Source organism: Dermochelys coriacea, chromosome 1 (assembly GCF_009764565.3).
Source record: "Dermochelys coriacea isolate rDerCor1 chromosome 1, rDerCor1.pri.v4, whole genome shotgun sequence".
In the NCBI taxonomy this organism is placed as follows: Eukaryota; Metazoa; Chordata; order Testudines; family Dermochelyidae; genus Dermochelys; species Dermochelys coriacea.
This window is the reverse complement of record NC_050068.2, coordinates 102,271,960-102,416,138: the sequence shown is the minus strand read 5'-3', so window position 1 is coordinate 102,416,138 and position 144,179 is coordinate 102,271,960. Positions and strand designations below refer to the sequence as shown.

Genomic DNA, 144,179 nt, shown 5'->3' with positions numbered 1-144,179 from the left:
CTAGTTGATTTAGGTTCTTATACTGCGCTCATCACTGTAGCATCTGCTAGAGCACGGTCAATGTAGGCTTTCCCAACTCAGTATTAGAGCTGGGAGAAGAATTCTGACTAAAACCAAACAAAAATATTCACAAAAGTGTTTATAGAAAATGTTTTGTGCTATGTTGATGGCCATACACACAGAAGTTAGATGAAAAACATAAAATGCTCTTGTTGGAAGTTGGCAGAGTAACAGTACTCTATTTCTTAGAATCTAGAAGGATAACATACAAGAACCCACAAAACACGGAGACACAAGCAGGAATACAAAGAGAGGTACAATTCACCCACCTAATTCTAGGCTGAGGTAGTCAAGAGGCAGACAATGGGCCAAATTCAGACCACCAGATGCTTTTGAACAGACTCAGAAATCTTTTATTTGCTTATCATTATTGTTTTTTTTATTATTATTATTTTCTCTGGAGTCTGGACCTTGAATATACCTTGACCAAGAAATTTGGACCTTGACAAAAAATATTTGACTACCCCTATTCTAGGCTGCCTGCATATTGCCACTAGGCCCTGATAACACACTTTACTCCAGAATCATCTAAACTCTCAATATAGTCCATTTTCCAACCAGCTCATCTCAATATCAAAGCATCCCTTAAAATAAGACACACACATATTTTTGCCATATTTTACTGTACAGTTTACATTCAGAACACATTATTCTGAAAATGTACAGTTCTTATAAGCTAGTTATTATGAGCAATAAAACATAGCAGAAAAATATATTTTATTATAGCCACATTTATTCAATTCAACCTATATTTTCTAAGGACATAGAAATCTTTATGCTGGGAACTTCATGGGCCACAATAATATGTGCACCTGCAAAAATATACATGCTTGTTGCACATCAGTTAAATGCAACCCTACATATCTCATGCACACAGGATGAAATTAACTGCCACAAGGTCTGTGCAGCACTTAAATTGCATTTAAGCCCTATTTTGAGAATTTAAGTGCTGCATAAACCTTGTTTTATCTCTCTGCATGCGGGTGAATTTAGTCCTGTGTGAAGTCATGTTTATGTTAATAGTTACAGGTAGTGTGACTGGAAATCCATGCCCTGGAAAATCTATGTGATCTTTTTGATTTCACTGCCCTCTGTGAACTCTTGTAAACAGTCTCACATGACTGGTGTAAATCTTGCTGGATTACTCACCAGACAGCTGTTCTCTCTTAAAAATTCAAGCAAGACTACCAAAATCTCACGTGGATATTCCATGAATGACTGAACTCTTGTGGATATATCAATCAAAACACAAATTAGAAAGAAAAACAAAGTATTGAAAATTAAACTAAAGTATATCTGGTCAGGCAAAAGGCTAAAAGGAACTCTTGGTCTTCTGAGGACAAATTTTTAAAAAGGCATCAACCTAGGACTCTTCTTCTGAGTCTATAATTAAAATTCATTTGCAACAATATTCATGGAAAGGGATCACAAAAGAAGTTCATACATAGCCAAAGCACATTCACTTCTTTGATTCAAGTGCCTATTTATGGGGAAAGTTTTGAGATACTTACTTAGCTATACTGAATGCAAAACAAGCACACAGCAGCATCTGGATAGCTTGCCAGCCTCTATCAAATGTATAGTAAATGCAATTTGTTGGCAAAATTAAACATACATTGGGATTTCAAGAATATCTTGTAAAGAATGGAAATGAACTAGAACTGAGAAGGAGCTTTGAGTTATGGGGGACTAATTTAAAAAAATTAAGGGCCTTGTTTTGCAACTCATGCTCATGTTAAGCAGCACTTACTCCATCAAGTAGTCCCACTGAAACATTTTTTAACTTAATTGAGGCTACTACATGTGAACGAGGGTACATCTACACTGGGAACATTTGTAAGCATTCTACTGCAGTGGTAGAGTCCCACTACAGCTACAAATGATGGAAGTTGTAGGGCAGACATGAATCCTGCTGCTAAGGTGGTAAAAAATGTCTGTACTCTGTATGCATTGTTGGCAGCACTAGAGGAGTGGTGCTGGTGCATTTTCCTAGTGTAGACAAAACTTAAGTGAAATTTGGTACTTATACGTAGATTGTAAGTTCTTAGGGTATATTCTACACAGCAGCTGGGAGGCTGCTGCCAGTGTGGCTGCCACAGCATGGGCCGCATCTCGGATTAGCTCAAGTACAGTCCTGTCTGACCTCCCATCCCGGAGTATGTACTTGGGCAGCTAACCTGAGCTGCCACCCATGCCACAGCAGCCACACTCTTATTTTTAGCATGCTAGCTCAAGCAGAGCCAGCACGTGCTTGTCCTCCCAGCTGATATGTAGACATGTACTTTGGGGCAGAAATCATCTTTTTTATTCTGTGTATAGCACTTTGCACAATGGGATCCTGGTTCATGTCTGGGCTTCTGGGCAGTATAGAAAGCCAAGAAAATAATAATAATACCAAGGCTCAATGATCTGGCTTGATAGCCACAGAACAGAGACAGCACAGGCAGCAGCTATATAAGATGCCCCACAATGATTCACCCTTGTTCTGGAAGAACCCCACTCAGTCTTTAGTCATTCCTTGGCCTTTGTACTACACACATGCCATTTAGTGCTAATTGAAGTCATGGCTTTTGTGATGCAGATAGCTTCCCTCTAAGAACTGGATTCCCACCCATTCATGATGACAATATGTTCACTTTTAGATTTTTATTCAGTAGCTGTTAAAATTTAGTTCTCCCAGTTAGAGTAGGAATTCTCCCAGTTCCCTTCTAACAGTTTTCCCTTCTTCTATTTCTTGATGTTTCTCTTAAAGGAGGTTACTTCTCTGAAAAGTGTGTCTGTAGAAAGGCTTCATAGTTTCTTCAATTCCATGGCCAAAAGGGGCCACTGGGATCATGCAGTCTGATCTTCCACATAACACAGGCCATAGAACTTCCCCAAATAATTCCTAGAGCATATCTTTTGGAAAAACATCCAATCTTGGTTTAAAAATTGCCAGTGACAGAGAATCCATCATGACCTTGGTTAGTTGTTTCAATGATTAATTACTCTCCTTGGTAAAAATGTATGCTTTATCACCTGTTTGAATTTGTCTAGCTTCAACTTCATCTTATACCTTTCTCTGCTAGACTGAAGAACTTATTATTTAAATATTTGTTCCCCATGTAGGTACTTATAGACTGTAATAAAGTCACCCATTAACCTTCTCTGTTAAGCTAAATAGAGTGAGCTCTTGGAGTCTCTCACTATAAGGCATGTTTTCTAATCCTTTAATGATTCTCATGGCTCTTCTCTGAACCCTTTCCAATTTATCAACATTGTTCTCTAATTGTTGACATAAAAACTAGACATAGTATTCCACAGTATTCCACAGCAGTGCCACATTCAGAGGTAAAATAACCTCTTTACTCCTACTCAAGACAGGGGTGCTAGAACAATTTTTATAGTGGAAGTGTTGATAATGGAAAGCATGTATTTGGTGTTTGTTATTGCTACTTCAAGCCAGGGGTGTGGCAGCACCCCACTCACCTATATTTCCAGCACTACTGACTCGAAATTCCTCTGGGTTTGCACTGAAGGATTGCATTACCGTTTTTGGGCACAGTGTTGTACTGGGAGCTCTTGTTCAGATGTTTATCTATCATGACTCCCAAATGTTTTTCAGAGTTACTGCTTGCCAGAGTAGAGTCCACCATCATGTAAATAGGACCTACATTCCTTGTTCCCAGATGTATACATTTACCTGTATTAAAACACATATTGTTTGCTTACACTCAGTTTACCAAGCAATCCAGCTTGCTCTGTATCAGTGACCCGTTCTCTTCATTATTTACTACTCACCCAATTTTTGTATCACCTGCAAACTTTTTCAGTGATAATTTTGAGTTTTCTTCCAGGTCATTCATAATATGTTGAATAGCATAGGGCCAAGAACTGATTCTTGCAGGACCCCACTAGAAACACTGTTTGATGATGATTCCCCATTTACAACTGCATTTTGAGATTATCAGCTAGCCATTTTTTAATCCACTTAATGTGAGCCATTTTATATCTTGCTAATTTTTTAATCAAGATATCATGGTACCAAGTTAAATGCTTTACCAAAGTTGAAGTATATTACATTAACACTGTTACCTTTATCAACCAGACTTGTAATGTCATAAAAAAAAGTTATCAAGCTTGTTTGGCAGGATCTATTTTCCATAAACCCATGTAGATTGGCATTAATTATAATACCCTCTTTTAATTTTTTATTAATTGAATCCCATATTAGCTGCTACATTATTTTGCCTGGGATAGGTGTCAGACTGACAGACCTGTAATTCCCTGTGTCATCCTATTTACTCTTTTAAAATATTGGCACAAATTAGCTTTCTTCCAATCTTCTGGAACTTCTCCAGTGTTCAAAGACTAATTGAAAAATCAACATCAATGGTCAAATGAGCTCCTCAGCGTCCTTGGGTTCTATAGGTTTCAGAGTAGCAGCCGTGTTAGTCTGTATTCGCAAAAAGAAAAGGAGTACTTGTGGCACCTTAGAGACTAACAAATTTATTTGAGCATAAGCTTTCGTGAGCTACAGCTCACTTCATCGGATGCATTTGGTGGAAAAAACAGAGCCAACACCACTTTCTACAAGCCATTACCCTCTGATCCCACTGAGAGTTACCAAAAGAAACTACAGCATTTGCTCAAGAAACTCCCTGAAAAAACACAAGAACAAATCCGCACAGACACACCCCTAGAACCCCGACCTGGGGTATTCTATCTGCTACCCAAGATCCATAAACCTGGAAATCCTGGACGCCCCATCATCTCAGGCATTGGCACCCTGACAGCAGGATTGTCTGGCTATGTAGACTCCCTCCTCAGGCCCTTCGTTACCAGCACTCCCAGCTATCTTCGAGACACCACTGACTTCCTGAGGAAACTACAGTCCATTGGTGATCTTCCTAAAAACACCATCCTAGCCACAATGGTGTAGAAGCCCTCTACACCAACATTCCACACAAATATGGACTACAAGCCATCAGGAACAGTATCCCCGATACTGTCACGGCTAACCTGGTGGCTGAACTTTGTGACTTTGTCCTCACCCATAACTATTTCACATTTGGTGACAATGTATACCTTCAAATCAGCGGCACTGCGATGGGTACCCGCATGGCCCCACAGTATGCCAACATTTTTATGGCTGACTTAGAACAACGCTTCCTCAGCTCTCGTCCCCTAATGCCCCTACTCTACTTGCGCTACATTGATGACATCTTCATCATCTGGACTCATGGAAAAGAAGCTCTTGAGGAATTCCACCATGATTTCAACAATTTCCATCCCACCATCAACCTCAGCCTGGACCAGTCCACACAAGAGATCCACTTCCTGGACACTACGGTGCTAATAAGCGATGGTCACATAAACACCACCCTATATCGGAAACCTACTGACCGCTATTCCTACCTACATGCCTCTAGCTTTCATCCAGATTATACCACTCAATCCATTGTCTACAGCCAAGCTCTACGATATAACCGCATTTGCTCCAACCCCTCAGACAGAGACAAACACCTACAAGACTCTATCATGCATTCCTACAACTACAATACCCACCTGCTGAAGTGAAGAAACAGATTGACAGAGCCAGAAGAGTACCCAGAAGTCACCTACTACAGGACAGGCCCAACAAAGAAAATAACAGAACGCCATTAGCCATCACCTTCAGCCCCCAACTAAAACCTCTCCAACGCATCATCAAGGATCTATAACCTATCCTGAAGGACGAGCCATCACTCTCACAGATCTTGGGAGACAGGCCAGTCCTTGCTTACAGACAGCCCCCCAATCTGAAGCAAATAATCACCAGCAACCACACACCACACAACAGAACCACTAACCCAGGAACCTATCCTTGAAATAAAGTCCGTTGCCAACTCTGTCCCATATCTATTCAGGGTATACCATCATAGGGCCTAATCACATCAGCCACACTATCAGAGGCTCCTTCACCTGCGCATCTACCAATGTGATATATGCCATCATGTGCCAGCAATGCCCCTCTGCCATGTACATTGGCCAAACTGGACAGTCTCTACGTAAAAGAATGAATGGACACAAATCAGACGTCAAGAATTATAACATTCAAAAACCAGTTGGAGAACACTTCAATCTCTCTGGTCACTCGATTACAGACCTAAGAGTGGCTATCCTTCAGCAAAAAAGCTTCAAAACAAACTCCAACGAGAGACTGCTGAATTGGAATTAATTTGCAAACTGGATACAATTAACTTTGGCTTGAATAGAGACTGGGAATGGATGTGTCATTACACAAAGTAAAACTATTTCCCCCTGGTATTTCTCCCCCCCACCCCACCCCCACTGTTCCTCTGATATTCTTGTTAACTGCTGGAATTAGCCTACCTTGCTTGTCACCATGAAAGGTTTTCCTCCTTCCCCCCCCCCCGCTGCTGTTGATGGCTTATCTTAAGTGATCACTCTCCTTACAGTGTGTATGATAAACCCAATGTTTCATGTTCTCTGTGTGTGTATAAATCTCTCCTCTGTTTTTTCCACCAATGCATCCGATGAAGTGAGCTGTAGCTCACAAAAGCTTATGCTCTAATAAATTTGTTAGTCTCTAAGGTGCCACAAGTACTCCTTTTCTTCTTGGGTTCTACATTTATTTTGTTTATTCCATCTGCAAACTCAGTGTGGGATCTGAAAGTCAAGCTGAGTTCTTTCTGGCTGATGCACCATCACCAATAACCCTGATTCAGGTGAGGTGTGTTAGAAATGTATCTTAGATTCCCTTGCGTAGTACACTTCTGTGCACCTTGAGATAAAATATCTGCTACTGATACTCAGTTAACAATTCTGCTAAGTGGTGCGAGCACCAGGAAAGAACCCAGCTCATTCTCTAATAGCTCTGCTGACTCTGCACTGCTAAAAGCAGTAAAAAGTCAGTAAAGTCAGCAGCTACACATGCATTCACACAGGACAGAACTATTGTGTTAAAAGGAGTCATTTTGTCCTTTTTTCTGATAATAATCACACTTTATACCCTCTGTGCAAATGCCTATGTACCACACAAAATAGGGCTTAAATGGTGCAAAGGCCTTGTGCTGACCTTGTGTGTTAGGATGAATTTTTGCCTTCTTTCTAGCATTCATGCCCACACTTTGTGCTTCAATGTAACTTGTGTACCAACAAAGGTAAGAGTCACACTGTGCATTCATGGTCTGTAGGAACTTGTTTAACCAGGTAAGCTAGAGGAAATCTAAGAAGTGGGTATGGGGAGATGTGTTTAACAGGATTCAGCTAGAAGCTGCTCTTACATCAGCACATGAAGATCACCTGATACTCTTTTCTTCTAGTGTTGCATGTTATGGAAAGCCAGGAAAAGAAGCATCCCTTTCTCTAAAAAGATGTTTCTTACCTGGGAGGTTCTCTGAAATATTCCACTGTCTGGGAAGGTTATCCTCATTAGGGATGGAAGTCATCCCAAATACTGATCTGCAGAGGGTGAAATATCTGTTGCATCCTATCAGTTTTACTGCTTATTTAATTTAATTTAAAAGAAAAAATATGATTAGGAAACAATGTCCTCACCAGAGTTACCAACCTCACTAGGGATAACAAAAACTGCAAGAATTGTAACAGTATAATGTACTTTTCACTATTTTCACTGTTTATTTTTAGCACTTAATAAATCACAGACAATGAAATTGGTCTGGATAACTTCATTTTCTGGTGCTAGTCAGTTTCACTTTCCTGTTCTTGTGCATTAGCACAATCCTTCTGTGTTTGGTGCCACTGGACCCTAGGGGAATAATGACAGGTTTCAGAGTAGCAGCCGCGTTAGTATCCGCAAAAAGAATGCTGTATCCGCAAAAAAGAAAAGGAGTACTTGTGGCATCTTAGAGACTAACAAATTTATTTGAGAATAATGACACTTAAATTGAGTGGGGTGGGAGGGCAAATTGGGTAATTTAATGAATTGCATGCTGTTAGGTTTGTAAAGCTTATTAACCCCCACCACCTCACACAAATAACTTCAATTTGGGGGTTTAAACGATGTGACAATTTAAATTTATTAAAAGGTTTAAACCTGGATAATTTCTGTTCTATGCTCTAGTATTGACATAGGAATCCAAGTAAGGTCACACAAGGAACAGGAGAGTCAGCACCAAACTCTCCTCTAGTTGCAAAGCTCATTTGCTTCTTTCATTGCAGCATAAACATTCATGTTAACACTCTCACTGTCACCTGTGACAGACATCCTACAACCAAATTCTGGCACCTCCTCTAGTGACTATAGGATGTGCTATAGCAGCACTGCAATTTGCTCCCATTACTCCTGGTTTCACATTCTATAAGAGGAAACAAGCCAGACAACTTCCCTTTTCTTGGAGGTGTGGAGAATCTGAAATTTATTGTTCAATACTTTATGGCTCTGATCCCTGGCAGTGTCAGGAATCTAACAGAGTATTTCCAAGTGCTACTAGAGTCTAGGCACAGATTTCAAGAACACTGACAGTTTTTTTCTGGCCTAAATGTGTTCGGATTAGCAACACTCACCAATATTCCTAAAGCCCTCAGTGAATTTTTAAATATGTATATTGCTACGGTGTTCTAAGTTTAAAAATTATATATACAACATACCCATACACATTACTTGGGTCCACACAAACTAAAATCTGTCTCTATTAGACATATGCATACACAGTATATGGAATAATAGGGTCATGATATGTACCCCCTCCCACAAGTACATTGTACTACGATAGCAGTTCTCAAACTGCAGGTCAGGACTCCAAAGTGGGTCGCAACCAGGGCTGGCTTAGACTTGCTGGGACCCAGGGCCAAAGCCCAAGCGCTTCAGCCCTGGTTGTGGGGGCTCAGGTGACAGGCCCTCTGTTTGGGGCTGAAGCACTTGGGCTTTGGTCCCCCCAGCCTGGGGCAGTGGAGCTTTGTCTCCCCCGCCGGTTGGCGGGGCTTGGGGAGGCTAAGGCTTTGGTCCCCCATCCTGGGGGTCCTGTAATAACTTTGTTGTCAGAAAAGGTTGTGGTGCAATTAAGTTCGAGAACCGCTGTGCTAGGGGAACAGAGCGGTCTCCCACTCCCGCAACATCCCTTCCAGATAATAAAACCATAAGACCTTTGCAGCCAGGAGAAGGCACAGGGGAAGGAAGGGACACTCCAGAATATAAGCAAAATTACTGGGTGTAGCCTTTTAAGAAGATGCACTTTATATCACTATCAGGGTCTTTTTAAAGGATTAATAATCACAAATATGAAGAATGCTCTAAATTAGTCTCCACCCCAAGTAAGTCATTGTCTACCTCGCCCCATTTACAGGTTAGGGATTGCTTACCATACAAATGAAGAAAAGGAGTACTTGTGGCACCTTAGAGATTAACAGATTTATTAGAGCATAAGCTTTCGTGAGCTACAGCTCACTTCATCGGATGCATTTGGTGGAAAAAACAGAGGAGAGATTTATATACACACACACAGAAACATGAAACAATGGGTTTATCATACACACTGTAAGGAGAGTGATCACTTAAGATAAGCCATCACCAACGGGGGGGGGGGGGGGGAAGGAGGAAAACCTTTCATGGTGACAAGCAGGTAGGCTAATTCCATCAGTTAACAAGAATATCAGAGGAACAGTGTGGGGGGGGGGGGGGGAGAAATAACATGGGGAAATAGTTTTACTTTGTGTAATGACTCATCCAAGAGTGGCTATACTTCAACAAAAAGCTTCAAAAACAGACTCCAACGAGAGACTGCTGAATTGGAATTAATTTGCAAACTGGATACAATTAACTTAGGCTTGAATAGAGACTGGAATGGATGAGTCATTACACAAAGTAAAACTATTTCCCCATGTTATTTCTCCCCCCCACTCCACCCCCCACTGTTCCTCTGATATTCTTGTTAACTGCTGGAATTAGCCTACCTGCTTGTCACCATGAAAGGTTTTCCTCCTCCCCCCCCCCCCCCGCTGTTGGTGATGGCTTATCTTAAGTGATCACTCTCCTTACAGTGTGTATGATAAACCCATTGTTTCATGTTCTCTGTGTGTGTGTATATAAATCTCTCCTCTGTTTTTTCCACCAAATGCATCCGATGAAGTGAGCTGTAGCTCACGAAAGCTTATGCTCTAATAAATCTGTTAGTCTCTAAGGTGCCACAAGTACTCCTTTTCTTTTTGCGAATACAGACTAACACGGCTGCTACTCTGAAACATACAAATGAAGTAGCATCAGATCCAGAAAAGCTCACTTCTTTGGGCCCTGATTTAGCAAAGCATTCAAGCATGTGCTTAATTTTAAGTCCCCGTATACTCACATGCTTAAAGTTGAACATGTGCTTAAATGCTTTGCTGGATCAAGGCCATAACGAACTGTATTGTGATAAAACTCTGTTTTTTAGTGAAGCAGAGTGAAATTTTTGAACTGCTTCAATACTCCATTCTCTATTAGTACACTACACCGTAAACTGGTAGAAGCTTTCACTCCAGCATAAATGGATATCATACTGCTAATCAATTCAAAACAATTCAAAGATTTATCACCTCCCTTGTCTCTTCTGCTCTATCTGGGAGAAGAAGTTGCTCATATCTGTTGGGGGAGGGGTAAGGATCATAGTCTTGCTGCAGCTGCTCTCAGGGGATCAGAGAGCAGCCAGGTTGGGTTTGCTGAAGCTGTTTCCAGCCACAGCCCCCATTGCCCCCTGCAATTTTAAGGGGTAAAAAAGCCAGGGCTGCTGGAGTGAAGAGGAGAAGATAGTTTGCCAGGTAGGGCTCCCTCCTGTTATAATGAAACTCTGCTTGTAGTAAAATTTTCTTGGGGGTGGGGGACAAAACTTTATTGTTAGAGGGTTCCACTGTATTTCAAAAGCACGTGGGTTTGAGAAACTACCATCCTGTGTGAAGTGCAAATTAGGATACATAGGGGATAGTTTTCAGAGTAGCAGCCGTGTTAGTCTGTATTCGCAAAAGAAAAGGAGTACTTGTGGCACCTTAGAGACTAACAAATTTATTTGAGCATAAGCTTTCGTGAGCTACAGCTCACTCCATCAGATGCATTTGAATGCATCCGATGAAGTGAGCTGTAGCTCACGAAAGCTTATGCTCAAATAAATTTTTTCGTCTCTAAGGTGCACAAGTACTCCTTTTCTTTTTATAGGGGATAGTGAATGATATGTTGGCAGTAATTAACCTTTTGGTCTCAGCTTACTGACTCCTGCTATTTCATTTCTGGGTTAAAGGGACCATTGATTAAATGGAGGGGGAAAGCTGTTAGAAGTAATTATAGAGTAGCAGAAGTGAAATAGCATGGAGTCTATATTATACATGATCGGCAGGTGACTCCAAGCAGAAAAGCTTCTCAAAATAGACACTTACAGTTGTATGTTTAATTATGCATGTTTGTGTGAGCAAAAATCCATTTTGCCAATGACCCAAATGGCTCATATTCAAATCTATTTATTTTTAAGCACATTTATGCCTTGCTGCTTTCTTAAAGAGAGCAGTCCTTAAAGGGAATAAAAAGCCTCTGTGAAGATTTATGGGAATTTTTTTGTAACTTTGTCATTTAATAGCATATATAGCACCTATAGATACATATAGAATTCCATGAGCATGCTCAATGGAGTTTCCATACATTCTCTAGACTCCAGGGAATGCAGGTGGTATTGGAGACTTCACTCTTGAAAAATGGGGCTGTGTGGAATGCCTAATTCATTATTAAACAGCTGCAAAGGGTAGGGGGCAGGCGGATTTCATGGTCACAGTAGGGAGCATTGGAGCCCAGGAGGTCTAGAAAGCTTCCAGAGGCTAACAGCTGCAGAGGTGAATTTCTGTGAGGTTGGGCCTATGTTCATTAGTGATTTATTGTAACATGACTGAAGAGCCTTAGTTGCAAAGCCTGTGCTCGTGTACAATAAAATACTGATTTGTTGACTGTACGGACTTTCATTCATAGATAAGGCATATTCAATTGTTTTAAGTTGTGTTTTGTAGGAGTGAGTTATCTGTACCACCATTATTTATTCAGCATCCAGACGGTGCTAGTTGCTTTATAAACCAAATAGACACAGTTCCTGCCTTGAAGATCTTACATCTGAATTGTAGATGTGAGGCAATGACTGAAAGCAACAGCCCATTGAGGAAAATGAAGGTTACAGTAGTAAAGTTAAAACAACAAGGAGTCCTTGTGGCACCTTAGAGCAGGGATTGGCAACCTTTGGCATGCGGCCCGCCAGGGTAAGCCCCCTGGAGGGCCAGGCCAGTTTGTTTACCTGCCATGTCCACAGGTTTGGCCAATCGTGGCACCCACTGGCCACGGTTTGCTGCTCCAGGCCAATGGGGGCCGCAGGAAGTGGCAGCCAGCACATCCCTCGCCCCGCACCGCTTCCCGCAGCCCTCATTGGCCTGGAGCAGAGAACCACGGCCAGTGGGAACTGCAATCAGCCAAACCTGTGGACAAAACAGGTAAACAAACTGGCCCAGCCCGCCAGAGGGCTTACCCTAGTAGGCTGTGTGCCAAAGGTTGCTGATTCCTGCCTTAGAGACAAACACATTTATTTAGACATAAGCTTTCATGGGCTAAAACCCACTTCATCAGTTGCATGGAGTGAAAAATACAGTAAGCAGTATATATATGAAAAGATGGGAGTTGCCTTACCAAGTAGGAAATCAGTGCTAACGAGGTCAATTCAGTTAAGGTGGAAGTGACCTATTCTCAACAGTTGATTACTTTTGTAGTGCTAACAAGGCCAATGGAGTCAAAGTGGGCGTTGCCCATTTCCAACAGTTGACAAGAAGGTGTGAGTATCAGCAGAGGGAAAACTTTCTATTTTCTATAATATTTCTATTTTCCTTCTGCTGATACTCACCTTTCTCTAATTTGAGTACTAAACCATTTCCCACGAGCCCTCACCCACTAATTTTAACCATATGCTAATTTATTTAATTTAACATTCCAAACAGAATTCAGTCCTAGAATTAGTGTAGATGAATGACAGACTGAAAGGAGCCTCCATTTTTGTTTATATCACTCTCAGAAATCTAAGAATATTTGGAAACTCTTCTTATGTCTCTCTGTTCGTATGGCATCTGTGTAACTGCTTTAATTTCTATAGCACAGATCAAAGAAAGAATACATGCCCATAACATAAGCAGCCTTTCTGGAATTGCATAACACAAATCCTAAAAATATGCCATATCTTGGCATATAGATTTCAGACTAGAGTAAACAAATTTCTAGATGACTGATGTAAATACTCTTTTTGAAACATGCCTCTTATCACATTCATCTTCTGAGACTGGAGCAGCATGACATTTGCATGAACTTTTCTTGTTAAACAATCCCCTATCCCGTGTTATAATATGGATTAGATCATTATTACCCACATATGTCTGAAGGTTAGTTTCCTCTTTCTGGGTTAGGTAGACTATAATCCTCTTTCTCCTGTTTGATGCCATCATTCTATTTTTGCAATTTCTAACTTGGCTTCTGCAATGAAATGAAAAACCAGTCCTCACGTTGTAAATATGTAATCATACTTTTTATATGTATACTCTACTCAACAGGGTGCTGTTGGTTATAGAGCACCAAAGCTGAAATTCAAGTTGCTGGTTGTAAACTGTTTAAGCCATTTTTCTTTCCGGGAATTGACTTGCACTGAACCTGAAGATTGACTTACAATCTGTTAGGAGGTCTGGGATATCTATTACTGTTAGGAACAGTGATTAGTAAATTTTGACAAGTCTCTCTTTTAAAGAAAGTGATACGATCTCTCCCTCATGGATAAAAAAGTCATTCTCAGATGTTTAAATAAAAAGGCAGACATCTACAAATAGCAAGTTTATTGGTGGTTAGTATTTATTTTTCCCTACAATTAAGTGTTGTGGTTTTGTAAAGTACTAATGATTACTTTTGGTTACTAAAAAACAGGGATTTCGATTTTCACTTTAAACTGGAAGTAACTGATAATTCAAAAAAGAACTGAATCACATAATTAAGTCCATCCACATATGCCAGAACACTGGCATATGCATAAATTGAAGCACATAGTTCAGTCTCATTGACTTCAGTGGAAACTAACAGTTAAGAATTAACGTTAAGAATGTTTTTAAGTGCTCTACTGAATAGGGAAGCTGTCTTGATTTGGGCCCTTCATTTTTTCATAATAATCACTTTTTAAAACTACACACTGCTGAAAGTGGAAAATGGTAAGTGTTCCTCAGGATTTTAAACTGTCATTGACTTCCTGTTGCTTCTGCTGGGTGAACTGGATGGGAAAAGCATGGACATGAAGTGGTCATTCACTTCCTGGTTGTACATAGCACCAATATGAGAAGAGTAAGAAAGTTTTCTGTGTTCCAGAAATACTGAGTGGCCAGAAATCATGTGAATGCTGTCAGTGTCACTGTTCTGAGGTGAATTTTATCATGGGTTAATGCAACAACTGGTTCAGCTCAGAATCCTGCAATCAAGTGAAATAAACTGACAAATTATTATTTTTAAGCAAAAACAACGAGGAGTCCTTGTGGCACCTTGTGGCACTGTTCTAATAAAAAATAAACATCTAAAATCAGGAAAATAAACCCTGAAAACTAGCATTCCTACTAATTCCTACCAGAGATATTCTATAACCTTTTTTCAAGAGAACTTTTGAAGATTTAAGAATAGCGCTGAAAAAATATACGGTACAACCTTTCTGTACAGTGCCCCTCACACAAACTCTATTTCAAAATAGATTGGAGAGGGTTATTCTTTTGGTTTTGTTTTTGTTTTAATTTGTTTTTGTCTTAAGTAACAGAGAAATTAAATGAGGCAAGCAATGGGCAAAATATTTTCTATGGAGATATGGAATCAGATATAACCTGCTGATGAACCTATATAAGAGAAGAACTACAGAGGACTTGACTTGCAGAATCATTGGTGAAACAGTGTGCAGAAAGAGAGAAGAGGCCAATGTTAAGGCAGAGATTAGGAACACATTTAAGAACATGCATAAACTTAGGAATGTGAGTAGTCATTTGGACTTCAGTGGAACTACTTGGATGCTTAAAGTTAAGCAGATGCTTAGGTGCTTTGCTGAATCAGGCCTACACAAGGGGAGGGAGCAGGGGTGGGAGCAGAGACAAGGTGCATAAGATAGTTTGAGACAAGTCCATGGAGAGCTTTTCAGATCAAGTTCCTGAACTGAAATATCACACTGTGGCAAAAATCAGAGTCCTAGTCCAAAACTCCTGGTTTTATAGGATTTGGGAACATTGGAGTCACATGCTTAATTCCTAGAATGGAGGGAATATCAAACTAATGTCACTTTCAAGTAACCTCTTGTGGAATTTAACAGCTATCTTTTAGGTGATATCTTATAAAGGTTAAAATAATGAAGAACTGTTGTAGTTGTGACAGTGCACCCCATAAGGCATTATGGAAATATGCTTATGAATGTATATATGACATAACTGGAATACGTTTTATGTGACATATGCCATGTAACATATCTATGTAAAGGTTATGATCTACTGAATATATTCATCCTATCTGTATGCATGTGTCATTGTTGTATTTGAAGTTATGAATATTGGCTGTATACTAGATTGATTTTAAATAACCTTAGTAAGGCATTTGGTCAACTTCTTTAGAAAGGAATTTTCAAGTTAAGTGCCCAATCAAGAAGCACTTAACGGACAATAGATCTTGGAAGGCTCCAATCCACATAAGAAGTCTACATGAGGACATTCAAGGTAGCATGTGAACCATGGCTGCTACCTTTAAGTTCTGAGTCATGCATGGACACGTGACTTGCCCATGTGACTCCAAAACTCCATCTTGTAGCTGGAATTCTACACAGGGGTACCCACCCACAAGTGAAAGTCTATTTAAACTCCTAGGAGACTCCTCCATTTTGTCTTCAGCTGGCTCATGAGATAGCCTCTCCACCCCAAGGACACCTGAAAGAAACTAGAACAAAGGACAGTAACTAAAGGGGGTGTGAGTGATTGCTGGACCCAGACTAGAAGGAAACTAGTCTGTAAAAGAAAAGGAGTACTTGTGGCACCTTAGAGACTAACAATTTATTAGAGCATAAGCTTTCGTGAGCTACAGCTCACTTCATTGGATGCATTTGGTGGAAAAAACAGAGGAGAGATTTATATACACACACAGAGAACATGAAACAATGGGTTTATCATACACACTGTAAGGAGTGATCACTTAAGATAAGCCATCACCAGCAGCAGGGGGGGGGAAAGGAGGAAAACCTTTCATGGTGACAAGCAAGGTAGGCTAATTCCAGCAGTTAACAAGAATATCAGAGGAACAGTGGGGGGTAGGGTGGGGGGGAGAAATACCATGGGGAAATAGTTTTACTTTGTGTAATGACTCATCCATTCCCAGTCTCTATTCAAGCCTAAGTTAATTGTATCCAGTTTGCAAATTAATTCCAATTCAGCAGTCTCTCGTTGGAGTCTGTTTTTGAAGCTTTTTTGTTGAAGGATAGCCACTCTTAGGTCTGTAATCGAGAGTGACCAGAGAGATTGAAGTGTTCTCCAACTGGTTTTTGAATGTTATAATTCTTGACGTCTGATTTGTGTCCATTCATTCTTTTATGTAGAGACTGTCCAGTTTGGCCAATGTACATGGCAGAAGGGCATTGCTGGCACATGACGGCATATATCACATTGGTAGATGCGCAGGTGAAGGAGCCTCTGATAGTGTGGCTGATGTGATTAGGCCCTATGATGGTATCCCCTGAATAGATATGTGGACAGAGTTGGCAACGGGCTTTGTTGCAAGGATAGGTTCCTGGGTTGGTGGTTCTGTTGTGTGGTGTGTGGTTGCTGGTGAGTATTTGCTTCAAATTGGGGGGCTGTCTGTAAGCAAGGACTGGCCTGTCTCCCAAGATCTGTGAGAGTGATGGTCGTCCTTCAGGATAGGTTGTAGATCCTTGATGATGCGTTGGAGAGGTTTTAGTTGGGGGCTGAAGGTGATGGCTAGTGGCGTTCTGTTATTTTTTTTGTTGGGCCTGTCCTGTAGTAGGTGACTTCTGGGTACTCTTCTGGCTCTGTCAATCTGTTTCTTCACTTCAGCAGGTGGGTATTGTAGTTGTAGGAATGCATGATAGAGATCTTGTAGGTGTTTGTCTCTGTCTGAGGGGTTGGAGCAAATGCAGTTATATCGTAGAGCTTGGCTGTAGACAATGGATCGAGTGGTATGATCTGGATGAAAGCTAGAGGCATGTAGGTAGGAAAGGAAGCTTACTGAAACTTCTCTGAGGGTGAGGTTTTTTTCTGTATTCAGTTTTCTTACTGTATTAGGCATAGACTTGCGGGTTTTATTTTATTTTATTTGGTAATTCACTTTGTTCTGTCTGTTACTACTTGGAACCACTTAAATCCTACTTTCTGTATTTAATAAAATCACTTTTTACTTTTTAATTAACCCAGGGAATGTATTAATACCTGGGGGCAAACAGGTGTGCATACCTCTCTGTCAGTGTTATAGAGGGTGAACAATTTATGAGTTTATCCTGTATAAGCTTTATACAGGGTAAAATGGATTTATTTGGGGTTTGGACCCCATTGGGAGTTGAGCATCTGACTGTTAAAGACAGGAACACTTTCAATTAAGCCTACAGCTGTTTGGGGACGTGGTTCAGACCTGGATCTGGGTTTGCAGCAGGCTAGTTGGTCTGGCTCAAACCAGGCAGGGTGTTGAAGTCCCAAACTGCCAGGGTAGGAAATCAGGGGCAGAAGTTGTCTGGGCACAACAGTTGGCAGCCCCAAGGGGGTTTCTGTGATTCAACCCATCACAGTAGTCTCTAATACTTTTATTATACTTCAAACATACCGTAACAAGGTGGCTTACCCTTTGCCCAGCCAACCCTGATTACTGGAGAGGCACATTTGAGCAGGGATTAGGTGATTTTTCCCCTATAAAAGCAGCAGGAAGCTGAGGGGGAGGGGGCAGAGGGGAAGTGCTCAGGGAGATCAGAAATTGCCAGAGTGTGAGTAGGCTCCAGCAGAGTCTCCTGGGACTTGGGCCTGAAACTACAGGCAGGAAAGTCCTGGGAGAAGCCCTGGTCAGAAGGTAAATACATAAGCTTGTAGATTTTATTTTGAACTTTTTTGGATGACAAGAGAGCAGACTCTGCAGGAGTTAAGAAAAGATTTCATCGAAGAAGCACTGAAAGTAGCCTGCCAAAGCAGGGAGGAGCTGAGAGCAACGTTGGGGGAGAAAAGAAGTCCCAGGGCTGAGTTTTGTTTTATGACAAATCAGAGAAGGGGAATTACACCCCTCCCACCCAAAAAAAGACCCTCTGTGAAGTTTATTTAAAGAATCCCTTGAAAGAGGAAACCGAGGTGAGAGGCCACTTGCAAGGCTGCACTGAGGCCACCCGTGACACCTAGGAAGAGCCCACTTGTTCACAGTGGTGTAGTCAGGAAGATTTCAAACATCACTTCCCCCAACAGGGGAAGTGGAAGCAGAGCACAGGACAGGGTGGAAACTATGAGGCAAATCATTTAATCGGAAATTGTAAATGATAATTGGTAATTGTTAAGGATGCTTTATTAGATGCTCCAAAAGCCACAACTGAGAAACAAGTCTCTATTGGTTAAATAGCCAACCTGGTTTAAAGGGAAAGGGAAACTATCTGTACAAAACCAAAATAGAACAAATGGAAGAAAGGGGAAGTTGATAGTAATAAATATAAATCAGAAGCCAGGGATTATAGTAAATTGATAAGGGAAGCAAAGGAACACAAAGAGAAATCTATGTCCAACAGAGTTAAGGACAATAAAAAGGAGTTAAAGTATCTTAGAAACAAAAAGAATCCTGATAATGGAATTTTTTTCAGAGTAGCAGCCGTGTTAGTCTGTATTCGCAAAAAGAAAAGGAGTACTTGTGGCACCTTAGAGACTAACAAATTTATTAGAGCATAAGCTTTCGTGAGCTACAGCTCACTTCATCGGATGCATTTGACCACCAAATGCATCCGATGAAGTGAGCTGTAGCTCACGAAAGCTTATGCTCTAATAAATTTGTTAGTCTCTAAGGTGCCACAAGTACTCCTTTTCTTTTTGATAATGGAATTGATCATTACAAGAAGAAAATGGTAAAATTATCAATAATAATGCAGAAAAGGCAGACTTATTTAATATATATTCTGTTATGTTCTGGGGAGAAAAGCAGATGAGGTAGTCCCATCATACGGTCACAACACTCTTTCCATTTTACTAATATCTAGGAGGATGGTAAGCAGCAGCTACAAAGTTAGACATTTTAAAATTAGCAGGTTCTGCTCACTACACTACTGTGTATAAATGGACTCCTTCCAAGTGCCTGCTGGTGGCCTTAGGACAGCCCTGAAAATGACCCCTCACCTCAGTTTCTCCTCTCAAGGGGCTTCTTAAATAAACTCCACCCAGTGCCAAGTACAAACCCACTTGAAACCAGTGGGTATGTATTCCACATGGCTCAGCCATGTCTCCACTGCTGCTACCAGTGCTACCATGCCTACGCTGCTATTTATACTTCAAGCTAGCACGAGTTTGTGTACAGGAGCAGGGGAGTCACACCTCTAGCTTACAGTGTAGACATAGCCAGAGTTTCCTGAGAAGCATATCTTGGCAAGTGTTTTGCACTTTGCCTTTACTAAAAATATGACAGCATGTGCAACATGTTACATAGTGTCCGTTTAAGAAGGTTTCTGGCAGTTCCCTAGGTTAAAATGTAGTATAGCCTGAATTTGAGTAGAGGAGCGGACAGGACACAGGGGAGGCCAGTCTAACCTTTATGATGATCAGGAATTTAAGCTTACATTTTAAACCACAGAGAGAATGTCCCTTCTCACGTTTTCTGTTCATATACTGGAAATAAATATTACACTATAAAAACTTGGCTGGATATAGCACTGTTTGCTATATCCCGTTTTAGGTTGGAGGACCAAGTACATTCTTGTCCAGTCTTCATAAAATATAATATTAATAACACTGAGGTCCAAATAAAACCCACAAAAAGCAAGTAGTATCTTAAGAAATTTCCCTGTAGGATATGCAGTCCTCAGTCAGATCAGATTGCTATCATATGTACCCTTTCAAGTTTCGAAACAGATTGTAATACAGTACTAGAATACAACTGGTTCAAAAAATAGAGTACTGCACCTGTCTACAGACTTTGTCCATATGGTTTAAATGAACATTTTCACAGGGCAATGTAAAATCGCTCAACTGAGAGGACCATGTGTCTCTCAGTCCTTTGGAACAATGTAACTGAATTAAGGGTGCTTGTCACAGCTTTTGTTCATGACTCCATGGCCTGCAAGGGTTTGTAAGTACTTTTTGGGGGCTTGATCCTGCAAGATAGTAAATGTTCTCTGGTGCTGAAAACCCTCTTAAATTCATACGTAAGTTCATTGCCATATAGCAAAGAATTTAAGCATGTGCTGTGGTGAATATAGATGGTCTTTTGATTCAGGGCCTCAACTGAGAGTTGAGGAGGCTTAGCACCTCACAAACCATCTCAGAACCTCACAGGATCAAGCTCCTAAAGTGCACCACACATCACAGGATTCTCAAGTAGTTTAAAGAATGAAGTGTGTTTGCATAGAAAGTTCAATATTATATAGGTTATGATCAGGGATCCTAGAAGTCTGTTTGCTGTGGAAAAATGTGGAATTTGCATTTTTACAGAGAATCTTTAGTTTTAACATGTTGTGAAAAAATAAAAGCTTTATAGTGGAACCCCGATTATCTGATCTAATTGGGACCGGTGCCAGATTGGATAATCAGGAGAATGGGCAAAGAGCGTTCTATCCCTTAATTTAAGGGGGGGGGGCCCTCTGGCTGTCAGCCCCCAGGCAGTTCATGGTTCAGTTAATACAGAGAGCGGGGGGTTCTACTGTATCTCAATAAAACATTGTGTTCAATTGATACTTATATGTATTGTGGCTAAGGAAACTAAAGTGAGGCGTTTCATTTTAATTGCAGAAAAACACGGATTTTTATATATTTTATCAGAGAATTTTTTTTTAATATCATAGAAAACTAGGATTCCCAGTTATAATATTGGGTGACTGACATGTAGCAGAGCTTCTTTTACCTGTAACCATTAGTATAAAATAGTGCTGACATATATAATTAATACACAGATTTCCTGTTCTAAATCCTTTCTAATTGTACCAAGGTCCTTTCTCCATTCTGAACTTTCACTTTCTAGCTGGGTAAGAGAGTAGTATAGTGCTGGGAATATTTTTTCCCATCCTATTGTGCCTGATATGATTTCTGAAATTTCTATACTTTCTGCTGAGGACTGATGGAGATCGGGGACCAACTGGAATAAAATCAGTTTAGTTCTATTGAAGTGAATGGCATTACAGTGATTTACACCTGCAAAAAAATTTGACCAAAGCTGGGAAAGAACTGTTGGACAATGATAAGTAGCCGTATCCTGTGAGCATAAGCTAACTAACTAAAGACAAAGAACTTTTCATGTACCATTGTCAGTGTCGTGTCCTGTGGCCTGCTCTGCTGCTGAGGCTCATCCACTTCCTGGAGCCTGCATTTGCTGCTCTTAGGATGTTTTGTCAGTGAATGACACTTCTGTCCGTGCATGAACAGCATTGGTAGCATTCTGGATGTCCTCAAGAAAGAAATGTCCTCACTGATTCTGTTTAGATGCCTTCTGTCCCTTCTGTAGGACTAGTCCTTGGAGTCATTATGTCGACTTATGATTTCAGTGTCGTCAGTACAGTTGTTACCATAGCAGGTAACCTGCCACTTTCAGTTTGACATCAACATTTTCTCCCACGTATGTTGGGAGTGAGGGGGAATCAGTCTTTTTCTATGCTGATTTCTTGGTATATAGTTTACTGGCTCAAGAAGCATATTAGATGTTGACACTAAAGTTTATTTCCTCTTGACTATAATTCTCTGAACTGGTGATCCTAATGTAGCAATATGATCAGTGTTATGATCTTCTTCACCTTCTCCTGTTAATCAGAGTCAGTGGCTCTTGTTCTTCATCTCCAAGTGTTCCTGTCTAGTGCGTCTTCCAAACTGACACCAACCTTCTTCATGTCTTCCTTCAGCATCTTGAACCATCCTTTTCTGAGTCTTCCTTGTGGGCTTTTGTTGTATGACTACTAGCTCTTGTATTCTCTGGTCAACAAATCCCACCTCTTGTCATCTCACATGACCCAACCATTTCAGTCAATACTCCCTCAGCTTTTCTGTGGTGAGGGCTACCTGTATCATGGCTCACATAATTTCATTGAGTAGCCTATCAGCTCTTGTCTTACCTAGCATCCACTTGAGCATATTCATTTGGATTTTATGAAGTACCTGTTCTTCTCTCTTCCTCATTGGCCAGTATTCCAACACATATATCATAGCTGGCTAAAACCTGGTCTGATACAGTTTTTGCTTTAGTTTACTTGGCATATTCTTATCCTAGAGAATTCCCATTAACGTCTCCATTTGCACTAAGCGCTCTTCATGCAAATTCTAATGTCTGCATTCCCATTCCCATCATAGCTGAACCCAGATATTTATATTGTTGCACAGACTTTAATTCTATACCAGTCTAGTTTTACTGGCTTTCATTGTCCCTCTCAATAAAGCATCAAATGTGTTCATTTTTTATTGACTAATTTGTAAACAATTTTCTTCCAGTACAGCCCTCCATTGTTCAGATCCCTTTGAAGTTCATATTTATCTTTGTAGCTCAACATGTCATCACTGGTGAAAAGCATGCTCCATGGAGCCTCTCAGCTAAGCTCCCCTGTCCAGGTGTCCATTACATTCATAAATAGGAAGGGGCTTTTGGCTGATCTTGATGTATGCCTACCCTTAGCACTAGTCTAACACTGCTAAATGTGGATCCATTGTGTTGCACAGAGCTTTGTTGTTGTCTTCAGTTCTTTGCTATTTTGTAGTGACTTTTCCACTAATCCACTTGGCTACACATAGTAATGGTTTGAGGTGATATGTTTGAATTGGCATATCAAAGGCAATTGCCAAAATTGCTGCAGCCCTCATCTGCCTTCACAGCTGCATAGAAATGACAGGTCCTCGAAATATGCCTATTCTTCCATTGGGGTCTTGAGAAGTTTGGACTGTGCTTTGTCTAGAACCTCAACTCTGAACGGTTCACCAAGTGTGGCCCTACCATGAGTACAAGACTCCGGACAACAGTTCCAAGGAGAGGCCAAAATGAATTACCCATGAATTATGAAACAGTATCTATTGTGACCTCTTGTGAAATCCCATGGTAAACAAACAATGGTTTACAGTGTTATTACATCAGTTCTCGGGGTGTTGTGCAATAGCTTATTTTAAAAAAATTTGAATAGTAGCCCACTAATAAGAGGTAACCTTTCCCATTTAATTCAAATAGATGTATGCCAACATGGCTTCAAAGGAAATTGAGAATTTTGGGTGGCTTCAGTGGTTCTTTTGCATTCTTTTCCCTGTATTAACAGAAGATTTCACATTTGGATACCTTGTCTTTGATGGCAGCATTCATATATTTTGGGCTCTTTCAATACACTACTCCATACCCAGATGAGCACTGTGGATTGTACTTAGCATTTCCGACCTCATGCTGTGACATGACACCTCGGACTTTATACAGAATTATATAATATGCACCAATAGGCTCAAGGTTCATAATCAACTCTTATGCTTGGAGGTACCTAAGCTTGTTCGGATGGCAATCTGAGGTGAACATGAGCATCAGTATCTATGCACGGCCCTACTGTCTATTAAAGGAGCAGCATCAGCACCATCACGCAGAGTGGGGAATCTCAACCTCCTCTTTCATGGAAAGGATGGTGACTGACCTTGAGCCTCGAAGAAGGGAGAATGGGGACCTGGAGGACTCCATCAGAGCTGCAAAGCATTCCCAAAAGGAGGAAAAAAGACTGAAATGTCTGCATAATAAACTGTTGCTTACAGTAATTTCTCCATAGCTCACACATTCCATTTCAAAGACATTCACTTGGAGAAGAGACAGTGAAGTCCTTAGGACAGTTTTGCTTCTCTGAAAGTATTTCCATTTTAAGGCCATAATTAATTACTTCTGATCTCTACTTTTATCCATCTAAGCAGCTGTAAGGATAACAAGCCCACTTTCCATAAGCTTTTAACACCATGTCGCCATTCCACATCAGATTAAAAATAACCTGGATAAAAAGAAATATCTCCACTGAAATGATGTATGTTCCATTGTTAGTTCACCTGATGCTCATGTGAGGAGGACAGGGAAAGTAAAAAGGACAACTGAACCCAGTCTGGCTTCGGTAAACCTGTTATTTGACAGCACAAAATCCTATCTCAAAACTGTTTCTGTGATGGAAGTTTTAAATGAACAGCACACTATCAAAGACAGTGAACTTCTGATGTATTTTTGTCTTCTCAGATCAGTTTGATCAAAACCTGTGTCTCACCAATAATTTCACAAAACTGCCCAAATTCAGCTCTTTTAACACCCATGGAATCTCACTGACCAAGCGTTACGCAGAGCAAGATGTGGCTCCATGACTGAAATGACTCCAAAGAAGAGCTAGAAGAAAATAAAAAAAAGCAGACTGCTGCAAACCAGTGAAGAATAACTATTATAACAACATGGGGACTCATCAAATCACCTTTCACGAGTCTGGTGTATCAAGAACAGAAAATTGCCTTCGCATTCTGCTAGTTTTAATTAATCCAAATCTCAATAGTTATTACAATGTAGGGGAAGAGGAAAAGTTTTAATTCTTCTGAGATTCACAGAAGCACCAGCGTTAGTTGCAGAAAATCCCTTGCATACTGAGCTTTTGGTAACAAGTATACCCTTACTGTAAGAATGCCATTTGCGCTTAGTTTATTTTTTAAATATTTTTTTGCTCCAACTTGTGGAAAAGGTGAGTGAGGTAGAGGGTTTGTATAAGGATTGAATAGAGAGATGACACTGTAGGTCCCAGACTCAAATTCCATTCCATTCTCATCCCCCATGTTCTCTTCACTTTCTGTACAAGTATCATGGAGCTATCAACCTTTAGTGCACAGTTAGCTCAACAGGATGACTATGGTCAGAGTGTTATTATTATTACATATTTATTTTTTACTTTGTCAGTATGTCACAGCCTTACTGTTTCTTAGATATGGGATTATGAAATGGCAGCACTATGATATGACACTCCAGTCTTATGAGGTATTTCACATAGAATTTTTCCGTCAGACTGAGTTACTAACAACATGCCTGAAAAAGGGATTGCCTTTGATGGGCAGGAGCAGAAGTGTGATCCATTCAAAGTCTTCACCCTACAAAACTGGCATAGAATCAGGAAACTTTTAGGTATTGTTCACTGGATTTTAACTAAAGTCCAAGAAGTATGCCTCGTTTGTTTGTTCATCCCGGGTGTAAATTTGACATTGCAACATCTGGCTGACTAAGGGTCAAAAAAAAAAAAACCATTGCAAGTAACTTTACTTTCAGGAGTCCGCTGCAAGAGTGCTATGCAGTCTTGTCTTTACATAGCTAACCTCCAACTAGACTTACGTTATTCATTAGCATGTGCTCCTTACTGTTCACTGTCTTCCTTTTCCTTCATCAGGCAACTGAGCGATATTGTCCTCTTCCCTGGATATGATTCAAAGAGAAAAAACTCTCTGGAGTACGGAGCAAAGGAGCAAGATTCCACCTATAGGAGATCTTAATGGTGATGGGCAGAGTCTAAGGGCAGGCCTACACTTAAAGCACTGCAGTAGCACAGCTGCACCAGCTTTTCAGTAAAGACACGATGACACTGATAGGAGAGCTTCTCTCCGTTGATATAGTTAATCCGCCTCCATGAGAGCTGGTCACTATGTTGATGGGAAAAGCCTCCCACCGACATAGTGCTGTCTACACCAGGGGTTATTATAACTGTGTCACTCAGGGGTGTGGATTTTTCACACTCCGAGCAACATAGTTCTACCAATGTAAGTATATAGTGTAAACTTGGCCTAACACTGTCCACATTCAGACCTAAAATAAGGCCTTCTCACGATTAGTGGCATCCCTCGCCAATCTGACCTGCATACAGTGATCAAAAGGAGACAGATTATTGCCTTTTTGGACATGGTCAGTGCTATTTTAATTGCAGCTTGATGCTGAGATACCTCAGAAATACCTGCAGTGAAGAGATACAGCTCTTGATCTGAATAGTGCGCAAAAACCACTTTGTGTTTAAACAAAAAAAGGTACAGCATGAATATAACTTTTGTAAAAAATCTGGTGCTGCATCAGTGAGAACTTTAGCTATTTCCTTCATTTAAACAAATCAGCAAAGGCTGTCTAGATGATGTAGCAATCCAGCTTGATCCAGACATAATTTCCTGGGTTGCTACATCAGATCTAGACAGCCTTTGCTGATGCACTGAATATGCAAAGTAAATGACTCATCTATGTTAGCTGAACTGAAGATAATTGTTCAGAATTTATGCAAAGTAGAGCAATTCTTTCCATTAGTTTGAGGAAATGACTGCTATGACACTCTGATTATTATGACAGGTTTCAGATAGCAGCCATGTTAGTCTGTATTCACAAAAAGAAAAGGAGTACTTGTGGCACCTTAGAGACTAACAAATTTATTTGAGCATAAGCTTTTCGTAAGCTACATGCATCCGATGAAGTGAGCTGTATTTCACGAAAGCTTATGCTCAAATAAATTTGTTAGTCTCTAAGGTGCCACAAGTACTCCTTTTCTTTCTGATTATTATGTTAATGGCAGTGGACAGAATGGGCCCTTACTGTTTTTTCCGCACTGAGTATTCAACAAGTAGTGTCAAAGAAACTCCTGGGTACAACAACAGGGAAATTAATTTTCTCCTATCCTCATCTTTGTTATTTCCAAGCCCTCTGAAACTCCTTTTCTCCCCATGGGTAGTAAGATACTGGATACCTCTCAGTTAGCTCAGACAGACTATTACAGTACTGTCAACCTTTGCAACTTTAACATGAATCTTGTAATATTTGGTTCGATTCTAAAAGCCCCCAATGCTGGGGGCAGGTGATAACAGGAGACAATAGGATTTCATTTTTATTAAAAAAAAAGTTTCTAGCCCTCATGATTTCAGAGAGGACTTTGAAAACATGATCCAAGTGAACCCTAATGGCTCAGAAATGCACAGGCAAATAAAAAGGATTCAAACTGTATTGGTTTTTAGCTTAAAAATCATGGGATTTTAAAGATTTTTTGAGGCCTGACTCCTGGCTTTTGAATGACTGTGGCTGGCAATATTGATACTGAAACTCAAAATAAGGATATTACCCTTTCTGCCATACTTCCAAACTGGTGAGTGAATTATGGCATACAAAAACACATTGTATTGTAATCACCAAATGAGTTCCAACAGCGCTTCCTGCACAAAACAGCAAGGATGTGGCTCATAGCAACCTTTGTAGAACGTGTCAATGTGGGTCCAAGAACAGAAAGAGAAATAACAACATACCACAAACTAGCCAGCATAACAGTACACAATGTCCTTGGGAAAGTGTACAAATACTTCTCCAATCAAGCAGTTCTCTAATGCAGTACTACTAGATCTAATCACTTCTTTAAACATGTTCAGATGCCTGAACAAGTCAATACATTGGATGCTTTTTCTCCCAGCCTAGCTGTGCAGATGAAAAAAGACAGCTGGTTTGCCAGGTATAAGAACTCAGGGCTTCTGTATATCAGAATTCACAAACCATCCACACACCAGTTATAGCACAGAGAAAGACAAGGGAAAGAAGCAACAGATGACTAAGATGCTATAACTGGGTGTGGATGGTTTGTGAACTCTGATATACAATTTAGATATTGATATTGCTATTGTTGTAATGCTGGGTTACCCAATATTTATACCAGGTGCTATTACTTGACAGTTTGTTACACTGAGTGATAAACTACTACTCTGAGAAATCTGTACTGTAATGTTACCCAGTTGTTCAATGAAAAAACTTTTTTTTTAAAAAAAGTTTGCTTGTCTCTTTAACAAATAGGGCTAGAATCATTAAAGAGAACAGGTAGATATTTGACTTTCAGAGTTTAAGGGGTAGGCAGTACTTCTGAATTTAGATACTTATCCTAATTTTAGCTGACAGTTCTAGAGAATGAGCCCATCTGCAGATAACAGCACAATTATTTATAAACACTTTTACTGCAAATGTAAATGGGTTATTCTGCAATAAGTAAATGGGAATGCCATTTATTAAAAATGTAAAATAGCTACTAGTAATATATCCTAGGTGTGAGGGGATTTGGTTTTTACTCTCAATAGGTTATCCAAAAGTCCTGAATGGAACTTGCACAACTGTTACCTCCCCCACAGCTCGCAGCAGCAGAAGCTGCTCTCTGTTTGAAATAACTCCTCTTTCCTGGCTGTAGAACGGTTGCTTTAGGTAACATATCTTATCTGTGACTGCCCATCCCAGGGGACATGCACAGAATCTGGGCTGGATATGTGGTGGTGAGGAGGCAGGAAGTCAGAAACATAAAAAAATAAGACGTCAAGAATCAGACGTCAAGAATTATAACATTCAAAAACCAGTTGGAGAACACTTCAATCTCTCTGGTCACTCGATCACAGACCTGAGTGGCTATACTTCAACAAAAAGCTTCAAAACAGACTCCACGAGAGACTGCTGAATTCGAATTAATTTGCAAACTGGATACAATTAACTTAGGCTTGAATAGAGACTGGGAATGGATGAGTCATTACACAAAGTAAAACTATTCCTCCCCCCACCCCACCCCCCACTGTTCCTCTGATATTCTTGTTAACTGCTGGAATTAGCCTACCTTGCTTGTCACCATGAAAGGTTTTCCTCCTTTCCCCCCCCTGCTGCGGGTGATGGCTTATCTTAAGTGATCACTCTCCTTACAGTGTGTATGATAACCCATTGTTTCATGTTCTGTGTGTGTGTATATAAATCTCTCCTCTGTTTTTTCCACCAAATGCATCCGATGAAGTGAGCTGTAGCTCACGAAAGCTTATGCTCTAATAAATTTGTTAGTCTCTAAGGTGCCACAAGTACTCCTTTTCTTTATAAGAAAATAAGAATGGCCATACTGGGTCAGACCAAAGGTCCGTCTAGACCAGTATCCAGTCTTCTGACATGGCCAATGCCAAGTGCCCCAGAGGGAATGAAGAGAGCAGGTTATCATCAAGTGATCCATCCCATCACCCATTCCCAGCTTCTGGCAAACAGAGGCTAGGGACACCATCCCTGCCCATCCTGGCTAATAGCCCATTGATGGACCTATCGCTAAGCTGTGATTTGGTCCTGGAAGTCACGGAATCCTGAATTCTGCAGACCTCTGTGACTTCAGCCCACAGTGACTGGGAGCTGCAGGGTATCCCCACCAACTATGGTGGTCAGGCGTGGAATTGTGGGGCCCCGGAGCTCCCCAGTCGCTGTGGATGAAGGGATGCCCCACAGCTCCCCAGCCACCATGAGTGGGTTCAGGGGAATTCCTGGAGCTCCCCAGTCCCCGTGGGTGTGGGGGACCCCCAGAGCACATGGCAGGGGAACCCCACAGCTCCCCAGCTACCACGGGTGGGGTCCCTCTGAGCCACTGGTAGGGGCAGAGGCCGCAGCTCCCAGCCACATCAGAGCAGGGTGCTGGACCTTCCTCCCTCTCAATTTGTCATGGACATTTTTAGTAGAAGTCAGGGAGAGGTCACACTTCTGTGAATTTTTGTTTATTGCCCGTGACTTGTCCCTGACTTTTACTAAAAATATCCATGACAAATCATATCCTTACCTATGGTCCATGAATTTATCTAGTTCTTTTTTGAACCTGTTTATTCTTGGTCTTCACAATAGTCATGATTTTATAGACCTCAATCATATCCCCACCTTAGTTTCACTTTTCCAAGCAGAAAACAGTTTCCCTCGATGTTCTAACCCTGGGGTGGGCAAACTACGCCCTGGCCTGGATCTGGCCCCTAGGGCTTTGGATCCAGCCCGTGGATGCCCCCCGTGATGCCTCAGGCCTTGCGCTGCTCTCAGAAGTGGCCAGCACCACGTCCCTGCCGCCGTGGAGTGGGGGCAAGAGGACTCTGTGCATTGTCCAGGCTTCCAGGCACCGCCCCCATTGGTCGGGAATGGGGAACCGCGGCCAATGGAGCTTCGGGGGAGGTACCTGGAAGCGTGGCAAGGGTAGCACGCGGAGCCCTGTGCCCACCCCCCCCACTCCACCAGGGACTGCCGCGGGGAAGTAGTGCCAGCTGCTTCCCGGCAGGGCATGAGCCTGGGCAGGCAGGCGGGCGGACGGGCGGGGCCGGGCAGGGAGCTACCACCCTGGAGCCGGTTTAGGTAAGCGCGCTGGCCGCGCCTGAACCCCTCCTGCACCCCCCCCCTGCCGAGCCATCCTGTGCCCCCCCCCCCCTGCCCTGCCTCCCTCATCCCTCACCCTCCTGCACCACCCCCCTGCCTGAGCCCCTGTGCACCCCAACCCCTGCCCTGAGCCCCCTCTCGCAGTCTGCATCCCTCCTGCACACCTGACCTGAGCCTCCTCCTGCACTCCACACCTCTCCTGCACCCCAACCCCCTTCCCTGAGCCCCCTCATACACCCACACCCCTCCTCTGCCCCAATCCCTTGCCTTGAGCCCGTTCCTGCACACCACACCCCCTCCCACAGCCTGTGCTCCCTCCCACACCCCAACCTCCTGCCCTGGCCCTGCATACAATTTCCCCACCCAGATGTGGCCCTCGGCCCAAAAAGTTTGCCCACCCTTGTTCTAACCCCATAGGGAAGGTTCTTCCACCACCTGCTGAATGTCAGCAAACCGGACAGGAAAGAATTTTAAAGGGGGCCCAATAGAGAATTTGGCAGGCTCTCCCTGACAGACAGTCCCATTCCTGTCTGAAAAGGATTCAAACACACTGAAGAGTCCCTACTCATCCCTAGAATGATGCTCATGGGAGGTACTACTAGTCCCTAGTCTCCCCACTCCTCACTGGCTGTGAAGAAAACACTTCCAGGAGTTCAGCCCTGCTGGGGGTGGTGACAGCACACAGTCCCAAGTTTAAGTTGTGGCACAAAGGAGGTAGGGAGCCATGTATATAACCAGACTTCCTTTTGGGGCATAACGTAACTCCCAGAGGCTTTGGTATTCTGTGCCAGGCTGATCCTTCCCTGGAATTGGGCAGCTTGCTGCTAAACCAGGATCTTTGGCCTTACAGAGAAAACGTGAAAAGCCACATATTTTGGGCTAGACTCGGCTGCTGTGAAATGGGGTAGAACAGTTCCACAGCTATGGAAATCAACTTTTAAAGTGAGCTGCCTCAACCCCCTCCATTTTAGCGTGTTTGTTTTGCCCCCCCACCGTACAGCCTCCAGGTTTAGTCTATTGGTCAGATTCCAAATGTTTTATTCTTGTTGCTTTAAAATCTCTTTTGCTGACCTCTCTCTACTGGAGTATTGGAGATTTTTTACTAACACCCATGACAGTTTTAATGGAATTGTCAGAATTCTCTCCTTTCCCCCACCCTCTATCTGACACCGAAGTGCACCTCACCACATCACTGAAGCTCTGCACATGGTATGGCTAGAGAAGTCTGACTGAAGATCCTATTGTTGACAGAGCGCTGAGTCGGAGCCATTTCTGAACGCTGGATGATTTGAACTGAACCGCTGCCATTGCCCTATTTAGGTTGGGGCTGTTTGATTTGCGGATGGAAGCATAGGAGTAAAACATTCACTGAACCCAGAATTAACTGAAAGGTAATGAAGCAATCATTTTGGCAGGAGGGGAGTAGCTTTAAAGCAGGGTTAAAAAGAGTCATCCAAAAATATTTTTTCTGATTCACCTCACACAAGCTGCCAGGCAAATCTGACACAGCTTTACGTATTACTGGTATTTTCCAGATAACGTAATTCTGTTTTGTCTGGACCATTCTCAGCACATTACACACAAGCTACGTAACCGGGATTGTGCACAAACCACATAACCAAGGTTTGCCAAGATGCCATTGAAACTCCTAGGGCTGCTCTCCGGAGACTTCTCTCTCAGCACTTCTACAGAATGCATCACACAGAAAACAAAACATTCTGATATGCAACTAGGTAAACATGTTTAGATTTAAGTGACACAAATACTAAGAATCAATTCTCCCTCCCCTCCAAAACAGTTGAGCTTTGCTGTGTGCCTGAAAAGTCCAATTTGCTTGTTTGCCAAAGGAGGAGCAAATTCTGAAGTCAAAGGCACCTCCTGGAGGGCACTTACCGGCAGCTCCCTCGCTAATAAACCGAGAGAGCTCAAGCACTTCTGCTGATTGCAAAGGGGAGAGAGATGGTCTCTCACACACGCAGGAACTAAAAGAGTTTTATAGAAGCCAACTCTTTAACTCTACCCAACTGGCAACCAATGCAGATCTGGGAGCATCAGAGTAATCTGTATATGGCAAAATAGGACACTTACCATAGGAGCTGCCACGTTCTGCATCAACTTGTTTGTGGGTAGATGTAAGATGTAGCCCTATTTTAAGCATAGATCATGGTAGCAAGCTGCGCATCTGAAAAGAATGGTCCTAGGTAGACAGATGGAAAAAAGCCATCAAGGGCATTGCTACTATTGGCAAATAGCTAGGGGCAAATTCAGACAAATTCAAACGGGAAACAAGGTAATTTTTATTAGTGAGGGTAATTAACATTGGAACAACTTACTAAGGGTTGTGATGAATTGTCCATCATTAGCACCACTTTTAGATCTAATTTGATTTTTCCTCCTTAAAAGATAAGCTGTGGTTCAAACAGGAATTATTTTTGGTTTGTGTTATGCAGGAGGTCACAATGGTCCCTTCTGGCCCTGGAATTTATGAACCAAAAATCTGGTTTCTTGCAACCAAATGTATTACACTGTAGATTTTGAGACATGATTTAGAGAACACTTCTCACAACACCAAAAATATAATACAAATTTTAGAGCAGGATGTATTTTTAATTTTCCAGATAACAGTCCAGACAATCCCAGCTATATTGTGCTAATGATATTAATCAAGCCCCATATTTAAAGCAGTACACTGGGATTTAAGTTCCAAGCAGGCCATGAACAATACTTCCTGTACAACATAAAACTCACATTCTGCTTATATTTGTTATAAACTGAAGAAGTCAAGATGAAAACTAAGGCCTCAAGCTATTGTTCATCTCACAGCGAACAGGGGAGTTTGAGAGGGAGAGAAGGAGATCCCCCTGCTGAACGAACAAGGTGCGAGTAGTTTGTGTGTTTCTCTCTCAGGTTATTTCAGTTATTTCAGTTATTGGGTCAGTTGGGATTGTGTGTCTGGGGACTGTTTGAACCTTTGTTCCCTGGATCATCCGTGATCATCTTTGATTAGCCTCAATCAGCCTTGTGATCACCCTCCCCCTGTGATTAACAAGGGGGTAGGGCTGACTTAGGAGAGAAGGCCTTAAAAAGCAGAGTCTAAGCGACCAAGGGGATCTAGCAAACAGGGGAGTTTGAGAAGGAATTTGTGGGAAGACAACATAATATCGCTGTGGTTAGGAAGGGCTGCGTCACCAGTGCCAATGCTGCGCCTGTCTCCTCCACTTGCACCTGTATCCAGACAGAAAACCTAATCATGGATGCCTCTACCCCTATCCTAGTGAGGATTTGCAGAGACTGTGGCCTGCATTTTCCACCCCCAGAAAACCAGTGTGAAAGGTGCCTTCTGTGGAATCTCTCAGGAAGCAGATAGGAGAGCTAAAGGAGGAGGTGGCTAGGCTGAAAGCATACATGCCCATGAGGAATTCCTTGAGGGTATTTGTATGGAGACATCCAAGGCTGAGGACGCTATCCAGCTACAGAGGACTGCTGTCACACCACTGGGGGAGGAAGATATGGCTCCGTCACAGGGAGGATATTGGCAGCTGGTTACTTCTGGCAGTAGGCCGTACTCCACCCCTACTCCCAACCTATTCACCATGGTGATGTAAAACTGATATACTGCCCTGACAACGAGCAATGAGGAATCACTCCCAAAGGTGGAGGAGGAGAAGTCATGTACCACCAAGACTGAGAGGAAATATAGGGTAGTGGTGGTTGGTGACTCTCTTCAGAGACGGGATGGAGGCATACATCTGTCACCCTGACATGGCATCCCAGAAGTACGCTGCTTGCCAGGGGCCCATATCCGAGGGATTGTCAAGGATCATCCGGCCCTCTGACTACTACCCCACGCTACTCATCCATGTGGGCACTAATGATACAGGAAAGTATGACCCTCAGCAGAAGTGACTATAGAGCTCTGGGAGTACCAGTGAAGGAGTTGGGAACACAGGTGGTGTTCTCTTCGATCCTTCCAGTCAAGGGTAGGACCCCAGGCAGAGACAGATGCATCCTGGAGGTGAATGCCTGGCTGCGAGGATGGTGTCGCCAGGAGGACTTCAGCTTTCTTGACCACAGGATACTGTTCCAGGAAGAAGGACTGCTAAGCAGAGATGGAGTCCATCTATCAAGGAAGGGGAAGAGCATATTTGGATACAGACTAGCTAACCTCTGGCTTTAAACTAGGTTTGAAGGGGGCAGGTGACCAAAGCCCATAGGTAAGTCAAAAACATGGAGACTTGGGAGAAGGATCGGAATATGGGCTGTTATAGCAGGGATAGAGGAGCAACAAGACAGAACTGGGGAGGGGGAAATCAAATCAGTATCTTAGATGCCTGTATACTAACGTGAGAAGTATGGGGAATAAGCCGGAAAACTCAAAATACTAGTAAAGAAACACAACTATGACATAGTTGGCATCACAGCTAGTCCTGGTGGGATAATATGTGTGACTGGAATATTGGTATAGAAGGGTACAGCTTGCTCAGGAAGGACTGGCAGGGAAAAAAGGGAGGAGGTATTGCCTTATATATTAAAAATATATACACTTGGACTGAGGTTGAGATGGAAATAGGAGACAGATTTGTTGAAAGTCTCTGGGTAAGGATAAAAGGGGTAAAAAACAAGGTTGATGTCATGGTAGGGGTCTACTACAGACCACCTAACCAGGAAAAAGAGGTGAATGAGGCTTTTTTTTAAACAACTAACAAAATCATCCAAAGCACAGGACTTGGTGGTGATGGGGACTTCAACTAAGCAGACATCTGTTGGGAAAATAACTGCAGGGCACAGATTATCCAATAAGTTCTTGGAATGTATTGGAGACAATTTTTTATTTTAGAAGGTGTGGAAATCTACTCGGGGAGGCTATTCTAGATTTGATTTTGACAAATAGGAGGAACTGGTTGAGAATTTGGAAGTGGAAGGCAGCTTGGTGAAAGTGATCATGAAATGATAGAATTCATGATTTTAAGGCATGGTGGGAGGGAGAACAGCAAAATAAAGACAATGGATTTCAAGAGGGCAGACTTTAGCAAACTCGGGGAGTTGGTAGGTAAGATCTCATGGGAACCAAGTCTAAGGGGAAAACTGAAGGCAGTTGGCAGTTTTTCAAAGAGACATTATTAAGGGCACAAGAGCAAACCATCCCACTGTGTGGGAAAGATAGGAAGTATGGCAAGAAACCACCCTGCCTTAATCAGGAGATCTTCAATGATCTAAAAATAAAAAAAAGAGTCCTACAAAAAGTGGAAATTAGGTCAAATTACAAAGGATGAATATAAACAAACAAGTATATAGGGACAAAATTAGAAAAGACAAAGTAAAAAACAAGATCAAACTAGCTAGAGACATAAAGAGTAACAAGAAAATATTCTACAAATACATTAGAAGCAAGAGCAAGACCAAAGACAGCATAGGCCCGTTGCTCAATGAGCAAGGAAAAGCAATAACAGAAAATGTGGAAATGACAGAGGTGCTTTAATGATTTCTTTTTTTCGGTTTTCACCAAGAAGGTTGATGGTGATTCGAGGTCTAACCTAGTGAATGCCAGTGAAAATGAGGTAGGATCAGAAGAAGCTAAAATAGGGAAAGAACAAGTTAAAAATTACTTGGACAAATGAGATGTTTTCAAGTCACCAGGGCCTGATGAAATGCATCCTAGAATACCGAAGGAGCTGACTGAGGAGATATCTGAGCCATTAGTGATTATCTTTGAAAAGTCATGGAAGACTAGAGATATTCCAGAAGACTGGAAAGAGGGCAAATATAGTTCCAAACTATAAAAAGGGAAATAAGGACAACCCAGGCAATTACAGACCAGTCAGCTTAACTTCTGTACCCTGAAAGATAATGGACAAATAATTAAGCAATCAATTTTCAAACGTCTAGAAGAAAATAAGGTGATAAATAACAGTCAGCATGGATTTGTCAAGAACAAATTGTGTCAAACCAACCTGATATCCTGTCAAAGAAAGCTAACAAGCCTTGTGGATAGTGAGGAAGTGGTAGACGTGGTATATCTTGATTTTAGTAAAGCTTTGGATACTGTCTCACATGACCTTCTCGTAAACAAATTAGGGAAATGCAACCTAGATAGAGCTACTATAAGGTGGGTACAAAACTGGTTGGAAAACCATTCCCAGAGAGTAGTTATCTGTGGTTCACAGTCATGTTGGAAGGGCATAATGAGTGGGGTCCAGCAGGGATCAGTTCTGGGTCCGGTTCTGTTCAATATTTTCATCAATGATTTAGATAATGGCATAGAGATTACACTTATAAAGTTTGTGGACAATACCAAGCTGGGAGGGGTTCCTTGTGCTTTGGAGGATAGGGTTAAAATTCAAAATGATCTGGACAAACTGGAGAAATGTCTGAAGTAAATAGGATGAAATTCAATAAGGACAAATGCAAAGTACTCCATTTAGGAAGGAACATTCAGCTGCACACATACAAAATGGGAAATGACTGCCTAGGAATGAGTACTATGGAAAGGAATCTGGGGGTCATAATGGATCACAAGCTAAATGAGAGTCAACAGTGTAACGCTATTGCAAAAAAAGTGAACATAATTCTGGGATGTATTAGCAGGAGTGTTGTAAGCAAGACACACAAGAAGTAATTCTTCTGCTGTACTCCACGCTGATTAGGCCTCAGGGAGTATTGTGTCCAGTTCTGGGCGCCACATTTCAGGAAAGATGTGGACAAATTGGAGTGAGTTCACAGAAGAGTGACAAAAATGATTAAAGGTTTAGAAAACATGACCTATGAGGGAAGGTTGAAAAAATTGAGTTTGTATAGTTTGGAAAAGAGAAGACTGAGAGGGGACATGATAATAGTTTTCAAGTATGTAAAAGATTGTTACAAGGAGGAGGGAGAAAAAATGTTTTTCTAAGCCCCGGTCTACATTAAGAGTTGACGTCGAATTTAGCAGCATTAAATCAATTTAACCCTGCACCCATCCACATGATGAAGCCCCCCCCCTTTTTTTTTTTTCTTTGACTTAAAGGGCTTTTAAAATCGATTTCCTTACTCCATCCCCAACAAGGGGATTAGCGCTGAAATCAGCCTTGCTGGGTCGAATATGGGGGTACTGTGGACACAATTAGATGCTATTGGCCTCCGTGAGCTATCCCAGAGTGCTCCATTGTGATTGCTTTGGACAGCGCTCTCAACTCAGATGCACTGGCCAGGTAGACAGGAAAAGGCCCGAGAACTTTTGAATTTCAATTTCCTGTTTGGCCAGCGTGGCAAGCTGCAGGTGACCATGCAGAGCTAATCAGCAGAGGTGACCACGATGGAGTCCCAGAATCGCAAAAGAGTCCAGCATGGACCGAATTGGAGGTACGGGATCTGATCATTGTATGGGGAGAGGAAACTGTGCTATCAGAACTACGTTCCAGTTTTCGAAATGCCAAAACATTTGTCAAAATTTCCCAGGGCATGAAGGACAGAGACCGTAAGAGGGACCCAAAGCAGTGCCGCGTGAAAATTAGGGAACTGAGGCAAGCCTACCAGAAAACCAGAGAGGCGAACGGCCGCTCCGGGTCAGAGCCCCAAACTTGCTGTTTCTATGATGAGCTGCATGCCATTTTAGGGGGTTCAGCCACCACTACCCCAGCCGTGTTGTTTGACTCTTTCAATGGAGATGGAGGCAACACAGAAGCAGGTTTTGGGGACGAGGAAGATGATGATGATGAGGCTGTAGATAGCTCACAGCAAGCAAGCGGAGAAACCGGTTTTCCTGACAGCCAGGAACTGTTTCTCACCCTGGACCTGGAGCCAGTACCCCCTGAACCCACCCAAGGCTGCCTCCTGGACCCGCCAGGTGGAGAAGGGACCTCTGGTGAGTGTTCCTTTTAAAATACTATACATGGTTTAAAAACCAGCATGTTTAATGATTAATTTGCCCTGGCATTCGTAGCTCTCCTGGATGTACTCCCAAAGCCTTTGCAAAAGGTTTCTGGGGAGGGCAGCCTTATTCCATCCACCATGGTAGGACACTTTACCACTCGAGGCCAATAGCACATACTCAGGAATCATTGTAGAACAAAGCATTGCTGTGTATGTTTGCTGGTGTTCAAACAACATCCGTTCTTTATCTCTCTGTGTTATCCTCAGGAGAGTGATATCATTCATGGTCACCTGGTTGAAATAGGGTGCTTTTGTTAAGGGGACATTCAGAGGTGCCCGTTCCTGCTGGGCTGTTTGCCTGTGGCTGAACAGAAATGTTGCCCGCTGTTAGCAACGGGGGGGGAGGGGCTAGCCATGCACTGGGGGGAGGCAAAATGCAACCTTGGAACAAAGCACATGTGCTACGTATGTAATGTTAACAGCAAGGTTTACCGTGAAAGAGTGTACCCATTGTTCTATAAAATGTGTCTTTTTAAATACCACTGACCCTTTTTTTCTCTCCACCAGCTGCATGTGTCTCAAGGATCACAGGATCTTCTCCTTCCCAGAGGTTAGCGAAGATTAGAAGGCGAAAAAAATGCACTTGTGATGAAATGTTTTCTGAGCTCATGCTGTCCTCCCACACTGACAGAGCCTCCTCACCCAGATGCCCAAGAATGCGGTAGGGGGGCCTCCGGCCACCCAGCCACTCCACCCCAGAGGATTGCCCAAGCAACAGAAGACTGGCATTCAATAAGTTTTAAAGTTTTAAACTTTTAAAGTGCTGTGTGGCCTTGTCCTTCCCTCTTCCACCACCCCTCCTGGGCTACCTTGGTAGTTATCCCCCTATTTGTGTGATGAATTAATAAAGAATGCATGAATGTGAAGCAACAATGACTTTATTGCCTCTGCAAGCGGTGATCTAAGGGAGGAGGGGAGGGTGGTTAGCTTACAAGGAAGTGAGTGTGAACCAAGGAGCAGGGGTTCATCAAGGAGAAACAAACAGAACTTTCACACTGTAGCCTGGTCAGTCATGGAATTGGTTTTCAAAGCTTCTCTGATGCACACCGTGCCCTTCTGTGCTCTTCTACCGACCTGGTGTCTTGCTGTGCGTAACCAGCAGCCAGGCAATTTGCCTCAACCTCCCATCCGGCCATAAACGTCTCCCCCTACTCTCACAGATATGTGGCGCGCACAGGAAGCAGTAAGAACAGTGGAATATTGGTTCGCTGAGGTCTAACCGAGTCAGTAAACTGCGCCAGCCACAACTTTTAACATCCAAATGCACATTTCTTACTACCATCTGCACTTATTCAGCCTGTAGTTGAACAGCTCCTGACTACTGTTCAGGCTGCCTGTGTATGGCTTCATGAGCCATGGCATTAAGGGGTAGGCTGGGTCCCCAAGGATACTATAGCATTTCAACATCCCCAATGGTTATTTTTTGGTCTGGGAAGAAAGTCCCTTCCTGCAGCTTTTGAAACAGACCAGAGTTCCTGAAGATGTGAGCATCATGTACCTTTCCCAGCCCTCCCATGTTGATTTTGGTGAAACATCCCTTGTGATCCACAGTGCTTGCAGCACTATTGAAAAGTACCCCTTGTGGTTATGTCCTCACCGGCTTGGTGCTCTGGTGCCAAGATAGGGATAGGGTTCCGTCTGTGACCCCCACACAGTTAGGAAATCCATTGCAGCAAAGCCATCCATTATGACCTGCACATTTCCCAGGGTCACTACCCTTGATATCAGCAGATCTTTGATTGCATTGGCTACTGGCATCACAGCTGTCCCACAGTAGATGTTGCCCACTCACAATTGATTCCCGACTGACCGGTAGCTGTCTGGCATTGCAAACTTCCACAGGGCTATTGCCACTCGCTTCTCAACTGTTGAGGGCTGCTCTCATCTTGGTATTCTTGCACCTCAGGGCAGGGGGAAAGCAAGTCACAAAGTTCCATGAAAGTGCCCTTACGCATGCGAAAGTTTTGCAGCCACTGGGAATCATCCCAGACCTGCAACACTATGTGGTCCCACCAGTCTGTGCTTGTTTCCCAAGCCCAGAATCGGCGTTCCACCGCATGAACCTGCCCCATTAGCACCATAATGCCCACATTGCCAGGGCCCGTGCTTTGAGAGAAGTCTGTGTCCAAGTCCTCATCACTCTCGTCATCACACTGACATCACCTACTCACCCGGTTTCACTTTGCCAGGTTTTGGTGCTGCATATACTGCTGGAATACACGTGTGGTGGTTAATGTGCTCCTAATGCCAAAGTGATCTGAGCGGGCTCCATGCTTGCCGGGTATGGTGTCTGCACAGAAAAAAGGCATGGAATAATTTCTGCCATTGCCCAGACGGAGGGAGGGGCCAACTGACGACATGGCTACAGGGTTGGCTTACAGGGAATTAAAATCAACAAAGGGGGTGGCTTTGCAAGAAACAAGAATGGCCTCCTCAAGGATAGAACTCAAAACCTCAGGGATAAAGCTCAAAACTGGGTTTAGCAGGCCATTGATTTCACAGAGGGAGGGAGGGAGGGAGGAGAAAATGAAATACAAAACAAATCTGGTCTATTTCTTGTTTTGAGCCACTTCATCTATCTTTATACATCTTGCTGGCAGAAGACTGTGCAGTATGACTTCTAGCCATCGTCATCTCCTGGGTGCTCGTCAGAAGATGATGCAGTATGACTGCTGGCCATCATCTTCTGCTGGCTGCTGATTAAAAGACAGTGCACTGCCGGTAGGACTCAATCGCCATGAGACGAAACTTAAAAGGGAAATGACCTGGCTGAGTCACTCCCATGTTTTCCCAGGCGCCCCTGACCTCATTGAGGTCGGTTAAAAGAGCACCCAGGACTACGTCGACGATGGCTACCAGTCATACTGCACTGTCTGCTGCCAAATAAACAAACTGCTGCTGTGTAGCAATGCAGTACCACGTCTGCCAGCACCCAGGAGACATACGGTGATGGTTAGCTGAGCAGGCTCCATGCCTGCTGTGGTATGGCGTCTGCACAGGTAACTCAAGAAAAAAGGCGCAAAATGATTGTCTGCCCTTGCTTTCACAGAAGGAGGGAGGAAAGGGGGGCCTGAGGATATGTACCCAGAACCACCTGTGACAATGTTTTAGCCCCATCAGGGACTGGGATGTCTACCCAGAATTCAAATGGGCGGTGGAGATTGCAGGAACTGTGGGATAGCTACTCACAGTGCAACGCTCTGGAAGTCGACGGTTGCCTCGGTACTGTGGACACACTCCGCCGACTACATGCACTTAGAGCATTTGTGTGAGGACACGCAATCAACTGTACAAAAACGCTTTCTACAAAACCAACTTCTATAAATTCGACCTAATTTCATAGTGTAGACATGTCCTGTCCTCAGAGGTTAAGGATAAGAAGCAATGGGCTTAAATTGCAACAAGGGAGGTTTAGGTTGGACATTAGGAAAAACTTCCTAACTGTCAGGGTGTTAAGCACTGGAATAAATTGCTTAGGGAGGTTGTGGAATCTCCATCATTAGAGATTTAAGAGCAAGTTAGACAACACTTGTCAGGGATGGTCTAGATAATACTTAGTTCTGTCATGAGGCAGGGACTGGACTAGATGACCCTCAAGGTCCCTTCCAATCCTATGATTCTATGTACTTATACGGTGCCAAATCTGTGCTGGGCCCATTGAAATAAATGACAAAACACTCATTGACTTCAGTGGGGCAGGATTTCACCCCCAGTCTTTATGCTGAGGAGTTCACACTTCACTCTCAGAATAATGGTAGATTTGGGACCTAATCCTACAGATGCTTCAAGAGCAAAATGCCACCAGAATTTTGTTACAGAGATGGGTTGTTGGATTTGTATTTGAATAAAATGAGCTTCAGTAAGGCCACATATTTAGAAAGAATTTGTTTTGAAGGTATCTAACACTTTAGAAGCGACCCTTCCATCAGATGCTTTTTAATAAGGTTAAGTTACACCTAATGATAGAAGTCAGACATTTTTTCAGACTAAGTACTTACAAAATTCTCTCCTGGGAAAACTAATTTCTTGGAGGTTAAAGATGATCAAAACTTGCACGATGCACTTCCGCAGTGACCTTCAAAGACATTTCAGTTATTGGTCTCTTTTTAACATAATAAAAAAAAAATCTTTACCTCGTCATAGCCAAAAAAAGGCATGACAGGTATCTCAGTATGTGCATTATCAACTATATTTGCATCCCCTACTATTACGTCTTGGATCATCCCTTACCACAGCAAAACTCTCTGACCTCAGAGCTTTAACTGAGAATTGCAGAATTGAGTCCTAAGTGAACACTAACTCTTATTGAGAATATTTTACTGAATATCTTAATAAAAAAGCTATTTAAAAAAATACTCCAATCTTCATCCCAATGTGGCATGAATTGTAGAACAAACTAGTTAACTGATGCCAATGAATGGAGTGATCCTTGAAGATTTAGATCAGTTTCTTTCCTCTTCATACATCATAACTGGTCTCATATATAATGAGGTAAGGTAATAAAATGTCCAGTTCAGTAAATTAAGCTTAGTTTTATAACAGGCTCTGCAGGATTAGTTCAGGATCTTTTCCTGTGCCATAAGGGAAAATCTAACAGATTTCAAGTCCTTTTTAAAATAACCAGCTGGGAAATAAAACTGGTAAAAATATAAGTTAATACAATACCCTAGGGCAGGATATGGAACACCTTATGTAAAACGCAGCTCTTTGTTAAGGTATTTCCCCAAGGAGCAGCATCTCCACCCAGGACAAGACTATGACGGCAAAGTTGGTGGCAAGGAGGAGGCACAAAGGGGAGAATGGAAAAGAAAGTGAAAAAACTATAAAGAAACCCATGCACATACAGAGTAGGAAGGGGGAAAGACTAAGAACAAAGCAAATCAACCCAAATGTAATTCCTTGCACAGAATAGCTTCAGGTTTTTAAAAGTTAATCTCACACAAAAATCTTGAGCTAGCCAGATTCTGCATCTTAATCATTTGCAGAAGGAACCAAAATGTGTGGTATTATAATAAACTAATAGATTTCAGCTGCATACAACCATATGTCCATTCCTCTGATAATACATGAGGACAAAGTATCAAGTTCCACAGGTGATCTAAAAATTCCAAGTCAAAAAAGTTTAAGTTCACATGAAGTCCAGTGTCCACAATGTGTGTGTAACATCAGCTTGGGATGCCTCAAATTCACTGACTCACACCCACACACTAACATGCATCTTGTCCCCTTTGCACTTATACATCATCTCTGAATCTGGCCCACAGAGCGTGTACGTGAATGGTGTGATTCACATGCTGAAGGGCCAACAGGAGAGGGAGTCTGTGCTGGAAACAGATGCACTTGGAGGTGTGGGGCATGAGGAAATGAACAGAGTAAAAAAATCGGTCTCATTTTATAATACACAGTATTTGTTTCAATAATGCCTCTGGGATCTCTGCCAAATGCACGTGAATACAGATCTTGTGTGAAACCCCAAACATTCTGGCTCAGTCCCCATTGCTCTGATGTTCTGGGTGGCACAAAACTGGCTCTCTCGGGCATGCGTGGTTGCCAGGTTTGTATAAGTTTTGGTGGTGCCCAGAATGGGTCCAAGCAGAGCCATCCCATCCATAGGACGGACAGCATCCAAGGCAGCCGGGGGTTGGGGGAGGGTAGCAGCAGGCTGGCACCAGTAGCAGCGAGCGACCTGACCCCAGCCCACCCCTGCTCTGCCCCCTCCAGCACGGTAAACTCAAACCCTGGTGGAGCTGGGCCCATATTCGTAAATATTGGTGGAGCACGGGCACCATGGGCCCATATAACTCACTGCCTATACGAGCACGGAGGTGTTACTAGGTGGGAGCATACTGAAAGAAAAGCAGAGCTAGAGTGCAGTGCACTCTAGCCAGCCCCAGGTGCTGGAGCACTCCCTAGGAACCACTTTCCCCAGCAAGATTTAGAGCAGCCCAAGCCACAGAAGAACATTTGAGGCTCATGGGAGTAGAAAGATAGGTTACAGCTGCCTTCTCCACAACACTGGTTTTTGCCCCGAGCACAGGTGATCTAGCCCTGGTTTCCCAAACAGCATCCTTGTTAGGCGCTAAAAGCCCGCAGTGGTTTTATTCCAAATTGAACACTGTACAGCCATTAAATACACAACAAATGGTTATCAAAAAACAGCAGCTGATGAGGTATGTTAAGGAGCTCCTACTAGAAGCACAAAGGCTGAAACATTTAGCAGCCTGCTTTCCTCATTTGCGCAACATCTTGGGGCCCTGTGCACTACAGTAATTGAAAAAAATGATAAACATTTAGAGCAATTGCTTATTTGTTCACACTCCACTGTACTCCACACATCGCTGCATTTCATGCACTGATGAGAGCAAACCTGATTACATTAACGTGGAAACATTAAACATAATTAAACAAAACTAGAATGGAATCAATTTCTACAGATTGATGGCTGTCTTGGCAATGTTTTTTACTCCGCACACTCTCAGATGGCAGGGAAAACCTCTTTGGATATAAATCTAAGTCTATTAATTTCCCATGGCCCAGCCTGAAGGTAATTCCTGGCTATTTTATGATATCAAGAAAGCACAATAAGTATCAAATGTCATTTAGAAAAGCGCTGTTAGAGATTACCCCCCCAACAACAGTAGGAAGGTTTCTTTTAGGGGTATCCTGGGGTAGTGTCTCAAATCTCTGCCAGGCTGCTTAGATTTGCATGGAAGAGCCAATGTTGTTCTATGTAGACAAGACTGATGAGGTGGTTATTTATGTAAAATATGGTATAAGCCAAGCTCCCAAAGCACTTTATTCCTGTGACATGTATTTTGTTACTTAACATACGAAAATACTTGCAGATTGGATGACTCAGGATGCTAGTATCGGATATAGATCCTTTCAGCTCTAGGTCCAGGGTTGAGCCTAAGACACCCATACTGAAACTATACCCCCACATGGACCTGCACTGAAGTCAAATTAGCAACACTGATGGGCTGCCAAAGAAACCACATCCATACCTCTCACCAAGGAGGTCACCTGTTATGAGGAGGAGATTGAGTTGCAGAGGGGAAAAGGCCTCCAGGAGGGACAATGAATTTTCCCTTTTAAAAGCAATATAAATGTTAGGTTTGGGCTATATGGCACATGTCCATCTACCATGCTGGCACCTCTCGGAGCCACTCACAATCCTGCTCCACCTTCAGTGCTGCCACTGGCCAATCAGAGCCAGCAATCCATATATTTAGGCTTGGCAGAATTCAATTTTTATTTTTTAAAATAATTTCAACAGAGAACAACCTTTATTTTTAAGTATGTTCCCCGCCCCCAATTTTTATCAATTTAAATTTTCCCAATTGTGGGAAATTATGGGAGGGTTGAGACAATTAATGGCAGTAAATGTTGAGTTTCAAAAAGTGAAAGCTTTATACCTATTAAAACACAAATTGTCAGCATTGGATGTCAAAATATACAAAGCAAATATCCTTAAATCAAACGGTAACAAGTTCACAAGCGGCATTTGTCCTACTTTGCCCACTGGCAAATTAGTGTGTACACAGTGAAATCAACATTTTACTGATAAAAATCAAATCCTTCAACCCTACAGATATTCAGTGTTGCTGACTGTCAATGGGGCATGACAGCCTTGGCTCAGGCAACTGCTTCACCAGCAGAGGCAGTATGTGACAGAGTCACTGGTGCAGGTGTTAATAGGAGTGTGGCCAGCCATCTGCTGTTGTAGTCACCTGCTGCTCTGGGGCACCACAGGACCTTCTGCAGTCAGGGAGGAGAAGGAGAAGACCAACACAGCCCCGCAGCAGCCAAGGAGAGGACAGTCTACTCCAGAGCAGGAGACCCGACACTTCCTCTCCTCATTCATCCAAGAGGGGACCAAGACCTCCAGCAAACCAGCAGGGGAAGAGAGATCCCTTGCCACACCCAGTGTTTGTACCCTAGACTTCCATGCAGGGAAGAAGACCCCCAGTGCAGGCATTGGACTTCCATCATTGCCATCCCTGGCAGGTTTCAACTGGGGTCAACCCTAACTAGCTGTCTGATCTATAATGGGTGAAATGTGTCCCTATTCTACTCTGGGGCCTCATTTTGAGATGTGGCCCATCACAGTAATATCTGCCCTTGGGCATACTTGCAGGCAAAGAGTTCAGGAGAATCTTGCTGCCTATTTCCCACCCCCTCCCCGCCCCCAATTTGACCTCTGTACAAATGGTATAGTACTCTAGAGCAGTGCTACTCAAAGTGGCGGTGTGCAGACCGGTGGTGGTCCACGAGCCATCAGCTACTGGTCTGCGCACACATTGGAAAAAAGAATTGCCGGTCCCCCACATCAGGTAGCTTGAGACGCACTGCTTTAGAGCACCCACCATTATTTGGGTCTGTATGTAGCAAGGGCTGGGAAATTTGTTGGAATATTTAGAATATTTAGAATCCAAATTTGCCTCAACCGTGTTTCCAAGCTGTTGTTTTGCTTTCCACAGTCTAGCAAATGAGTTTACGCACAGGAATGTTCACAGAAATAGCAGTTCTTAAAAAAAACATTGAATATTTGCAGAATGGAATGTTGAAATCATAATTGCAAATGCTTGCCCAGGCAACCTGATTTTAAGAATTACTCTCAGGGAACTGCAATTCAGTTAATGGGCGAACTCCAAACCTCTCCAGAGGGTGTGTGAATAAGGGATATGGCATTATTTAAGCCCTGCTTAAGTTGGACTTGGGCTGGCCCTCTGCCTAAGGGTGAATTTCATCCCATGGGAACTACATGTCCAGTCAGAAGAACTCAGATACTGAACTATTTGCAGATAAGTGCTTGTGAATGGGCTACGGAACAAGAATTACTTGCAGGAAGTATGAGGCAAATACATTTGAACAATGACTACATTTGGGAAGATCACAACCACTTCACCAAAAAAGAAGCCAAATTTGAGTAAACTTGTAATTCATTTTTTACTCAGTCTTTACATTGGTTGTGCCGCTCACACACGTGGATTGATTCAGCTCAGCTTATTTTATTTTCTTAATCATAGGCTAGGTAAGTCACATACAGCACCAAGCACATTGTTGGAATTTAAATGGTGAATAGTATTAACAGTACTAGGAGTTACAGTAATCTCCTCCCTCAACTCCAATTAATGCCTTTCTTTGAAGCTACAAAGCCCTCAGCAGCCTTAAATCTGCCTACTTTCCTGATGCATAACTCCCCCGCCCCCCCCAGCTGAGATCGGCTGGATAGCCACCTTTATAAATAATAGGGAGCTCGTGACAGAAAACCCCTTCACTTTGGAAGTTACAGTAGTAACCCCTACAATAAATGGTCTGTCCTTTTGCCAATGCAGGAATGTTTCCAAAAACATTACCTTGTGATTTCACATACTTGTATACAACCCTGAATTAATGAGCTTCCATCCCTTCCCTTTGGAGGCAATTCCGGATACCACATAAATGCACAGATCCTACAAATCTGAACAAAATTCCAGTCTAACAGATCTCTCCACTTCATATTTTAAAAATCATTTAAAAAAGAAACAGCAGTTAAGTCTGAGAATGACTAGTCCAGCAGTGAGCCTCCCAGCGTCTGCTCTCTAGTTATGACTACTGAAGTGGCTCTGGAACAACTTATTTGTGACATGACCAAACTTACCTAAAGTCAGGTGGTCTGTAAATAGTTTGGAAAAAAATGCAACAGCTTTTAAGACAGACGGTGGAAACACCATCAGTATACTGATGTTTTAATATCTGCTCCCAAGTGTCTTAGAAATAGTCCATGCACCCTCCTCTTAAATGGATACTGCTGCCTCTTTTTTGAGAGAGAGAAATCTTTTAATATCACAGCTGATATACTTCTATGCAGTGTAGGTGCAGGTTATTAGACGGACAAGGTGGGTGGGGATAATATGTTTTATTAGGCCAACTTTTGTGGGTGAGAGAGACAAGCTTTTGAGCCACACAGAGCTCTTCTTCTGATCTGGCCACTCTACCTTTAATGGTCCCTTACAATATGTGCTAATTACTTATGCTAAACAGTCTGTTCCAGCTTACATTTTGTGCAACACTTGGAGTATCTTTCCTGGGCCTGAATAGGAGCTCTGTGTAGCTCAAAGGCTTGTCTCTCTAATCAACAGGAGTTGGTCCAATAAAAGGTATACCTCACCCGCCTTGTCTCTCCATTCATATACTTAATATTTGGTGTGACTACTGAGGACATCTACTGGTTAATGTGTGAAATCCATGATATAAGTTAAAAGTAAAAAAGGGATGGAGATAAAGGAAGAAGAGGGATATACTCTTTTCTTTCCAAATTCTTTAAAGGATCAGTACCTAATACAGTTAAAATGTTGCTACAAATTCAGAGATGTGAATGTTTATACATTGGAGTTCAAGTTTTTAAGCCTACGTTTCCTATCTTTGTTAGCCCTCTAATTTCAAAAGCATCCAATTGTGCACCTTTTAATACTGTACTGAATTTAAAAAACAAAAAATCCTCTAAAGTTCCTTTTATAAAGTGTTGTCTGGTCCCTGTTCAATTTTTAAAAGGGTCTTTTCAACAGTGAAACTGGCCATATATGTGGAGTACTCACATTCTCAAAGTAAACAAAGGCAGTATCTATTTTTGCTAATTTCCTTCATGTATAGTCATCTTAAGGGTAGCTTGTAACAAGAGTACGTGCTAGATCAGACTAATGTGGTTTTCAAGTTTGCACTGTCCCTTTAATAGGGAATTATACACATCCTACACTCCTACAGCATCTATAGATTAGTTAAAGGAATCTGCCAGAAGGCTATCATTCTTTCTATAGTGTGGCCAGATTTCCTCAATCCTTCACCTCCTGGCTCCCAGAAACAGTGGGGGTAAGCCTGTCAGTGTTATTACAACTCCCTCAACTGTAATATCTTCTCAGAGGGGCCATAAGACTTAACCTTTTCCTGGAAGCAGGATCTTCTGTGCCATGTGACCTTCTCTCTCTCTCTCCGTTTGGTCTGCTACCAAATGGCTGCACTTGTTATTTGTGTACTAGATAGAGCATGTTAGGTTGTTTGGGTCAGGACGGCCGTAGATAAATGTTGTTAAGACTTGGAATAGTTTCAAACTTCTAAAAATTAAAAAACCATAAGAAGGGCATCAGCAGAATTTGATGAGACTGATTCAGTTTTTAACTTGTATACATTTTAGGAACTCCCAAAGTTGATAGTGGTTTTTATTTTGTTCTGCGTATGTGAAAAAATTTAGTGTAACACAGTAAGTTCTTAGAGTGCTGTTTGGTAATGCTACTGTAAATAGACTGCACTCCTACTGGTTGGACTTTGTGAACAGAGAATTAATCCTCCCAGGTGCATGTCTGTATAAAAACCTTTAGAGTGGTCTGGGAAGATGCACAGGAAACTTCAAACTCACTCTGCTAAAGAAGGTAACGATACAACTATTCTTCAACTAACATTGTTTGGAATGTACCTAAATACTCCTATGATAGCAACTAACAAGGAATGTGTTATGTTTATTTATCTAATGCCTTTTTAAATTTGGAATCGTCTGACGTTATCATTGGTCAGAGGAATTGGTGATTCTTGCCCATATGCTCAGGGTTTAGCTGATCACCATATTTGGGGTCAAGAAGGAATTTTCCTCCAGGGCAGATTGGAAGAGGCCCTGGAGGTTTTTCGCCTTCCTTGTAGCATGGGGCATGGGTCACTTGAGGGAGGATTCTCTGCTCCTTGAAGTCTTTAAACCACGATTTGAGGACTTCAATAGTTCAGACATAGGTGAGTTTTTTTGCAGGAGTGGGTGGGTGAGATTCTGTGGCCTGCATTGTGCAGGTCAGACTAGATGATTAGAATTGTCCCTTCTGACCTTAGTATCTATGAATCTATGAATTAAGTTTACTGAATTACTGACAAATGTAGCATTGTTTCAATGAGATCACTGCATCAGTAATGATGGCAAGTTATTTTCAAGCTATGTTTTCCCCCCCAATATACTCAAGTATCAACCAGAAGGTTTATAATAAAAGTAAAGTCTCCCAGGATTTATTTGGGACTAGATTTCTCTCTCTAAGAACATTATTTATTATTTAATGCAAGAAAGCTTGATTTAATTGCATGGGCATTTAACAACAAATGATCTTATCCGTGTTTGGAATGTGAAATCATAACAGAAAGAGCTACGTTTTCAAGGAATAATATATAATAATCCAACTGCATTTCTGCCAGTGCAACTGGAAGTGGCTTTTGACTGATCAAATGCAGTCCTAAGACACACTAGCGTAGAGATTCATGCACAAAAGTTTCAGATTAAAAAAAAAAAAATCTGGGAAGGGTTGTGTTCACAGTTGAATACTGGTCAACGCCATGTTGCTCATTCATCTACATAATCATCTTATTTGTATTTTCATTTTGTTGAATAACTAGATTTGAACTAATCAAAGGAAGGGGGAAAGAGTTAATAACAGGACTTTTAAAATGAAAGATTGTTCCCAGTAGAAATACGCCTGTCAAACTGTTACCTTAAGATTTATCCACCTCACAAATATCCACCTGGTAGCTTCTTCAATATTTTAGTGTCATGGTAGTGATGCTAGACATGGACTTCCATTATAACTTCATAGAAGACTTCTTCCCACCAGAATAATTATACTCTAGCCTGAAATCTCACAATTCCAACTGTCATTTCTGTAATTGATTCAATGATCATTTGAAAGACTTTTAAACACTTCAGATCTACAAGATTTGAATTTAGCATTTGCCTATCTTATCACTTTGCAAAGAAATCCAGATACAGATAGCAATGTGTAGAGCTGGTCAAAAATTTGTGGATGCAACCATTTTCCATCTGAAAGTGCTGATTCAATGAAATCAAAACATTTTACAGGAACATCTCCATTTCATCAACATTTTTGACATGAAATTATCAACCTGTTTCATTTCAACTTTATTTATATGTTACATTACAGTTTATAGCATGATGAAAATCAAAATCACAGGTGAAATGAAATATTTCAGGATATTTTATTTAGTGAAAAATTCTCAGGTTTCAACTTTTCATTTTGTTTCAGGAAGAAACAAAATTTCAAACTTTCAGAATTTCCCATTGAACTTTTTTTGACCAGCTCTACTACTGGGTGTTGGGGAATTTGCACCAAGAAGATGCATGTATTTAAATGTGAACATTAAACTGCACATTCAAATACATGTATTATGCATGTCACTAATGCAAGTAATCTTTCTGGTCTTTCAGTTCAAATAAACAGTGTCAAATAGATGTGCTAATGATTTCCAAATTAGGAAAAAACACTGGTGCATCTTCTATTCTTGACTTATTCCTTTTGTGCTAAAAATAATAATAAAAAAGGCAGCACATACAAGGCAAGGAACATACGTGCACAGTCTACATTAATGCAACACTAAGTGGGATTTAACATTCAAAAATTCTGAAAATCTCACAATGCAGCCACAATTCACACAAGATATTTAACAGGAACACAATACTATGTATTTGTAAATGAACTGAGACCTAGGATGTGCATTCTGTCTGCCTTGTGTTTAAAGGCTCAGGCACAATTTTGGAATAGTGTAGTTTTTAAAATATAATTATTGTGGCATTATTAAGCCTATGCTACTAAAATACTTGCATCTCTGAAAATTATAAAACCAAATCCTTTGTGTAGTCTGTACCGAGGTAAAAATAATTAAACACTCTTTTCAGTACATAGAACATCATCACCATAATTTATGGAAGTACATTTGGCTGCTTTTTTGTTTTTAAACTTTGCAGACAAAAGGATATAAAAGCTTATTACACAGACTGAGAATTGCAGTTTAAGTCTCTCTTACAATGAGTTACTAGCTACAGTATCTAATGATTTGATCAGACAGATGTTTAGTAGGACTGTATTAGTTATTGTATGATTTTTCACTGGTGTTACATGGTCAAACTGGAATTTTTGCCTGTTGCAGTAATATTTAGGCATTGAATGAATACAGAAAAGATACATGTATAGCAATGTTGCCTGGTACACTAATGGAATTTAAGTACATAATTAACTATACACTTACCTATGTTTAGATGACTATTCCACCAGGCCTGCTTGGGTTTTGTGCTCTCATAGCTTGCACCTTCTCCCACTGAAGTCACTGGTAAAATTTCCATTGGCTTCAGTAATATCAGGCTTTCATTTAGGTGCAGGAGATTTTATGTTCCAAAACACCACCAAATAATACAGTATATCCAAATGTAGTTGCTTGTTGAATTCAACATGCAATTGGTAGGAACACTGGATTTGCCATACTAATCAGAACACTTGGCCTGCAAATTTGTTGCTTCCAGCAGTAGGGGCCACTTAACTTATGCTTCCGGGGAGGCAAGTTCTATCCCTCCTCCCTCCCAATTACACACTTAGTCAATTGTGCAACATGAAGACTAATACTCTTTCATGGCCTCTGTAGCAATCAGCTGAGATGTGATTATTTCTATTTCAGCAAATGTAACTATAGAAAATATTGGTCTTATTCTGGCTCTGGACATGCGACAAGAACATTTTTGAAATTGTAGCTTCTGTTCAATGAAAGGATAGTTTTCCGAAGCATGAGAGATTACAGTGGACTCATTACTGTACTGGAGAGATCAGGATACTTTCAGAGTGGACTGAGGATGCTAAGAATGTGGCTATACACACACATGCACGCATCAGGAAAGGAAAGCTTCTAACCTGAAGCAATGTAATCATGGCAAAGTTTGCACCATACCACCTTGGATTGTGACCATATTACAGAAGAGCTTGTAAGTAATGCAGGCTCAGACCTAATTGGTAGCTGGATGGATGGAGACCTCCAAGGAAAACTGAGGTTCTTCAGGAAGTGATTCATTTGATAGCACTCCTCCTTCCAACTCAGTACAAAATTACTTCCCTTCCATGCTACAAGACCCAAAGTGCTACCATAGAGGGGTTAAAATAGAAGCCCAGTCTGTGTGGTCAGTGAGAGTTCTCATGGCATTTTTCACAGGAACGTTAACCCTTGTATCTGGCCAGATCTGACCTCTGGTTATTGCACTCTACCTGCTTAAATTCCCACTGTACTATCAGTTATCAAAGATTTTTCAGTGTGTGTGTATGCTAAATTTACCAATCTACCAGGATTGGTAAAGCACTTTGGGATCCATCAATTGAAAGGAGCTGCATACCTAAGTTATTATATAGTAAATAGAGTACCTCATTCCTTTACAATTTTTTGTGTTTCCTCCCTCTTCAGCATTCCTGCTATGATCTCCACCCAGCATTTGCCACTCCCCAACGAAATTCAAAGAGCAATGGACCACCCAAGTGAAGATAAGGACCTCAGTGAACAGCAGTCTGAATATCAGGATGGGTCTACTTGCCCTGACTATTCTCCAGCAACAGCAGAATCCAGTTCAGGTTGCTACTTAATAATAAAAGCCATGGCATGCCAGCAAGTTGTAGAATACTGGATTTTCCTAGGTACCCAAATCCAAAAGGTCACCCAAATATCCCATTTTCATTCTTGATAGGACTACTTTCACTTCAGTTTGTTTGTTTCTTAAATGTAATTTTTTTTTCCTTGCAGGGCCAGATTTATAGAAGCGCTCAGCACCCACCACTGAGGCAGATTTTGAAAAGAGCTCTGCTCTTATTTAGGCATCTAATTGAAATGGCTGGATTATCATTGAGAACAATGGGAGTTGTTGCAGGCTCAGCTCTTTTAAAAACTTGGTCGACAGCCTATTAGCAGATTGCCCTCAAACCTTTTTTTTTAAAATCACTTCCAAAACTGAGACTAGCTAAAACACAAAGCAACATTTAAAACTGACCACTGGAAAATAGGAATATTTTGCCCTGTTTTGTGGAAGAAACCATGACACTCTACTTCCGTTCTAAACAGTTCTTGGTGTTACACTATTTACTATCATCATCAATGATCTGGAAGAAAACGAAAAATCATCACTCAAAGTTTGCATGTGACACAAAAGTAGGGGGCATGGTAAATAATGAAGAGGTCAGGTCCCTGATACAGAGCCATCTGGGTTGCTTGGTAAGCTGGGAACAAGCCGTATTAAAACTATATGGATTTTAATACGGCTAAATGCATATATCTAGGAACAAAGAATATCAGCCATACACACAGGATGTGGGGCTTCATCCTGGGAAGCTGGGATTCCGAAAAAGATTTGGGAGGAGTGGTGGATAATCAGCTGAACATGAGCTCCTAGTGTGATTCTTGAATGTATAAACAAGGGAATCATGAGGAGGAGAGAGGTAATTTGATCCTTTTATTTGGCACTGGTGCGACTGTTGCTGGAATAATGTGTCCAGTTTCTTGAGCCCACAATCCAAGAGGATATGGATAAATTGGACACGGTTCAGAGAATAGCCATGGGAATGATTAAAAGGTTTAGAAAACATGACATTTAGTAAGAAGCTCAAAGAGTTCCATCTATTTAGCTTGATGAAGAGAAGGTTAAGGGCTGACTTGATTAGTCACTAAGTACTTACATGGGGAACAAATATTTAATAATGGACTCTTCCATCTAGCAGAGACAGGTATAACACAGGGGTGAGTAAACTTTTTGGCTCAAGGGCCACATCTGGGAATAGAAATTGTATGGCGGCCATGAATGCTCACAAAATTGGGGTTGGGATGCAGGCTCTGGTTGGGGGTGCGGGCTCCAGGGTGAGGCTAGAAATGAGTTCATAGTGCAGGAGGGGGCTCCACACTGGGACGGGGTGAGGGCTCCAGCTGGGGATGCAGGCTCTGGGGTGGGTCTGGGGATAAGGAGTTTGGAGTGCAGCAGGGCGCTCTGGGCTGGGACCGAGGGGTTCAGAGACCGGGGGGGGGGGAAATCAGGGATGCGGCAGGGGGTTGGGATGCGGGGAGAGGCTCTGGGGTGCAGGCTCTGGGTGGCGTTTACCTCCAATGAGAGCTGCAGAGGCAGTGCTTGGGGTGGGGGCAGCGTGCATAGCGCAGCCCACTGGCTGCCCCTACGCGTAGGAGCCGGAGAGGGGCCATGCTGCTGCTTCCGGCAGCCATGTGGAGAGGCCCCCGACCCTGCTCCCTGGCTGGTGTGTGGGAGCGGGACCAGACCCAGACCCTACTCCCCAGCAGGAGCTTGAGGGCTGGATTAAAACAGCTGGCAGGCTGGATCTGGCCCGCAGGCCATAGTTTGCCCACTCCTAATATAACATGACCCAATGGTCGAAAGCTGAAGCTAGACAAATTCAGACTGGAAATGAGGCATAAATTTTTAACAGTGAGAGTAATTAATCACTGGAACAATTTACCAATGGTTGTGGTGGAGTCTTCATCACTGGCAATTTATAAGATGGATGTTTTCCCAAAGATATGCTCTAGGAACTATTTTGGGGAAGTTCTATGGCCTGTGTGATACACAAAGTCAGACTAGATGATCACAACAGTCCCTTTTGGCCTTGGAATCTATGAATCCCATACTATAGTTTTCTGGTTTTTGTCTTACGACTACAAGAGGTTTGTTCTTGTCATATTCCAGTATCATCAGAGGTAGAGTTCATTTTTCATTGTCATTAAGGATGAAATTAGAAGGAAAGGCACTTTAACAGGACAATAATCTGCAGCTACTCTATGCTGGGCTGTGCGCTTGACAGATCGAATGAGACATGATGGAATCACTGGGTTAAGATAGGAAAATGCAGTGTTTCAGATTCAGAAGATGACACTGTCCTCTGTACCCCTCCTTGAAACAATGAAACATCTGGTGACAGGGAACACCGTACTACTGGCGATGCTAACTTTTGGAAGATACAAAAATAGAGGTCCCAACTATCTGTGATTAAAGAACCTAGTGTATTTCTGCCAGAATCAATGTTAGTCTGCTATCCTGTCCACAACTGTACAGTTACACCTGCAATCTAATAATCTCCGAATAGTTTCATTTAGCTATATTAGCATGACTTGCAACCTCTGTCCTGAGATACCCAAGTCTCAACATGATGACAGAAAAATGTATGCCAAAATAGAGTCCTAAAATTCCTCACCAATCAACCTATGTTGCTCCACGACTTATGGGAAAGGAAGGTTTTTCTCCTTCACTTTGATTGACAGCAGGCCCACCCACATTTGGGATCCAGGTCTGGCAACCCAATGAACCATGGTGCACATGATCAGCTCTCTAGAGACCAAGAACAAAAGTAACTTTTTCAGAAAAGGCTGCAAACTCATTGTCTTGACCACAAATAAGTCTTGTAAATTTTCTTTTCCCAGTTATGAAACAAAACGCACATATATGTTCATTTTGACCAAATAATACTGATCTTTTCTCCCATAGAATCACCAAGAATTCTTAAAATACTGCAGAAGTGGATTCCTACAGTTTCTCCCTATTTTGACAAGGAGCATTATTGTTATGCAGACCACCAGATCACTATTCAAGAATCATTAGACCACTTTGGAGCTATAGTATGGCCCGGTGTAAGTTTTACCTATGTATTGTAATCAAGTAGCAAGTTAAACTCATTATAAAATAAATGTGAACAAATGAGCACGGGTGCAGACATTAAATGAAAGAAAGGAAAATTGGGAAAAAGTGTTGTGTTCTCTCAATGTCTCTAGATAGTCAATCACTGTGGGGAAGTAAGCATCTGGCAAGACAGACAGGGGAGAACAGAGAAGAAAACAACAGTGAAAAGATCCAGCATGCAGCATTTTACAGGGAATGGAAATTTATTTAGAGCAGAGTAGAGCAATCTCATCCCATAATGAGTCAGTGCAGCAGCTTGAAGGTCTATTTAATTGACTGTATGTAGACTAAGCCCTTTCTACCCAGGATATTACCTGGGAACCAGAAAGTGTGCCTCATTGCTCACAGGTACTGTCAAATCAGCACCACCTGTGTTCCCCTCATGCAGCATTTGATCCACCATGCTATGGAAGATTTAGAAAATTTGGCTCCTTCACAATTTTATTGGAAGGCAATCAGCTGCTGAGATCTTTCTAACTTGCTCAGTTCATTTGAGATAGAGGACTATAGGGAAGTCAAGATTTATTTTATGCCACAGGATTTTTTTTCTCTCTTTTGTGTTTTGGGAAAAGAGTGTAAAACTCTCTTAGGACTTGTGAAAGTGTTTTAAAATACAGAGAAAGGTGGTGTTTATACTTTATCATAGGAAAGGCAGAAAAATTCTTCCAGGGAAAAAATAGCTATTTTGGCAATTTATCTAATTTCTTTCACAGCTAGCTACTGGAAAATCAAGTTTCAGTGGAGACAAAGCAGGGACTTGATGAACTTAAGATGACTCTGAAGACCAGTGAGAATATTGTGTCATAAGTGGTCTAGCTATCTAGAGTGCCTTTAGGAATCTGCCAACATAAAAGCAAAATGCTAGGAAGGACTTATTAGTACACTTTCTAGGACTGAGATGTCAAGATTCTTCAGAAGGCATCTTTATAAAACAGCAATACGGATGGGATTCTAGCACGATAGGCTCAATGCTTCTAATACACTATAGAATTCTTTCCCCAGATCATAAGACTATACTTTCAGAAACACTCTGGAGGGATAAGAGCATCTTGACTCCCCAGGACCTGTTTTGATGAGGATATACTTTTCACCACACAGTCTGTCAGGTTTATAGAGTTTGGGTTTTGGGGGTAGAGACTCACAGGCAAGGGGATTCAATCTGTTGACGATCTGCATGTAAGAGTAATCTCTCAAGTTTGAAAATACAGTTCTCTTTGGTGTTGTGAGAAAGACACTTACTTTCTTCTCAGTTTATTTTTAGGATTTTTTTTTTTTACTTCAGAGGTGATGGCAGAAATGCAGAGAGTGTTTGGGAGAGAGAGTACACTAGTGAATAATTAGGAGATTGCGCACTGGGACCACACATCTGACCATATGAAAGTTTGCTGCAGAAAGGCCACTCTGATTAGTTGAGAGGATTGTCTGCTCAGCCCATTTGGTTGTGTACACCTTTAATATACATCAAATGTTGAAGGCTATGGTGAGATTCTTTTTTAGGCCTTTATTTGCACTGTGTCTATATGAAGGGTAGTGCTCCTTGCTTCCAGTTGATGAATACAGATTATATTTGTCGATTTTGTAGTGACTTGATCTTGCTGATCATCTGGTTTTGGGAAACTAAGTCCTGCAGAGATGGATACTGTAATTAGAAAGAAGGAAATAATTCCTCAGAAGACTAAAGGAACTCCAAGCAAGATATCAGGGGATAGCTGTGTTAGTCTGTATCCACAAAAACAACAAAGAGTCTGATGGCACCTTAAAGACTAACAGATTTATTTGGGCATAAGCTTTCGTGGGAAAAACACCACTTCTTCAGATGCATGTGTTTTACCCATGAAAGCTTATGCCCAAATAAATCTGTTAGTCTTTAAGGTGCCACCAGACTCCTTGTTGTTTTTCTAAGCAAGATATTGATCTCTGCAAGATTTAAATTGAGACTCTCAAAAAGTCATCTTTAGATTTAGACTTCAGGACTGAAGATATTTCCATAGTTCACAGACATGTAGATTAAATTAATATTTTTACTGATGAGGAAACATTCTACAGGTCCCTGCTTATCCCATTATTGAATTAAAAAACAAACCGTACTTCATGTGTAATAGAGATTTGGATAATTTTGTCTTATGTGTAAAGTGGCCTTCTCAAGATAAAAAGTATTATAGTGACAGAGACATGAGGAAAATATTCCAAACTTATTTACACTAATTATTTTGAAGATGGACAAGGATTGGATTTCAACTCTATATTTCAACTCTTGTCAGTCTAGCGATCATATAAAAACTCACAGAAAACGACAAAGATTCCATCTCAAGATAGCACAAGAGAGAAAGGGGGAAAATATCTGTCTTAAGTCTTATTATGAACTGCAATTTCATCAGATCTCAAAATTAGTCAGGTGTCAGTACGTGGATGGGAGAACTCCAAAGAAAACATAGATACTGCACAAACAGTGCTGATGAATCATTAGCAGCACTCACCCGTGATGAGTTGGTAATCAATGCCTCAGCATCATGTTACAAAACTGATTAGGTGAGATGTAATACGGGGTTGTGATGGAGGAAGGAAGCAAAGAAGTAGTTCAGTCGCCAAGCCTAATCTGCTCTTTGATCTTAGCTGTGATTGCTAAGAAAGCAACCAATTGTTGACTGTTTTACTGATATGGTTCCAGGACAGAACTCTGTCACTTGAACTGAAAGGTACCATTTGTCTTTTCCCTCTCTATAAAGTGGTTGGAATTATTTCACAATGCCTGCATTATCACTAATAGATGGGAGTCAAGTTTAGATCTGAATATCTAGAGTGACAGTGACTTCGTAGACTTCTTTGCAACATGTTCTATTGCTAAATTATTCTGAGTTTTTCCTGAAACCCTCTGTTTTAACTTGAGCCCTTGCTTTATCTTCACAAACTGAGAACAATTAGCTGTCTTTATAATATCACTTTTGTACTCGTACAGTTAAAATCTCTCCTTTTCCAGACTGACTATGCTCAGTGCCTACAGTAACTTAGAGGTCAGTGGAAAGCAACAAAAACATGTGGTGTATAGATTTCTATACTTCTAGGGAAACCCATATAAAAAGAAGCTGTTTGGTTGTTTTTACTTACCTAATAATTTGTTTATACAGACAACTAATCTTGTTCCCTTTTCCTAATTTGCTTTTGTGCTATATACTTGAATATGTTCAGTCTATAAGTAAAAAACTTATTAGAAAAATGTTTTCAATGATTTAATGAACTGCTGCATGGCCATTAGCAAATTAATGCTTTTTATGGCTATATTTTAACTGTTCTTAGGCACTGGCTTTATCTCAGTACCTGGAATCAAATCAACAAGAGATCAACCTAAAAGACAAAAAGGTACTTGAAATTGGTGCTGGAACAGGACTGGTGTCCATTGTGGCTAGCATACTAGGTTGGTAAATTCTGATTAAATTCCAATAATTCCACCTCCTCACCTTCAAATATATCAATTGTGAGATGTCAGCTAAACAAATTCTTTGATACTGTAGTCACTGAAATTATAACAAAAATTAAAACTTAACGAGCAGTTATGACTTTGGCTCTCAAAATTCTGTAGGGCTTATCTACACTGCTCTGCAGTTTGCACTACAGGAGCGCAAACAGAAGTGCGCAACAAAGCACTGCACCTTAATGCCCCTGGGTGGATGCTGTGGGTACAGACTAAAAGGTCTCCAGTTTGAAGAGGATTACAGTGACTTAGGAGTCTTTTAATTTGCACCTGTAGCATCCACACAGAACACTTGGGGCAGTGGAGACATGCCCCAAAATAACAGTCTTTTATGAGTAGTTACCCCAATCCAGGAAATGGGTGGGGGGTGGTCTGTTTATTGACTGAATGATGACCAAAGAGCAACAACATATTCAAAATTGATATTTGGGGGGAAAACAGGAAGGTTTATAGAAAAAAATATATACACTAATCATTTACACATTCTCTTTAGGAGCTTATGTTACAGCTACTGATTTGCCTGAAGTACTTGAAAATCTCAAATGGAATATTTCAAGAAATACACAAAACATGAATATACACCGACCTGAAGTGAGGAAGCTGGTATGGGGAGAAGATCTCAATGAAGACTTCCCTAAATCAACTCACCATTATGATTTTATTTTGGCAAGTGATGTTGTCTACCACCATACATCTCTGGATCCATTGCTAACAACAATGGCATATTTATGTCAGCCAGGGACAGTATTATTATGGGCAAATAAATTCAGATTCAGCACAGATTTTGAATTTTTAGAGAAACTTGGCAATATATTAATCATTACACTTCTAGCAGAATTTCCAGAATCAAATATCAAGCTATTTAAAGCCACAGTAAAAGAGAATTAAGCAAAAACAATACAGTCACAGTTTTGATGCCCCTCAAAGTTTATGAGCTTCTAGTTTTTAGTACATAATGCACATAGAGTGCATTAATGTCCCTAAACCTGTCCCCGAGTCTTTGAATTTTGCACTTCAATACATGGATAATAATAATATCGGGACACTACTTAACTGTCTGATTTGTCTCAAGCTTATATACATGATTTACTCAAACAAATGAATTTATTGCTGCCAGAGGGTCAGCAGTAACAAAACACAACCAGAAGGTAAAGTTTCAAAATTTCAAATAAACTATTAGATCTAGCTATACCTTTATATCCTGTTTACATTGCATTTCTATATTATTCCTAAAGCTGTTTGTTTTAATAGATTATGTTTATGTACTCTTAAAAAAAAATGACAGTTTTCAGCTTCATTATTTGTTTTATTAATTAAAAAAATCCTTTAAAGTATCAGAGTGCACATGGTGGTTTTTTATCTTCAATTTTGCACATTTACTCTGTGTTTTACATTTTTTAAACATTATTAAACATTTGTATGTATAGCTTTACAATACCTGATTAACCGTCTGGCACTTTTATACATGTATCAGTCCAACCTGATACTCAACTTCACATGGATTTTGAAATTTTGCCTGAAATATCTCAAAGACGAAGATTTACAAGAGCACCTGTGTATCAGCAGTTCTGAGATACACACAGAGACTGTTTGAAAGGTTGTTGTTGTTTAAAAAAAAAATCATAATGTAAACTCTTGCAAACAGTACAGGTAACGGAGTTCCATTACTTGATAGTCTAATAAATAAAATTTTAGCTACTCTGGTGTAGCTTTAAGGCCTTCATACAATTGAAAAAGAAATTAAGATTAAACATGTTAAAACCCTGTTCATTGTAAAAAATACAGAGCTTTTACAGGTTTGCAGTTAAAATTAACAGTTAAGAACCTAACATGCATGCAAGAAATCTTTTCCAACCCAATTCCAAATCCTTGGTGCTGGCAATTCTGGCACATCCATTGCCAGCAATGAGATGCACACTAAGTAAACTTCCTGATGTCAGGAGTCAGGTTAACAGGTATTAAGCCACACCAGGGTGCCTTTCTGATAAATATACACAATTTAATAATCAGCATTCAGTATCTGATGAAGACATGCGTTCTAATTAAAAGGTAAAACTTATCTTTCCTATCCTGTCAGTATAAAACCATCTCTGTTTACAACCATTGGTATTTCAAAACACGCAATAATCAGGTGGATACATGACAGGAAGCCAGTTTTCAGAGAAAGATGCACAATGGGTCCATCCAAGTAACTTCATTAACTAAAGAAAAATAATTGGTAAGCAGAAAAATTAGATTATTCTTTTGACACTTGATATCTTCTCTCATTCTTTCTTAATCTAAAGTGCCATGTTAAAGAGGTTCATTGTCAGAAGCATAATTTCAATACATTGCTTTTTGGAGCTCTAAACTTTCATATAGAATGGTTTTAGTTTTTGAAAACTGGTATTTTAGCTTTAGTGAATAAAATGTTGTCTTAAGCAGCACCAGAATCCGAGTAAACTTGGGGATTTTTTTTCCCTTATACCCGTTTTGAATAACTATATAGATAATTTAACTTTAGGTAAGCAAAATGCCCACATTTTTCTGTGCTGTTCAACTTTAAGTACTTCAGAATAAAACACGTGAAATTCATGTGCAAGTCTAGAGAGTAGTCATGGCACTAGTACGTCTTTGAATAACAATTTCTTAATCTAGATATAGTGGTAGAATGAACAAGCCACTTAAAACATTTTGGCCTCAATTTAAAAACTGGCTTTAACTTTAAAACTGGAGAAAGTAAAGTTAGGCTCATAAATCCATATCTAGGGACTTAAATAAAAAAGGCCTGATTTCCAAAGGTGGGGAGTACCCACAGCTCAGACAACTTGCCATTGCTATGAGCTTTGCTAAGCGACTGATGGAATTAATAAATACCTTTTCAAAGTGCTCCTTGAAACTGTTAAGGACACCCTTAATTTTATACTGCTGCTTGGGAAAGCTTTGAGCAGAGGCAGTGGTGGAGTTATTAACTGAGTATCCACCAAGTAAGAATAGCTCATGGGAAAGAAAGAGGTCTCGCTTCCCTCTTCCCCCCCCTTTTGCAACAGACTGGGAAGGGGTTATTGAAGGGAGGGCTCTGGAATGAGAGAAGAAGAGACAAGCCCTTTCTCCCTTTCAGCACCTGGATGGGGGGAAGCAAGAGGCAGATATAAAAGATGGACTTCCCATGAGACGTCCAGGGAGCATGCCCAAATAGGAATCCCAGAACCCTCCTGCTGCCCAGTCCTCCAGCCTTTGATATTCTGGATATTGCCTTTGGACCTCACAAGTGCCCCTCCCCCCTATTTTTCTTGCATACCTTTGAGCTAGTGAGCTTAATCCCCTGACTAACTGGTGCCAGATAAATTCATTAAGTCCAATCAGAACCCCTAGTGAATTTGGGGGGAGGTAAAAGTGTTTCAGATTTGAATATTCCTGGATCAAAAGCCTATCCAGTACGTTCTGTTCCAGAACCTCAGTGAAAATTTTCTGAAACTCAATATCTTAAGCAGTATATAAAATGAACATACATTTACATCTCCTAATATTAAGAGATTCTTCAGCATACATAACAATACCCCTCTGTAATTAAATGGATTTATTGACTATCCCTTACCTGTATACAATTTTTCAAGTTTTCCTTGGTTGGCTTCTCTTCTGCAAGTTTTGTGGCAAATTTGAGACCTCTTCCATACATTTTATTTGCCAATGCATGCTTATAGGCAAATGTTAAAACCTACAGTATGTAAACAAATTAAAAAAAAGTTAGAAATCTACCACCATATTAAAACTAGCATTGTTCAGATAAAAACAATTTAAAGCAGACAAGTCAAAGTTAAACATTTTACCAGACTGTTTCAAATTTATTCTTATATTGATGAACACAGACGAATCACAGCAGTTACTGTCCTCATGTTTTAATTGTAAAATAAGAGCAAGTGTTTCTCACTATCACAAAACTTCATAACATTTTATTAGGATTCAGAGATCTCATTACTCAAACAGCTGTACACTGGATCACATTTATAATCTATTTCAGGTTTTTCAACAACTGCCTAAATACACAGTACTGTAAATAAATGATAAAACAGTCAATTTTTTTTAAGCCCATGGAACAAAGTAATGTCAGATTGTGGGATATGAATCCCAGCAAGTGTTAAACTGATTGCATAACAAACACAAACAAAAACAGTGGATGGTATAGACACACATGTACATAATTATAAACAAGCAATGAAAACAGATAAGCATGAAGACAGGCCTCGGTTTTTGCTTAGTATATTCATCATGAGAATTTGCTTGCTAAGATATGAAAACCAGAGCCTTTGTTGATTAAGAGGGTCAATAATTTATTTATAACACAGAGCTTTTAGTACCTTATCAACATTACACATAAAATGTACAGGTGAACACACCTGTCCACCACAGAGATGTCAAATAAAACTAGTTCCCCAAGAGCCTAACAAACAATCAACTATGAAGATTTTGGTAGATTCTCCATACTACTTTACTGTTACAGAAATTAGAGCTCGTGCTAACCTAAGTCTTTCACCTTTGATACAATCCAAAAAATATATTTCTCCATAGTAAATATCCTATTTTAAATTTCTTATAGAAGTGATACACCAGTACAACTACAGGGATATGGCAAAAAGGCTTTAAAAAAGCTAGTTACTTCAATCTGGGATGCAATTTTTTCCCCATCCCTATTTGCAACCAATAAAAATCTAGTTTTTCCAGCTGACATGTCACCAGAGTGTAGATATTGCAAGCCCATGCAATATCTTTGGAGACAACTGTATACATTTATTAGTAGTATAATATGTGAAGTACTGTAAGATACTACAAGTTCATAAGCACAGAAGTTTTCCGTGGCATAAAAAGAAACCTCCAGCTTCAGCATCTATGCATGCACCAAATTAAGTCATACTATAAAAATTGCAATGTAATAGAAAGATTGTAGTCACTACATTGGTTAACGTAAAAGAGCAGATAACACAGAAGAGTAAACACACTAAGTTTTTCTTCAATATAAAATACAAAATAAAAATTGTAAGCAGCATTTTGATAGTAATTTATTTTCCCATGTAAATGCATGACAAAGTAAGCAGACAGACTCAATTGCTTTTTTGGATATCATTACAAAACTTTTGGATGATGGGACTGTAATAGGTGTAATATCTGCATTTTTATTAGGCATCTGATATTGTCTCAATTTTAATCAAAACCTGTTTTCGATAGGAATAGTAACATGGATTGAAAATTAGCTGAGGGACAACAAGAAGTAAAACAAACAAAGACAAACAAGAAGTAAACAGTGTAATCAACTGGAGCAGATGTCTAGTAAGGCACTGCAGGGATAAGAGTGAGATCTTATATTCTACACTTATGTTCTTATGTGTATCCAGTGACCACACACTTTTCTCTTTCATGTGTTTCTTTTGAAATAAGAGCTCTAACTAGAATACGTGGGAGTACTACTGAATGTACCAGCTATCTGGGTCAAAAGCATATTATGCACAGCTCCATGTACCTGGGGCAACATGAAAAAAAACGGTTGTCTACCTTTCGTAACTGTTGTTCTTCGAGATGTGTTGCTCGTGTCCATTCCATTGTAGGTGTGCGCACGCTCACGTGCACAGTTGTCAGAGATTTCTACCTTAGCAGTATCCATAGGACCAGCTATGGCGCCCTTTGGAGTGGCACTCCCATGTGGCAGTATATGAGGCGCCGCTGGCCCTGTATCCCCTCAGTTCCTTCTTGCTGGCAACTCTGACAGAGGGGAAAGGGCAGAAGGGCGGGAAATGGAATGGACATGAGCAACTCATCTCGAAGAACAGTTTTTTCTTTTTCGAGGGCTTGCTCATGTCCATTCCACTGTAGGTGACTCACAAGCAGTATCCACGGAGGTGGGCTTGGAGTTCACAGCTTAGCAGCTTGCAGCTCTACCGAAGCCAGCATCATCCCAGGCCTGCTGGGTCAGTGCACAGTGGGACGTAGAAGTGTTGGCAGAAGACCAGGTGGCCGCTTTACAGATGTCCTGAATAGGCACATGGGCCAGAAGGGCTGCCGAAGAAGCCTGCGCCCTGGTAGAGTGGGTGGTGACGACTGCTGGGGGCAGCACTTTCACTTGGTCATAGCAGAAACGAATGCAGGCAGCGATCCAAGAAAAAATTATTTGAGGGGATACCAGGTGACCTTTCACGCTGTTGGCCACCAACTGAACTGCACTGACTTAACGAAATGGTTTGGTCCTATCCACATAGAAACCCAGAGCCCTCCTGTAGTCCACGGCATGTAGCCTCTGCTCCTCTTCTGATTTATGTGGCTTCGGAAAGACGACTGGTAAGTAAACATCCTGGCTCAAATGAAATAGAGGCTACGTTAGGAAAAAAAAAAACAGGTGCAGCCTTAGCTGGACCTTGTCTTTGTAGAAGACCATGTACGGTGGCTCCGAGCTGAGTGCCTGAATATCGGATATCTGGTGGGTCAGTCACTGCAACCAGGAATGTGACCTTCCAGGAGAGGAGAAGGACAGAACAGGAAATGAGGGGCTCAAAGGGAGGACCTGTGAGCTGAGAGATCACCAGATTCAAGTCTCAAGGAGGGACAGGATCCCTGACATGCGGGTAAAGGAGCTCCAGGCCCTTAAGGAATCTGGCCGTGATATCCTGAGCAAAAACAGGTCTACCTGGCAACGACGGTGGAAGGCCGAGACGGCCGCTAGATGGACCTTGATTGATGAGAGGGACAAGTCCTGGAGCTTGAGATGCAGGAGGTAGTGCAGAATAAGCTGCAGCGAAGCCCTCTCGGGACAAAAACCTTTGCCTACAATCCAACAGGTATACCGTTTCCACTTGGTCATGTAGCTCACTCTGGTGGATGCCTTGCTAAGCCCCAACAGAATGTGCTGAACCTCAGCCGAGCACTGCTGCTCCTGCACATTTAATCACACAGTAGCCAAGCCATCAGATGGAGTCGCCAGGCTGGGGTGCAAAAGACTGCGTGGTTCTGGGACAACAGGTCCAACCTGAGCAGTAGCTGGAATGGGGTTGCTACCGAGAGGTCCAGCATGGTGCTGAACTTGTGTTGACACAGCCACACTGATGCTATGAGGCTGATTCTTGCCGTCCTATTTGATCTTCATGAGGACCCTCAGCAACAGTAACAGAGGGAAGGTGTACACCAGAGCCCCCGACCACAGGAGCAGAAAGGCGTTGGACAGGGCTCCTCTGTCCATGCCCCCAATCGAGCAGAAGATGTGGCACTTCCTGTTCTTCCTAGACGCAAACAAGTCCACCCGAGGAGTTCACCACCTGTGGAAGATGGAGCAGATCACCTCCAGATGAAGGGCCCACTCGTGGTGAGATGAGAACGAGGTGATATGCTGAGGCGATATGACAACGTGTTCTTGGACCCCAGAAGGGGAGTGCCTACAAGATAGATATTGTACTGTAGGCAGAAATCCCAGAGCCAGAGGGCTTCCTGGCAAAGTGCCAATGACCTGGCTCTGCCCTGCCTGTTGATATAGCCATGTTGTTGTCAGGATCTGGACCACGGCATCTTGCATATGAGGTAAAAAGGCCTGGCAGGCCAGTCAAATCACCCTGAGTTCCCTGACACTGATATGAAGGGAACGATTGTGACTGGATCAACAGTCTTGAGATCGCCAAGGTGGGCTCCCCAGCCCAGGTACAAGGCGCTGGAGACAAGAGTCACTGATGAGGATGGGGCCATGAAGGTAACCCTTTCCAACACTGATGCGGGATCCTGCCACTAGATGAGGGACGCAAGTACACTGTCCAGAATTCTGACCTCCCAGCCCAGGCTGTGCCGGTTGGGGACACAGACTGACGCTAGCCACGCTGGAAGAAGTCTGCGGCGGAGTCATGTGTGTCAGACCACATAAGTACATGCTGCCATGTGGCCTACTAGCCTCAGGCACATATGGGCGGTGGTGAGCGGGTGGGCCCGCAGGCCCACAATGAGGTCCGCCATGGCCTGGAACTGAGTCTCGGGAGGAGGGCCTTGGCCCAAGTGGAGTCAAGGACAGCTCCGATGAACTCTATGTGCTGCACCAAGGTTAAGGTTGACTTTGTCTGGTTTATTATCAACCCCAGGTTGCAACAGGTGGAACAAACCAGGTTCAGATACCTCTGCACCAGACCTGGAGACCAGCCCCTTATCAACCAGTCATCTAGGTACGGGTATATTTGGACTCCCCAACGTCTCAGGTAAGCAGCCAGTGGCGCCATACATTTTGTGAATACCCTCGAGGCCGACGAAAGACCAAAGGGTATTGCTGTAAACTGGAATTGGCGCCGGCCCAACATGAAACAGAGGAAGCGCCAGTGCCCCAGGAAGATAGAAATATGGAAGTAAGCAGCCTCTAAATCGAGAGCGGCGTACCAGTCTCCTGGATCCGGGGAGGGGATGATGGAGACCAGGGAGACATAAGAAACAAAAACCATAAGAATGGCCATATTGGGTCAGACCAAAGGTCCATCCAGCCCAGTATCCTGTCTACCAACAGCGACCAATGCCAGGTGCCCCAGAGGGAGTGAACCTAACAGATAATGATCTAGTGATCTCTCTCCTGCCATCCATCTCCACTCTCTGACAAACAAAGGCTAAGAACACCATTTCTTACCCATCCTAGCTAATAGCCATTAATGGACTTAACCTCCATGAATTTATCCAGTTCTCTTTTAAACCCTGTTATAGTCCTAGCCTTCACAACCTCCTCAGGCAAGGAGTTCCACAGGTTGACTGTGCGCTGAGTGAAGAAGAAAGAACCAAGCAAAACTTCAACTTCTGGAGGGACTTGTTGAGGCGACGTAGGTCTAGGACGGGTCTGAGGCCCCCTTTTGCCTTTGGAATTAGGAAACAGCGGGAGTAGAATCCTCTGCCTTCCATGTTCCAAGGAGTCTTTTCCACTGCCCCCAGGCGAAGGAGGTTTTCGACCTCCTGAATGAGGAGCTGCTCATGAGAAGGGTCCCTGAAGAGGGATGGGGAAGGGGAGTGGGAGGGATGTTCGGCTGCAAACTGCAGTGTGTAATCCGAAGAAACAGTATCTAGCACCCTGTGGTCTAAGGTGACGCAGGACCAGGCCGACTGAAAAAGGGCAGAGGCGGTTGAAGAAAGGGAGGGTTGGATCCAGTACAATGGCTGGGGCGCCGTCCTCGAGCGCACCCTCAAAATGACTGACTTCTGGGAGGGTCAGGTTGGGTAGCTGGGTGGGAAGAGAACAGGTAGCATCTCTCAGGCCCTTTATCCTTGTCCTTCTTCCTGTAGGAGCCAGACCTGGGAGCCCCCCAGGACCTAGACTGCACCAGAGGAGGAGGAGTGTGGAACGGCTTCCTGGACTACTGAGGGGTGTGCAACCCAGGAGCAGAGAGGGTGGCTCAGCAGAGGGTGGCTCCGTGAGCCCATGGAGCCTAGACTCAGTTAGCTATGAAAAGAGCCCCGAACCCCCCAATGGCAGGTCCTATATTGTGGTCTGCATCTCCTGGGATCTCTCAGCATGCTCCCCGTCTCACCCAGGCAATAGCCAGGGAGTCACCTAATGCGCTGCGCCACAGCGTGTTGGGGCTCAGGAACGAGCACCTCTCACACGGCCGCGGCAGGTCCAGGCCAGGCTGGGGCCATGGAAGAGGCATCTCTCCCCGCCCAGCCCAGGTGCTGCTGCAGGGAGAGAGAGCTGCGGGGAGTCCTCTCTCCCCGTCACAGCCCCAGGGCAGCCTGCACCTAAACCCCTCATCCCCAGCCCACCCCAGAGTGCCCACCCCCACCCCAAAACCCTCTGCCCCAGCCCTCATCCCCCTGCCCCAGCCCAGAGCCGCACTCCCAGCCAGAGTCTTCACACCAGCCCCAAGTCCCCTCCCACATTGTGAACCCCTCAGCCCCACCCCCGCCACATTAATTTTGTTATGTGCACCAATATAGAGGTGATGTGTCACATACCACCAAATTAATTCCGCACATGGGGGGGGGGGAATTAGAAGGAACACTGAGAGAAAGGCAATTTTTTAAAATACTTACATCATCTACCCCCACTCATCCTCCCACCCACCCCTTTGCTTCCCAGTAGGTGGAGCAGTAAACACTATACCCTTGACCATCCTTATTAGCTAGATAGGAGAAGAGGAATGCATGACAACAAATAAGCTAGCATGCCTGTCGCTAGAAGGCCTAAATGTAACTTGGATTTCTGAATATAGTCAGATAAGAAAAATCAGTAAAATTATTTTCCTTCCCACAAACTATATAGAAAAAGACAGTTTACGTCGTATGTATGGAATAGTAGTACTTAAAGATTAAACTATTATAAAAATGTCTGCCTAGAGAGTAGATCATTGGGTAGAATGGAGATAAAAATTCCATGTCATAAAAATATACTGGTACAACGGTATTAGTGACCTATGGATCAGAATAGTAATAATGAAAACAGAGTATGGAGACCCTGAAACAAAATTAAAAACAGATAACTTCAGATCCCTAAATATTAAGTGGATAAATGCCACCTATGTGGTTCACATAAAATTTCTTCCAAACGACTTTTTCTAAAGCACAGAGTTAAGGCTACTCTTGATTTAGCTTAGATTTTAATTTGGTGGTGTCTCTTTAATACTATGTCTGTTCTGGTCACCAGAAAGTACCAGGAAAAAGCCAAGGAAATGCAAAAACTTGATAAGAGTTAGAATATCTATAGATGGGGGAAGGTTTTTCCATAAAAGGAAGTATTAAAGGGTAGGACTCCTATTCAGTTTGTAAAGGAGGAAAATAAGAGGTATATGGAACAGTGGAGAGCTGATTGGAGAACAATTCTATTTTGCAGCAACTTTCAGCGCTTTGAAATTAACAAAAAAAATCCTCCAAACATTTTTGCGAAAACTTAATTGTGTCAACCTGAAATCTAAATGTCTGCGTGTGGAGAGAACTAGTGGTTAGGGCACTGGCCTGGGATGGAGACCCAGATTCAAAGTCCCTGCTCTGCCTGATTCACTTTTTCATTCCAAGTATCACTTTGAATGAGACAGAGGAGGGAGTTGCACCTTGGTCTCCCACATCCCATCCCAGTTCTCTAGTCCCTTGTGACCACAGAAAGTCAGTCAGTCTCTCCCAACAACATCTTGCTCAACACCAGTAACATCTCCACAACATTTTTGGCTTTGATTAAACAGCATGTTTTGGCAAAATTTCATTTTGCTGAAAATGGTCCACTGAGCTCTAATAATAAATGGTATAGAGAAGGCCAGTTGGACACTCTTGAATATATTATATATCCTTTCTCATAATATGAGAGCATGGTTGAAATTAAAAGGCAAGAAAGTTAAATTGTATAGCATGTTGTTGTTAATGCATAGCACAGGACATCACTGTGGCTTAAGAATCAACCAAGGAAGATGAAAGACGTACACAAATAAAAACCATCAACAAAGAAGCTAGCTTGAATAAATAATCAATCGTCATGCTTCAGGCATTAGCCTGAATCATCAGCGGGGGTCAGGAAGGAATAAAGGAATAACATTTCTTCTGATTTATTCAACAGTTTTCATTTCAAATGATTCCAAAGCGCTGTACTAACTGCAATTCATATAAATATATGGAAAAATTAATTCACCACTGAAATATAGCCATGTCTGATGTGAAACAGCAATTATTCTAACAGTGCATAGCAACATACCAGTTAAAGAAGGAAATCAGTAATAACCTAATCAGTTACATAATCATATATTATTGGAATTTTATGGTTTCCTCTGAAACAGCTGTGCTGAAGGACACAGAGTCCTTACCCTGATAAGAACCTGAATCTTAACAGGACTGTATTGCTAACAGGTTCCAAATGGTAATTCAACTTCCAGAGAGGGTTTCTCCCATTGCAGCCCTTAGCCTGAACACAGGCTTTTCTTTCATTCCTAATGTAGAAAATGCTACAGACTCATGACCAGCACAGAACAGGGGCTGTACACACTTCTGCTGAAAGGCTAGCAATTGGACAGCAATTGAACTATTCTTTGAAAGGAATAGTAAACTAGTAACTCAATAAATGAAGCAGTTTGTTAATAAAAGCCTGCAGTTACTGCTCCATACCTTCCCCATATGTATACAGAGCAGACAGATTTATTTGCCTTGCATTTGATAGCCTAGGAGAGATCCCACATGAGGAAAAATGTTTGACAGACATTTTTGGCACAACATATGGGGACAGAACTAGGGAGTGGAAGGGAGAGATTCCTGGAGGCCACACACAAAGATGGTGTTAAATTCCATCACAAGAGACTAGGAAAAAAACAAGAGTGCAAAATACAGAATTTCTGCTTGTCCTCCTACCTTGGTGTCAAAAAGATCAGTCCATTTTGTTGTCTCCCAGAAAGTCTCTGACAGAACACCTATGCAGCTCTCTTGATCGTCACCTTTACCTTCAGCATCACTTGAAACAGCCCCATCTTGGGCCTGCAGATGGAGAAGTTGGTCTGCTAGTGCGCTTCCTTTCCGACAAAGGGCATCCACTAAGGTAGACTTCTGTTTTTCCATATCACTACATTAAGTTGAACACAAATACAAGGAGTCTCTTGCAGCTATTAGTTTTCAATCAAGAGCCAATAATTTAACTTTACCTTAAAAATCACAATAAACTAAACATACTTGTTGATTTGTATTTACAATAGAAGTATAAGCAATTTTCAGCTACCCTATTAAAATACAGCATTTTTGAAAATAAACTATTTCCTATCATTCTAAACTGGCTCAAAATATACTGATATAGTGTATATTTACGCAACATACAGATTCTAACCAAGCCTAGAGCTTCAGGAGCAACTGAACTGTCTCTGGTATTTGAACAGAAGTGCAAACCAAATTTTAAGAATTTAACAAGAAGTCAGGATCTAGAAATATATTTTATTAGTTCTTGGTAGTATGAAAAGAGGACGAATCCACTGTTAATGTAAGCCAACAGTGACTTCAAAGGAATTGTACCCACTTAAGCCAGCACTGAATTTGGTTCTCAGTTTCAGTTGTTAGAAGACCACCAGATCATTTCTTGGTTGACTCTACCAAGAAATGCTTAGAATGGAAATGATTAATTTATTTTTAAATCCAGCAAACAGAGTTATGTACAAGCCACTCCAAGCAACGAGGTTAATGATATAATTAACCAGGGTCAATATGTAAGTAACCTACAAATGTATACCTCCTTTCACAGTCCCTATACTTCAAATTAGCTGCTCTTTGCTATTCCCCCGCCAAAATGGATCAGCATAAAAGGGCCTTTTGAAATGATTAATTAAAAAAAATGTAGTGCATCATCATCTTTGAAGTGCTGACCTTCTACTGAAAATACCGATACTCCAAAAGAATGTTACTGTGTACTAACTCCACAGAGAAAAAGACCACATTTGAATACAGATATAGCCACGGTTACCAGTCTTTCTTTCCTGACTCACTCTATAAAAACTTGTGAGCACTTCAAAGTGGCTTTATCAAACAACAGGTACTGTTCACTAGCATCTTGGAACCATCCTTAAAGAATTTTGAGAGTCCCACCCTATCATGCAAAACCCTGCCCTTATTCCTACAGGAGTGCCTTGCTAGCCAAATACTACCAGTCCACTGATTATTCTGAATGTTTATGAATTTGATGAGACTAAACACAGTGCAAACTTTCCCATACAGCTTTGCCCAAGTATCTCAATTCTGATCTGAAAGCCATCTTTTGTAATCTTATCTGATCTCTTCTGAGCAAAACTGTAAGTTTTCCAGTGTCTTTCTGCATTCCGAAAATACACAAAACTCTAAAAATACTTGTCTTGAATAACCGTTTCCACTTGAACTCAAAAAATTAACTTTTACTTCATCATCATATTAACAAATCTAGATCAGCTTTCAGAATCCTTTAGAATACTTGTATGTAGAAAAGGTAATTATATCTATAGACTACAGAAATAGGATACAAGAAAGAGTATTTACTGGTCAGGTACTTTTTTATAGTAGCTGCATCGGGCCTGGGATCAGTCTTCATGGCAAAATAAACTGCTAATGCTGTTTGATCAATATGCGAGATAACAGTATTCGCAGCTTCAATAATTTCATCGAGTCTTTTCATTCGTTCCTGAACGAAAAGAAATAAAAGAAAAATGTGAGACTGGCAAATTAAGTCACCCCATTTAACACTTTATATTATTAACATTACTGAAGTCACAAGTACATGACAATAAAAATAGTTTCTGATATATATTTACTTATTTACATTTCTATCGTCTAGACAGGACTGAGGTCATATTGTGCTTAGTGCCATACAAACCCATATATTAAAAGTCCTTGACACAAAGAACTTACTGGTTTCAGAGTAGCAGCCGTGTTAGTCTGTATTCGCAAAAAGAAAAGGAGTACTTGTGGCACCTTAGAGACAAATTTATTTGAGCATAAGCTTTCGTGAGCTACAGCTCACTTCATCGGATGCATTTGGTGGAAAAAACAGAGGGGAGATTGATATACACACACAGAGAACATGAAACAATGGGTTTATCATACACATTGTAAGGAGAGTGATCACTTAAGATAAGCCATCACCAGCAGCGGGGGGGGGGGGGGGGGGGGGGGGGGGGGGGGGAGGAGGAAAACCTTTCATGGTGACAAGCAAGGTAGGCTATTTCCAGCAGTTAACAAGAATATCTGAGGAACAGTGGGGGAGATAAACATGGGGAAATAGTTTTACTTTGTGTAATGACTCATCCATTCCCAGTCTCTATTCAAGCCTAAGTTAAATTGTATCCAGTTTGCAAATTAATTCCAATTCAGCAGTCTCTCATTGGAGTCTGTTTTTGAAGTTTTTTTGTTGAAGGATAGCCACTCTTAGGTCTGTAATCGAGTGACCGGAGAGATTGAAGTGTTCTCCGACTGGTTTTTGAATGTTATAATTCTTGACGTCTGATTTGTGTCCATTCATTCTTTTACGTAGAGACTGTCCAGTTTGACCAATGTACATGGCAGAGGGGCATTGCTGGCACATGATGGCATATATCACATTGGTAGATGCGCAGGTGAACGAGCCTCTGATAGTATGGCTGATGTGATTAGGCCCTATGATGGTGTCCCCTGAATAAATCTGTGGACAGAGTTGGCAACGGGCTTTGTTGCAAGGATAGGTTCCTGGGTTGGTGGTTCTGTTGTGTGGTGTCTGATTGCTGGTGAGTATCTGCTTCAGATTGGGGGGCTGTCTGTAAGCAAGGACTGGCCTGTCTCCCAAGATCTGTGAGAGTGATGGGTCGTCCTTCAGGATAGGTTGTAGATCCTTGATGATGCGTTGGAGAGGTTTTAGTTGGGGGCTGAAGGTGATGGCTAGTGGCGTTCTGTTCTTTTCTTTGTTGGGCCTGTCCTGTAGTAGGTGACTTCTGGTTACTCTTCTGGCTCTGTCAATCTGTTTCTTCACTTCAGCAGGTGGGTATTGTAGTTGTAGGAATGCATGATAGAGATCTTGTAGGTGTTTGTCTCTGTCTGAGGGGTTGGAGCAAATGCAGTTATGTTGTAGAGCTTGGCTGTAGACAATGGATCGTGTGGTATGATCTGGATGAAAGCTAGAGGCATGTAGGTAGGAATAGCGGTCAGTAGGTTTCCGATATAGGGTGGTGTTTATGTGACCATCGCTTATTAGCACCGTAGTGTCCAGGAAGTGGATCTCTTGTGTGGACTGGTCCAGGCTGAGGTTGATGGTGGGATGGAAATTGTTGAAATCATGGTGGAATTCCTCAAGGGCTTCTTTTCCATGGGTCCAGATGATGAAGATGTCATCAATGTAGCGCAAGTAGAGTAGGGGAATTAGGAGACGAGAGCTGAGGAAGCGTTGTTCTAAGTCGGCCATAAAAATGTTGGCATACTGTGGGGCCATGCGGGCACCCATCGCAGTGCCGCTGATTGAAGGTATACATTGTCCCCAACTGTGAAATAGTTATGGGCGAGGACAAACCTGGTGGCTGAACTTTGTGATCATCTTTGATCAGATGATGATCTAGGTCTCTCCTGACCTTAAACTCTAAGATTTTAAGATAGTAAGATGGAGATCCCAGCTTCAAGGAACTTGCAATTTAAATAAGCAAGACAGACTATGAAAGTGTCAGTACTTATTTTATGGATGGCAAAGACCCAGTACGTCACACAAGATATATGAGGGATCTGGGGCCTGATCCCAGATATCCCAAGTCACAGCACAGTGCCTTAACCAGAAGACCAAACCACAAGACCAACCGTACAATCTTAGTGACACAAGAATGATGAAAAATGGTGTTACAGACAGCATCCAAAGAGGTGATCATGATTTGAGACAAGCCAGCTAGGGATACAGAATCCAGGCTTCCTATGCATAAAGGAGATTGGGCTTCTGAAGTTTTGTATAAAGTCTGAGGTAGTGCATCCTGCAAAAGAAGGAATTAGCACCAAAAGAAGAGGAAGAAGGTATAATGTTAGGAGCTCACATTATCATGGTGATGAACAGAGAGAATCTGTGCAACAGCTGTCTGCTACAGGAAGAGGACAAGACCACCATCTGCTAAGGACCTGAGCAGTCTACCTTTGAAAATGGAGGGCAAGCACTTATTCACTTGAAAGACATGTGAGCAGACCCCTCCACCTCAAGAACAGTTAGTCTACTTCATGAAGAAACCATCTGTAAGGGCTTTATAGTTTATGGCTAAACTCATTGACCTTTGGATTAGATCTCCGAAAGCAACACAAGTCACCATTAAGCCAACCCATTGCTAAATGGTCCATTTCCAGAAGATGGAATTAACAAGAAGTCACTCTACCCTTACATTGTACTAAATCTTGGGAATAAGATTTAATCAGTGAGAGACTGGGAAAAAACTTTGCTCGGCAGCGCTGACAATCAGAAGGAGGGAATCCCTCTCCATCTTTCAATCAGTATCAAATGATGTAACAGGTTCCATCTGTATCCATCTGAATGGCTATTCAAGGGGAGAAGAAGGTGCCATCTGAGGGAGCTCTCCTAGAAGCTAGAGCTACAAATACTGAGTTCAGTACTTTGTAAGCCTCCCTAGAGTAAAACAAAAACAAAACCCTATAAAAGGCTATAGATTGAGCATTCACCTTTGAAAAGTATACAGGTACAGAAGTGCTTTGATATACTTCAAATATCTGCAACAAGCAGCAGGACTGAAACACTTTCTCTTTTTAAAGAGTTCAACGTTAGACACTAACCTGTCCACACTGATCCTTGCATTCACAAACTCCAAGCTTGATTATAGCAACTCGCATGTAGAAATAAAGCCATGGAGCCTGAAAAACCTAAATCTGGTACAAAACGCACCAACCTGTATTGTTAGCAACACTGGTCACACTGATCTGACCCCAATGCTCTGGTTTCTGAAATGCTTCCCCAAGTAAAGTTCACTGGGATTGATCCTAGCTACCCAAGAGATTGCTTTTCCTCATGATCCTAATCTCCCACACATCAGCCACATTACACTGGAAACATGAAACTGTCACTCATCATGAGAAGTTCATGAATGCAGAAGACAGTCTTAACAGGAGAAAAAACTAAACTATGAAATTCACTCCCTCAACGAAGAGGCAATCATGGACTTCACTCCTTTCAGAACTAGATAGAAAACTCATTTTTCTTTACTTTTTCTTTACCTCAGTAATTTTTTCCACAAACAACCAATAAACCAATCAAGCTGTTTCTCTAATATGCTGGGAACAATTAAAGAGATGCTAAGCATTCACATTTATAGCCTTGTAAAAATGCACTGGTTTGTACAATGATAAATGCTTTTGATTCCGAGTAAGTTAAAAGTTTCTAGTTCACTGCACTTAGTACAGCCAGAGCAGTCACTTCAAGTCTAGGCATCTGTGAAGAACAGTAAAGGAGAAATTTTCAGATTTAATCTCCTATCTCAAGGTAAGATGTAGTGAAACAAATATTAAATTAAAAAAAAAAACAGAACTCACCTTTTCAGAATCCAGTTGATGGAGTCTTGCAACATACAAGGGAAGATGATTAGGAAAGGCTTCTTTCAATTCATTATACATGTCACTGGTATCCAGCCTAGCCAAAAAGATAGATTAAATGAATATGCTGCATCTGCATGTTCTAATCAGGAGGCAGTGCAACAGTGAGAGACTGCTCTTCCGATATCACAAGTTTAATTATCCTGGTACTCAAACTTCCATTAAGTATAGTATTAACAAAATATAAAAAAGTTATGCTGTGACCTGTTATGGAAACTAAAAAGACATACTTAGTCATCCATTGTATCTTCAGGTCTCGTAAAGCTTCAGCAAATTCCTCCTTTAGATCTTTTTCTGGTTCCCTTTCTTTCTCCTTGCTGCCGTTCTTAGTCTTTGTTGGTGATGGTATCAGATGGTAATGAACAGTAATTACATCCTAGCGGCAGAAAAAAACCTCATCAACTACTTGATGGAATGGAATATGTTGCTATTCCTTTATCTGACAATGCAAAAAGTGCTAAATGATAGCTAGCAGTTACATGCTTGGACATTGGATCCTGAGAGCAAAGGATTAGTCTTCAGAATCTAAGAATGGTTCAACTTTCTCTGGAGACGCACCCAATGTCCCAGTTCCCCAGGGTTTCTTCCAAGTTTTCAGAAATGGGCTTGTCACAAGGTGATTGGCCCCTGCAAGAAAGAAAGCAGGGTCCAGTGCCCCTGGACGGATTACAGGCTGCCCACCTGGTCTTAAGGATGGGCACCTGGATCTTATAAAGGTGGAGACAGCTGGAGATGGTTTGGAAGGTGCCTGCAGACATTGCAAGGAGGAAGAAGGCTCCTGCGGGGCCCTGAGTCAGCAGGGGGGGAAGATATCTGTAAGAAAGGCCCATGGACAAGGGCCAACCTCCAGACAAGAGGTGTTGGGAGAGCAGGAAAGCATACTCTCAGGGAGGATGGGCTGCAGCCAGCTTGAGATTGGGCAAAAGGAATGAATTTTAGAGAGAGAGGACAGTCCCCCTTGGGGGGAGGAGCTGGGCTCAGCTGAAACTGAGGTGAAGACTTCGTAGGTTTGACCTCTATTTTGAAAGACTTTGTGCAGGACTTAATAAACTGGACCCCAGAGGGGGAATATTTGAATATCTCGACTGTGTGAACTTAAAGGGCCTTCAGTGAAAGGGGAAATTGAGGTAGGGTGCATCCAAGCCATGCTGGCCAGCAAGGAAGGCTACAGGGCAGGTGTACCCTTTTAACATGGCTTTAACCATCACATGGCCTCAATGTACCTTAAAGTAGCTCTGTTTTCTTTACAAAGGTGACAAAGCTTAACATTTTTGTATTCACATACTCTTAAAGGGAATTAAGGAGATGGTCTTCAGGAAAGCAGGTACATTGGGTAAAAAGGTAAAGATAAAGTTAGGTAAAGCTCCTGTCTTTTAAAGTTTGGGGACAAAACATGTGAGTGAATAAGACTTTTTTTTTTTGGTAATTCTTAACAAAATGTTATATTAGTAAAGTCATCAACATGTCATAAAATACATAAGTATATCCCTCCTGAACCACTGCAATTTCTTCCAAGGCGCAACTATAGGACTTTGCAGCTTAGCCTATGGTGTACTCATATTCAGATAAAAAGCTGAACAGTAACATTTTTGAATAATTTTCTATTTTCAAATAGAGGAAGACTACTATAATGTGGTTTATGGAGATATATCACTCTCCAGACCCAACCTGCTATATACAGTCATCAAGGTGTGGAAAAAAAATCTCAACTGAAAGGATCAATGTTGATATCAACAAACAGCTGTTTTGATACACACATTTTTCTCCTATAATTTAAATCCTATCACTTCTGAGTAAATCAGTGTCAGGTTTTGCCACAGACCATCTCTAATATACACTGCAGTACACACTATCAATTTTTGCATTTAACAATGTTACAGTATTTATTTAAACCAGCTCCCCGCAAAAAGAACATTAAATCTGAGTGTACAGACTCACTACATTATCATACTAAGCTTGTGCTATAAACATCACGTAGATCAAAAGCTTCCTCTGATTGCTATATAAATAGATAACTAGGGCCCTACCAAATCATGGTCCATTTTGGTCAATTTGGTCAATAAATGGCCAGAGGGATTTAAAACTGGTCAATTTCACTATTTCAGATGTTTACATCTGAAATTTCACAGTGTTCTAACCGTGGGGGTCCTGACCCAAAATGGGATCATGGGGGGAGAGGGGAGGTTTGCAAAGTTGTTATGGGGAGGGGGTCCCAAGATTGCCACCCTCACTTCTGTGCTGCCTTCAGGCTGGGCTAGAGGAGGTTCCCAAAGGTGAGGTGGGTAGGTGCCGGGGGTTCCTAGCTGCTAGTCAAAGCCAGTGGCAGATTAAGGCAGGGGTCCCTAGCCAATTTGTGGGCCACCAAAAAAAAAAAAAAAAGTTTATATAAAAAGGTTTGTGTTTTGTTTTGTTTTTCATTATGTTATACCATAGCAACTGAGTTACTATGGTATAGTGTATAACTGAATTTAGACATTTAATATATTGCTATCTACAGAAAGATGACCTTCATAAAGGAAATCTCACAGTGTGTAGCACTTACTCTCAGAGTTAGATGTCACAGATATTTTCATCTCTCATGGCAAATTAAGCAATATTACAATTTATGAAATTATATATATGATGTGCAACTAGAGTAGGTAAGCCTCAAAGTGTTTTTACAGAACTACAAACTGTATACATACAAGAATTACTTCACTTGCCATCAAAATATGGACAACTGTGGAGTGGAACTTAACCACAATTGTTTGCTAAATTTGGTACAAGTGGAAGAAATTGAGTTGTATCAGATACAAACCAAACATCATATTTTTGAGTCATAGCAGACATTCACACTTTTTCAGATCTGCCTCATCTTAAGATTTTCGGTAACATAACCATAGCAGCTAAATGCTTGAAGGAAAACGTACTCCTGGCCTGATGCCCTCTGTGCCAAATTTGATGCTGATGAAGAATATTTATACCTGTATTACATCATCCTTAAATAAGGATTATAATAGAAGTGTCACCAAATTTAATTACGATAGCACGCAGATAACATTAAAATAGTATTAAGATTTAACCACTTATTCCAGCACTTTTTTTCCCACCACGCAACAAAAATTAAAGTGGAAGTCAGATGTCAGCTTCATGTCACGTTTTTTTTAGTCTCATTCTCTTTTCTCATTTATATCTGTCTACTTTCCCTCTCATATCTCTTTAGTTAGACTAAGGCTATGTCTACACTACCGCGGTAAGTCAACCTACGCTATGCAACTCCAGCTACAGAAATAACGTAGCTGGAGTTGACGTACTTTAGGTCGAGTTACCGCGGGGTCTTCACCACGGGAGAAACTCTTACTCTTCTCGTCGGAGTAGAATACAGGGGTTGACTGCAGAGCGATCTGCTGTCGATTTGGTGGGTCTTCACTAGACCCCCTAAATTGATCGCCAGTGGATTGATCGCAGGGCGCAGATCCCGGCTGTAGTGCAGACCTGCCCAAAAGCTTTTCAGATTTGATTTGATATTTTTTCCAAAGAAAAAATTAATCAGAACTGACACATTTGTGAAGAAATTTTGATTTCAATAAATGACATATTCTGATGGAAAATCTTTGCAATGGAATTTTTTTTTGACCAGCTGCACTAATAATCATCTATAACAACTTCTAGACACGTGCTCACAACACGTCACATATATAACTCTGACGTGCTAGGCACATAATTACATATAATGAGGTTATTCTAATTCACCACTACAATTTTCACATTAAATACTACATGAGCACATGCATACACATACAGCTGGCTTACTAAAAAGGCCATTATCAGCTTTAAAATTCAAGCAACATATGTAACATTGCATTTTTCCATTGCACAGGATCTCTCGCTAGGCCATTTGAATGTATGCAATTTCTCATAAAGGCACCAGCTAAATTTGCAAATAGTAAAAGCGGCTCAGAAAAAGAAAATATAAATATTTAAACACAAATACTCCTTCCCATTCTTATCCTAAGTTCTCCAAAAACAGGAAGATGGGGAAAGGTATAGGCTATGCCAAACTTGCAACACATTAAGACATCCTTGCCTACATTTCCCTAAAGCAGAGGTTTTCAAACTGTGGGGTGTGGCCCCCCTATGCGGGGCATGGAGGAACATTTGGGGCAGCTCAGTGAGGGAGCACCACCTCCACCCCGACTCACCTCAGTGGACCACCCAGCCCCTGGATCAATGTCAATGCTTCCGTAACCACTGATGACTCCGCCCCCAGATACCATCGCACCTGTCTTCCCCCACCCTGAAAACTTGAGAGGGGAGGGGCAGGTATCAGGGGGCACAACCTAAAATTGTAACTCAAAAGGAGGGGGCTCAGCTCAAAAAGTTTGAAAACTGTTTCCCTGAGCATAGGTTTTCACAGCGTGGGGTGTGCTGAGATTATTGCGGAGAGCGAGGACCTGATGCGAAGCAGAATAGTGTCTTGCTATTTCCAAGCAGCAGAAGCAGTGGCGAAGGAGCTAGTGCACAACGGAAAGCAATGGATGAAGGGTTTGAGAGCCAAGCCCTGGCCCTCCACCTCACCCAATGTGTGCCCTGGATGCTGGAATGATGGCAGCAGGCAACAAGGGAGTGGGGTCTGGCCAGCAGAAGAAGCGCCTGGAGCCAGCAGATGTAGCCTGCTGCAGAGAGAGGGGCTGGCTGAGAGAGTGAGAGCAAGAGGGCTGGGAAGGACTGGGGAGGAGAGAGAAGGAAAACAAAGAAGGGTCATGCGTGGGACATGAATCTTTGAAGGGGGATGCGGCAAATACAAGTTTAGGAATCTCTGGTAGAGACTTCTGTTTACTCAGATGGCCATTTAAAACCAGTTGATGCATCCCTTGCTTTTAGACAAGAACACATACGAGACATGTAGATTCCATTTCTCCTGATTATTCCAAATACAGCTCAGACATTATGCCCTATCACTAAAAAGCCCACAACGTGAGTGGCTTATTAGAACAGCTCTCTCATTGCCTAAAGGAAAAATCAGTGGGCTTCCATTTTCATTCCAACTCCATGTGCCCAAAACTGTTGATCTAAACAATTGCAATTTGGGTTCTGTTAGGATACCGAATACTTTGTCCTTTGGGTCATGACATGTGGAAGAACTTGTATGGTGTAAAACCAGTTTACTCCTCTCACAGTTGACTGGCAGAAATCTCTCTGCTAGGGACTAGCAGCCCTGAACCCCTTTATGGTGGGCTCAACCCCAGACACTCATCCGTTGTGACCACGGCCAATCTGAGGCCACCTCTAAGAGCAAGCTTTGGTGGATCTTTAGGTGCTGCAGCCATCAGAGAAAGGACGCCGTTAAGTCGGGGTTTGCTGAAAAGCAAGACAGAAAAAGCCCTGAATGGAGAAAAATAGTGGCTGTGAAGCTACAGTTAGAGTGGAACCCATACTCAGGACATCCTTTTCTACTTTGCATCCAATCTCATCCCTCAGGCTAGCCTTTCAGGGAGAGGCTGAAATAGGAAGCATACTGCCCTTCTTCACATCTCCACTAAGGATTAGACCCCTGCTCAAAGATTGAGTCTCAAGGCTTGTCTTCACTGGGAACTTACATTAGAAGAGCTACATCTCTCGGGGTGTGAAAAATAGATATGCCTGAGAGACATAGCTATGCCAACCTATCCCAGTGTAGACAGCGCTAGGTGGATGGAAGAATTCTTCCGTTAACCTAGCTACTGCCTGTCAGGGAGGTGGATTACTTATACCGATGAGAAAACCCCAGCCATCGGCGTAGGCAGTGTCTACACTGAAGTACAGCTGTCCCGTTATCGCATTTTCAGTGTAGACATACCCCGAGTGATTTCTGTAGTGAAGGAATAGGTAGACAAAATACCTCCTTCAGGAAGGCTGGCTACTATAGCCTCAATGATACTGGCAAACACTTGGAAGCTGTCGACAGAAGAAATACAAGCATTTAAACTGCCAGTAGCAACTCTGAACAAAGTCTAAGTGATCTCTGGTGATCCACACAAATGGGACTATGCAAACAGGCGTTTTACAGATCCAGGACCACAGGAATGCCCTCAGACTGGCCACTTGGATCACAAAGCAAAGGGCCTCCATACAGATTAACTGAACTGAGAGGAAGAAATTCCTAGTCTTAAAAAACATATGAAACACAAGCTGTCCGAGGAAAACAGAGGAGAGATAAGTCTCTTGAATCTGCCTTTTGGAGTAAGACTTGGGAGACTGCTCCCGAATGGATCATTTAAGCAAGTCTCCTGAAGTAGAGGAGTTTTGCAATGCCTTGATGGAAACTTGACAGAGTAGCTTAGAGAAACAGTGTTTAAGGCACACTGACCAGAAATGTAGCAGGTCTACATATAAGTGAACCTACAGTCACCTTCTGATGGGTTGTTGTAGACCCTTGATGCTTCAGGCAAAAATGCTTATGAAGCACAGCAGACTGATCTCTCTTACTACAGCATGTCCTGAAGCAGCCAGAAAATGAGTGTTTGTTATCATGGCTTGGAAAATGGGAACCCCAAGCATTTCTGCCTAAAAACATTGGGACTTTAAGTCGTTCCCTATTACAGCAAAATGTCATGGGGGATTATTCACAGGCTGAGACACAGACACACAAAGGCAGGTATGTTACCCCTGCATACAAACATCTTCTCAATATTTCACCAAAGGGGGTCACATCTGTGGTCTCTATTGAAAGCTAAGAACTAGCCAATTGTGCGATGTCGGTATGAGAAATAATTTTAGAGTTACAAACTTGGGTCTCAGGGCTAACTCAATCAACACTGAGAATAATGGACATATGTGAAGCCAGCCCTACATTAACTGTCTGGACCACATGCAGGCTTGAGGATTTACAATGACAAGAACCCCAAGAAAAAAGTGTCTGAATAGGGGACCCCAAGGTAAAAGACATCAGTTTACCTGTATAAGAGAAGCAGAAAGGGTACACGACTTTATCCATTACAAAGAAGAGACCCTACCAGCAGGAATGTCTCATGAAAGATAGATCCCATCTTTCCGAACAGGACAAGTGCTGTAACAACTGACCACTGGATGAGAAATCCCGTATCTTGTTAATAAGCATAGGCTATAGCGTGTTTTTCGTTTACTTGTTTCCAAACCCTTATACTTGCTTTTATTTGAATCTGTCTCAAGCTCTGTTAAATAAACTTCAATTTGGTTTTACTATAGTCACAGGTAAGTGCCTTGTACGAAGAAGAGTGCTGAATTAAGATGAAACCAGTGAACTGGGATGCATTGCTTCTGTTAAGGAAGGAGACCAATATATAAATGTGCATGTCCAGATGATCAGGGACTGGGTACTCTGTCCCTTACATACTCAGTGGTATGTAAATTGCAAGACTGCACTGGGAACAAACAGGGCTTATGGAATGCAGAACAGAGTACTCACACTGCCTGCAACCAGTAGTTGGGAAGAGTTTCCCCTAGAGGGCACAGACAAGACTCTCTCACTGTATGTAGGAGGTAGTGATTCACCCCGGATACCTCGGATAACCTCCAAAAGCGTCACACAGGCTACCTCTGAAGAGGATTAACATGTAAGGGAATCTTGGCAGCAAAGTCTCTGGACCAGGCCTATAGCTATACAATTCTGACTGACACTGGAGGGTAAACTAGTAACCACCTCCAGGAGGAAGTGGTCCATCTTTCAGAAGTGCACTCCTTCTCCTTCTATAGCCCTAACCAAACATCCCAAGGCATATATTAACTTTTATGGGCAGTTTCCATTCTATTATGTCTTCTAACGGGACTCACTATTCCATCTGTACAGAGTGTAATTCCACTACCAGCCATGACCCATCCTTGCTGATCAGGGGGCAGGGGCCTAGAGTGAGGGCAGCTGGCTTCAGCAGTGTTACTGAGTATGCTTAGTCCATGTGAGCATGCTCAATACAAAGAAACAGCAATTGGGTTGGGGTGGCGTGTAACCCCGCATGCCACCCCCTCCCCCCACCCCGCCTCTGCCAACTACCACAAGATAGGAAAGTGTTTCCTGGAAGCCAGAAGTGTAGCATTAAACTTATACTTTAGGAGGCATGGGAAGTATCAAAAGGACTGACTAAGGACTAGTTGTGAGCTTAAGAGCCCCTTTATGCCAACTAGCAAAGAGCACACACAACACACTCTACTTAGAATATTTAGCCAAACAATGTCTTGTATCACATACAAACTAATGACACATGGTTTATTATTATTATTGGGTTATGTTTGTATGGTTAGTGTACATAATTCTTTACACATGTGCTAGAAATGTGTTACTAAAATATGTTCCGACAAGCAACCTAAGAAGAACGGATAAACATGTTTGTCGTTGACAAAGGAATGTTTTTTTGTCTGCCTCCAATGTAAATTGATCAAGGTGATGCCAGAGGCAGTGGAAGTACATTTACATTTAAATGTAAACAAAGTGATTACGCTAACTGAAAAAGCAAATTTACCAGAGGATGAGGAAGACAGTATGGCATCTACACACCAAGAGAGGAGAGGAACTTTGTCAGGATTTATTTTCCAAAGAATACATTTCAAAGGTTTAGTGGACTATAAAGAGGAGGTACCCTGTATGTGCCCATTACTTAGGGGACAGCACTTTCTGATTCTGAGAATGTTCGGTCCTCCTACCAGGAAGGGCTGGAGATGCTGTAAGTGAGTAAGTTCTTTAGCCAAAGACATAACTTGTTAGATTTAATTTGTAGGTACTAGAAAGCATGTTTCATTTTGTTTGTAACCATTTTTTGTTTGTTTTCTCTGCTTATTATCACTTAAATCTCTGTTCTGTGCTAATAAATTCATTCTTAGTTTTACTATAAACCATCTCAGTGCTGTTATATGTAAGTACAGAGTGAGTCCTCAGCTAATTTAAGAGGCTGGTGGGTATACCATTTTGTTGGAGACAGCAAACTTAACTTCTGTGAGTGTCCAGTGAGAGGGACTGGACACCACAGAGGCACACCTTTGGGGAACTCTGCTTCACTGATTTTTACCTGCAAGGCAATGTTAAGACTGGGAGACTCTCAAAGAGTATGTTGGTGAGGTGGACAGGCTGGTGTGGCAGGGAACTGACTGTCTAATCTCCAGGAACGCACTCTTGCTAAGGCAGTGAGGTGACGGGGGCTTACTGTTCTGGGCAGCCCTGAGCAGAGCATCACACTAGTATCCAATATACCCTGAATGGTTTTATGAAGAGGTACTATATTAGCTCCTTTATTGTGGATTCACAATTAGTGGGATCAACACATCCTATCCTTCAGGAAAAGGATGCATTTACATGGGCATTTTTATATTCTTTCTAAATGAGTTATAGTTAATTCTATAGAGATGATATAAAAGTGAACACAGCAAAATGGCAGCAGTCTGCATCAAAGTTCTTCTTTGACAGTCTGACCTTCTCCTTGTACTGATATATCCATACCAAGACCAACAAAGATAGCAGCCTCTCAACCTTACAGGCCCTCAGCTAATACAGCAAAGGTGTAGAATAGGAGCTGGTAACTTCCATGACTCACATCCTTCTTCTCCTCCCCAGTCAAAACTCCAACCCATCAGATTAGTGAAAGGTAAGAGATATGCAACTAGGTGTGATTTCCTTCCAGAGCCTGGAAACAGACTCCACAGAGAGGAAAGAAAATAGGAGGCAAAGTAATCATGTAACTTTAGAAGAGGCAGTAGAAAGGGTGGGAAAACAAGCTAGCCAAACATAAGTAACCTACATCTGCTGGGAGACAGGAAAAAACTGAAGTGAATGACTCAGCCCTTTTTAAAAAGGGCTGAATCATCTTCCTTTGTTTTCAACTGCCCATATGCTGGCAGAATGTTACAATACGTACTACAGAGTGATAAAATGCTCATTTTATTGAAAACACTTGTACATTCCAATGTTGCTTTATCAATTAATTTATTTACATGAAGGATACTAGATAGGAAAATGACAGTTTTCTGTAGATTATACCATCTGCTCCAATTATGATTTCTACCATTCCATGAATAGGCTGACTTTATGCCAAAATGAAATTATTCTACATTGAGCTATGGCTATGCTTTGTTTAAGAGGATCCCAGAAGCTAGAGATGGAAAAGTCTATTAGGCCATTTAGTCCATCCTCCTGCAAAAGCAGTGTTGTTTGCTACAGTATGTTTTCTAGTGCTACATCCAGTCTATGTTTCAGTACAACTAAGCCTCAAAGAAATACGTCCAGTTGGTGGTGAGGAGAGATTGGATACCATGCTTTATATCATAAACCTTAAGTTCAATTTTCAGTGCATTCATTAAGAGACAAGATGAAAGGCAAAATATTTGCCATGGAAAATCTTGACTCCAAGCACGAGAGAGAGAGAGAGAGAGAGAGAAAAAGAAAGAAACTGGGGGGAGAATATAATAAAGAAAAGGAGTTACAGAATGACTCATTACAACACATGCATTTTTAAGGTACTATCACAGAAGTATCTGGGTGCTCAAATGCCACTCAATTAACTTGGTATTATAGTAATGTTTTGTTGGTCTAATAGCAGGTGTTGCTTAAGGCATAAAGTGGATAACTCAAGACTACATAAGAGAAGGCAGCTGAGGGAGACAATGAAAAATTAAGTATAATACTAATAGAAAAATTCTCTAAGTCATATGCAAAAAAAGACTTAAGCGTATCTTTTCCAAAAACTGACATTCAGTACCTTTTTAAATTTTCCTTGTCGTTTTGCTGCAGACTGCCCCTGGGAGTTAGAACAACATACCGTAAGAAAACATGCACACACTACACAGGATGGAGACACCTTCTCTGTATGATTATGGTTTATTTTCAACCTAGAGAGCTCAAACTACTAAAGTGCCAGGTCTGTGATCAAAACATGCTCTTAAAGCATACAAATATTTTAATGTCTTTTAAATTAAAAAAGCAATGCATTTTTGTGTATACAGTTTGTTGTTCCTAGTAAGACAGAAGTGTTGTTAACCACTAGCGCAATGAAAAATGGCAAAATGAATTTTAGAATACAACACAATTGAGAGTTTTAGATTAAAACTGAAATTGAGTGGTACTGTTCCAGTTTATAATACTTAAATAGAATTAATGTACAAAAATACTACTGCATTTTTTTTTTTTTTTTTCAGTTCACACTTAGTGGACTAGAATAACACTGTTGCCTATTCCTCCCTTCTGTCACTTGGTGCATAGCAATGTTCACTGATGGCAGCAGCAAGAATGTGACACTATTGATGGCACCTATCCAACAAACTGTTCCCATAACATGATACACAAGTGCGTGATTGTGTAAAAAATCTGAGGTGAAAAGTTCGCTCAATGAGCTCTATGTTTCTCTTGAACCATTTTCAGGGAAACTGACTTGATAAGCAATAACTACTGCATCTCCAGTGGTTTCCATTCTAGAAATTACTGTACCTAACGGTTATTTAATTTGATATAAAATAGCCTAGCCAAGAATTACAACAAATTGTTCTGGTAAATTTCATATGAAATGGAAAATATCTTATACTATCATTACAGTTATACGTTTATCAAAACAGCAATAAACTTCCGATCTTGCTGTGAATTTATTGTACATACAAGTAAATATAAGCCAAACTAAAAGTTTAACATGCTGGATTAGTTTTGAGAGAAATTTCTCAAGTTTTTCTGGCCCAAGAAAAAGTATGGCTTCCTGAATACAAATGTTCCATTTTCTTGTAAATTGTTACCTAGCCTGTAGTATTATATGTACCTAGATTTAATGCATTATGTTGTTTCCATAATATGTCATAAATCAAATACATTTAATCTAACCTGCCTGAAATTATTTCTTGGCCTGCTAAACACGATTTCCTATGTCACAACATACGACTGCATAGAAAACATTAGACATTTTCCATGGGAATAGAGAGCTCTCTATTGGGAGGGGAAAAAAATCTGTAGCTTTTAAGGAACGAGAATCTTTTATATGGACTCTAGCTCTGTAAATATTGACATTTATAAACACTACTCAATGCTGATTTAATCCTAGCAATAACCAACTTAAAAAATACTGGAGTATCTGAGAGAATCCTTCCTAAACTTAGCACTAAGTGAATAAACTGGAAGACTGATTTGGCTTTTATAGCTAGAGTCATATTGAAAATTCATTCAAGTCAGGAAATTAAGTTTCTAGGTCTCTACATACTGACTAAGGAGGTACAGCTTTTCCATTATGACATAAGGAGGTAGAAAAGAGATCTTATGTCATTACATTGGCGCACACAGCTGTATTAGTGGTTGACAACATCAGAAGTCTGCAGCAGGTAAGAAATCCTGCCCCAGCATTACAGTCTACAAAATAGATGTCTCCTAAGTTTTAAAAGTAAAATGTAAGTAGGTGTCAAAAGGCACATTTATTTTGTGTTTTTTTGCTGAAGCTGCATGCACGCGAGTAAGGAAGTGTACCACGTAAGTGACTAGAGAAGCAACATGCAAAAGCAACACACATGAAGTAGTATTGTACATTAAAAAAATGACATTCAGGTAGACAATTACACAAAGAACCCTATTCTTACAAGTTTGCCATAACAGTGGAAAAAAAAGCAGTTGCCTCTACAGCACTTCAAAATGCTTCTGCACAGTTTAAAATAATTTTTGGAGACTTACGATTTACATGTTATAATTTCAAATTAAATTGCAAGATTATATTTTAAATATTCAGAATTAAGTTTACACTAAAACAACTGATTTTACAAAAACCCATGTGTCCAACTTCTACACTGAACATTCTCTTAACAGGAAGATTAAGAAAGTAAGGTACAATGATCATTATCAAGACACAGAATTTCCCATTTAGAAAAATAGGAACTTTTGAGAACAGAGCCTTTATTAGTTTCAGGTACTCACAGCTTTCTTTCCAAGTTCCGTCTTAGACAATGTCAGAGCTCCTACAAGATAACATCCTGGTCCTGCTCCTTTAGGTATTCTAATAAAAAAATAAAGGAAAATACAAACAATCAAACAAGCATATGCTAAAATGACTTAGTTCCACTAATACTAAACATATAAAGAACTCAAAACTGTCAAACAGCAACACTTAAGTCACATTTTGTTAATCAGTTTACAATGTGAAACTACAAACACTAGAAAGATATGTACCATATTGATGGGTATCATTTTAGTTGGATTTATAGAGGCAGCTGGTTAAATCTACACTGGAAATTGGCAACATCAACTTACTTGTCATCAGGCAGAGACGTAACAAAGAATGGATGACTGTGTTTTGGTGGCAATGTCAAACTGTTTGATTTCTTCTTTCCTAAGAGAGCAAGGCTATGGTTTTCATAAATATCTAAGCTCAAAGTATTAGACAACCTGTGAGAAACAACAAATGGAAGGTCTTTGATGCGATCCAGTTCACTGTTCTGTTCATGACGGATTTGTAACCGAATAGTGTAATCTCCTTTCTCCAGTTTCAGGGAATACTGAAAGAAAGAGGTTCTCATAAAATGCCAAGATTAAGAAGTTTTACCATGCACACACAATCCTACAAATAAAAGCAGAATCATGTTCTTCCTTAACCAATACAGCTTTGGCAGCTTCACAGAGAATCTTTTGTCGACATTTATATTAATGAGAAATAAAAGGTAGTAATGCCCCGTCCTTTTGCTTTCAGTGGAATTATTACCTCACTGACTAAAAGAGTATATTGTACTATATACTGAGGATTAATGGCTCACTTTGTATTATTTGGGGGATCTGTAACTAATACACATCTTTGCTGGAAGCCCCTAGAATGCTTTGATTACCGTGGGTTGCAGATGTGTTCTCTTTCTCCAGTATTGAGTATTCAAGCCTGAACATATATATGCTGCTACAACCTTGCTCCTTAGTTCCTTTTGCCACTTCAAAGACTATATTCTAGACTCCACAGAAGTGGGGATGGAAAATATTGTGTACCTATGTACACTCAATGATCTCTAAGAATTACACCTGCAGCCATGTAGCCTACTGAACATTGGCTGTACAGATCCACGCTTTTGGAAGACTGATGAGCAGCTGTGTCTCAAAGAGGACTTCAACTGCAATACCACTCTTCCAAACTAGACATCAGACCTTGAAACTAAGTCCAGGAAGCAATACTAAAGGAATGGATAAAGGTGATGGAAACAGGTTTTCAGATACCTTTGATAAGGATGTTTCTAAGAAGCTACAGAAGTTGCCTTATTTCTAGTGAAAGCTGTAAGAACTTTAGGTACCAGTGACACAATCTCTGGCAGGTTGTACAATTTTGAATCAAGATGCAACATTAGTCTGAATAATTGAGTGGATAAAGCCTCATTCCCATGAAGTACAATCTAGGGAATTTCCTAATGAGCTTTGTCTTGTCATGATAGTAACTACGAGTTTGCTCTGTGTCAAAGTTATGTAGCTGAGCTTTGTAAGTGGTTAGGGAAGACTTTCTTGAGTTAATCCAGTCAAATTGTGTCTGCTACCACCAGTACATTACTAGATTTGTTTATATGAAAATCGGACAAACAAAAATTCTGGTTATGGGCAAAGAGCCACATTGTCATTATGGAATATCAAATAAGTAGGGTCCAATTATCATGGCCTTCACATCACAGACTCTGTCTTTCGTATAACAGCAGCAGTAAATCTTCAAGAAAAGGTAATAAAAGTCCTGATTCAGCAGAGCACTCATGAATGTGAGCAATCCCATTTAAATTAATAGAATTTAAGCACATTCTTGAAGTGAAGAATGTGTAGAGGTGCTTTACCAAACAAGGATGGGATTAGTCATATGCATATTCTTAAACTGAGGTATATGTGTTTTGTTGAATCAAGGTCATAAAGGGCAGTCTGCCAGAAGCTCCAGTACTCTGATGAACGACAATCTTAAATTGATCTTTCCAGAACAGTAAGAATGATCAAAAGCTACATTAATAAAGGCCAACTGGGAATCTGGATTATTAGAAAATAATTCCAAGAACTAAAATCAGGAAAGAAGACTTCCCCTTTTCTTTTTATTCTTCTATACCAATTCAGATATATAGTCTTTTCCAAAGAGGTACAGGAACCTATACAGAGGGTAGAATACCTACAAGTCTTGTGAAAATCCAACCTCCTACCAAAGGCAGCACCAAAGAAGTCTTCCACAACCAGCCTCTCACACTTCAAAAGGCTGTTGGAAGACACTGATTAGAAATCTAATACAGGTGCTTCTGATGGGACAAAGATAACCACTCTGCTAGACAAATATACCAGCACTAGGAAGAACCTGAGCGACCCTTTCTGCCTTACACAGAAAAACTGAAATGATGCAACATCTTAGTAAAAAGACAGGGACTGCAGTTCACTTCTCTGGTAGCATTGGTCACACTAAGGTAAGCAGTCACATGGTAAAAGCTTTTTGTAGTTAAAAAAAAGAAAATCAAATTTTTCAACTCTTCTTCCTTTATCTACAAAGAAAGGATGACATGTTCCACCCCATGGAGAAAACTGGCCATTTCCAGTTAGCAAGTTCCTTTACAAAATACACCACTCAAAAGTGCAATTACTACATGCTGTGATTATCTGATGGCAGGGTCTATCTACACCCAGGGTCTGGACTGTAAACAGGTGGGGAAGAGAAGGAATATAATTTTCATATTGTGTAGAATGTCTAATCAGGGTAAGTATATCCCTCTGTACCTGATGTGGATAAGCGTCACCTGACCCCATTTGTCTTTTGTTCTGGTCAAATATAATCCACAGCTGGCTGTCAAATTCAGATTCATACAACAATTCACAAAGCAGTGGACAGCTTGGAGTCACTTCCCCACTCTTAGGCTATAAAAAAAAAATAAGTCAAAACACAATTGAATATTGCATAGTAAAGATATATTTCTAAAGTAATGATTCAGGAATAAGTCTACATTAATCATAGTAAAGCTTAAACAATCCTTCCAATTTATGATTAATTAGAATCCCTGTTCTTGCAGTTTGAATTACAACTGGCATCAGCTACAGAAGCACCCCAAGATTCTGTGATCCCGCATATCCTAGAGCTCTCCTTACACCTTTTGTTAGGAAATTCACTAAAAAGTTCTAGAGATATGAAGTTTAAAACAGCGTTAAAGAACCAATTAAAACTTACCTGATGAAAGTTGTACGTCAAAATCATCTCATATAGTTGACGATTATTTGGCAAAACATCTCTGGATCCTAAAGGTTTTATTTTAGCGCTCACTGGTCTGCAGTTAAACACAACAGCAAGTTTTAGGAACAGTTTTCCTAAACAATTTGCCTAAACAGTTTGTCTAAACAGAAACTCGCATGCATTATGATACAGTCTTCAATTACATGATCACACGCTGTTTTTTCCACAGGACCCTCGCCTCTTACACTGCAAAGGATGGACCTGCTTTGTGGATGAACCAGGGTTATGAAGTGAAGGAGACTTCCCTACAGGATCCCTGCTCCACTACTGCATAAGTTGGAAGGTATGTAGCAAATGAGGCACAGTATTGCAGGAAGAGTAAGGATGGTCTCATGGTTAAGACCGCTCAATCCTACCCTCGAAATTGGACTATATCCTTGCCTCTGCCACAGAGTTCCTATGTGCAAGTCACTTAAACCCATCTTTTCCCACATACAACCATTAATTACATGTTCCTCATTTTCTGGGCATCCAACTTGAGACCCTGGGCTTTGATTTGCAGAAGGGCTGAGCACTCACAAATGCAAATGAACTCAGAAGGAGCTGAGCTTGGAACATACAAATTGCAGTACTTTGAAAAATCAGGTTCTAGAGGTCTCAATTTGGGCACTCAAGGCGAGTGGATACTTCTGACCTTAATGTCTCTGTCTCTCAACTATCCATCTACAAAAGAGGGAGATAATACGCATCTCTCACAGGGGCACTAAAGATAATTCAGAATATTTATGAAGCACTCAAATACTAGTGATGAGTGCCATAAAACATGAGGAAATTAATAATTCTGGCTTTAGATCAGAGTTTAAAGAGAGTGTGCAGTAAATAAGGCACAGGGGATGCACACTGAATGAGAAAAAAATTAAATGGCTGCTCTTTAAGTTAGCATCCCCCATGCTGCATACTGAATGAGGTTGGGGTCCTGTAGAAAAAATATGTGATGATATAATCAAAGACCATCTTAATGCACAAGCACAAAAAGGCATTTCCCAACTTTAGAGTGCTTGATCTTGCAACTTTAGTTTTCTTTTAAGTGTGTATGAGTGTGTGTGATTTCATAGATTTTAAAAAAAGCAAACAAACCCAGAAATTCCAGCATGTGGCATCACACTGAGACCCATATGGTAGGTCATCAACAGGTTGGAACTGTTGGAGCCAGAACACAGTCCTCTGCCACTTGAGCTAACTGAGTAACTGACAGCAGTAGCAGGTTGTCATTTTCCATAGAGACCAGCACTAGAGGGGAAGAGGACACTTTCCTGTCAGTAAATATTGTGAAGTCCCCTAGCAGATGAAGGGTGAGCCCTCAAGAATCTTGGGTTATATTCCTGGCTAAGAAGGGAAGTGTTCTCCAAAAAGCACAGGCCCTTCTTCCTCTTTCTCATCCCCTCCAACAACCTGTCCCTGTCTTGTTCTTCCTTACCCTGGCTCCTGGTCCCAGTCCAATTCTCCTTGCCTACCCATGCCGTCTCCACTCCTCAGGCTTCTCATTCTTACCACCTTTTCTTTGCCCAGCCAATTCTAGTCTCCCAATCCCCAGCTAAGTCCCGGCCTTCCCTTCACACCAAGAGTCCTCCCTCCCAGTCTCCTAGCCCAACCAGTCCCAGTTATTCCCTCCTGATTCCTTGCCCTCTCTTTTCCCTCCCCACCCCCCTAGTCAGCCCAGCCCTCCCTATTCCCCCCCCGGTTCCTTGTCCTAACCAGTCGCAGTTTCCCCCTCACCCACTTCACAGCTCCTCATCAGATTTCCCCTCTCCTCCTCTGTCATTTCCCCCCTTCTCCTGCTGGTTCTCAGTTTTATTGTCCAACCAGTCCCAATCTCCCTGCCTCCCACCTAGCTCCTCATCCAATCTCAGTGTTTCTCCTCCGTCCCACTGTTTCCCAGTTCCAGATTCCCTCCCCACACCCAACCTCTTCAGCTTTCAGTTCTAATCTTCTTGATCAACTAGTCCGAGTCCCTAACCCCTTCAGGATCCTAGTAACAGTTTCTGTTCCTCCTCCCGCCAGCCCCAGTCTCACCAGGATCCCTGTCCTTATCTACTCCTTCCTCCCCCCCATTCAGTTCTAGTCCCTTTTACATTTAAGTCAGGTGGCTTCCTCTTCATCCTCAATGGGACTCAAACAAGGAGCCCAGAAGGGGAGATTAGGACTGACTGGACATGGCAAATGTGATTAGGATGAGAAGTCTTTCTGGGCATCAGCAGGCAGGGTCACTGAATAGAGGAGAACCAGTATCCCTGCTCAGTTCCAGACTCCCACCCTACTCTGGCCTGAAGCAACCTAGAGCTACCATTATAAAGAAAGTCCTAGCAAGTCCCTCTAACCCTGGAATGGAACATGCTCAGTCGCTGTGAGACACACAGACAGTCTGGTCAGCACTAGAAACTCTGAGGCGCTGGAACATGCTCAGTGAGAATGGAATCTTTAGAGATTTTAGCTACTAAACCCTACAAAGGCTGAGAATGTGAAAATACATTTTTTCAAAGGCTTGTAACTTTGCCAAATTTGGGTAGATTTTTACAGGAATGGTAAAGACTATCCCCAGCCAAAATTCAAGTTCTTGCTCCAAAGCACAAGGGCACTACGGCTTCTCAAACAAAAAGTTGCCAGAGCGTTTAAAACAAAAACATTGCAGAACATGTTTTTTTCACCTTGCCTTGTTCTCTGAAACAGCTGTACTGTTCAGGCTGATTTCTTTTGAAGTCAGCCTGAAGCAGAAAACTGCATGGAAAATTTCAGCCCAAATGGTTAAGGTTTGGCAAAGTTACAAGAAACTGAAAAAGGATCTTAAGAAAAGTGGTGGGCAGGCAATTTTAATAAAAGGGGTTCTATTCGCCTATTATAGTTACCTGGAAATAACCACAGAGTCACATTCCAAATATTAATATTCATTTTACTGTTAATTCATGTTTATTTTCAGAATTACTATTTTAATTACATGCTAAGTAACTGTGAAAGATCAGCCAAGTTTCAACACAGCCCCCAAAACAGCTACTGTACCTGAGCGTTTGGATCCAGCTTTTCAGATTTATGCAAGGAGCAATATCTTCATATTTTAGTGTGGACTGAACATCGAAACGGACAATGCCTTCTGAAGCATGCTTTAAAAAAAGTGTTTAACGGTTAACTTGGATCCCAGCTTTATTTATAAATACATATAAAAAATTCTAACCCATTACTGGCCTTTCTTCAGAATAGAATCATAGAAGTGTAGGAGTAGAAGGGACCTCGATAGGACTTCTAGTCCAGTCCCTAACACTCAAGGCAGGACTGAGTATTATCTATACTATTCATGAGAGGTGAATATCTAAGCTGCTCTTAAAAACTTAGAATGAGATTCCACAACTAAGGAGATTCCACAGCTTCCTTAGGCAATTTATTCCGGTGCTTAACTACCCTGAGAGTTGGGAAGTTTGTCCTAATGTCCAACCTAAACCTTCCTTGCTGCAGTTTAAACCCATTGCTACTTTAGGTATTTAAGTTTGAAAAACCTGTGTCCTAGACCATTATTTCCTGTAAATACTTGGAAGTTTAGTGGATGAACAAAGTAAAAACGATCAGATCATAAGTATGTTTTTTGGAAATGTTTTACATTTTCTATATACTCTTTGTAATCCAAGCTTTTTTGTATTAATCGTGATCAATACATTTCTGTGGGTTCCTGTTCCTATTATTGTGCATTTAGGAGTTATTAATCACTGACATATATCTCAGCTACATGTGTAGTCTGAGTTTTCTTCAAGTTGCAACTAATGATCTTTTCATCACCAAAGAATTTCTTGAACTGATCAACAGAAACTAAAATATGAAAAAACTCACTATGTTTAACTGAGTAGAAGCACAAACTATGCCATGGAAGGAAATTGTGTAATCAATGCAGACATCACTAAGACTGGCCCACCAACGAGCAATACAAAATTCAATGGTTTTTCCACCCTGGAGAATAGAAAAGACAAAAGTTAGACATATTCACATCCTCACCTTCCATTCTCATTCCCCACCCACCCTAAAAATAAATTCATAAGAACAAAGGAATTTGCATGCAATTCAAAAGTACTCCAATTATACCAGTAATCCATGTTTACACAGAATTGGCCAGGAAACTAGGATTGCCCTGCAAATGCAAGACAATTCCAATAAATCATGTCTGATATCATAGCAATGACCAAAAATGAACAACAATCCAGAGATAGGTGCAGCATTTTTCTATATAAGCAGGTTTGAAATAAACCTACATTCAAATAACACTTCTTCCTTCTTTCCCAGTTTGCAGGAAAAACAGCTTGATTAGTTTACAGAAGAAGAGGGAGAGACTGTTGCCTATCCGTATGCAGAATTCACTGAGGGAAAGCCAAGATGAAGAAATGAATATTTAGTTTTGAAAGCAGTGAGGTCCACGGACTTCACTCTCTCTTGCAATAGTACCATAATTTAGGTACAGTTCTATGGAATTTTCAAAGAGGCTCAGGACTGAATGGACACAGAGCATGAACCCTTGATATGACTTCCAGGTCATGGCTGAGGCACGTTAATGTGGCAACATGAGGAATCTTGCACTATCATTACCTTTACTGTGCCTGTTCTTCAAACAAACAGATTTTGGATTACCAATCTGTCTTCTTTAATAAGCATTAAATTAATCCAGCAATTGAAGACACCAAATTCACTTACGTTCAGTTTTAACATCAAAATGATAAAATATGGAGTAATAAAGACAACTTGAGAAAGAGTGGAAATATAGTGCATTCATTTTAAACTAATTCAACATCATAATTCCAACTGAATCCAGGCCCTGCTATATTGTGCTTCTTTAAGTTCTCTGCATAACACCTCAACAAAACCAATTTTCTTTCACGTTGTACTGTTAATTTTTGTTCATATTGATATTTAAATTCAAATTAACTTACTAAGACAGGAAACGCTTCAGTCACTGATCCTTTTTCTGGTAAGGATGAGAATTTATAGAACTCATGGCTTCTATATGCTTTTTGTTTCATTAGTTGAACCGCATGAAGAACAAACTTGGCAGCCACATCAGTTGAGCAGGAACATACTGTAACTTCTAGATTAAAGAAAAAACTTTTTCAAAACAGAGCTTAATTTCACTAGCCAAAAAAGCTAGTAAGAATGGAAAATGTTTAGAGAAAAATATTTTACCCTGACAAGAAAATTAGACTCCAATGTATTTGTAATTTTTAAAAAACCAGTTATTATTCAGCACACAAGTGCCTATGGGTACGTCTACACTGGGATAAAAGACGCGCAGCATGGTCGGCCCAGGTCGGCAGACTCTGGCTCGCGTTGGGAGACTAAAAATTGCTGTATAGACGTTCAGGCTGGGGTTCCAGACTGGGCCATGGGACCCCACGAGGTGGGAGGGTCCCTGAGCCTGAGCTCCAGACCAAGCCTGAATATTTACACAGCAATTTTACAGTCTCACAGCCTGAGTCAGCTTCCCAGTTCAGCTGCGGGTGTTTAACTGCTGTACTGACACTCGAAATCCATGATTAAAGTAACATCAAATAATAAGTGTACAAACAAGAGTTTCTTGAGGTGGAAAACCAGTAAAGCAAAAGACTTTGTTCAGAAAATAAGTGATACTTGATAGAGCAGTGAAAATTGTTGACTAACCAGTATAGGTTTTTTGATTGTTATTTTTTAAACACAAACACCCTGACACTGGATTCGAACCTGCTCCCATTGAAGATAATGAGAGTTTTACCATTAACGTCAGGTGCCACCGTGACAAAGGATTCAGTTAAGTTCTCATCCTCTGTATGGACCACAGCACTTGAAGGGGAGAGACACTTTGCCAAAGGATTTCAAAGACATTTGCTGACAGAGGCATAGTGACACTCAGGAATCTTGGGTTCCATTTAAAACTCTGGATGGGAATGTGCTCTAGCAGGTACAGACTTGTGTGTAAATTTTCCCCAAGCTTTACCCCTTCTTCTCCTTCCCCTCTAATGTGTCCCTGTCCCAAGTTGTGGGTCTTCCCCAATCCTTGTCCAAGGACAATTCTGCATTTCACTCCTCCTCCACAAACTACCTGGTCCCAGCAGGGGAAGCTCTGAGACACAAGCTCCTTGTTGTCACTTCTGCTGCCCAGAGCCAGCATGGCCAGAGCAGACGGAAACTGCAATTGCAGGGTAAGCCCTGCTCAGCCCTGCCCTGGAACATGTACAAGACAAATAGAATCTTTGGGAAATTTAGCTGTAAAATCTCTAATGAACGTGTGAGAAGTGCAATTTTTCAGAGGCACATAACTTGGCCAAATTTTCACAGGGATAGAAAAGGCACATCCACTACCAAATTTCAAGCTTCCACTCCAAAGCATGGGGTGCTAGTGCTTCTCAAAGAACATCTTTTCTATTCTTTTCTTCTTCTAACATGGGCAGTAAAAGTCACGGACAGATTATGGGCCGCGAATTTTTGTCTACTGCCTGTGACCTGTCCGTGACTTTTACTAAAAATACCTGACTAAAACTTAGCCTTAGTTATAAGCAACTGAAAACAGAGGTTTATAATGGGAAGCATGGGGCACACATAACAGGTGGTGCTACCAGCCTGCTTGCTAATACCTACTAGAGAGGACTTTTGATACACACTTTTTGACCTAAAGTGGCCACTTCACGTTTGTATTTAAAAAAAACCACACACACAGAGGCCGTATGCTCTTGATTTGCCCCAAGCTACAGAACTACTAATCTGATGTTGTAATAGAATAATTCTAAAACACTATTCTGTTAATATATATATATATGACTGCATAAATGGCTTAGCTAAAACAAAATTAAGATAATAGAAAGCAATCAGTCATTATAAAAAGATATCTATTTAAGAAATAATTGTAAGAAAATTAAGATTGAAAATTTCTCTCAATGGGATTTACGTAGTAATCATACAACTTCCAAAGAATATTTATTCTACCTCAAAAAAAACCCTTGGTGTTGAAGTCTAGAAACAAACAATAAAGAGATGCCATTTTATTCATATGTCATATTCCCCTGTATGCTGCCTATCCCCTTACTCAAATTATTTTGTAGCTGGTTAGAAACGGGACAAGAAATTCACAAAAGAAAGTTAGTTAGTTTTGCATGCTGATGGTCTAACTGATCCAATTTATTCACATCAAAACAAATGTTTGTTTGTTTGTTTTTTTAAAATATCCACTAATCTTAAGGCACATCGCCACATCAAGGTCAACTGAACAAAAAAAAAAAATCCAATTTCCTATATCTAGACACTTAATAATACAATACCATAAACATCAAAAGCTTCCGAATTTTTTTTTATTTTTTTATTTTCAAGTACAGCACAGCTAAATTTTTAGAATGCCAGAACAATAGTAACGCTGAAAGACGAGGTATAAAGATGAATCTACCTCTCTGTTATAACTATTTAGCAACTACACACCACTCAACATTAACCTAATTACTCCTGGATATTACATCAATACACACACCCACAAGTTATCTTGTTGGCTTTCCAGACCATACGAAACTCAAAAAATCCAATCTGTAATACTGGTCAAGAGTAAAAATTGAAGACAAAACCAAATATGAATTCTATAACCTTGTACTATCCAAGAACCTTACAATCAAAACTGTCCCCACACACATTAAATTACACTTTCGCATGGAATAAGCAAGTATCTACTTCTTGTTCACATTAGATTCATACATTCACAACTCCATCCAACACACATTAATATTCTCTAATAAAGTGCAAAACATTAAACAGACATGTTAAGTTCTAAATACATTTGTATTGTTTTCTAAAAAGAAATGCTTGTAAGAATCTCCATAATACGAAAGCAAGAAAGCAAGAAAGAAGAAAGAAAGAAAGTGCTGAATGCTCCTATTACTCTTGCTATATATGGGTGGGACATACTGTACCTCAAAATAGCACCCTGTAACCGCCACATTCACCATTTGTATATGGTTATGACATTTGTACAAAGAATGCCTTGTAAGGTATACTATGAGACTTCATATTTACTGAAACTCATTGTTCTATCAAAATATGTGTATCATCATTGTACATGGAGTTATGAGATTTTGCTATATGGTTGTTACAGAACATGTTGCAAGCCTGGGAGATGCCCACAGCTAGCTCTCAATTGGCAACAAAGGGGGTGAGCCACATTCCGACAGGTGTTAAGAGACCATCAATTGATCAACAGGAATACTGTAAACAAGAGATTTACACAATGGGGATTGCTTAACTCTGACTCAGCAAGGTCTCAGGACATGTGATGCTTGACTCCATGGTGGAGCCAGTTTTTTTCCATGCATATGAACTGAGAGTATAAAGTAAGGGACAATGGAATCATGAGTCCACCTCTCTTCCCCCACCTATTCTGAAGGCAATGAGAATGTTTGGAAGAAAAGACTTTGAACTGAGGAGACTGGTACCAGGCTGAGCAGGGAAGTCAGTCTGTGTATTAAGAACTGTGAACTGCTTATAACTCCTCGTGGGGTAAGAAAACCTGCTTGATTCAAATTGTGCTTATTCTGACAAAGTTGAGGATTTAGACTGCAATTTCACCTTTTATTTCTTATGTAACCAATACTGACCTTTATGCTTAACATTTATAATCACTTAAAATCTTTCTGTAGTTAATAAACTTATTTTAATATTTAATCTTAACCTGTGAGTTTGTCATAAATGCTTGGGAGTTCTGCTCAGATTACAAAGCCTGGGACATGTCCATTATCCTTTGATGAAGTGGCAAATAATGAGCTTGCATTGATAAAGAAGGCCTTGAGATATGTAAGATGGTACATATCTGGGGTACAAGGCTGGGGGGGAGGGGGATTTGCTGCTATCTCCCTGCGTATAATTCATAAGTGGCTCTGAGAGCCTGCATGCAACTTTGGGTGTGCGTTCACATGCTATGGCTGTCTGAGAGCGAAGCCTGAAGGGGCTGCTGGCCACTAGTAGAGCAGTGTGAGAGGTACCCTGATCCAGAGAGAAAAAGGGGACGCTGTGGTCCCACAGACCAAGTTGTACCCCAGGGGGTCTGTCACAATAGGCAATCAGCATATAACTCTGCAATTAGCATTCTGAAGTGGAATACTGGCATGTCCTCTTTAACATCATGTTCCTACATGTTTTTAAGCCAGACAAAAGAGGGTCAATTGTAGTATTACACACACAAAATTTCCCTCAGTGATGCAAATATACCCAATTATTATTTAGTAATTTTTTCTTGTAGTGCCACAAACCCAATCAGAATTAGAGTCCCATTGTGCTAGACACTATTAAAATAAAATACAATACAATAAAATGACTCTCTCTCCAAAGAGCTTAAAAAAAAAGCATTTCACAAATAATTCATTGAGCTAATACTGAAGTCTTACTCACAACACTTCCACTGAAATCACTGGGAATACTGCCTGTTTGAAAGACATAATTTTTTGTTAAATTTGTATTTTTAATTTTCCTTACCAGCCCATGTAGCTCCTTGAGGAACCTCAATGAAGTGTCTTCGGATTTGACCAGGCTTAAAATGCACATCAGTATATGAAAGGTCATAGTGGGAAGATTCGTCTATTCTGTGAATATAATTTTAAAGTTTCATAACTTTTAAACTGAATAATCTTTTTAGAAATCTTAAAAATGCAGCTAGTGGGGTTAAAATCCCCATTGCTCATATACAGATAGGTCCATGGGACATTTGTCACTTTGGATCAAGATGCCCCTTGCTTGCACAAGTGCTTATATCAAAAGGAACCTGTGTTACATAACAAAGAGCTTCACTATTATTGCATGCAAAGTACGTCTTTATGTCCAGAGTCTCTTCAGAGCCCATCAGCACTGGTCATAGTAATTCAAGACAACTAGTTTTTGTCAGACATGAGCTCCTCGGATTTCCAACAGGAGCTAGACACACCATGTTAACAGACAGCATTGGCTTTAGGATTTTGGTGCCTCATGGTGTTCCATCAATACACTATAAACCAGCTTGTCACTCATCACTACCCAGTCTCCACGCAGCACCAAATGAGGACAATGGCATTACATTTACATTAACTCAACTTCTCTCTCTCTATGGCCACCTCTGTATTCAGGATGGGGCAATTTTCACTATTCCTTCTGGCAGAGGACTTATATTAGCTTGAATATCGAGACACCTGAAACCAGAACTGACTGAAAGACCCAAGAAAGCAGCTACGACAATATATCATAGTCAGGTATTTATGTAGCCGTGCACGGGAGTAAAAAAGAAAAAAAGTAAATATTCACTGACCTTGCTGGTATAATAAGAGTTATTGGAACTCTGAACAAAGGGCCTGCATTAGGCGTTGCTATATCATAGCCACACACCTGATGAATTAATCAAAATGTTATTTAAGTAGTTACACAGCATCATGTCCTAAAGCAATTTAAAATGATGTAATATGACCAGAGTGAGCTTCTATAGATTGGCTGTGGAGTATTTTGCATCTGTATCATTATTGCTCAATGAACTTAGAGGGGCTACAGGCTGAAGAGGCTTTAATCACTGCCACACCAGAAAAACATTTAAGTACCACCAGTTTAAGAATTAAGTTTTTTTAAAAAATTCAACTTTTAAAAATATTTTTAAGTAGTACATTCAGAATCCCGTAATTTTTCATTGGTTTCTCCACTGACACAATCACATATGACAAGTTTAGTTACTTGGTTAGGTAAGGACTAATTTCAGCTCAGACCTCTTCCTACACCGCTGTCTTGTGTCCCCTCTCAATCACCCTTCCCCCCCTGCCACCTCCTTACACTTCCATTATTGCTCTCCACACCTTTATTTTTTGTGCACACAATCCATCAAGCATTGCTTAAGTCCCAGCCTTAAATATCAGCATGGCTGAAACCATACTACCTCCAGACCCTTTGATTGCATTGCAGTAACAGTGAAGAAATTTATCAGAGACCTTAGTTTTTTATAATTGTTCTAAAAACCTGAAGTGCTTTTTTTCTAACAAGGAAAGTTATTTTTGTTGTTGCACCAACATTTGAAGATTCCAGCTGCAGTGCAATGGAGACGTTTTAGTGCCATTCTAAGTTTTGGACTCTTTGAGGGGATATTACATTATTTTAAAAAGGATCAATGGGGCAAAAATGAGGGAGAGAACAGAAAAGGCAAGAGAATAGCAGAACATCTGAATTGAAAACAGCCTCCTCATTTAATTCAGTAAGACACTTCCAACTCCACTATCCTTCTCCACATACAGGGAAATACTAGCCACACAGGGCATGTCTACATTGGAATAAAAAAACCTGGGGCATGGCCACAGTTGGCTCAGGTCAGCTGATTCGGGCTCTAGCTGCGGTTCTAAATATTGCTGTGCAGACATTTGTGCTGGGCATATTGTAGGACCCCGCCTGCCCCCAGAACATCTACACAGCAAGTTCACAGCCCTGCAGCCTGAGCCCATGAGCCTCAGTCAGCTGACCCAGACCAGCTGCAGGTGTTTAAGTGCTGTGTAGATATATCCACAGAGGTTCAGATATTTCAAAAAGAGAAAAATGACTAATTTTATTTTAAAAATCTAATTAAATATTTATAACTTAATGTTTTTGAGTTAAGACACTGAACAGCTACAGTAAGTCTCTTGTAGTAATAAATTACAAGAGCTAACTGGAAAAATTATCTGAAATGTTAAAAAATCTATACTACTAGTCTGCAAAAAATGTAACTGCTTTTTGTAAATATTACAAAATTTTGCAGAAATAGGGGGCAAGGTAAAGAACATGGTTTACTTTTTTCTTACACAAAACCACAAGTTTTTCCTGTTTTAAATAAACTAATTGTGCAACAGCATTTGCTACCCAATACAGGAGAAAGTAAAATAAATTAAAAGCTTTGGATGCTATAATTACTAGAAAAATGATTTTTCTAAAAGTTAAATGAAAATGACCACAGCAAAGGGAGACAGCAAATACTTTTGTTTATAAATACAAGTACTTTCATACCTCTGTGTAGTGTAGTCCTTCTCTCAGACCACGTGGGTCCACACGTACATTAATATGCCTACATTGGTTCATGAGCTCTAAATGACTGGGACACTGAACCCATGTTGCATTTGAAGTTAAAGCTAAATGAAGTTGGAGAGAGATTCTTTCGGCGTTTTCTGAAACAAAATGCAATTTTTAAACTTTTAATACAATAAATCAAACAAATGTTTAGGCGCCACGGTAACAAAAAAATTAGTATTTCCACCAATGTGTGCATGTCTCACTATTAACAGTGGGAACCCACTCCTTGAAATCTTTAAAGAAGCTGCTTTTAATGTTAAAAGTGCCACTGAAAATGATCTTTCAGAAACAAAAAAGATGTTTTACTTGATAATGGGATGCACTCCCTCAGACAAAAATGGTTACCATTTCTCTTGGATAGGCAGCACCATCACCATGAGTGAATTCTGGTGCTCTAAGCTGGAAACCCTTCTTCCTACAACCCTCAATGAAATTCTCAGAACCATTCATTAAAACAGTGACATGCAATTTTTTTTTTTTTTTTTTTTAAAAAGGACTCCACCTGTGATCATCTGAGGCTGTATCTATACTTGGAGCTGGGGCTGCGATACCCAGCTCTCACTGAGCTAGCATGCAAACAGTAATAGTGTATCCACAGTAGCAACGACAGCACAGGCTAGTCGCCCCAATCACATACCCATGGGATCCAGGGCAGGTTTGTACTTGGCAGCTAGCCCATGCCACCACTGCCCATGCTACTTCACTATTTTTAGCATGCTACCTCAATGAGAGCTAGTGCAAATATGTCTACTCAAGCTGGGAATGACATCCCTAGCTCCCAGGGCAGACATAGCCTAAATGCAGAAATAGTTTTCCTTCCCCATTCGCCTTTTTCAGGTCTTCCACTGCAGAGTAAAAATCAGTGCATTCACCATGCTGTGACATCAGATCTAATATAACTTAGGCTAATATTTTGTCATGCATATTTTTAGTAAAAGTCACAGACAGGTCACAAGCAATAAAGAAATATTCCTGGAAGTCCCTGACCTATTCATGACTTTTACTAAAATATGTATGACAAAATGGGGAGCTCCTGGGGCACCCCCCTCCACCCATTGTGGCTGGGAGCTCAGAGTCCCCAGCCACCATGGGCGGTGGGGTGACCCTGCAGCTCCCAGGCGCTGAGGCTCAAGTCAACGAGGTCTCTGGAAGTCACAGATTCCGTGACAAAAATCACAGCCCTAAACATAACTGTATCAGAACTAAAAGATCAAGGTAACAGAACTATTCAATATTTAAGAATTGTATTATATACAAATTTGTATGAAATAACTTTTGAAAAGGCATTGATACTCAAACTTCTCAAAGGAATACTTCCCAATGACAGGTTTTAAACAGGACCTTCAGAGATTAACAGAACAATGTGAGAAGAATGCTTACTAATAATCAATACTAGATGCAACATGTTGAGCATTTATCTTAGAAATCTGCAAAATGAAAAATATTGGCCTTTATTTTGTTAAACTGTGATTTATACCTATATCTTGGAAACAGTCCTCTATGACACCGAGAAAGATAAAATAAGGAAGTCTTAATGGAAAACAATCTCGCCGTGGCTCAGCAAGCCAGTCCTCTTTTGGTTGCAGTTATCTATGCTCCAGAATCTAGAGGCTTGTCTATTGTAGAAAAGTTACATGAGGTTTAACTAAATTAACATTAAAGCTTGTATTGGTGAATTACCGAATTAAACTAAACCAATTTAAGCAAGGGTTAAACTGGTTTTCATAGATTTAAGAACCACGGTAATCATCTAGTCCCACCTCCTGCAGACCTTAGGACTTCCACGAATTAATTTCAGTTTGAACATCCAAACCTGATTAAAAATGGTCAGTGATGGACTCGACCCAACCCTTTGTTAAAGTTGTTCCAATGATTAATTAGCCTCGCTGTCAAAAAAAATATTTTTTTGGTCTTATTTCCAGGTGAATTTCAACTTTCAGCCACTGGATCTTATCTCTTTATTTACTAGATTGAAGAGCACCCTATTATGAGATTTCTGTTCCTCATCTAGGTACTTATAAACTGATCAAGTCATCCCTTAACCTTCTCCTTGAAAAACTGATTGAACACTCCTTGATCTCTCCCTATAAAGGCATGCTTTCCAATCCTTTAGTTTTAATTGGGGTCACCAGGGCTGGCGTTAGACTTGCTGGGGCCCAGGGCTGAAGCCGGGGCCCAGGGCTGAAGCCAAAGCCCGAGCCCCACCTCCCAGAGTCTAAGCCGAAGCCCGAGGACTTCAGACCTTGGTGGCGAGGCTCAGGGTTACAGGCCTCCCGTGTGGGGCTGAAGCCGTTGGGCTTCAGCTTTGGCTTCCCCCCACCCAGGGCGGTGGGGCTTGGGCTTTGCCCTGCCTGCCTGAGGTAGTATAGTAACTTTTGTTGTCAGAAAGGGGTCGCAGTGCAATGAAGTTTGAGAATCCCTGCTAATCATTCTCCTGGCTTTTCTCTGAACCCTCTCCAATTTTTCAGCATTCTTCTTGAAGTGTATACACAACAGCACGGGACACTGTGTTCCAGCAGCAGTCACACCACTACCATATAGCAAGGTAAATATCACTTCATTATTCCCATTTATAGATCCAAGGGTTGCCTTAGCTCTTTTCATCAAAGCATCACACTGTGATCTCCTACTCAGCTTATTATTTACTGTGACCACCACGCCTTTTTCCAGTCACTGCTTCGCAGGACAGAGTCCCTCACTCTGTAAATACAGTCTATATTCTTTGCTCCTAAATATATGACCTTACATTTGTCCATATTAAAATGTATATCAACTGCCCAGTTTACCAAACAATCCAGATTGCTCTGTATTAGTGACCCATCCTCTTCGTTATTTACCATCCCCCAGTCTTCAGATCATCTACAAACTATATCAGCAATGACTTTATTTTCTTCCAGTGCCGAACTAGAAACACACCTGCTCAATGACTCCCCATTTACAACATTTTGAGATGTCAGTTAACCGTTTCTTAAATCAATGTAATGTGCCATGTTAATTTTGTATCATTCTAGTTTCTTAAAATGTAGTGGGGTACCAAATGAAAGTTTACAGAAGTCTAAATACCTCAACACTTATCTTTATCATCCAAGTTTGTAATCTCAAAAAAATAATATCTAGTTAGTTTGACAACACCTATTTTCCATAAATCCATATTTACTAGTATTACGTTACCCTCTTTTAATTATTTATTAAAAAAAAAAGAGTCTTGCATCAGCCATTACATTATTTTGTCCATTAGAAGTACATTTGGTGTTTACACTGGTTTAACTAGATCAATTTTATATCTCTTAAGTTAAAAAAAGTGTGCAACTTTTGTAACATAGACCAAACCTAAATTTCTATCTAAAATAATAGAATCTCCATTAATATTGCCAAGATAATCAGGGATTACCTCATCTGCACTCAATCCCTTGAATGAAGTCTTCTAGAGGAGAGTCTCCTCTTGGGAGACTGAGGCAACAAAATATACAGATAAATAGTAAGGCATTTGAAAGCAGCTCGAAGTGTGTGAGTAACATAAAGGACCCTTGAGCGTACAAACCAGACAACTTGTACCAAATTAAGGGAGGCAACTATTCCAGGTATAAACGCCCACACAGAACCAAATTCAGAATAGTGTGCTTTATTCTGGGAAACCAATTTTAAAAGGCACCCAAATGAGCCAATCAAGTGTTTTCCTTCTAGTTTCAAAGGTAAATTACAAAGTAAAAAAAGAGCAACACAAAGCTTCTTTAGAGATTAATGGAGGTAAATTAGCAGACTGAATATATTTACTCTTACAAAACCCATGTCTCAGGGTGTAAAACTACACTCTGTAAAACAAAAAACTATGCACCGATATGGACGACTCCCCCTAAAACAGAGAAGACACTTGACTGGACACAACTGAGAGATGATGAAGGGCAAGATATATACCTCCTGAATCCAGACATCAAAAGATCCAAGTATTGAATCATGACTTAAGTGCACTACAGCACACAATACTAAAATCCCAAGACTACCCTAACTTAACTATACACAAAAGTGTTAGAGAAAAAGCTAGAAATCTGATTTTAAAATTTTAAAAAGAAGGACTTCTGCAACTACTGATCACAGAAAAAGAACTGATGGAAGTGCAAGTGCTTTATATATAACTTCAACCCTGAAAGTTTGGGGCCACAAGAGGTCATGTCCAGGAATTAGTTATTTCTCAACTAAGTGCTTTCACATTTGAAAAAGGTTTCAGAGTAGCAGCCGTGTTAGTCTGTATTCGCAAAAAGAAAAGGAGTACCGGTGGCACCTTAGAGACTAACAAATTTATTAGAGCATAAGCTTTCGTGAGCTACAGCTCACTTCATCGGATGCATTTGGTGGAAAAAACAGAGGAGATGGAGAGATTTATATACACACCTATCTCCTCTGTTTTTTCCACCAAATGCATCCGATGAAGTGAGCTGTAGCTCACGAAAGCTTATGCTCTAATAAATTTGTTAGTCTCTAAGGTGCCACATTTGAAAAAGTATACTTTCCCATAGAGGGCTACATAAAATGTAAAAATTGAAGTTTTAAATTCACACAGATTATTCAAGTTAGAGGAAATTTTAAAATGTTTTGAATATTTTCCCCACGTTCATTTAAAACGCTTGATATTTTTCATTTCAAATTTCTCCAAAAGAAAGAAAGACATGCTTGAGTTAAACACATGAAGGACTTCACCCTCCAAATGAAACTGAAAAAGCAGAGAGACTAAAACCAAGGATTTAGAATGGAAAAGCCATCTTGATTCAGCTGTGTTATCATGGAAAAACCACCTTGATTCAACTACTGAAACTATAATTAAGAGTGGCAGCTTTTTTATAATACAGGTACATGACATAACTCACTACATCTTTTTTTTTCCGTTTAAACATATAATATTGTTATCAAGTGTTAGCGAATTGTGTGATCTTTAGACCCAAGTCCTCATCGAATTTACACAATGACATTCCTAAACATGTTTATATAACCAGCTTCTTCCCTACCTGTATTCTCAGGAAAAACGGGTTCTATGCCAACCCCACGGTCAGAAGGTGCAGCTATCTGGACAGGATCTCTGAGGTAGATTCCACGGTTGTTTCCAACAGTAACAGTAAAACCTATGTTACTTGTGAATGATGAATTTTGAATGAGGTAGTCATAGGCTTTATCAACCTATTGAGAAAAGACAGTGTTCCAATATACCCATTTAACCCTACAGTAGTCACAATAGAAAATACCCAACTTCTAGATGAAGTTTTTAGAAAGCACAGCCACTAATGGCAGGGCAACAAAAGGGTTTGGCATTTGAATCACAATGGTTATACCTTACCTCCTATGCCAGCAGACATTGCGAGTACTGCAGTGCTCTAAAACAGCCTACAGTGGCTATGCACAACATTGCAAGAGGGAGCTGCATTCAATATGCCTTTTAAGTACCTGAATAATACCATGTCCTTGTGCAAACACTTCTATATTTTCAGCCTTCACTGCAGTATTTTCTAAAGCTCTTCTGACAGAATGAACAGTATAATGAACATCATTAGCTTTGAGTCCTGAAATTAAAGGGTTATTGATAAAATATTAAAGAACATGAAGAGTCAACGCTATTAACTCTTATTAAATGTAAAAAAAATAGGTTGCTTCAGTAATATTATTGGATTTCAATTTATAAAATTGTGCAATAATGAAAACACAAAAATTTATCTCTAACAAAGAGACAATATTTATTACCTGATAGTACTAAAGCAATGCCTCCACATGCATTAGGTGAAGACATAGATGTGCCATTCATGAGCTGTGTTCCTCGTAAAGTCCAGTTAGGAACAGAGGCAATAGCTCCTCCTGGCGCACTGATACTCACTCCAAGGGCTCCATCGGTACTAAAAAGTTTTGATACAATTATTGAAATCCAAATCTCTGTTTATACAAACAACCAACCATTTCACATTAAAGCTATCATACTATATATTTAATCATATAAGTATTTAAGTGTTCGTCTGCATTCTCTAACGCTACTGTACAGGGACTACCAAATTCTAAAATGATTTTGATATTAAACAATTTTTTTTAAAAGCATTTTCATACTATTCAGTCATGACTTGACTATAAAAACTTCACTTAGGAGAAAATAAATATTAAACTCCTATAACACTGAATATTTTTAGAACTGGTAGAACAGATTATTTTTACTTATCACAGGCTCCAGTTTGTCAAAGGAACAAATTTCCTAACCAAAAGTTAGGCATCCAATATTGTATTTCAAGTTATTTTAGATGCCTAATCTGTTAGGTACTCAAGCATGAAAGTCAAGCACATGACAAATGTACTTCCCCTAATTTTTTCCTACAAAAATGATAATAACAAGGGAGAGCAAAAGGGGAGGCAAAAGTAAGATCTGTAATTTCTGGTTTTGGTCACTTCCACACTTTAAAGTTTAAAGGCAATGCCCTGAACTGAGGCACAGCACAAAGGCTTATTGTGGCTTTAAGATGGTTCTGGGCTGTTTCAGGGACTGGAAAGGCCCCTGGCACAATCCAGACAGACTCTGGGGTCTTTCTTAAGGCCTTGTCTACACTACAAAGTTAAGTCGACCTAAGCACAGCCACCAAGGGTATGTCTTCACTACCCGCCACATCGGCGGGCAGCGATCGATCCAGTGGGGATCAATTTATCGCATCTAATCTAGACACGATAAATCTACCCCTGAGCGCTCTCCTGTATCCAGTGCCGTGAGAGGTGCAGGCAGAGTCGACGGGGGAGCGGCACAGACACTGTGTCACCCTAACTAGATCAACCTAAGCACTACACCTCTCGCAGAAGGTTGATGTAGTGGGCAACTTACATCAGCAGGAGCAACGTCGTAGTGTAGACGCTTACAGAGTTAGGTCAACATAAGCCGCCTTAAGTTGACATAACTGTAGTGTATACCATGCCTAAGTAACTGCTGCCTCACCCCCATGCTGCTCTATGGATCGGCGGCAGCTCTGCCTGGAATCTGTACCAACACTTCATGCTGCAACACCATCCTGGAATGCCCATCCTGTGGGCCTTGCCATAGAATCCTTGGGAGATAGCATTACAGCCGTCTTCTGCCCACAATGCCTGTGCAATCTCCAGCCTGGGGTTTTTAGGGACCCTTTGTGCTGTTCTTTTTTTAACCCTATTATAGTCTTGGCCTTCACAGCATCCTCTGGCAAAGAGTTCCACAGGTTGACTGCGTTGTGTAAAGAAATACTTCCTTTTGTTTGTTTTAAACCTGCTGCCTATTACTTTCATTTGGTGACCCCTGGTTCTTGTGTTATGAGAAGGGGTAAATAACACTTCCTTATTTACTTTCTCCACACCAGTCATGATTTTAGAGACCTCAATCATTTCCCCCCTTAGTTGTCTCTTTCCAAGCTGAAAAGTCCCAGTCTCATTAATCTCTCCTCATACAGAAGCCGTTCCATACCCCTAATCATTTTTGTTGCCCTTTTCTGAACCTTTTCCAATTCCAATACATCTTTTTTGAGATGGGGCGACCACGTCTGCATGCAGTATTCAAGATGTGGGCATACCATGGATTTATAATAAAGGCAATATGATATTTTCTGTCTTATTATCTATCCCTTTCTTAATGATTCCCAACATTGTTCACTTTTTTGACTGCCGCTGCACATTGAGTGGATGTTGTCAGAGAACTATCTACAATGACTCCAAGATCTCTTTCTTGAGTGGTAACAGCTAATTTAGACCCCATTGAATGCATATGCAATAAACTATATAAGTGAAGTCCAAGCTAACTGAACTTTAGGTCCCTGCGGTCTTCTTTGTACTCTGGCTTCCTCAAACCAGAGTACGATGAAGGGAACACTTTGTATTCCCCAGGCGAGCAATTGGAAAGATTTTTGCCAACTCCTCTCACCCCCATGGCCACTTAGAAGCAGAGAATCCTGACATAAAATGGACCATTGTTCAACTTAAGTTTTCTTGGAGGTCTTCCAGACAAATGAACCAGGTTTACATTTTTTGGGAATCCTCCTGGACCTTGAGGTTGAATTGCAAAGAAAAATATGCCCATACTGCTCCTTTATGACAAAAGTGCTACCTAAAAAAAGTTTTCCTGACCTTTTTTAAAACAACGTATGTAAAATGTTATTTCTGGATTTTTTTTCTTTTTCGCCCTCAAAGATGTCTCTGAAGCACTTAAATAGCAATGGCACATGAAGCTGAAATTTGAGTTGCAGTTCTCACTGCCCCCAAATGAGAGGAAAAGGATTACCAATTCTTAATCTAAACCTCCACATTTTCCCTCTTCAATTGTAAGCTTGCTGCAGAAATCTGAATCGTATGAGATTCAATATGTCTAATCATTTAGCCAAGCAAAAGGAGGAAAAGTGGAGGCCTGATATTTTTGCTGTTTGCAAGAACACATAATTTCTTTAGATCTTTGAGGCCATATTTATACATTATAAAAGGCAAACTATTTTTGCTTTCCAATTCACCTTTAATGGCCCATGTAAAATCCTCAAACAGGGTCTGCATGTTGAGCAATGTGATCTGTGCCAAGACGAACTAAGCATCAATCTCAATTGTAGATCCCTTTTGCTCACTCTCCAAACAGCACTCACAGTTACTGGAAAGCTGCAACTACACACAAACTAACAAACAGAAGCCTGAGATAAACTCCAGAAAAGGCCAGACAGAATCTTCCTCACAGTAGCGTTTGTTAGCTTCAACAGCTTTTAGTAGTATTAACATTTTTCGAGGAGGCAATAGATGACAACTACAGATAGCTGCAGAGCAAATGCATCCGATGAAGTGAGCTGTAGCTCACGAAAGCTTATGCTCAAATAAATTTGTTAGTCTCTAAGGTGCCACAAGTACTCCTTTTCTTTTTGCGAATACAGACTAACTCGGCTGCTACTCTGAAACCTACAGAGCGAACTTTCACTAACCACAGGAACAAAGGAATCAATAAAGGAGAGCAATGGTATTCTACATTTCCCTGAGGTATACTGCGAATGCTTTGTGGAAAAGCAATTTGAAGTGCTGCAGCATCCTAAGCATTAAGAGCCACAGGAGGTTTGATTTCTAAGAAAGAGTGTCCATACTAAAAACTTCTCATTGGAAAGTTACACTTATCTGCTACTGTCTTCTGACAAGCTTGGATTCTACAGTTAAAATCAGCCGTGCAGTCTGTGAACTTGTGGATTATATATAACCTACCTAGGGCCTCTGGAAGACCAAGTATACTGGTTCGCTGGTAGTTTCTCTCTCAAAGAATATTCAGCAATCATCATATCAGGTGATACATATGCACCAACACCTATTAAAAAAAAAGAAGATATCAGTATTCTCAACTTTAGAATGATGCAAGGTCTTAAAAACAACCTTGTCTGTAGCCTACAGCATACACGAAAATAACTTAAAATATACATATTGCTTATTTAAACTATTTTAATATGGAAAACAACTACATTTTTAGAAACATTGTAAGCTTCAGCTAGCATAAAGTTTGACAGATATTGAGAAATAGTTAAGTTTTTCTTCAATAAAGTTTTGTACTTTAGAGAGTAAATTTGAAGGCCAAGCAGGCATCGTATATAGTAGCAACTATGATATGTTCTGTGCCTATTTCAGTCTCTACCCTTTGTCATTATAAACACACACACACACACACACACACAGAGCAGAACCCCATTTATCTGACCCACCCTTAACCAGCTCTTTGCATTTTCCAAAACAACCAGGTTTCAGAGTAGCAGCCGTGTTAGTCTGTATTTGCAAAAAGAAAAGGAGTACTCTAAGCTGTACAGCTCTAAGCTGTAGCTCACGAAAGCTTATGCTCTAATAAATGTGTTAGTCTCTAAGGTGCCACAAGTACTCCTTTTCTTTTTGCAAAACAACCAGGACTCCAGGACCAGAAGTGGGAGATCTCTCCTGCGGCCAATAGATGGCACTGCAGCATCACCTTTTCACATTTGCTGGTTTATCCGAAGTTTTTATTATCTGATCTGGTCCTTTTCCCAATTAGACCGGATAAACAGGGTTCTACCATGTATTATATATATTTAAAACATATTTATTCAAGTGCAATAGTACACATTCATGTTCCAAGTTCTTAATTGTCTCAGATGACAAATTCCAATGGTCTTGGAAAACAGAATCTTGACAAGACAAACATGTGCAAAGTAAAGTCTGTAAGGTTTCAGAAGTCACAGGCTGTAGTAAAATGAGACATGAGAACGAGTGGTATGGAAACAATTTACAATGTCAGTCACAGCACAGCTATATACGTTGTGAGAACAGGTTTCCCCAAAAGAATAATTTTCGGTTAAGAATATTGCATTGACGACTTTCCAGCCAAAGTATAATTGTCTGGGCCTAGCTAGTAGTTTTCCTCACTTTAAGCAAGCAACCCTAAATTCATCTAGTTGGAATTTGCTCTCCTGCCCATGTCTGTCCTACAGCCAACCATTTAGAAAAAAAGATTTCCCCGGAATACCAAGATTTACGTCAGGATTTAGTCACACTGACGTACACAATTTCTGTTACTATTAATGGAATAAACAAAGTTATTTTCATCTGAAGATTTCAAAATACTCAAAAAAATCCATGAGGTAAGGGCTTGTCTTCACTGGAACAGCATGAGTTACTACACTTGAGCTACTCCATTTGACCTAGTCTTAAGTTAGCCTATCTTGACTAAGAGCAGGCACACTGCGAAACACTTGAGCAATAGAGCTGTAGTACCGTAGTGCAATAGTTCCCACATCGGTGGAAGGGACTTTTCCATCAATGTTGTAAAGCCATCTCTCTGAAAAGCGGTACACAGGTTGAATGCATAATTCTGCCATTGACCTACCTGTGTCTACACCAAGGGTTAGACTGAACTAACTACGGCACCCAGGATGTGAAATTTTTCACGGCTCTGAGCAATGTAGCTAAATCAATCTAATGTTTAAGAATATATCCGGTCTACATTACAAAGTTTTGCCGGCACAGATATATCAGTTATATCCCCAGTGCAGACAGAAGTATGCTGACAGAAGTGTGCTTTTGTCAGATTAGCTAATGTCATTCAGACAGATGGTGTAGCTAAGCCAGCACAACTCCATGTGTCAGCTTATGCTGCATCGCCACAAGGGGGTTCTGCTGGCATATGCTGTGTAGGGCTTCTCTGTGTACACTAGCTTCTGGGAGCAGCATTCAAGCTTCAACCCATATCAATGATAAGCCAACCAGCTTGATTTTAAAGGACCATTAAACCCGAGCTAGAGATTTGTGTAGGTGAATGGAAGTTGAGTTGCGGCAACACCCGAGTTATACCTCAACCTAACTCTGCAGCAAAGACAAGGCAAAAAAAGTTATTCCCATTATGCCGAAGGACCAACTAAACCTCTCTATGTTCTCTTAAGGTGAGAGTGAGTCACATGTAGAGCTCTGAACAGAACCCACAAGTTCAACTCCAGACTCCTGCTCTAATTATTCGACATACTAACTTGTCTTTTTTTAAAAAAAAAGAAAAACAAAACATGTTTAGTGATAATTCCATTAATGATCTTAAAATGTGTTATTCTTTTTAGAATGACGTTTTCAATATTTTCACTGATTATTAGTTTATCAGATGTATCACAGCCAACAGGAAGAACAAGTTTTAATTCAAAGAATAGCTTTTGACAGATGTAACATTGTAGTTGGATGGATTTTTTTTTTCAGGAATATCTTTGGACAAATGCCAAATTTTAGATCCAAGTTACAAAGCTGGGATTCATTAGGAAAGAAAAGAGGCAGCATATCAGGGTATCTGACCTAACATTAGAAACCGTGCGTTTTTCCCCAGTCAAAATGTATCTTCCGAGTCTAAGATACTTTGAAAGAGATAAATTGGGATCAAACTTAGCTGTTTCTACAAACTACATTTTACTAATAGCAAGATGATCAAAGGCATGAGTAAATCAGCCTTTTTTTTAAATACAATTATACTTATGAAGCATTTTAAGACTAGTTTGACTATTTGTAAGGCTTGCCTTCTACAAGTTTATTAAAAATAAAAATTAAGACAAATTGCCTGGCAGCCTCATGTATTCTTCAGCAGCCAAGTATTGTTAGTAGTAAATATTGTCCAATTCCACCCAAAGGAGGAGGAAGAGGCTGCTTTTTGTTTACAGTAGAACTTTACTACACATTCAGACTAGACAGCAGGCTTCTGAACATTAACAAAAAAACCAAAACAAAACAAAAACAAAAAAAACACAACACACCTCAGTTGCCACACATGTACATAACGAAATACACCAAGAACGTGGCTCCATTTAAGACAGTTAATGTCGGGGACATAAAAAAGATTTTACAATCCTGAAAAATCTTAATTTGTTTGCTTTGATAAATACAAGATATTTACAAGTTCTTATCTCAATCACTTAACGTAAGTATATAGCTTAAAAGATCAACTATTTTGATATTTTCTAAACTGTATTGATTTCTCTCTCTCTCTCTTTTTTTAAAAAAAAAAAAAAAAAAAAAAAAGGAGAGCGCTACTTACCTATTACACTAGATGTAGTTCCACCTGGGCATCCCACAGTAGAAAGGCAAGGACCATTATTCCCTGCACTTGAAACATAGATTACGTTGTGTTTCCATACAGCTTCATTAATTACTTCACAAATTCTCCTAAAATAAATACAGAAAACATATCATTTAAGCAACAAAATATTTTCTCTTTCTCCTTTTCAGTATCCAGGATGCAATTCAGGCAACATTGAAATCAACTGCAAAGCTCCCACTAACCGATGGGGCCAGGATTTCATACCCTACTTTTGTTTTTGACCATAGTTGAGTAATGTTCAGCCTACTTGCCAGACCTGAAAGTGTGGTCACTAAGAGTACAGGAGTGACCCCTGAACAATTTTAAAAGGAAAAATTAATTAATTAGCAAGATTAAATTCTATTCTTGAGAAAAGATTCTGTAGCAATCTATACATTGTAAAGGGATTATTACTTAATTTTTTTTTTCCAGAAAGAGTATTACAATATACTACAAAATATTGACAATTTCAGTAGGCTCACTTAAATCCACAGACCAAGTTCAGCAACTTGAGATGTACTGCAGCAGTTTAATATCAATGAATTATTAGTGTCTAGATTATTTACTTCTGTTGACAGTGCCACTACACAAATGCAAAAATTTTTAGCACCAGTATTCTTCAGTATTAAACGTGGTTATGGTAAACCTCGTGTACTCACCCAGAATTTGGCCAGTGTGTTGCTTCTCCATAGCTGTAGTTGACAAGATCACACTTGTATTTCATTGCTTCTATCATCTGTTAAAGTTAAAAAAGTTTACCACAAAAAATCTTACAGATGGCAAACACCACCTTTTATATAAATCAGGGATCGGCAACCTCTGGCACGCGGCCCACCATGGTAAGTCCCTGGCAGGACGGGCCAGTTTGTTTACCTGCCATGTCTGCAGGTTCTGCTGATCGCAGGCTCCCACTGGCCGCAGTTCGCCGCTCCAGGCCAATGGGGGCTGTAAGAAGTGGCAGCCAGCACATACTTTGGCCCGCGCCGTTTCCCGCAGCCCCCCATTGGCCTGGAGCGGCAAACCATAGCCAGTGGGAGCCTGCAATCAGCATAACCTGCAGACACGGCAAGTAAACAAACTGGCCCGTCCTGCCAGGGGCCTACCATGGCGGGCCACGTGCCAAAGGTTGCCAACCCGATATAAATGAAACCGTTATAAGCCTATTTATAACACTGATGAATGAATGTTGATTAAGATTCTGATGAATATTCATGTTTTTGTTAAAAGGCAGATTTGTTTCATTTCCAGCTTCTGTCTTAACTACAAATATTTTTCTTCTGTAGCCAATAAATGTTGCACAAAGTCCAAGCTTTGCATAGTCGAACTCTCATAATTTATATAGTTAAGAGAATGTGGGTATATAAGACACTAGGAATCATTAGTTTTTGGCCACTGTATGTTGGTAATCAGTACTGTTCAGTCTTCTTTTGCTGTGCAATCCAATCAAAAGCCAGTGCAGTGGTCCTTCATTCCAGTGTATCTTCATGTTGGTCATATGGAGGTAGTTCTACAGATCACTCATGTGATTGTGTATTTTTTAATTCCTTTTTGGATGGAAAAAGTTTATATCCACCTTTTTTTTCCTACACATATCTAATATCTAATTAGAGTTCCGTCAGAGGGCCTGTGCCTTTGTTGCTGAAATGGAATAATGTCCAATTCTCTCTGAACAGTAGTTATGAAAGTAAATCCTCTAATTCTTAATGAGATTGTTGGATGCATCTCATTTTGTCGTCTAGTGTACCAGTAAGTCCATACATCAATGCTATATGAAACAAAGAACGTTAAAATAATACACACTTGTCCCATATGTTAGAATCTTCTTCTCCAGTTTTACCAGACTGAAAAAAATAGCATGCACTTCATACAACACAAAATATATATTGTGTATTAAAAAAAAAAATTGTCTTATGAGAAGCTTGTAAAGTATCCTCTCCTTTAACTAAAAAGAGTCTGGCACCTCAAGACCTGTAAAATACCAGAATGCCATTAACAGTCTACTAAAAGTGATAGCCTACACAGGATGCCCAAAACAAAGCCACATCAGCAAAAATACCCAATTCACTGGACCTATCCCTGAGGTATTTGTGAAGTGGGATACAGAATGCTGGGCTAGACAGATCATTAGACTGTTTTCATAGGATAATTCCTACATCAACTGTGCCATGTGGTATTGTTTTCATGAGATAAGTATAATCTTATACCCAATGCCTGAAACTTCATATCCTCTCATTTTCTAGCTAGTAAAAATGTCCAATTTCACTTTTTTTTGTTTCAATTCTTGCTAAACTTCTCCTTTGATTTTTTCCAAGTGTAGGAAGCAACAACTTATCAAACTGAGTAATGCCCTTTCCTGACAGGCAAGTTATTTTTATGCTTTTATGGGTATTTTTAAGCTATGATTTATTAAAATCATGTCTCCACTTCAGAACAACATAAAAAAATCTGTCAAAACTACACACTGAACAACTAGTATCATCTGCTTTAAGAGTTAAGTTTTTTTGGAGGCAATGTTGATAATAAATTTAGCAATACAGTTTTCCACAAATCTCTCAAATTATATTTTACTTTCTCTCCTAGCTATTAAGAAGATATAGTTACACTCACGGTCCTGATGTCAAGCAGCTTAATTTAAATTAGCTATTAATTCAGCAAAACACTTACAGCTCTTATTAGGCCAGTGCCAGTTTCCATTGTGCTTAGTCTTGTATCACCAATCTTGATTGCAAGAATCTGAGCTCCAGGAGCCACACCATTTCGTTCTGGCTCTTCTGGAAAATATCCAGCAGCAATACTAGCTACATGTGTCCCATGTGCTCCTGAACAAATTAAACAAAAAGCATATTATTGCAGGTACGGAATGTAACACCCTAGTAGAAATCTCAGTTATGCCAATTAAATATGCTATAATTCAATTCATTTTCATTTACTGAGTAATTTATACCATTAAAAAAATGTCAAAAGCTAACACCACATGGATTTCAGATTCTTCAGAAGTGTCCTTACTAATTAATTTTGACATCCATATATTCTTTATATCTTCTGATCATCGTCACTGTCAATTTTGTTTGCACCTTTCACTGTTGCTTTTAGAAAGCAAGCAATTATAAAATTAAATATACATGATATTTATATAAACTGCACAAAACTGGGATAAGAGTGGGTGGAGCTGTAATTATAGTGGTGCAGTTATCATTTCAAAATAAATTTGTATAGATAGCCTTCATTATGCCTTGGCAAATCAAAGCAATGGCTAAACTTGTCTAAGTTTACACACACACACACACACACACACACACACACACACACTTTCATTTAGAAACTGCCCTCCATTGGTAACCATTCTTTAATCATGCAAGCTGCAGGGGAAAGCAGTTAAATTTAGTCACTCTCTATTTAAAGTCATGCGGAAGCGATTAAGTTTAATAGCCTGATTCTCTTCTCCCTCATACCAGTGAGACTCAGGAATAATTCCACTGAAGTCAATCATGTTTACTTGTAAGAAGCCAGCATTAGCAAGAAGAGTATCATGACTGCAGTGCATAGAACACAAGCGGGAAACCATCTACTCATTTATTTTAGCTATTTCTATGCCTCTTAGGGGGATTATTGTGGGGCACCTTTGATAATGATCTATGCATTTATACCATACTCACAAATGTGGCATTTATCTGCCTGATCAGAAAGCTGTACCTCACAAAGGTAGAGCTATGCATTTAAGAAAAGATATGAAGCTGCTTGTGTGTTAACTGCAGCTTTCAGTATTTTGATTAGCCATTTTATAAAATTCAAAGTAAGATGCCTCACCAGCGGTAATTTAAAAAAGCATTTATAATTCATTAAAAATTATCAAAAATGACAAGAGCATATGTCATAAATATAAAGGGAAGGGTAACCACCTTTAAATCCCTCCTGGCCAGAGGAATAAACCCTTTCACCTGTAAAGGGTTAAGAAGCTAAAGATAACCTCACTGGCACCTGACCAAAATGACCAATGAGGAGACAAGATACTTTCAAAGGTGGGGGTGGGAGGAGGACAAAGGGTTCTCTCTGTCTGCATGTTTCTTATGCCAGGGACAGAGCAGGAATGCAGGTCAGAACTCCTGTAAAGGGCTAATAAGCAATCTAGTTAGATATGCGTTAGATTCTGTTTTGTTTAAATGGCTGATAAAATAATTTGTGCTGAATGGAATGTAGATTCCTGTTTTTGTATCTTTTTGTAACTTAAGGTTTTCCCTAGAGGGATTCTCTATGTTTTGAATCCGATTACCCTGTAAGGTATTTACCATCCTTATTTTACAGAGGTGATTCTTTTACATTTTCTTTAATTAAAATTCTTCTTTTAAGAACCTGATTGCTTTTTCACTGTTCTTAAGATCCAAGGATTTGGGTCTGTTTCCCTATGCAAACTGGTGAGGATTTTTATCAAGCCTTCCCCAGGAAAGAGGGTGTAGGGTTTGGGAGGATTTTGGGCAGAAAGACGTTTCCAAGTGGGCTCTTTCCCTGTTATATATTTGTTAGACACTTGGTGGTGGCAGCAATAAAGTCCAGAGGCAAAAGGTAAAACAGTTTGTACCTTGGGGAAGTTTTAACCTAAGCTGGTAAAAATAAGCTTAGGGGGGTTTTCATGCAGGTCGCCACATCTGTACCCTAGAGTTCAGAGTGGGGAAGGAACCTTGAGAGCATACATTTTGAAATTAATTTTACAAAGCCTCAACCTGATTTAAGCAATTATTTTTTACGAACATTTTAATCGCCTTAATTTAAATTGCTTCCCCTCCATACGGTGCAATCCAATGTGGAAATTTAACCAGTTACACAGAAACACTTACATTTTGACTCAAATGCACTGTGAAAATGAAACCTACTTTATTTTATGAAAGTGGCATCACTTCTTGCTTCCTTGTTGAGATACCTAAAATAGATTTCATTTACAATTGATTAAAACAAATTACCTCCACTGGTCACAATAGAAAGCAGGTTCCCCTCATCATAAATGTTCACAGAGTAATTCAACATTTCTGACATGCCAAAAGATCCATATTCTTGTCTCTCTTTGTAGGTTCCCAACACAGTGCACTTAGGGAAGTCGCCGCATTCACTTGTATCAATACAGGCTCTGTTGATATAGAAGAGTATAAAGATCAATCTATAGTAAGAACCCCTAACTTGTTCTTTCCCATATAAAATGACCACAGAGTCTGTAGATTGCTCTAAATTGTCTAGTTTTTTGTAAGTGATAATGGTCAAAATCTTCTAACCCAAATACCAAAAGTAGGGCTTCTAAATCAATACACACAGGATATAAATAAGAGTAGCTTGGGAAGGTGCTACAACCTATTGACTTCAATGAGATTTGTGGTTAATTAGCAACTCAAGGGGAAGAAAAAAAAAGCTCAAAAAAAAAAAAAAAGATGCCACTTTCATTCAAATGCTTTAACATTAATTTAAAAGTCAAACTTTAGGCACACATTTTAGAACTCTGGCTTCTGTACACAGCTTTATGTATTTAACGACTTCAAGTAAAATTTACTATCCACAAAGAAAAAACTTCAGAAATTTCAAGTTACAACACTAGCTAATAACTACTGGCAAAATGTTTGAATACTTGGCTAAATCATGACAAAAATATTAGACACAAGACTTTCTGCTAGATCCCCCCTCAGCCTTCAACAGGACGCTGCAGGGGCTCAGAAGTCCGCACGAAAAGTCCTGATGCAGGATCAAGTCCTACATTCCTAAAACTGAAATCCTGCTAAATGTAGAAATGCTTTCTACAACATCTTTTCAGTAAAAACTTCGTTACATAAATGCTTTTACAAGGTGATCATCGATAACTATTACTATTTTACAGCAACGCAGAATACAGTTTGAACTAGTGCTTTAAAGCATGCAAAAATTCAAGCATTTTAGTTAGAAGCAAAAGCAAAAGAGTTTACCTCCAGGTCTCACCATCATTCCATACTAAGCAATCATATACAGGACCAGGATCATTGTATTTTTTCTCCAAAGAATTCAATAGTTCTACTTGACTCTGAAATTCTTCCTTCATTAATTTAGTTGCCTTTAAAAAAAAAAAAAAAAAAAAAGACTCAGAATACATCATTATTTTCATACTTTTAGCAATACATACAGAGGCAAGTTGTGCAACAAACTGCTTTCCTATTCAAAAAATCCATATGACCTGACCTGTCTGGAAAAGTTCCTAATATGTTTATGTATAATGTGCAACCTAAGCATTAAAAAAAACATAAGAAACATCAAGTTATGCATGCGTCATGATTTTCAGATATTGTTGTGGAGAGTCTTTTTAGTTTCCTATGCAGAAGTGGTTAAGTACTGTAGAGTTTATAGAAAAATGCTGGTATCTATTTATAGATTAAACAAAATAATCTCTAACCAAATAGATATTTATGACCTTTTAACAAGGATACCCTTATTTATTTAAGCTACTTTTTAGGTAAGCAATGTTAACATATATATTTAAAAACTAGAGTTCTGTCTGTATAATATTTAAACTAAATCTTAAAATATTTTTGGCATATATCATGACCAGTAAACCTGTGGTTGCTACAGAAGTGACAGTGACCTACACTATGGATAAAATTTGCTGCATGGTTCACATTCTTTGCTCTACTCATCAATTACTAAATTACTAAAAGTGAAGTTATAATTCCTCCCAACTTCTGTCACCTGCAAGGAGGGACAGGGATTCTTAATTAAGACAGAAGGTTATGATAATAAAAGGGAGCTATAAAATGCAGACCAAAACCAATAAATGGGCATTAATTTTATTTTTGTTTAGAAAGCAGGATCTACCACCACTTCACATGGCAGAAGAGAAAGGATATGTTTTATTATTTTGTAGTACTTTAGTAAACAGTTCAATTACTGATAACCCTCTCTTCCCTCTGCTTCTCTCCTTAAGTCTGAATGAATAAAGTTGTAACTAATGTTATTCTTCAATAGATCTCCATACCACTTGCAAGTATGTTGGTATACTCAGTTTTGCTTCACACTAGTGTGTTCTTCTGAAGTAGCCAGTTTCCACTGTTGAGAACAAAAGTTATATAATGTCTTGGCTGGGTGCCAGAATAGAACAGAAATGAAAAGAGGAGGTAGGAATGATCAGCAATAACTATTTCCTATATTTTACAGAAATCCAAGATGTGTGGGTACAACTCACAAACCAAGTGAAAAACTGGTAAGCCTCCTTCAAGACCTACCAGCCTTAGTAGTATCTTACAGGTTTAGAAAAAATTTGAAACATGGAAGATGCTACATGACTTGATACACTCCTTAAGAAGTAATAAATGCCCATCATGGAAGGTACAAACAAGTAACATTTGAAAATTTAAGATGTGGGGTCTTCAGCAATGGCTACCCATGCTTCTGCAAATGAATACAATACAAGTATTTTATTCTAGGTCCTTTATTCATAATATTTCTGATTCCTATATTCTTAAGACACAGTGGCCTGAAGACTGATGGAATCAGAATACATTGACTGATGGAATTAATATGCAGACGACTCAAGTGCCTTAAGGGGCTGATAACACTCAGCTTTATTGCCCTTCCTTTCAACTGAGATGATAGAGAATTTAAATGAAAGCTACATTAACATTTAGAATTTATTCTAAGCTGAAACTGTAACAGATCACAGACATCAGAGGAGAGACAATATTATCTAAAGAGAATGGAACCTTTTCACTAAAAAGTGAAAGGAATTTGATAAAATGAAAATAATATTCAAGACCAAATAAGCGTTCACAAATGCATTCTATATCCTGACTTCAGAACAAGATGCAGTGACATTCACTCAATTTGTCTGTTAAAATAACCTTGTCTCTCATTTTCTAATTATCAAATAGAGCTTTTTTTAAAGTCTCTTAAGCAAGTGATTTTTATATAAAATGTTGTTTAAAAAACTAATACAAACTTGTGAGGGAGAGCTGTGAACTGCATCAAACTCATCTAGTTTCCTACAAGCTTCTGCTAGTAGAAGCCTGTGAACAGGATCCCATTGTTTTTCCTTGCGTTCTTTCTGTAATACAAAAAAAAATTCCTCAATACATTAGTTTGCGTAAGAGGCACTTGTACCTTTTATGAGCACTATATCTTTTAAATCATTTGGCAATCCTGATTTGGGGCATGATAACTATAGCACAAACAAAAACCTTGTTATATCAGCATTAAAAACATTAAGAGAAAAATCTACGCTATAGGAATTTACAAGCCATAGTTTTCTAACAAAACCAAAAAAGCAGAGTTAAAATATTAAAATATGAATACAAAATGGAAGTAAAAAATAAATTACCTGAATCCTCTCCTTAAGAGCTTTTGGATAGAAATCATAGCCATTTTTTATGCCAATGTGATACTTGCCTGAAGGATTTACCCAATTTGTTGGAATCTAGAAAGCAGATAAAATTCAGAAATAGAAATATTTCTTGCTCTCGACAGGCATTGCACACTAAATGTTAAAGTGTTTTATATAAAACAAATACATGGCTAAGCAGATTTGTAAAGGTTTCAGTTTGTAAAGGTCATTGGTTCAAGTCCAGACTTGCAGAACAGTAAATACCAACTTCTGCGAGATGAGGTGAGAGTCTCAATCCAGTTCCTAGTGAAATGACATTACAACATCCGGCACTATATAGTTGAGAGTATCAAAGGGCCAGATATGATAAAGGTATGGAGAATGAGTTGCTCTCTCTACCTCTAAGAGACACTGCCTAAGCAGATGGTTTTTTTGTTTGTTATTTTTTTTAAAAAATATCAATATAATGGGCGGGTCTGCTTACCATGGTAAGTGGTAGAAAACAGCACAAGGAAAAAATTCAACTTAATCTTCTGTTGCTGTTTGACTCTTAAAGGTGAATCAAACTCACTGGCCCTATAGCTTGAAGATCGTGAGGGCAGAGGCCAACTGCCTCACAGAGTAGGGGAAAGCTAATGGGACAGGATTACACGTACAATCACGAAAAGACAAAGCACAGGAAACTGCAAGGGGTTGACAGCATCAGATAGTAGGAGGGGTTGAAACTAACTGCCCCTCTACAAGGCTATCAATCTGGCAACAGCAGCAACAGCCCCAGACATCTGAGATCATTGTTAAGATTTACCATCTCAACCAGCTGCCTTCCACAAAATCATTTTCAGATCTCCCAGATGCTGTTAACATTGAGGCAATGGGATGGCTGAAAACAGATCCCCCTCCCTGTTCCACCCCTCCACTCCAAGACTCCTCAGTCATCTACCGTCTTAATTATGTCAATTTTTAATATGATGGTTCTTCCTGCATTTTACACAGCTGGTCTTCACTAATGCCAATATTTTTCATGCGTTTCCAAACTGGCATCTATGATCATTCTAAAACTTGTGAGTGATGGTTTTCGAAGGCTGGTTCAGAAAAAACTAAGCAAGAAACCTTGGATTTGTCACACTGAATGTTAAGTTATGATGTTTATTATAGTAGTCTCTTTGGATTAAATATGTCAACACTGTAGAAACACCCCATATCAGGCAATCTCTACCCCAAAGAATTTACAATCTACATAGATAAACCAGTCAAAGGACGGGGGAAGGGATAACATATACAAGAAAAGTATACAATGTGACAATCTGTAGGATTTCACTAGAAGGGGATAATTTATGCAGATAGAAAAGGAAAAGGAGACACCAGAAAAAAAAATGACAGCAACAATACAGAAATGCTTACCTTCAGAGTTCTTCCTGAAAGACCTATAATTTCTCCATCTTTGGGTTCTACTATGGTAGAAGTGTTTACATCACCACTACCTGTTGTATCAATTATGTCAATTATTTTAGGTTTCCCATCAGTTGTAATCTGAAAACATAAGAAAATGATTATTTGAGATTAATATGTGGCTAAGAGTTGCATTTTTAAAATAAACACCCAAAAAACTATACAAACCGTGAACTTACACATTTATATAATAATAATTAAAAAAAAAAAAAAACTACCCCAGCATCTAGGAGCCCCTGCCATTTCACTAACCACCTCCCCACCCCCACCCAAAATAGTTTTATATTATTTTTAACGTTATTATAATGGCATGGGAATGCCACTATAGTTAAGGTTGCATCATGACATCTTTTTAAAGATGGACCTAAGTCCTCTAAAATCAACAGGTTTAGGGGAAGTCTACACTACAAATTTAAGTTGACCTAAGTTACTTTGATGTACAGCCACTGCAGTAATTAATGACAGGTTTCAGAGTAGCAGCCGTGTTAATCTGTATTCGCAAAAAGAAAAGGAGTACTTGTGGCACCTTAGAGACTAACAAATTTATTAGAGCATAAGCTTTCGTGAGCTACAGCTCACTTCATTGGATGCATTTGGTGGAAAAAACAGAGCTCTCTGTTTTTTCCACCAAATGCATCCAATGAAGTGAGCTGTAGCTCACGAAAGCTTATGCTCTAATAAATTTGTTAGTCTCTAAGGTGCCACAAGTACTCCTTTTCTTTTTGCAGTAATTAAATCGCTTTTGCATGTCCCCGCTACGTTCCTTGTATTAGCGGTGCGTGTCATCACTACTAGCGCTTGCACCGATGCAAAGAGCAGTGCACTTGGGGTAGCTATCCTCCTGTCCAACTTGCCACCATCTGGCACAGGGTGTTTTGGGAAGGGCATCCACTGCCTCATCTGGGTAAACGAGTCACGCAGGGGTGACTGGGAACATGATTTCAATGTCTCGTGATGTAGTTTTCTCCATCCCATAATTTTATCTGCATCCCATAACATTTTGTGCCTCTTTTCAAAAGCCCTTCAAACCCATGCGTCTTCCATCTGTGTGAGAGGCATGGATGCTGTACAGCTCTCCCCTACTGCAATGAGCATTGTGAGCACAGGATGCCTGATCCTGCAGTATTTTCAGAGACCCAAGAGGCGGCACGGGGAACATGAAGATTCCTTGGAGGCTAGATTGCTGAAAGACATAGAAAGAAACAATTCAAAGCTGTTGGTGGCATTCATGGAGCAGCTGCAGACCGCACAGTACCGATTCCGAGCCCAAGAAATAGGCATTGATTGGTGGGATCACATCATTATGCAGATATGGGATGACAAGCAGTGGCTACAGAACTTCTGGATGCACAAAGCCATATTCCTGGATGTGTGCGTGGAGCTCGCCACAGCCATTAAGCACAGTGACACCATAATAAGATCTGCACAGACAGTGGAGAAACGAGTGGCAATCGTTATGTGGAAGCTTGTTATATTAGATTGCTACTAATCAGCTGAAAATCAGTTTGGAGTTGGGAAATCCACCATGGGGTTGCTGTAATGCAAACGTGCAGGGCCATTAATCACATCCTGCTACTGTGACTCTGGGCAATGTGCAGAACATAGTGGATGGTTTTGCAACAATGGAGGTCCTGAACTGAAGTGGGGTGATGTATGCCATATCTCTCTCTATTTTGGCCACCGGACCACCATGCCCCAGAGTGCATCAACAGAAAGGGCTACTTTTCTATGGTATTGCAAGTGCTGATGAATCACCAGGGACATTTTACCAACATCAACGGGGGTTGGTCAGGGAACATACATGAAGCATGCCTCTTTAAGAACATAGGCCTATTCAGAAAGATGCAAGCAGTGACTCTCTTTCCAGAACAGAGGATTGCCATTGGGGATGTTGAAATGTCAACAGTGATCTTGGGAGACTCAGTCTTCCCCTTACTCCCGGGACTCATGAATCTGTACACCAGCCACCTTGACAGCAGCAAGAAGTGTTTCAGCTACAAGTTCAACAGGTGCAGAATGACAACCGAACAGGTCTTTGGCCATTTGAAAGGACACTGGCACTGCCTATTCATGAGATTAGACCTCAGTTAAAAAAAAAATCCCAGCCTGCCTTCTGTGTGCTTTATAATCTCTGTGAAGCAAAGGGGGAGGGGGGAGTTTTCCACCTCAGTGGAGGCAGAATGGCTTTCTGCTGATTTTGAGCAGCCACATATGAGGACTACAAGAGCTCAGTTGGGAGCTATTTCGCTCCGGGAAGCTTTGAAAGACCATTTTAATAGCGAGTCACAGTAATGTGTGTTGCTGTAGTGTGCTCTGCTTGGCACTGTTTTTTTTGCATCCCGGTATGAAGCTGTGTGTATTAACAGAACATTGCAAATGCACCGATTGCTAGTATCTGTGAATGATGTCAGCCCCAGCCAGCGTATATTGAGGATAAAGTTTCCATAAATAGGCTTTTATTCCAAACCCATGTTAACGCATATTTATAACTGAATGAAACTTTATAAATATGGGGAAAGAACCTTTAAAGGGGAAAGAACAGTCATTTCCATTTCTCAACACATACACCAACCATGTCTCTCAGGTCAGCGTATGTGTGGCTGCCTTTCTCTCCCCCTGGGTGGAGTGGTAGGGGGTAGTGCAGCGGCCCTGGATGCCAAGTGGAATGGGTGGGGGGGGTCCCTTACGGAAGTCCCAGAATGCAGTTCTCCATGGGCCGCAGACGGAGACAAGCATGAGTCTGCTGAACATGAAGATCAATAGGAGTCTCCAGCATGTCTGCCACTTGAGAAATGTTAGCATCTCCTGCAGCACGTCCAGGCAAGAGTGACATTTTAATGTAGATGCTTACAGAGTTAGGTTGACATAAGCTCTCCTTTTCCTGTGCTTTTCTTCTCTTCACTTTATCTTTGTCCATTCTGTCCACCAGGGTGATCCTCCAAGACTAGTGCTTCGTATCTGAAGCACCAGCAGCTTGCCAGATCTCTTGGAACAGGTCATCAGACATCCTCTTCCTTATCCTCCTTCAGTGGCTGAGCCGTTCCACTGGTGTAGACAGAGACACCCTCAAGGCCACATTTCCATCTGCAAAAGATACAACAGTACCTCTGTGCATTGTGAGTGTATTCACAAGGTAAATGGAAACTTGGTATACTGAACTCACTCCCCTTAATCTACACAAGTTGCAAGCACTACAGTCTCACTTCTTGAGATTCATAGAGCACGGTGGCAGAGTCAGCCAGGGCGAATAGGGCCTGGGGGAGAGTTGGGACAACAAGAAGGGGATAGCTCATGGGCATGAGTAGACGAATATAGGACAACTGAATTGAATGCAGGCACCGTTTTCCAGAGGTGGTGATGATTTTAGCTGATATTTCACTCCTGATAATAACGGAAGCTGCAAGGGAATAGCTCCTGCAGGCGTCCAGCTGCACACTGGTCCGTATGCCTCTAGCCTTTGTGCTACAATGGTGCTAGCTGAAGTAATTGCTGAGTGGCATGGGAAAGTGTCCTACTGCAGCAGAAGTAGTAAGGCAGCCCTCCCCAGAAACTTTTGGCAGAGGATTGCAAACTACCTTCAGGAAAGTTTCCTCAATATCTCTATGAAGGATTCGTGGGAAATCCCGGTGCATCCCTGTTCTGCAGTGCCCCCTCTGCCTAACTGTATAAGGGAATGAGAAGCAGATAGCAACTCTACCTCTACTGGTTGTTTCACTACCTCTTCTAGCATAAATAAAAAGAGTAAATGAACAGATGTGTCCCTGCAATATCAACGAAAATTCCATATTTACCAGAGAGATTCCTTCCCCATGCATTAGGCTCACCCATGCTGGACTAGAGGGACTGGCTCGACTTCCAGGAATCAAAAACAGGTCCTGGCTTGTTGTGCCACTGGATCCCCCAGTCGCCTGTTTCCCATATTCCTCCTTCTCTTTGTCACTGTTCATAGGGGAGGCCTATGACTCCTGCTCTCCCAAACCATCCATGGGACTTTTGGGGGTAGTGGTGGGGTCTCTGCTGAGGAGGGCATGCAGCTCTTCGTAAAAACAGATGCAGCTCTGAACTAGGGCAACTGTTAGCCCCCCTTGCCTTCTGATACGCCTGCTGCAGGTCCTTGGCTTTCACGCAGCACTCTCTCGTGGATCTTCTCTTCCATGCCTTAAGCAATCTGCTTGTAGATATCGACATTTATACGGCTCAATCGGAGCTGTCCCTGCACACCCTCTTCTCTCCACAGACTCCGGAGAACCATGACCTCTTGCATATTCCAGGAAGGAGCGCGTCTGCAGCATGTAGCTGGCACAGTCAGCTGGGCAGTCAATAGGTGAGCTCTCCATGCCAAGCAGACAGGAAATGGAATTGAAAATTTCACAGGATTTAAAAGAGAGGGGAATATACCTGTGTACCTGGTCACTGGGCAGCAGAACTCAAAACGGCGACCAGAGCGGTCAAGGTGGAGTATTGCAAGACACCTCCTAGAGGCTATGAAAGACAATGTAAGTAATGCAGTGTCTACACTGACACTGCGTCGACCCAAGGACTCTGCCTCTCGCAGAGGTGGAGTAAAGTTGGCATAGCAGGCAAGTTACTTCGGCAAAAGTGACATTTTAATGTAGATGCTTATAGAGTTAGGTCAATGCAAGGCAGCTTATGTCGACCTAACTCTATAGTGTAGACCAGGCCTTCATCAGATTTCTTTGAAATTTTGTCTGCCCCAGGAGGGTGCAGGATAGCTCCAGTGACCCAAATTTTGAATCATTTGAACCAGGGGTTACAGAGATATAAGCCCCCAAAAAACAGCAATTAAAAAAAAACAAAAACGTTTCTATGTGGGGTTGAAGAAGTGGTTAAAATAGTCTCAGTCTGTCAAGTTTTATTCAAAGTAGTGCATGGCACTCACTAAATCTTAGTGAGGCCCAAATGGAGAACCGTATGTAGGAAAATGTACTCTTTTATAGTGTGGGTATGCCAATATAGAAAAAACGGCTACAGAGTTTCTATTCCTGCCATCTTATATGTTTTAAAGCTCAAATCTTGTAAGTGCTCTAAAAACCTAAATGGTTACTCGGATAGTTTTGAAATTTGCAAAAAGAAAAGGAGTACCCGTGGCACCTTAGAGACTAACAAATTTATTAGAGCATAAGCTTTCGTGAGCTACAGCTCACTCTCACGAAAGCTTATGCTCTAATAAATTTGTTAGTCTCTAAGGTGCCACGGGTACTCCGTTTCTTTTTGTGAATACAGACTAACACGGCTGCTACTCTGAAACCTTTTGAAATTTGGTGAGCCTCATTAGGCACCAGGTGGCATTAGTGGTCCAAATTAGTCATTTGACTGAGAGGTTCCAGAACTATACTTCCCGCCATCCCCACCAAAAACAGTTACTTCTGCTGCATAGTATTGTTAAACTGAACAGTACTAATGACTGGATCAATTACAGACCTCTCCATTCCATCAACATAACTAAGGATAAGTTCATCACAAGTCCCACCTAAGGCAAACGGACTAGCTGGAAGTTGCTGCAATTTGAGAGTCATGGGTAACAATTTCATTTTTGGGAGAATGTAATCAAAGTCTTGGGGGGCGAGGGGGCAATTAGACATGTAAACACTTCCTGGGAGAAGAATGGTATTAGAAGTGAGGTGGGAGGAGTGACAGGGAAAGGGGTTTGGGATTGCAGTGAGGGGAGGGTTATGGGAGGGTGGATGGAAGTATGGCACTTCACCAGCTCTGCCAGTGCACTCCATCCAGGAATCCTACAGTTGCTGAAATGTACAAATTCTTCACCTCCTTTTACAACCCATTCACCAGCAAAATCCCATCTAACTCTATTAAAAGACAAAGGAAAAAAAGCTTGTACGTTTCAGCAGCTGTGGGATTGGCAGTGTAAAGGCATGTTAACATAGCATACTGGGGCACTGCTGAAAGACGGCAGAGTTAAGATTGCATGGACAAGCTAAACTCTGCATTTCCTGGTTTTCAGAAGTTTGAGTTTTGCTCAATTCAGTTCTGCAAGGGGCCAGCATATCACCATATAACCTTAACCCTGCATTAATACAGGTTATTGACATTAACTATGGATTTATGCTGAAATGACAGCAACATGTGTTTGTTTTGTCAGCCTTGTATAAAACAATTACCCGATTTCTGGAAAAGGACTTGTGGTGTAAGAGCCTTAAAAAAATTAGTTACACTAGTAATGCTCGGAGTCCCAAATTCAGTGCAGAATCACATATGCTTATTTCCCAACTACTCAAACACCACCACTTGCATTTTCTAAGGAGGAAATGTCAGTCTGTCCCTCATTAACAACCCCCTCCACACCACTTACAAAAAAGTGACAAACTCACAGCTCCCCCAAATCATAAAGAAGAGTGAAACAGATTAGGATATGCATCCGATGAAGTGAGCTGTAGCTCACGAAAGCTTATGCTCAAATAAATGTGTTAGTCTCTAAGGTGCCACAAGTTCTCCTTTTCTTTTTGTGAATACAGACTAACACGGCTGCTACTCTGAAACCTGTCATGTTTACGTGGATAACTCAAATCTTTCTTTCAATCCTGACCCACCTCTCAGTCCAATCCTACATCTCAGCCTGTCTCCATGGCATCTCTTCCTTGATAGCACACCATCAAATTAACACATGGGCAAAACGATCTTATCCTCTCCCCTAAACCCTCCGTCATCGCCAAAAGCACCAATCTCCATGTTATGAGATTTGCCTGGGCTACTCCAACCTCCTCCTACCTAAAGCCACAGAGAGGCTCATGTTGGAATGAACTGAGGCTAAGAGCATCTTGCTTGACCATCGTTCTCGCCATTTAATCCCTCTGAATTCCACCACTGTGAGGTGGGAGGGAGGAGGCAAAGTTCAAGCTCCTCATTCTCACCTTCAAGGCCCTTCAGAGCTCTTCATCTCCCTATTTAGAGTCACGCCTCTTTCCATGTTATCCACGCTTGCCGCATAAGCTCAAGAACACCCCTTCCCCCAGCTCTGGTGCCAGCGAGAGCCTGCGGCTGCTTCTCACCCCGACCCCTCCAGCCTACACGAACCACCAAGCCCGGAGTCCAGCAAGTCCCTGCGCCGCCTCACGCCGCTCGCCCGGCCGGCCGCTGCCCCAACCTCCTCCGCCGGCGCCGCCCTCGGCCCGCCCCGGGCTCCTCCGCCCCCCTCCTTTACAACGCCCCGCCCGGGAACCGCTCAGCCCGACCATCCCCCCCGTTGAGAGGCGACCAGGACAAGGCCCAGGAGCCCCCCCGCGGGCGGTGACCCAGCGCCGCGGCCCCGCCGGGTACCTGCATGCCGGGCGCGCCGGGATCCACGCCGGTGTCCAGCACGGCCAGCAGCACCCCGCGCCCGTCGTACTCCGGGTAGCGGCCGAGGAAGGAGGCGGCGCCCGTCTCTTTCTTGGGCAAGAGCCCGTGGAAGGGGAACGGCTCGTCCGCGGCGGCCGCCATGATGGCAGCAGGGGACAGAGCGACGCGACGGACCAGCCCCCGACAGCGCCGCCTGGGAGCCGCCAAGTGACGGGCAGAAAGCGGCTGAGGGGCGGCAAGGCGCATGCGTCCGCCCAGCCAATCGCCGGCCCGCATGCCCGCGCCTTCCCGAGCGCCACGGCGCATAGGCGAAACGCACAGACGCGCGCGCCGGCGCCAGGGGGCGAAGGCGTCTAACCAGCCAATAAGGCAACAGGACACGCGCCGGAACTCGAGTTCCGTTTGGTTCCGTAAGGAAACCTGCGCCGAATCGGCCAGTCTTAAAGAAACAGGCACCTATTTCCGTCTCTCTCCCCCCCCCCGCCGGCAGGATCACAGCCTTTCCTGCTGTGCGGCCCCTTTAATGGCTCTACAGGGACAAAGCTCCACGGGCCTGCTTCCAGGCCCCTCAGGCTGCGGCGTCATCCTCACAGCCGGGCCCCTGCTCGGGCCGGGGCGGCCACAGCGAGCCTGTTGCAGCCGCGGAGCTGGGGAGGGGAGGGCCCGGGCCCCAGAAGCGCAGGTGCTGGGCTGAGCAAGGATGCGCCCGCTGCAGCCGGCACAATCCCCGACAAAACAGTGCCCGCTGGAGCCGCCGCCAGGGACGCCTTCCGAAACGGTGCGTGCAGAGCACAGCTGGTACCGGGCCCCTTGCCTTGTGCCCAGTGGCGATGGGCCTCGGTGCCGCTCTTCGTGCACAGTGCACAACCCCTGCACGCAGAGAGTTAAGTCCAAAGCAACAAAGTGGCAGCTGAAATTCAGTGTTGATACATGCAAAAGTAAGCCACGCTGGAAAACACAATCCCAAGAATATATACATAACAACGGGGTCTATAGCAGCTGTGACCACTCAAGAAAGAGATCTTGGGGTAATTGTGGATCGTTCTCTGAAAACATCTGCACAGTGTGCAGTGGCAGCAAAAACCCTAGCAGCCTGTTAGGAACTATTAAGAAAGGGATAGATAATAAGAAAAAATACCATAATGCCACTGTATAAATCCATGAAAAGAAAAGGAGTACTTGTGGCACCTTAGTCTCTAAGGTGCCACAAGTACTCCTTTTCTTTTTGCGAATACAGACTAATACGGCTGCTACTCTGAAACCTGTATAAATCCATGATACGCCCAGACCTTGAAAACTGCATGCATCTCAAAAAAATATATATTAGGATTCGAAAAGGTACAGAGAAGGGCAGCAAATACGATTGACGAAAGCTTATGCTCTAATAAATTTGTTAGTCTCTAAGGTGCCACAAGTACTCCTTTTCTTTTTGCAAATACGATTAAGCGTTTGGAACAGCTTCCACAGCAGAGATTAAAAAGACTGGAATTTTTCACCTTGGAAAAGAGATGACTAAGGGGTGATATGATAGAGATCTATAAAATCCCAAATGGTGTGGAGAAAGTGAATAAGGAAGTGTTATTTACTCCTTCACATAACACAAGAACAAAGGGTTACCCAATGAAATTAATAGACAGCACATTTAAAACCAACATAAGGAAGTACTTCTTTACACAATGCACAGTAAAGCTGTGAAACTTTTTCCAGGGGATGTTGTAAAGGTCAAAGCTGTAACAAGGTTCAAAAAAGGATTAGGTACGTTCATAGAGGATAGGTCCATCAATGGCTATTAGCCAAGATGGTCAGATATGCAACCCCATGTTCTGGGTGTCTCTAGCCTCTGACTGCCACAAGTTGGATTGGACAACAGAGGCAAACTCAATGTTTGCCTGTTCTGTTCATTCCCTCTGAAACACCTAACATTGGCCACTGTCAGAAGACTGGATATTGGGCTTGATGCACCATTAGTGTGACCCAGTATGGCTGTTGTTATGTTCTTATGGACACACCAAGGACTGTTACCTTTCAGAAATTTGGCTTTCGCTTTTCAAAGATGAGAGCTGTTTCCTGTTTGAAAAGAGCAGCCTGTCATTTATGTTGTCCAGGCATATGAATAAATTGTTTTTACCTAAGACCCTCTCTAATCATGAAAAGAAAAGGAGTACTTGTGGCACCTTAGAGACTAACAAATTTATTAGAGCATAAGCTTTCGTGAGCTACAGCTCACTTCATCGAAAGCTTATGCTCTAATAAATTTGTTAGTCTCTAAGGTGCCACAAGTACTCCTTTTCTTTTTGTGAATACAGACTAACACAGCTGCTACTCTGAAACCTCTCTAATCATGCTACATTATGGCTGGGTTCATGGCCTTTCATTGCAAAAGAGTTTTACTTTCTCTGGTCTCTTCAAAAACTTCAAAAAAAACACATAAAAACTTTAAAAACAGACTTCAACGAGAGATTGCAGAAGTGGAATTAATTTCCAAACTTGACACCATCAAATCGGGCCTGAAAAAAGACTGAGAGTGGCTGGGTCACTTCAAAAAATAATTTTCCCTCTGTTGATACTCACACCTTCTTGTCAGCTGTTGGGAATGGGCCACAACCACCTAATGAGTTGCCCTCATTAGCAATGTTCATCATTCCTAAATTTTTTTGCTCAGTGAAGTCAGAACGTTCTATAGTGGGTGAAGCTGTATCATATTTTACCTAATTTTGCCCAAGATAAAATATGCTCAATGCAATTTTGTCTAATAATTTTACCAGCTCTTATATGGATGCGCTGTGCTTCTGGCCTATCACTTGCTACGTGCCTTTCTCAGATTCTTTCATGGAATAGGAACTTAATAAAGGCATGATACATAGGAATGCCAGTAAGAGATTTCTTATTATTTTGTTTGCCAAATGACATGACACACATCAGGATCACAAAAAAATTATACCCATCTCATGACGAGGGTCAGGTTTAGATATCCTTTATATAAAGAAAAACATTAAATGCAAATAAAACATGATTCCAATAAGAAACAACACATGCACAAATACAGCCAATTAATAAAACACTGTGATGTGGGGGGAGGAGGGGAGGGGGTTGTAACCCACACAGGCTCTGAGTGGGTTAATGTGGATCTTAGCAGCCAATTATGTTACCTGGCTGCACCTAGATGGAGAACCGAGCCTAAGTGATCAGGAAGCCACCCGACTGGGCAGGAGCAGGATCTGTCTGGTTATCAGAAAGAGAGCATATTTGTAGCAGAAGGGTACTGGAAGGAGAGAGTGTGTAGTTACTCTTTGGGAACAGTGTGAGGGTGAGGAGGAAGCCTGAGGTGAGAGTAAGCTCTGAGGTGCTAGCCCTGAAAGAAGGGTCCATCTAGTGAAGTTGTGGGGAAGAAAGCCTGAGAATGGCTGGGTAGGAGGAAGGCCAGGAAACAGCACCAAGGGGTGGGATAGGTTGCCAACCCTCCCGGATTGGCTGGGAGTCTCAATCTCTTGGTGGCTATTGAAAGCAATCCGGGGGATTTTAATAGGCCTCTAAAAGTCTGCTCAGCACTGCAGCAGGACTAAGGCAGGCTCCCTACCTGCCCTGGCTCTGCATGGGTCCCGGATGTGGCCGGCATGTCTGGGTCCTAGGCGCAAGAGCGGCCAGGGAGTCTACGTGTGCTGCCCCTGGCCTAAGCGCCCACTCAGCAGCTCCCATTGGCCAGGAATGTGGCCAGTGGGAGCTGCGGGGGCAGTGCCTGCAGGCAGGGGCAGTGCATGGAGCCACCTGGCCCCTCCACCTAGGAGCCGGACATGCCAGTTGCTTCCAGGAGCCACCCAAGGTAAACACTGCCCAGGAAGAGCCCTCACCCCCTCCCACACCCCAACCCCCAATCCCAGCCCGGATCCCCTCCCACACTGCAAACCCCTCAGCCCTACCCCCCAGCCCAGAGCTCACATCACCTCCTGAACCCCCTCCGTCAACTCAACCCCCTGCCCCAGCCTTGAATCCCCTGCTACACTCTGAATCCCCTTGGCCCCAGCCCAGAGCCCCCTCCTGCACCGCAAACCACTCATCCCACCGTGGAGCCTGCACCCCCAGCCAGAGCCCTCCCCCCCTTCCCACATCTCAACTCCCTGCCCCAGCCGAGAGCTCCCTCCCACATCCTGAACCCTTCATTTCTGACCCCACCCCAGAGCCCATGCCCCCAGCCAGAGCCCTCACCCCCTCCCACACCCCAACCCCTTGCACCAGCCCAGTGAAAGTGAGTGGGGGTGGAGGAGAGTGAGTGATAGAGGGAGCAGGGACGGTGTGAGCAGTGGTGGGGGGGTCAGAGAAGGGGCAGAGTCTCTGGGAAGGGCAGGGCAGGCAGGGGGGCAAGGGTGTTTGGGTTAATGCAATTAGAAAGTTCTCAACCCTAGCCCCGACCCCACTCCCCAACAGGAGCACCGGGCGGGCAGAGCAGGTTGGGGCACAGGGGTGCCTCAGTTGGCCAGGGATCCTGGGCACGGGCCCTGTGGCCCAGTGATGAATCCATCACTGTTTGAGCTGGATCCTCCACCTGGACCCTGTATCTTGTTGATCATTATGTTTTTCATTATAAGTAACTGGGTGGATATGTGTTTCTTCTTCAGTGCCTCTGAACATTTTCAGTAACACTGTGAATGTCCTTAAGAAACCGAAAACCAATGTACTGGTTTTGTTTAAAAGCCTTCAGTTCCTCCTTTAGGATGGACTCTCAGAACAGACTGACATATGGATTTGGTGCAGACGGTATATCTAAGACCTCAGCAGTTTGCTAGTCGCTTTGTTTGGAATCTAACGTTCTTCCCAACTTGCCGTGGATGTAACTATTTGGCATACTTAAGCCTGGTCTACATCTAACACTTAAGTCAACCTAGCCACAATGCTCAGAGCTATGGAAATTTTCGTATGATGTAGTTAGGTCAACCTAACTCCCACTGTAGATGCAGCTAGGTTGACACAAGAATTCTCCTGTTGACCTAGCTTCTGCCTTTCAGAGTGGTGCATTAATTATATCAATTGGAGAAAACCTTTTGTCACTGTACGAAGCATCTACACTACAGTGCTGCAGCTATAGAACAGTAACTGTGCCACTGTAGCGTAGGCATATCCTTAGTATATTTCTTCTGCTCTAGTATTCTGGCCTGCAGCTCACTTGAAGCTACTGAAGAGTTTATTGTCATTTAGATGTTGGAGCTAACATTTTCTTCCTACTTCCCTTAATGAACTAAAGAAGCAATCTGAGGGATATGGCAATATTCTAACAACATGAAGGATGGATCCTTTGAATACGAATGGTCTTTTTATCATGTTCTTTATGTATTGAATTTTCTGCTAATTCATGTGATTGTACATAGCAAAGACTTGATGTGATGTAGTTGAACGGATATGTTTAAATTAGAGTTGGTGAAAATTAATCACTTCTGAATTTTAGACCATTATCTATTAACAACATACCTGGAATTCCATGGGAAGGAAAATGTAACTTGATGTGTAATGCAACCACTCAATCAAAACACAGATAGTAACACTGTTGCCAACCCCATGATTTTATTTCAAACCTCATGCTATTTGGTGTTTTTCTTAAAGTCCCAGCACCTGAGGTCAAGTAATTACAGTATATGAGAGTCTCAGCTTTTCGGTTTGTTTTTTTTTAAAGTAAATTTTCTGGCCCTCATATTTGTGGTGAAAAACTTGAAAGGGGAACCTCAGTATACTAGAGCTTCAGAAGGCAAAAATAAAATAAATTTAAAAAATTAAAAATCTTTTTTATATTTAAAACATTTTTATGATTTTTTTAAGCCTGTCTCATGATTTGAACAGTAGGAGTTGGCAACAGAGGAGAAGCTGCCGGTCACTTATCCTGCTGCCATTCTGTGCTCTCCTCAGGGAGCATTCAGAGCAGAACACTTTGTTGTGATAAATTAGCAATAAATGTGCTTAGATATGTTAACATAAATCTCTATAAGGCAATGGGGGATTTTGTTGTTTTGAGGACTTACCATTTGCATAATTGTTTCCAAATTACTTGGGTCTTATCAAATTTCTTTATTGAATGTGTCTGACATAATTAATCTTCATTCAAACCAGTCTGGCATTCGTTCCTTTTAAATATAATGTTATTTTCTCTGGCACACTATAGAACCATTATGTGGTCTGATCATTTTCTTCCCAAATGAACAGATCACCAACTACTTCCAATCATCCAGGTCCTCAGAGATCCGGAACATGATGCTTTTGTACATTTCAGGCTGTCAAGGTTCCTTCCCCACTCTGAACTCTAGGGTACAGATGTTGGGACCTGCATGAAAGACCCCCTAAGCTTATTTTTACCAGCTTAGGTTAAAAACTTCCCCCAGGTACAAACTTTGCCTTGGCCTTGAACAGTATGCTGCCACCACCAAGCTTTTTAAACAAAGAACAGGGAAAGAGCCCACTTGGAGATGTCTTCCCCAAAAATATCCCCCAAAGCCCTACACCCCCTTTCCTGGGGAAGGCTTGATAAGAATACAGGTGAACACACACCCAAACCCTTGGATCTTAAGAATAATGAAAAAGCAATCAGATTCTTAAAAGAAGAATTGTAATTTAAAAAAAGGTAAAAGAATCACCTCTGTAAAATCAGGATGGTGAATACCTTACAGGGTAATCAGATTCAAAACATAGAGAATCCCTCTAGGCAAAACCTTAAGTTACAAAAAGACACAAAAACAGGAATATACATTCCCTCCGGCACAGCTTATTTTACAAGCCATTAAACAAAAGAAAATCTAACTCATTTTATATCTAGATTACTTACTAACTTTACAGGAGCTGTAAGGCTGCATTCCTGATCTGTTCCCTGCAAAAGCATCACACAGACAGCTCAAATCCTTTGTTTCCCCTCCACTCCAGATTTGAAAGAATCTTGTCCCCTCGTTGGCCATTTTGGGTCAGGTGCCCATGGGTTACCTTAGCTTCTTAACCCTTTACAGGTGAAAGGATTTTGCCTCTGGCCAGGAGGGATTTTATAGCACTGTATACAGAAAGCTGGTTACCCTTCCCTTTATATTTATGACACAGGCAATGAAGCAAACCCAAAAGGAAGTACTTAAATCTTATATCTATCCAAAAGAATAGAAGGTGCAATATTGCACTTCCTTTTTTGAGTCAGACCCCTCCTTGGCTTGCATTCAAAAGTGAAAATAGTTTTTAATTTTGAAGTTTAGATATGATCCCCTCAGCTATTCTTGAGGAGTAAAGTTGTCATTTGATGACCTCAACCAGTTGGGTTGCCAACTTTTTAATTGCACAAAACCAAACACTCTTGCCCTGCCCCCTGCCCCGCCCCTTCCCCAAGGCCCCACCCTGGCCCACCCCTTCTCTGAGGCCACGCTCCCAGTAACTCTATCCCCCCTTCCTCCATCGCTGCGCTCTCTCCCGACCTCACTTTCACCGCACTGGGGCAGGGAGTGGGGTGCAGAAGGGGGTGAAGGTTCCATGGTGGGCAATGAAGGGTTTAGGGTACAGAAGGGGGCTCTGGGCTGGGGCAGAGGTTTGGGATATGGGAGGTGGTTCAGGGTGCAGGCTCCAGGCGGGCGGCACTTACCCGGTGGCTCCCAGTCTGTGGCGCAGCGGGGATAAGGCCTGCCCTGGCTTTGCGTGACTCCTGCAAGTGGCAGCATGTCCTGCCTCTGGTTCCTAAAGGAGATGCAGCTAGGGGGCTCTGTGCGCTGCCCGGAGGCGCTGCCCCCACAGCTCCCATTGGCCATGGTTCCTGGCCAATGGGAACTGCGGAGCCGGTGCTTAGGGCAAGGGCAGCGTGCAGAGCCCCTGTGGCCGCTCTTGCACCTCGGCCCCTAGGAGCCAGACATGCCGCGGCTTCCGAGAGCTGTGCGGAACTAGGGCAGGCTGGGAACCTGCCAGCCCCACTGCGCCACCAACCGTACATTTAGCAGCCCAGTCAGCGGTGCTGACTGGAGCCACCAGGGTCCCTTTTAACTGGACACCTGGCAACTCTATCAACCAGCTTTTTAAAAATTGTACAAATCCTTAACTTGGTTGATTTTATTACAATGGCCATAGTTAACCCATTCCCTTTGTGTCTGTGTTTCTTTCAATAATGTCTAATTTT

General features: G+C 41.2%; 2 protein-coding genes and 1 long non-coding RNA gene across 4 annotated transcripts; 1 reads left to right on the top strand and 2 right to left on the bottom strand.

Moving 5' to 3' along the window:
• Positions 1-53,534: 53,534 nt before the first annotated feature.
• Positions 53,535-61,481, top strand: METTL21C (methyltransferase 21C, AARS1 lysine). Its single transcript, XM_038400258.2, has 4 exons — positions 53,535-53,688; positions 56,592-56,734; positions 60,078-60,195; positions 60,746-61,481. The coding sequence occupies exons 1-4, from the start codon at positions 53,535-53,537 to the stop codon at positions 61,138-61,140; spliced, it is 810 nt and encodes a 269-aa protein (XP_038256186.2). The 3' UTR covers positions 61,141-61,481.
• Positions 61,482-61,537: 56 nt separating this feature from the next.
• TPP2 (tripeptidyl peptidase 2) lies at positions 61,538-136,442 on the bottom strand. 2 transcript variants are annotated; one of them, XM_038400234.2, is made up of 30 exons: positions 136,043-136,442; positions 128,699-128,827; positions 127,295-127,390; positions 126,917-127,021; positions 124,917-125,041; positions 123,933-124,096; positions 121,642-121,796; positions 119,637-119,713; positions 118,936-119,063; positions 115,617-115,716; positions 112,140-112,288; positions 111,846-111,961; positions 111,413-111,581; positions 106,350-106,507; positions 104,644-104,720; positions 103,842-103,948; positions 99,296-99,450; positions 98,208-98,324; positions 97,389-97,489; positions 94,332-94,428; positions 93,887-94,024; positions 91,433-91,677; positions 91,100-91,178; positions 88,920-88,958; positions 78,471-78,616; positions 78,181-78,277; positions 74,196-74,326; positions 72,547-72,754; positions 63,830-63,949; positions 61,538-62,453 (listed from the first exon to the last, which is right to left on the bottom strand). In XM_038400234.2, exons 1-30 carry the CDS (start codon positions 136,367-136,369, stop codon positions 62,364-62,366), a joined length of 3,945 nt encoding a protein of 1,314 aa, XP_038256162.1. In that variant the 5' UTR covers positions 136,370-136,442; the 3' UTR covers positions 61,538-62,363. The 2 variants fall into 2 exon arrangements, with proteins under 2 accessions (XP_038256162.1, XP_038256168.1); XM_038400240.1 differs by lacking the exon at positions 88,920-88,958 and having other exon boundaries at positions 61,860-62,453; positions 136,043-136,384.
• Positions 129,373-133,864, bottom strand: LOC122457991. Its single transcript, XR_006277802.1, has 3 exons — positions 132,538-133,864; positions 131,598-131,830; positions 129,373-129,929 (listed from the first exon to the last, which is right to left on the bottom strand). It is a non-coding gene; the product is annotated as an uncharacterized LOC122457991 (long non-coding RNA).
• Positions 136,443-144,179: the final 7,737 nt, after the last annotated feature.

Coding starts and splice junctions, on each gene's coding strand:
- METTL21C (XM_038400258.2), top strand. CDS start 53,535: ATGATCTCCACCCAGCATTTGCCACTCCCCAACGAAATTCAAAGAGCA. Junction 53,689..56,591: donor AACAGCAGAATCCAGTTCAG/GTTGCTACTTAA, acceptor TTTCTCCCATAG/AATCACCAAGAATTCTTAAA. Junction 56,735..60,077: donor GAGCTATAGTATGGCCCGGT/GTAAGTTTTACC, acceptor AACTGTTCTTAG/GCACTGGCTTTATCTCAGTA.
- TPP2 (XM_038400234.2), bottom strand. CDS start 136,369: ATGCGCCGTGGCGCTCGGGAAGGCGCGGGCATGCGGGCCGGCGATTGG. Junction 119,714..121,641: donor GCACTGGCCTAATAAGAGCT/GTAAGTGTTTTG, acceptor TAACTTTAACAG/ATGATAGAAGCAATGAAATA. Junction 111,582..111,845: donor AAGGACATGGTATTATTCAG/GTACTTAAAAGG, acceptor TTTTCTCAATAG/GTTGATAAAGCCTATGACTA.